Source organism: Phocoena phocoena, chromosome 7, assembly GCF_963924675.1.
Source record: "Phocoena phocoena chromosome 7, mPhoPho1.1, whole genome shotgun sequence".
Lineage (NCBI taxonomy): Eukaryota > Metazoa > Chordata > Mammalia > Artiodactyla > Phocoenidae > Phocoena > Phocoena phocoena.
The window spans coordinates 80,879,412-80,999,111 of record NC_089225.1 but is presented as its reverse complement, the minus strand read 5'-3'; the positions used below and the strand labels follow the sequence as shown (position 1 = coordinate 80,999,111).

Genomic DNA, 119,700 nt, shown 5'->3' with positions numbered 1-119,700 from the left:
TTAATAATTTGCTAAAAAAGAAAGCACCAAGCCCAGACAGGTTCACTGTCAAATTCTACCCGACATTTAAGGAAGAAACCAATTACATCAATTCTCATGATCTCTTCCAGATGTAGAAGCAGAGAGGCTACTTCTTAACTCAGTTTATGAGGTCAGTATTACCCTAATAGCAAAACCAGACAAAAGCATTACAACAAAGTAAAACTATAGACCGATATCTCTCATGAACATAGAATGCAAAAATCTTGAACGAAATATTAGCAAATTGAATCCAACATTGTATAAAGATTTCTACACCAAGACCAGCAGAGATTTATTCTAGGTGTGCAAGCTGGTTCAACATTTGAAAATCAATTAATGTAAGCCATCATATCAACAAGATTTTTAAAAATTGTGTGATTATATCAATAAGTACAGAAATAGCATTTGACAAAATCTGGAGGATCATAAATCTAAATATGAAAAGCAAAGCAACAATGCTTTTAGAACAAACCCTAAGAGAATGTCTTCATGATGGACTCAAATAGGACATCAAAAGTGCTAACCATAAGGGGAAAAAAAGGGTCAGCTGGACTGTTTCAGAATTAAGAGTTTCTGTTCAGAAGAGGATGCCATTAAGAGAGTAAAAAGGCAGGCAGGGAGCAGGAGAAGAAGTTATGATACGGAGCAATCTCTAAGATGTGCTGGTTAGTAAGAAGGGGTATTGCAGAACAGCATGACTAGAATGATAAACAGATGCACACAGGGCCACCGCTAGACATCATAACGGTGCCTCCTCTGCGTCCCAGCCCCTTCGATACTGTGGATCAACACCTCCAAAATGGAAATCCTTCAAATGATTTTCTGAAGGAAAATTTGCATCTTGTTTTGAAATGAGTATTAACTGAAAAACACACTCAGGCTGAAAACCTAAACTGATGATTTTGCCACTTGGGATCGTCAGTTACGGGCCACTTCTGTCAGCCGCATCCCCACCAGATCTGGTTGGATGTTCGTTCAGCGCACAAGCTGGTTACGCACCAGAGTCCCGTAAGCAGGACCTTCATACAACTTGGCAACTTTCCCCGTGATTTTCTTGCCCTACATTTCCTATTATATTGTTCTGGATACTTTTCTTTGTCTTGTTAATTATTTAAGCAGTGGAAAAAGAGAGAGACTTAATCACCATGACTAAGGAAGTAGGGTGTTTGGACCTCAAAAATTGAGGCTGTTATTCATTAACTGGTTGGGCCAAGGAGAATTCTAAGAAACCCTGCAACCCCTGGGGCAAAGCAGAACTGAGGGGAAAGACAGAGCCAGAATGAAGGATCTCCAACCCCAAACATACAACCAACCCCAAATGGGCTCTCAGTTGATTTCAGAAGAAAGTTGTAATACATACATATATATGTGTGTGTGTGTGTGTGTGTGTGTGTGTGTGTGTGTGTGTGTATGTATATTCAATTAAAAGAAAGTATCACCTGGGCGTCCCTGGGGCCACCAGCCTAGACCGTTCCAGAAACAAATCAGTTCCTTCCTAAAATTCCAGATAAATCTTACCAGAAGGCCAATACAGGTGCTTCTTTCTGGGATGTGTTCTTGCCAAGAAACGCCTCAAAAATATAATGAAAGTCAAATGAAGAATATATTGCTAGCGTTCCTGTGAACACAACTGCTGGAATTCCCACAGGCAGAACAGACTCAGCAAATCAGCGGGAGAGGGTGGGGAGGAGAGCAGGAAATGAGACGCGCCCTCTTCCATGTCTTGGCTTCATGACTGGTCATGCAGAGGAGAGGAGAGAGAATATGCCAGGGAAGTGAGGTACACAAACTGGAGTCTGGGCTGGTCAATTTAGGTCTCAGTCCAATTTCTACATTCCAAAAGGCTAGATAATCTCTAAGAACACTTTCAGTTCAAACATTTAATGAGTGCATTTAATATGTTCTTTTTTTCATTCAGGGACTCAACTGTTTTTCTTCTAGGACTCTAGTAAGTTAAGACATTCATTCATTTAAATATATATATAGAGAGAGCATATATATATATGTCTATATGTATGTTTATATGTCTATACACACACACACACACACACACACACACACACAGGGGCGGGGGGAGAGAGAGAGACCCTATTTTGAGCCAGATACTGTTCTGGCATAAAGCAGCGAAAGGAACAGAAGAAGTTCTAGCCCTCATGATGTGATTCAGTTTGAATTTTTTCTTATATTAAAATGATGGGGGTGATGGGCAATAGGCACATGAAAAGATGCTCAACATTACTAATAATTAGAGAAATGCAAATCAAAACTACAACTAGGTACCACCTCACACTGTTCAGAATGACCATCATCAAAAAATCTACAAACAATAAATGCTGAAGAGGGCATGGAGAAAAAGGAACCCTCCTACACTGTTGGTGGGAATGTAAATTGGTACAGACACTACGGAGAATAGTATGGCGATTCCTTAAAAAACTAAAAATAGAGCTACCATATGATCCAGCAATCCCACTCCTGGGCATATATCTGGAGAAAAACATGGTTCAAAAGGATACATGCACCCCAGTGTTCACTGCAGCACTGTTTATAATAGCCAAGACATGGAAGCAACCTAAATGTCTGTTGACAGAAGAATGAATAAAGATAAGGTAGTATTCAATGGAATATTACTCAGCCATTTAAAAGAATAAAATAATGCCATTTGCAGCAACATGGATGGACCTGGAGATTATCATACTAAGTGAGGTAAGTCAGAGAGAGAAAGACAAATAATATCATATGATATCGCTTATATGTGGAATCTAAAAAAAAATGATACAAATGAACTTATTTAAAAAACAGAAACAGACTCACAGACTTAGAAAACAAACATGGTTGGGCTTCCCTGGTGGCACAGTGTTTAAGAATCCGCCTGCAAATGCAGGGGACACGGGTTCAAGGCCTGGTCTGGGAAGATTCCACATGCCTCGGAGCAACTAAGCCTGTGCTCCACAGCTACTGAGCCTGCGCTCTAGAGCCTGCAAGCCATAACTACTGAAGCCCACGCACCTAGAGCCCGTGGGCAGCCCCCTGCCCACCAGCCCCGCTTGCCGACTGCAGACGAGCTCTGGCCCGTGATGCCCCTTGGGAACTTCTCTATCATCTGTGGTCTCAGCCACATCTTCAACCAGTTCTTTTTTTTTTTTTGCCCCTCAGCATGCAGGATCTTAGTCCCCCTACCAGGGATCAAACCCATGGCCCCTACAGTGGAAGCATGGAGTCTTAACCCCTGGATTGCCAGGGAAGTCCCTTCTTTTACCAGTTCTGATTCCCAAACTTGGGGTCTTGGGGAGAAGTCTTCCAAATTTCTTCCTTCCTTGGGTACTCGCCCTCAGCTCTAGAGATATTTTACCTTGAGCAGTTAACCTTCTTTAACTGGTTAATCATTCTTCCAATTAAATTTTCCCTTTCAAATGAAATTACAGATGTGGTTTCCATCTCTGACTGGACTCTAATATATATATATATATTCAATTAGGGGTTATACTACATATTATAGCTTCCTTTCTTTTTACTTATCAAGATATAATGGGCATCATTCCAGGTCTGTACATATAATCCTAATTCATTCTTTTAATTCATGCCTAGTACATCATCATATACTTGTAAAATTTACTTAGCCATTCCTCTGTGTAAGGAATAGTTTTCAGTTTGGGTAGTTTGTGGGTAGTTTCCAATTTGGGCTATTATACAGGGTGCTGTACTGAACATGTGTTTTTGTGAACATGACTGCTTCTGGGAAAATTCCTGGAAGAGGAATGAATTGCTCTGTCGTAGAACTGTACAATTAAGTTTTTGAAAGATATGGTGAAATTGATTTCCCTAAAAGACTGCACCAATTTATATTTCCAACACATAAAAGTGTCCGTTTCCTTACACCCTCTCCAATCTTTTTTTTTCTTTAACTTTTATTAACCTGAGGGGTAGTATCTTATTGTTTTAGTTCATTTTGTGCAATTACTAGGAAGATTGAACTTTTCATAACTTTATTTTTCCTTTTTATTTCTTCTATGAAATACTTGTTCATATCCTTGATTCATTTTGCAGTTGAACTTTTTTTTCATGATAACAATACAGGTGAATTTTTAATAATGAAAAAGAAAATACTGCCAAAGTATCTCATTGATAAATCAAATCTGTAGATAGAATTTTAACTTAAACATAAAACTATTATTTTGGCTGTAGCGAATTTAGAACTTGTGATCATGGAGAAAGATGTTAACAAAAGTATACTTCTGCTTGGTAAATCTTTCTTAACACAACCACATAGATTGGCAGGATTCCAGCCTTCAATCACATGCGGTTGAACTTTTTGTCACTTTCTTTCTGATTCATAGAAATTCCTCCTCAGTTCATTCCTAAAAGTATGTTTAGTTTTATAAATTTTATTAGAGACCTTCATCCTTAGTTACTTAAATAGCACATATTTTCTCCTCATTTATTGCATGTCTTTTTTTATTGTGGTAAAATATATGTAACATAAAATTTAAACCATTTTTAAATGTACAGTTCAGTGGCATTCAGTACATTAACACTGTTGTGCAACCACGCACTGTCCATCTCCAAACTTTTTCATCTTCCCAAACTTCATTGCCCCTCTTTTTTTTTTTTTTTTGGACAAAACTGTTTTTTATTGGAGTATAGCTGCTTTACAATGTTGTATTAGTTTCTGCTGTACAAGGAAGTGAATCAGCTGTATGTATACATATATCCCCTCCCTCTTGGACCTCCCTCCCATCCTGCCCGTCTAGGTCATCACAGAGCACCAAGCTGAGCTCTCGGTTCTATACCACACGTTCCCACTAGCTATCTGTTTTACACACGGTAGTGTATTTATGTCAAATCTAGTCTCCCAATTCATCCCACCCTCCCCTTTCCCCCGTGTCCACACTTCTGTTCTCTATATCTGCATCCCTATTCCTGCTCTGGAAATAGGTTCGTCTGTACTATTTTTCTAGATTCCACATACATGTGTTAATATATGATATTTGTTTTTCTCTTTCTGACTTGCTTCACTTTGTATGACAGACTCTAGGGCCATCCATATCTCTACAAATGACCCAATTTCATTCCTTTTTATAGCTGAGTAATATTCCATTGTATATATGTACCACATCTTCTTTATCCATTCATCTGTAGGTGTTCTGTAGGAGTTGTTCCACATGTAGATGTATTTCCGATTTATTTGTGGGGAGGAAGGTGATCTCCACGTCTTACTCTTTTGCCATCTTGAAGCTCCTCCCATTGCCCATCTTTTAATGCAGTCTCCGTGTCTTTGATTATAAGAAGTTTTAGGGCTTCCCTGGTGGCACAGTGGTTGAGAATCTGCCTGCTAATGCAGGGGACATGGGTTCGAGCCCTGGTCTGGGAGGATCCCACATGCCGCAGAGCAACTAGGCCCATGCGCCACAACTACTGAGCCTGTGCGTCTGGAGCCTGTGCTCTGCAACAAGAGAGGCTGCGATACTGAGAGGCCCGTGCACCGAGATGAAGAGTGGCCCCCGCTGTATGCTTACACATATATATGGAATCTAAGAAAAAAAAATGTCATGAAGAACCTAGGGGTAAGACAGGAATAAAGACACAGACCTACTAGAGAATGGACTTGAGGATATGGGGAGGGGGAAGGGTAAGCTGTGACAAAGTGAGAGAGTGGCATAGACATATATACACTACCAAACGTAAAATAGATAGCTAGTGGGAAGCAGCCGCATAGCACAGGGAGATCAGCTAGGTGGTTTGTGACCACCTGGAGGGGTGGGATAGGGAGGGTGGGAGGGAGGGAGACGCAAGAGGGAAGAGATATGGGAACATATGTATATGTATAACTGATTCACTTTGTTATAAAGCAGAAACTAACACACCACTGTAAAGCAATTATACTCCAATAAAGATGCAAAAAAAAAAGAGTGGCCCCTGCTTGCCACAACTAGAGAAAGCCCTCACATAGAAACAAAGACCCAACACAGCAAAAATAAATAAATAAAATAAAATTTTTAAAAATTTTATATTTTTATGAAGTCAAATGTATCAATCTTTTCATTTATGATTTCTGGCTTTTATGTCTTGCTCAGTGAAACTTTCTCTGATTTTTTATTTCCTATATTTCTTTTAATACCTTTATACTTTTGTTTTAACATTTATATGCTTGGAATTTTTGTGTTTGTGTGCATGGTCTGAGGTAGACATTTAATTTTGTTTCGTTGCAGGAGGAGAGCCAGTTGTCCTAAGACCATTTTTTAAATTTACCCATTCTTTTTTGATTACTTTGTTATTTCACTTTTGCCCCACCCACCCCCAAAATACACACATATATATATATATATATATATATATATATATACACCTTTCTTCTCTCCCCAGTCAGATTACAATTTCCTAGAGGGCAGGGACATTTCTTGCATCCATAGGTCTTCTAACTCCCTGATACATGGCAGAGCTTAGTACATGTTGGATGGTGGTGTGGCTGAGAGGGAAGCTGAATGAGAACTAGCCCATTTTAAGTACAGCAAAGCATCAGGTGTCAGAACTCAGAACTAGGAATAAATAAGAGCTGTTTCCCCAATTTTCATGAATGGATGTGTTTGTGGTTTATGTTCATTCTGGCTTATCCCTTTGTGCAAAGCACTGCCTTAGGTTGGAGTATAGGAAACAAAGGATAAATAAGATCTGATTTCTGCCCTTATGAAATTTGCAATCCCTATAGGGGGCTAATTAAATCATAAACAGGATGGAATAGTCACAGTAAAAAAAAAAAAAGATACATATACCCCAATGTCCATTGCTGTTTACAATAGCCAAGACATGGAAGCAACCTAAATGTCCACTGTCAGAGGAATGGATAAAGAAGATGTGGTACATATATACAAGAATATTACTTAGCCATTAAAAAGAATGCAATAACGCCATTTGCAGCAACATGGGTGGACTTAGAAATTGTCATACTGAGTGAAGTAAGTCAGACAGAGAAAGAGAAATATTGTGGAATCCAAAAAGAAATGACACAAACTTATTTACAAAACAGAAACAGACTCACAGACTTAGAGAATGAGCTTATGGTTACCAGGGGGGAAGGGTGGGGGGAGGGATAGTTATGGAGTTTGGGATGGACATGTAAAGACTCCTATGTTTAAAATGGATAACCGACAAGGACCTACTGTGTAGCACAGGGAACTCTGCTCAATATTCTATAACAACCTAAATGGGAAAAGAATTTGAAAAAGAATAGATACATGGATACGTATAACTGAATCACTTTGCTGTATACCTGAAGCCAACACATTGTTAATCAACTATACTCTAATATAAAATAAAAAGTTTAAAAATGTCTTGTTTGCCCTTTCAAAGAAAAAAAGATCAGAGCGACCTATATGTTCTGATATAGAACAGCCTCTGAGATATGTTCAATTAGAAAACCAAGGTGCAGAAGAGTCTGCTAACATTTGGGAGGCAAGGAAATGAGGGAAGGACACAGACACACGCTTCTATAAGAATAAAACGTCTCAGAAAGAATATTCAAAGTATGGGAAACAGTAATTACCTCTGTGGAAGGAACTGGGGGCTTGCGGGACAGGGGTCAGTGTGAAGTTTACTTTTTCCTGTGTATCCTTCTGTAGTGTTTAAATTGTTTACTACTTGTTTGTATCATATTTTCCAAATGAAGAAAATAGGAATTTCTAAAAGATGTTTATGGTGAAAGGAAAGAGATGAGCACATATACACATGTAACAAAAGTAGGAACAATAAGAGAGAGTGTAGAGGGGTGATACGTTGAGAATTCTAAACTCTGTGGTTCCAAAATAGAACAGTGGTGCTTGCGGCAAGGGGTCAGGCTGTCATCTTGCTTCAGGGCACGGTGCCTCTCAGGTACCGTGGGCTCCGGACAGGACTATTAAATGCTGCCCTGCCTGTGCACAGAGTGTCTGGTCTCAGAGCCAGGGTGGAGCTGGGAGGGGAGGTTGTGGAGATCTGAGAGCCTGTTCAGTGCCCTCACATGTGTTCTCTTCCACCCGCGGAATTATTTTCATTGTCCTTCCCAGAAACTGTAAATTCCTACTGAACACAAAGAGCAAAAAGGGGGAAATGGATTTATTACTCACAGGGATCTTGGACCTAAGGAGGCAGTGCCGGAGCCTGAGGAGGAGATAAATCAGCCTAACTCTTCTACCAGACAGCTGTGCTTCCAATTACTGGCAGAATGAATCATGTTTCTTGTAAGTAATAGAACTGCTCCTTTTCATTCTATCTTTAACCAGGGTGACGTCCATTTCTCACAGGCCTGAAACTGTGGATTATATTGGCTTGTCCTAGACATTTCATGGTGATAACTCGAGTGGAGAGGTCAGACCCCCATCTCCAGAAACTGAGATAGGGTGCAAATTACCCTATGTAGGCTTCTGTCCCTCAGGGAATATTTTCACAAGGGCAGTGTGGTGAAGACAGGAAGGTCAGGATTGTGGACTTGGAGCTCAACTAAATAGAGTTCAAGTCTGGTCCTTCCCACTTTCCAGCAGTGTGACCTTGTTCATTGCTTAGCATCTATGAGCCTTGATTTTCTTATCTGTAAAATGGGAACAGTAACACCTTTCTGTCACTCTCACCGAGTCGTCATTTCCAGCCTCAGCACGTGGCTAGACCCAAGGGCTGGAGTTACTAATTTGGCAGCACAAGGAGCCTCTAGCCAAAACCAACTAACTGTTTCCTGGCATGGTGGCCAGAGCTGGGGTGTGAGTGGGGAAGGGCATGAGTGGGGAAAGGGTGGGGGTGGTGAAGAGTCTTTCAAGTGGTGAAATAAGCAGCAATGTAGGGATCAGGTGTAGTATTGAGCTTCTTTTTTTTAAAAATAAATTTATTTATTTATTTTTGTCTGCGTTCTGTCTTCGTTGCTGCGTGCAGGCTTTCTCTAGTTGTGGTGAGCGGGGGCTACTCTTCATTGTGGTGCACAGGCTTCTCATTGCGGTGGCTTCTCTTGTTGTGGAGCACAGGATCTAGGTGCACGGGCTTCAGTAGTTGTGGCATGCAGGCTTCAGTAGCTGTGGCTCACGGGCTCTGGAGCGCAGGCTCAGTAGTTGTGATGCACGGGCTTAGCTGCTCCGCGGCATGTGGGATCTTCCCCGACCAGGGCTCAAACCCGTGTCCCCTGCATTGGCAGGTGGATTCTTAACCACGGAAGCCCCGTGGGCTTTCTCTAGTTGCGGCAAGTTGGGGGGCTACTCTTTGTTGTGGTGCACGAGCTTCTCATTGTGGTGGCTTCTCTTGTTGCGGAGCACGGGCTCTAGGGAGAGCGGCCTACAGTAGTTGTAGCACACGGGTTCAGTAGTTGTGGCTCGCGGGCTCTAGAGCACAGGCTCAGTAGTTGTGGCACACGGGCTTAGTTGCTCCGCGGCATGTGGGATCTTCCTGGACTGGGGTACGAACCCATGTCCCCTGCATTGGCAGGTGGATTCTTAACCACTGCGCCACCAGGGAAGTCTCAAGGAGAACAGTTTATTGGCTATTTGTATTCGTACATATGATTTATAGGCCTCAGATTTTACTGTTTCCCAGGCCATGCAAATATTGGACAGACCTGAGGATGGGAAGACAAAATGATGTGGGGTCAAGAGGAACACAGGGGGTGATGTCAGTGCTCCTCACAGATATCCTCCCACCTTCTGAAATCTCCCTGTGCTCCCCACCCTGCCCCTCCCCACTGCTACCCCCAGCAGCTTGCCAGCTGGGAGGGTCCCCCACCTGGGGCAGCTCTTAGCCAAGGATGGGGTTGCTGAGGGAAGAAGAAAGCCTGGCTCCCTGGCCTCTGGTAGAGGGGCTCCAAGGAAGATTTTTTTTTAATTAATTAATTTGTTTTTATTTTTGGCTGTGTTGGGTCGTCCTTGCTGCGCGTGGGCTTTCTCTAGTTGCGGCGAGCGGGGCCTACTCTTCGTTGCGGTGCACGGGCTTCTCATTGTAGTGGCTTCTCTTGTTGTGGCGCACGGGCTCTAGAGCGCAGGCTCAGTAGTTGTGGCGCACGGGCTTAGTTGCTCTGTGGCATGTGAGATCTTCCCGGACCAGGGCTCGAACCCGTGTCCCCTGTATTGGCAGGTGGATTCTTAACCACTGTGCCACCAGGGAAGCCCCTCCATGGATGATTTTGCTGCAGAGATAGCATTGGTGTGGCCTCAGCCTTGCCTGTCTCCTCCCTTTCCCTGCCCTGCTTCCCACTCCCTGCTGGTTTCCCCCCAGAGCACTCCTGAACAAATCACTGGCACAAGAACCTCCTCTCAGAGTTTGCTTCTGAGCATCTGATGGAAGATAGGCTTTGGAGGGTTTCAGTTTTGTTTTGTTTTCTGTTTTGAAGGAAGGAGAAATTACAGCATGTTTTGTATGCTCAGGGGGATGACATGGGAGAGAGGGGAAGGATAACAGAGCAGAAAGGAGATAGAGGGAGGGCTGTGCAGGTGACATCCTTGAGTAAGCAGGATGGCATGTTTCCTGCACAAGGCACTGACTCTTCGGAGTAACACGGGCAGCTCCCATTGTTGATGGGAGAGAAACCAGCGAATGAGGGTTAAGGTGCCTGTGGGCGGGGAGACTTGGTGATGGAAGGTGGAAGTCTCTTCTGATCACTTCGCTTAGAGAAATGAGTGAGACAGACCATCAAATGAAAGTGAGGGGTGTGGAGGATAATAGAGGTCTGAGCAGACAAAAGAAGGTTTAAAATAGTCTGAGAAAGCAAAAGGGTGACAGAACTAGGGAAATGTCACACAATTTCCAGGAAACACTGAACACCTATTTGAGGTTTGTGGTCATCGGCTTTAAGTGAGCCCAGCCTGCAACATTGTGGTTTTACACCAGCCATAACCAAGAATTCCAGTACAAACGTGGAGTAAGCAGACATATATGATTAACCAGTTTGGATTCTAGGACTGAAGGAAAGGCGAGGGTGTTGAGGGTTGGTGCAAGAGAGTGAGTTTAATGATGACACATGGACTCTAGCTGGGTAAAGAGGGAGTAAGGGAGTGAGGGGTGATGTTGACATTGGAAAGATGGCAGATAGGGTCAGTGGACTGACTAGAGGCCCCCGTGGCTCTGAAGACAGCTGAAGGGAGGGTCCTAGAGGAAGTGAGATGTAATTGTAGGAGGTGGTTGTCAGAGAGGGGCACACTTGAAGCTGAGACTCGGGTGGAAGTACAGATATTGGTAATGACAAAGCGTACTGGATTCGTGACTGAGCGGACATGGAGGTTGGGCTCACTTAAAGCGGGTGGGGTAGATCAGGGATAAATGCAGAGTGAAATAATGCGAAAGTGTATGCCAAAATAGAATTATAAGCGAATGAACTCTTCTTATTTGTGTGTTCTTATATTTCCCCAATGTTCTACAATGAACATGTATCACTATATAAGCAGAAAACAATTAGTAAGTAAAACCAAAGACACTACTCAGAGGTAAAAAGGAAAAACATGTCTTTATTTATGTAAGGCAATTACTACTATTTACAAGTACTCAGTCCACAAAACTCATAAAGTTATTCCCATTCTAGAATTGTACCAGTGTTTCCAGGCACCTTACACCATCATTTTAAATAAGACCAAGTGAGAGATGTGAGTTTCACGGTGTATAATATATACTTTGTTTCAAGAAATTCTTATTTTAAAATGCACATATATTGTTCTTTGTTGTATTTGCATTTGCACTAAGAAACCCTGAAATTATCTTTGGGACGAGGACAGAGGACCGGGCAGGCAGTGCACAGAAATGGGGGCGAGACTTTTCTTGAACACCCTTTCATATTTTCTTATCTTCAAACAACGTAAAGATAGCACCTATTCAAAAATAAATTTAAACAGTAAAATTTAATATCATCTAAAAATTTTAATAGAAAAACCCTCTTTTAAATTTTCATACATGCAAAAGTTATGTTAAATACAATGTTTGTATTGCCAAATGGGTCTTTCTTTAAACAGGAAATTCCCTTATTGCTTTTTTAAAAGGGTTCTACTTTCAGAAATTTAGTTTCTGTTTAAAGATACAAATATGTCACTATATTTTTACCACATCTTTAAGAGCAAACTGCAGACTTTTGACAAGACTCAGACCCTACCAGAAAAAAGTTAAAAAAAAAACTTGTCACATACAACATATACCTCACCAGACGATAGTTACCCTTGCTTGGTATGTCTCCAGAGTTTAGAACCCGTGGTTCTAAGTACATTCTAAGGGGGCAATTCAAGTCCAACAGAGAAAAAGATAATTAAAGCTGTCCACAGGTGAAACCAGATGGCAGGATTGCAAAGCAAGAGATACACAGGATTGCAAATCCTCCACTAACAGCTGTGCAACTTTGGTAAGTTTAACATTCTGAAGGCTGGACCACAGGGTCTCTCAAATCCATGACTCTGTGTGTGGTGTGAGTTCCCTCTGCTGGAAGAGTTAAGGGGAGGAATGGTGAAGTAGAGTCTATAGGGTTGAGAGGATGGATTGAAGCAGGTTTCTAACAGATTAACCACTGACACTTGACAATAAACTGAGAATCCCCAGCCATGGACCCTAATCTATGCTACATTTAAAAGTGCAATGTAAAGTTCATCACTTTCTGTGCGCACCCGGATGTGAGCACAGAAGTTACGTGGCGGTACTCAAATACGAGGTGGTCATACGGAAGAGAAGGGCACTTGTATTAATTTTTAAAGATTACCCCCACAAGGAATGACAACATTTAAAAATGACAACATTTAAAAATGAAGGGCACTTGTATTAATTTTTAAAGATTACCCCCACAAGGAATGACAACATTTAAAAATGACAACATTTAAAAATGAAGGGCACTTGTATTAATTTTTAAAGATTACCCCCACAAGGAATGACAACATTTAAAAATGACAACATTTAAAAATGAAGGTGGAGGACTCTCAGATCCTGAAGATAAATCCACAAAAACCTAAGGGCCCAAGAATTTCAGGTTGAGAACTTGACTATGTCACTCAGAAAGTATCCGACCTGGAAAACTCTGTTAATCCGATATGGCACACAAGTCGTCTATAAAATGAGGTAAACGTCTACTTGGTTCACCTCAGCGGAGACTTGATCACTGATCTTAAGCTGCCACTCAGCCTATTCACTGTCGTGTTAAACTGATCAGCCTGGTCTGATTGGTCAGTAACCACAATGTACTGGTTGCATATATGTTTAAATTACCTGAGTACTGGGGGAATAATTATATTGCTAAGGGAAATGCCACGATATCAAACCTGCCCACCACCATGGTGAGTCCCTGAAGCAGATGCCAGTAGGATGCTATAGTGACTAATAGTCCTAATAATGCTATACACCGGTAGTATCATTATTAAATAACTAATATTTGCATAATACTCTATCAAAAGTTTTCACGTCTTTCATTTTGTTTGGTAGAAGCCAACCTTTTGAGCGATAAAGAGAAAAGAAAAGAAAAAATTAACTACAGCTCTTGTAGATTGAACAAAACTAAGCAAAATATACAGAAAGCTTATTCCATCTGCCATGTTCATCATAAATGTCTGGACAGACAACGGCTGTAGGCACTGCCAAATGGTTGTGATCAATCACTTCCTTTTGTCTCTGGACTCTAAATTCACACACACACACGCACACAAATACAGACAAGGGCCAAGTGTGTATATGCTCCATTTAGGAAAAGTAAGCCCAGAACGATTGCACTCCTGCTGTCTGTATAGACCCATGACTCACAGGCATACATGTCTAGTGATCCCTCACATGCTAGCTGGAGGCCTCTGTAAAGAAAGTTCATGGAAAGTTTCCTGATTCTAGAGTTTACCCCTACACAAGCACTAAGTTCCAGTGAAACAGAAATATAAAATAGACCACAGGCCCAGGACTTCAACATCAAGCCCCACATATTTCTGACACAGGAGAATTCATCACCTGTGTTGCCCAGCTGGACTCAGAACCAAGGGCTGGCCTGGCTGTTCCTCAGTCAGAGAACATCAGCGGGTGTTGCTACTGTTGATTTGAAGCTAAAAGTCAGCAGGAATTAGATGCAAAGGAACGCAAACTCTGCTATTTCTATTAAGGTTACTACCAGAATGCTGCTACCATGGGCCTTATAGGCACCACGCCACAATTAGATTTAAACCTTAATCCTCCCAACAGATAATACTTCTCTACTATATAGATAAGGCTCCAAAAACTAGCTTGACTTAGTGTCTCAGAGCAAGGAAATCACAGCATACAACAGAAACCCAAGGCTTCTCTCTCCAGACCCTTTGCTCTTTCCTTTGTACCAAATCATCCTTCAACTAGCAGAGGGCTGTTCAATGGCCAAAAGCTGTGTATATCCAATGGGACAAAGACGGTACCCACCAGCTGTTAGCTTTGACTTGTAAGAACAATGATTTTGGAAGATCATCCTGATATATATATGAGATTTGTTTCCTTGGTCAACCTACATTCAAATCCATGTAATTACTAGCTACCTTATAACAAGGTTCTTCTGAATATTTCTCATTGCAAATTTGCCAGACATTAATCTGACTTTCATAAAAATAATTATAAAATCAAGCATCACTGAGTTATTTTTTCTTCATTCCCTGACATCTTTCATGAGCATCTACATATCCAAGAAATGTTCCTAAAGTCCTGTTATGACCCATGACATTCCAGTTCAGTTAAGTGGGAAATAAAATCCTGTAAACGATAGCTGGCTGGACGTTGTAGCAAATCACTCTGTCTCCCCGGGCTTTAGTTTCTTCATCTATAAATGAAGTCATTAACCACAGGACTTTCAATCTCCCTCCTTCCAGGAACTAACATTTAATTCCTTCCAAGAATTAAAAATTCCTCTTGAAATTAAAAAAAAAGTTCAGTACATAGGAGTGTTGACAACCTCAATTTTTAAAGTATCAAGGCTTCCATACAGAGCCTCCCCCTCCAGAAGGCATAGCCAGACACTGCCTGGCCAGAGAGAGCAACAAACCCTGTGAAAATCTTCAGTCCCTGAGGCCGCCTCTCTCTTCATCACTTCGGGTCAGAGGAGCAGAGCGTGTTAGAGCTAAGGCAGGGGCTGTTGACTACAGTCAGTTGCCAACCCTGAGGACTCTGACCAAGAGAGATGCTGTGTGCAGATTTAGTCCTGATTCAAGCCTCACCTGAAGCCACTCTCCGCGTTCATGTGTTTTCAGGTGAAAGAAGCAACCAATTTTCTTTTTTGCTTTAGTTAGTGTGAGGTGGTTGTTCTGTCAGCGATGTCTGAAATGTCGTGACCAACATGGAATTTAATACAAGGTTGTAAAGTTTGTGCTCCCAGAGCAGCTGAATGTGTCTGTCTTCACACTGAGCTGTCATCTTCCGAGAGCCAACCCTGTTCCCGGCCCAAGAGAAACATTGCCTGCAGAAACACCTTCCTTACACTAAAGCAGGAAATGGGTGTGGCATAGATCAAATTTTAGGGGAGAACAAGGAGAGGGTCATTGAACCATGATCTCATCATTATCCAGTGTCCAAAACAAGACCATTCGGGGGGACACAGAATTATAACAAGGGGTGAGCATATACAGAAGGGAAATCTAAGCGCAGTGAAGGCCACAAACAGTGGTTCTGAGCTAAAAGGAACCTTAAAATACAGCTTTTACTTCACAGATGCATAAACCGAGGCTAATCACTTTTATCTCGGGGTGCACAACTAAATTCAAGACTACAGTCCAAGGCTTCAACAAAGAAAGTTTTCTACCATTTAGACTTATCCAAAAAAAACAAACAGATTTTGTTGTGTCAGAAAATAGGGCATGTTCTTCTACTAGAAAGACAGGTGGAGGCCAGCTCACTACCTGTCACTGATTTCTATGACGGGTGGGAGGTTGGAAGCGATACCCAAAGGGTCCTTTCAAGTTTAAGCGTCAATCAAAACTTTCTACTATAGTAAAAGTTCTTCCTGTGGCACAGGGAATACTACTTTTTTACGTAGTGTGAAAGCAGGCTGAGGCATCTGTTTTTTTGTTCCGTGTTTGTCCGCTTGTCGACTCACATCATCGTTGACAGCAGTGAGAATGGATAAGATATCTTCCTGTCTGCAGGCAGAAAAGAAAATATATTTTCAACCAGGAGATAGAAATCACATACCAGGTCTTAGAAAACAGATGTTAAAATACGTGGCTTCTTCCCAGTCTAGCATGCCAAGATTCTAACTGGAATTTTGCCAAATATAAAGAAACATTTTTTCTGAAATTAAAAAAGAAATGCTAAATTATATAAAATTTTTCAATTCTACAGTCAGTATTTAAGAACATCATAATAGTAATCACACCTTGCACTTTAATGCACTTAGTCCACAAAGACATTTTGCATAGAATTATTTTTCTGTGTTCTTCCTTCAAGCTGGTAGGTAGGTAGGTAGATAGATAGATAGAGAGAGAGAGAGATAGAATAGGAGGTGATAGACTATATATAGAGAGACTACTATTAATAATACCCTCTCTATTCTAGGTTTTGGGAGGGATAAAGGGCAAACATGACACAGTTCCTGAACTTAAACACTTAGAATACAGACATGAAACATGTACCAAGGATAGCAGAGAGACAAACTCCATAATACAAGGCGGAATGTGATCAACACCGCATGAAAAGTAGGTCAAAGTTCCCCTGCAAATTCTGAGGAGAAGACAGTGCCTCTGGCTGGGAGAAGAAGACAAGACTCCATAGAGGAGGCAGCATTTGATCCAGAGGGCATTTACCAGAATGTTCTGGGGGTGGGCAATACATATCACTGGAAGCAAAGCATAAGCTCTGGAGACAGAACTCAAGTTTGAATCAGCCTTCATGACTGGTTCTCAGCACCTGCATCCTGCATCACACTAGCTGTTCTCTCTGTCCCCAGATCTCCCTGTGGCTGACTCACCATTCAGTCTTACTTGAAATATCGCCTCTACCAGGAAGCCTTCTCAAGTAGCTCTCTGCTCTACACTCTATATCATTATCCTGTTTTGCTTTTCATAGCAGGTATTACTTCCCAAAATTATCTCACTAATTCATATGTTCATTTACTTACATTTTTATTATCTGTCTTCCTGTCACTAAGTGGTAACTCCCATGGAGAAGAAATTTTGTCTCTCTTGCTCACAACGATACCCCGAACCCCCAGCTCAGTACCCAGTACAGTAGGCACATAGCAGGCCCTTGATAAATAGTGCATTTTCCCTGATGCCATAGGAATTGGTCTTTGACGGAGAGGTTGGTAAAGAAGAAGGAAAAGCCAAGGTGACTCAAGGCTCCCATCCTGGTTCCCAATCCTGAATTCCCAGAATTGGAACCGTTCTTAGCAATGGGGATTCAGGAGTAGGAACCCCTGGAGAGGGCTAAGAAGATGAATTCAGGACTGTGCATACTGAATGTGAGGCCCAAAGGCAACAGAGGCGTGGGATGTCTGGCAGGCTGTGAGAAATGCATGGGACTGACCCGAAGAATGAGGTTGACTCAACCCGGCACTCACTGGTCCAGCAAATGCTTATCAACCTCAACAATGTATCAGGTACTGTGTCGGGTGCCGAGGATATAAGGTTAAATGAAACATCTCTGCCTTTCAGAAACTCAGAGATGGCAATTTGGGAGATGTTTTCATGGAGCTGCCAGTGGCCGCCAGGTATAGCTAAAGCTGCCAAAAGGGGCTATAGAGAGACAGCAAAGGAGAGGGGCTGGGGCAGAACCTTGGTGAATGCCCATTTCCATTGTGCCAGGTAAAGAGCATGTGACAGAGACAGAAGGAAAGTTGTCAGAGCAGGGGCAGGAAACCACGGGTATTATAACGCCAAAGGCAGCACACGGGCATTCAGTAAATGGAAGTGATTGATAATAAATAAATGAAGGAACAAATAAAAGGCCTCCCTGCCTATACTGATGCTGTTCCCTCTCCCCAGAATGTCTTTCACCCTGATTATCCACCTACCATCTATTTGGCATCTCTAGAAGCTTCCCCTGATCCTCCAAATCTGGGTGAGGTGCTAGTTCTATATGGTCCCATAACACCTATGCTTTACAATGTATATTTACCATAGGGAATGATCTTCCCCATATACTTGTCTGTCTTTCCAGATTGTGAGCAACTTGAGGACAGGGACTGTGTCTTTTTTAAAATTCTGTATCTTCCCTTCCAGTTACGTGCCAGTGCTCAATACAGGTGTGTTGGATGGGTGGATGGATGGATGAATGGATGCATGGATGGATGCATGGGTGGGTGGATAGATGGATGAACAGGTAGGTGGATAGATGAATGAATGAACAGGTAGGTGAATGGAACAACTCAAAACTCTCACCTTGGGACCAAGTCCTTCAGATGATTATACAGAGATTGGATATACCAGCTACCTTCCTCCACGTGCCGAAAGGACACGTAGCCGGGGACAGTGGCCAGGCCAAGAAGGAAATCCGCCTCAACGGGAACACTGTCTTGAAGGGAAGGGGGCACGTGCTCAGGATTTACTGCATCCGCTTCAATGGATACGGAAGGTTGTATTTCTTCACCTTGACAGGCCTGGATGAAAAAGAGTTTGGGTTTGTGAGCCAGAGCGGGACACTTCTGAGCCGTGAAGTGAGACATGATCTGCCGGATGGGAATGAGGCTCCCATCGGAAGAGTAGACAGCTCCAAATTTCCCATGGGTCAGAACACAGAACACAAAGCAGTCTCCATCAGCATGGCCTGGATGAGTCTGAAAATACTGCAGAACCTCCTCTAGGCGGCCTTTAGTCACGTTGACATAAATATTCACGCTGAACCCAAGCCACTGAAACACGCGCCTCAGGCACTCTGTGAAAAAGGAGAGAAAGGGGAAATAGTGAAGTGGAGGGAAATAAAACAAAACGAAGGGGTGAAACAATGCTAGGAGTTATAAAAATCTGCATAGCAAACAGGCTGAAGCTTTGGATGTTTTTTCTACTTTCATAACAATAAAATTTTACAATTCACCTGACTTTTTATAGTAGCCACAGTGCTATCACAATGATCCTGTGAGTCAGCAGAGGCCAGAATTTTATCCTATTTCACAGATGAGGAAGCTGAGGCCCCATGAATCTCCCACATGATCACAAACCTGGTTAGTGGTGGAGGCACAACTCTAACCCAGGTTGTCTCATCTGACCCAGGTGCTCTCTCCCAACCAGAGTCGTAAATGGTCAGGAACTCTGGTCACGCTTTAAGCAGGTCAGTGACCCCAGGAGCTATGGTCTGAAAGTCTGTGTTCCCCCTCAACCCCCAAGGTGAGGGTATTAGGAAGTGGAGCCTTTGGGAGGTGCTTATGTCATCAGGGTAGAACCCATTAAGAAGACCCCAAAGAGCAATCTTGCCCTGGCCGCTGAATAAGGTTACAGAGAGAAGACGGCCATCTGGGAAGTGGGCTCTCACCAGATACCGAAATGCCAGAGCCTTGATCTTGGACTTCCCAGTCTCCAGAACTGTGAGAAATAAATGTTTGCTGTTTAAAAGGCATCTAATGGTATTAGATGCCATCGGATGGACTAAGACACCAGGAATATACAGGAAGCTTAGAAACATTTCTGATATCATCCTTATATTTACATGGAAGATAAAAACTACAGAAAGAGGGCTTCCCTGGTGGCGCAGTGGTTAAGAGTCCGCCTGCCGATGCAGGGGACACGGGTTCATGCCCCGGTCTGTGAAGATCCCACATGCCGCGGAGCAGCTGGGCCCGTGAGCCATGGCCGCTGAGCCTGCGCATCCAGAGCCTGTGCTCCGCAGCGGGACAGGCCACAACAGTGAGAGGCCCGCGTACAGCAAAAAAAACCAAAAACCCAAACGAAAAAAAACTACAGAAAGAAAATGTGAAAATAAAAAATGATTTTAAGATTTCTAACTTGCATTTCATGCACTTCCAGACTTTCTTACCAGCATCTTTATTGGTCCCTCGTCTTTTTGACAGTGAGGTAAAACTGTGATTATTGACAACAACACAATACCCTCTGTGTTTCCGATTCATCCTGTACACAGCTGTCTCCTTGAAAGAAGAAGAGATAGGAACCACTTATTAGGGAATGCTTATTTTAAGGGTTTAATGTTTCTAACCAACCACTCCATTTATCAGTACCAAAGGCAGAGAGTTCTCAAGACCCTGGTCCTGATCTGGAATTAACGATTAATTCCAAGGTAGAATGCCAGGTCCTCATTAAAATTCAAACTTCACCTGTCTTGCCTGCAGAATGTGAATTCGCAGTGTTAGATAATTAAATATGTATTTTTAACTTTGGCAAACCCAGAGTTTATGCGAAAGCATCTTTCTTGTTGGATTAGCAAAGTGAAGAAAGCATAGGTAAGGATCTAACAAGACAACAAAAATATCAAATGGTAATTTGTTTTTTAAAATGGTAGGATTCTGGAGTGATCTGATTCCTCCAAAAACAGAGAAATCTCTTTTGTAGAGATCACAATGTGAATTTTAAAATATGTGCAATTGTTTTTGAAGATTACTGTAAACAGCATTTGATTACAAATTAGCTGAGTTGGCTTCAGCAGGGCCTCTCTGTGGCTACAATGATCTCCTGAAAACATGGTACAGTTTTGATCCAAGCAGAAAAGAAGTGGCTTCAGTCGATGAAAAAGAAATTCCCCTCTCTGCGTATTTCAAAGGATATGCATGACTGAAAGGGCGATAACATCACCTCCATAGGCAAAGGTCAACACACTTCTGATTATTACAGAAAAAGGCGAAAAGAGCAGAGACAATCACACAGAGACAGGAAGAAGAACCAAGATAGAAACAAAAATCTGAGCCCACAGAGTCCTTAAGGGCTGGACCCTAGTTGGAGAAGACCTGAGGAAACAGTGCAAACCTTTGTGCTGGTTTCAGAAGTTAGAGTGTCAACAGATGATCCCAACATCTCCACGGAGACCGGGGTTGCTCTGTCACCTAGAAAGGCAAGTATTCAGACTCTTTATATATCTTTCCCCAAACACTTAGATTTCCTTACAGAGGATGGGTTGGAATCAGCTCAAGTGTTTCTGGTTAAAAGTTTGGTTGGGTTGAGTCAACATTTATCTGTCACTGGGTAGAGAGAGGCTGGGCAGACACCAAAAAGAAAGAACGGGGTGGCGGGGGGCGGTGGGGGGGGAAGGCCCAGCGACCCAATTTGGGCAGAGCAAAAATCACCACAGCCCTGGGATCAATTTAGTCATGGCTTTGGCATTGGCTGCGGACTGCACTGTTCTGAAATGCACCTGCAAACTCTCTGGTTCCTCCAGATAAGAATCCTTCGTAGAGAGAGGAAGCCAGAGTTGTCAGATGACAGTAAAGGGAAAATGTGACTTGAAGCTTTTCTTCTCCCACACACGCCTGGCAAGTTTTCAGTAGAATCCGGAAGCTCTGCCCTTGTCTGTGAGGCCTGAGTTAGCTATTAACACGGTTAAAGGTCAGTCCTGGGCACTCAGCTCAGGCTGAGTAAGTCCAGGATCCTCCAGACCAGAGAACCTACCAAATGGGACCCCCGCTGCAGTCTTCCCGCGCACCTGTAAATTCTCCCTCCACGCGGGAGAAGGTAATTCTCTAGCAAAGACAGGTCTCAACTTTGAAATGGCAGAACTGCAGCACTGAAGGAAACCTGCTTGTTTTTCAGAAGTGAAACCACTGCCTGAGCTCTTGTAGCTGCAAGGGGTTAGAGCCAGGTCCTCAGAGGGTGTGCTCTGGAGTCAGACTGCCAGTTTCAAATCCCAGCTGCACTCCATTCTAGCTGCGTGATCTTCAGGAAAGCACCAGACCTCTTGGGTCTCAGTTTCCTCATCATTAAATGGGAATAACAGTGGTACCTATCTCCAGGTGACTGGATTATTAAAGGAGGTAAGTCCTAGGAAGCTCTTAGGACAGTGGCTGGCACATGGCAAGAGCTCAGTAACAATAATTCACATCCACATATCATGCAGCCTCCCAGATAGGCAGAAAGACAAAAGTCCCTAGGAAAGTGGGGTGTATTGGACTCTGAAGTTTAAATTTCCAGGAAAAAAAAAATGAGGAATGGACACATCATAGAGAGAACACCAGAACCCTGATTGTTTGTAAGCAGTTTAGCCCAGTGGTTTTTCAAGGTCATGGTTGCTGGGCAAGGATTCAGAGCATTAAACACACTGCTGCCAAGTCTCTCCCTCTGACCGCCTCTTTCCCTCTGAAAAATACAAGCAGCATCTGGAGCCATACTATTCTACAGAGTCTACATTCTGCTCCTGCCGCTGCAGCAGCTGGCCTGAGGGCTTCTGCCCGCCAAGGGCTCCGTCCCTCCCCACAGAGGGTGACCTCATTCTGAAGGGTGGAGGGAGACCAGCTCTGCATTCCCCAGATGCTGGTAGGCTAGGCTTTCCAAGTAGAAACCACCCAGCCCTCGACATCCGCCCCCATGGAAAAGCCTGGTATAATCCACACATTCAGTGGCTTGCCCTGAATTAGAACAAGAACTGAATTCTCCACTAATGTGTAAGCCTTCTCCCAAGTCACCCCAAATTGCTTGGTATGTATCAAATATATCTATTACTGGCGTACTGATCCAAGTTATAAAACGTGTATTAGAGGGAATTCCCTGGCTGTCCAGTGGCTAGGACTCAGCACTTTCACTGCGGGGGAACCCAGATTCAATCCCTGGTCAGAGAACTAAGATTCTGCAAGCCACGCAGCGTGGCCAAAAAAAAAAAAAAAAAAAAGTGTATTAGAAACACCTACCATTACTCTGTGCATGCTCCTCTTGCCAGGACACCTGTTGAGGCAAGAGGAAATTCATGAATTGCAGGAAATTCACACAGTTAGGGTAAGGGCTGAAAATCTAGGCTTGATTCAGAGAAGAAAAAATACCTGATCCCCAGCCATAGAAAAAGTCACTAGCAGGTAACAAGAAAAGAATCAACTTCGTCCTTCCAAACGGGAAGGTTCACAAAGACACAGCGGCAAAAGTATATGACACATACACAAAGATATTTATTCATTGCAACATTATTTGGAATAACTGAAGACTGGAAATAACCCTAATGTTGACCAACAGGGAGTGGTCGAAAGAACGACGGTTCATCACACAGTGTGGTAGAAGGCGGAAGACCATCTCCCCAGGAGATACAGTGACATGAAAGAAGTAATGTGAAGATTGGTATTTAGTGTGCTCCCTCTTTCATAATAAAGGAGAGATACGAGTGAGTTTTTTTCAATAGGATAAATCAAATAACTAATAAAAATGGTAATCTATGGGGGGAGGAGAAGCAAGGCAGGGATGCAATGCAGACTTCTCTGAGTGTACTCAATAGTTTTTCCTCTTAGTTTTATAAAATTAAATACAAAATTGAAGCACAGTTTAGGGCCTTTGTGTTTTCTGCAGCCACTCCCCATCCACTCCATTCCCACCACCCCCAGCCCTTAGCCTGCAGCTGAAAGCCCCAAAGGGAACATGACCACGACGTTTTGGGGAAGGACTGACCCTGCCACTGGCTGTGTGGTGGGAAGTACCAGGACATCTGTTTGACGTGACAGGCAAGTCACCCCCAAGTCACTGGGGGCGCCTCCCTGGTGGAGCCCACCAGGCTTCTGACTGCAGGAGGGCGAGCCAGACTGGAACTGCACTGCCTGACTCCCAAGCTGCCTGTGAGAAACGGAAGTCGTTTTTAAGGGGTGTGGCTCAGCCTTAATCTCTGAAGTGCTGCTGTTCCGGGCTCTGAGGGAACAATGGCAAAGAAGTTTAGTTTCACTTTCCAGAAGACTTCCTGCCTTTCTTTTTGCAAGACACATTTCCCTTTCTTCTGCACCCTAGAGTCCTCCTCAACAGCATCCAAGGGCCAGGCAGGCTGTTTTCTGGGTTTGCACAGTTGGTTTTGAAAGCAGCTGAGTGAATTTTCTGGGATTAAGGTCATCACAGATACAGCAGTGGGCTCAGCCCAGGCATCTCCAGGCCCCAGGTTTCTTTGGTTTGTCTCTTCCCTCGTGCTGATAAAATCAGCAAGAAAAAGGACTGGGAATAAGCTTTAGGGTCTGTCTGGCTCTCTTTGTCTGAGAATGTTGCATCCCCTGTTGATACCTCCCAAGTAGCTGTGTCAGAGAGGAATGAATGAATGACCCATTGCCTGGCCACACTTGGTCTTCTTTCCAGTGTTAGGACACACAAAGAAATATTGATTTGGTTTTTAAACAGATTAGAGGATGCTGCTTCAAATGCAGTTTCTTTTTGTTTCGTTTTGTTTTACAACCTAACTGTCCATTGACAGATGAATGGACAAAAAAATGGAGTATATATTTGTACAAAGGAATATCATTCAGCCCCAAGAAAGAAGGAAATCCTTTGCCATTTGCAAAAACGTCGATGAACCTGGCAGATGTTAGGCCAAGTGAAATAATCCAGACACAGAAAGAAAAAAATGTATGATCTCACTTACATGTGGAATCTAAACTAGTTGAACTCACAGGGTAGAATGGGGTGGTCAGAGGTTTGGTGGGGTGCAGGGGTGCAGGTGAAAAAGTGGGGAGATATTGGTCAAAGCGTACAAAGCTTAGGTATACGGGATGAATAAGTTCTGGGGATCTAATGTACAACATGGTGACTGTAGTTAACATAGTGTATTGTATACTTGACACTTGCTAAGAGGGTGGATCTTTTTTTGCTTTTAACTTCTTTATTGGAGTGAAATACAGTTTTGATAAAAGAAATTTTCACATATTGAGGAACAGGGAAGTCATCCTGGCTTATCCATGAGTTAACTTGAATTTTATGCTAACTACAACAGCCCGTTTGTGGCCCATCAAGCATACACTGTACATCTGCTTTAATTATTAAAGAAAAGGGTGCACTGACCAGAAGTAAAAAATGTCCATAGTTATAAAGATTAAATGCCTCCCTTCCTGGGACACCAATGCTGGTCCTCCTTTGATGATAAGACCATACCGACTTAGGTGCCAAGGCCATATCAACTTGCTGTGTATGTGCTGATCTCTTTTTGTTTTTGTTTTTGAAACCTTGAAGGAAGGTTTCCCCGACTTTTTTGATGTTCTTTGCTCTGACAAGACATAAAACTGCTGAAAACCATGTTTCTCTGGAACAGTTCCTCAGAGTTATCTGAGAAACTGTCTTCCAGGCTATAGTCCTCAGTTTGGATCAAATAAAACCCTCTTCTATTCCTGTTGTAGACTGTTTATTGATTTGCTGTTGTCAATAGTTTCTTCTCATTAAATGCAATTGTTGGCAGTACTCTTTTATATAAGAAAACCTTTCAGGTACATATGAAACATGAGATAATTTACCAAGTTTTAGTTTATCTGTCACTTCATGGAGAGAGACTCGTGGCCTAGATAACTTTTAAGACACCTTTCAACACTGAGAACCTATAAGCATGTGTGTAATGTGAGGTTCTGCCCTCCAAAGCCTCCTGCACTCCCAGCACCACCACAGCTATTCTCCGTCTTCATCTGGCCATGACCAGAATCACCCAACAGCAACAAAACAGCAGCACTTCAGAGGTTAAGGCTGAGCCACACGCCTTAGAAACTACTCAGGTTCTAGGAGGCAAAGGGGAAACTCCTGTGTGTGCGTGCGCGCGCGCACGTGTGCGTGTGTGCGTGCGCGCGCGCGTGTGTGTGTGCGCACGCATGTGTGTTTTCCACTTGCAAATCAGTCTCTGAGCACAAAACCAGGTAAAAATGTGGGCAAGGGACGGAATTAAGCTGAGTAGGCAAAACAACTTTTGAGGGAGAAAAGAGGACTCCTGCTTACAGTAAAATGCTGAGTGGTAACATAAATGTGGAGAGAATACTGGAGTTTGAAAATCATTGCTTTTCAATCATGCAAGAATCATCAATGGATGCTCAATCTAAGGTGACATTTTAATTCATTTCAAGGGAAAAAATAGTAACTTCATAAAATTAACTATATAGTGAAGAAATCAGACAACATCTGGACCAAATAACCAAAATGTAAATCATGAATAGGGAGCCAATGAACACCACATGCCTGCAGATAGGATGCCCTGAGAAAGATATGGTATCATTGATGTAATATTCTGGCCAGAATGTACAGCTTGAACCTAATCATGAGGTAACACCCCTCACACACACACATGCACGCACACACACGCACACACAAAGAGGAAAATTCTATTTTTTTAATAAAAGGTGGTGGTGGTGGTGACTATATTCTTCAAAAGTGTCCATGTCATAAAAGAGGAAGAAAGTTGTGGAGATGAAAAGATTTAAGGAGACTAAAGAGACATGACAACTAAATGCAATATATGATCCTAGACTGAATTATGTACTGGAGGGAAAAAAGCTATAAAACCTGTAAAAGTTATTATTGGGTTAATAGATAAAATTGAAATATGGACCACTGACTTGGTGAAACTTTTATATAATTTAATTTAACTGTACTATAATCTGTAAAACAATATCCTTATTATTATGAAATATACACTGAAGTATTTAGGGGTAAAGAGCCATGATGTATGCAACTTACTCTTAAAAAGTTCAGAAAAAATTATGTGTATGCGTATACAAATAAAGAGAGAGCACACAAATGATAAAGCAAATGGGACAAAAGTGACAACAGGTAGGTGAATCTGGGCAAACAAATTTTGTATTATTCACATTTTTTTCAACTTTTCTATAAGATTAAACATACTTCCAAATTTTAAAATAATAATTATAACTGTAAATATATGACACCATGAAAATAGTAAAGAAGCTATGAAAGAATTTTTTAAGAATTAAAAAATAAAACTTCCAGGGTGGGAGGGAGACGCAAGAGGGAGGGTATATGGAGATATATGTCTACATATAGCTGATTCACTCTGTTGTATAGCAGAAACTAGCACAACATTGTAAAGCAATTATACTCCAATAAAGATGTTTAAAAAAATAAATAAAAATAAAAAACTTCCAAAACAGCCCAATTAAAAAATGGGCGAAGGACTTGAATAAACATTTCTCCAAAGAAGATATACAAATAGCCAACAAGCACGTGAAAAGATCAACATCACTAATCATTAGGGAAATGCAAGTCAAAACTACAATGAAATACCACCTCACAGCCATTAGGTTGGCTACTATCAAAAACCAAGAAAATAACAAATGTTAGCAAGGGTGTAGAGAACCCTTGTGCCTTGTTTGTGAAAATGCAAAATGATGCAGCTGCTATGGAAAACAGTATGGTGGTTTCTCAAAAAATGAAACATAGGGAATTCCCTGGCAGTCCAGTGGTTAGGACTCAGCACTTTCACTGCCCAGGCCCAGGTTGAAACCCTGGTCGGGGAACTAAGATCCTTCAAGCTCCGAGTCACTGCCAAAAAAAAAAAGAAAAGAAATATAGAATGATATATGATCCAGCAATTCCACTTCTGGGTACCCCAAAAGAATTGAAAGCAGAGTCTCAAAGAGATATTTGTACACCCATGTTCATAAGCAGTATTATTCACAATAGGGAAAAGGTAGAAGTTATTCAAGTGTCCATCCATGGATGAATGGATAAACAAGGTGTGGTATATACACACACTGGAATATTACTGAGCCTTAAAAATGAAGAAAAGTCTGACATGGATGAACCTTGAGGACATTATGCTAAGTGAAATAAGCCAGTCACAAAAAGACAAATACTGTATGCTTCCACTTATATGAGGTACCCAGAATGGTCAAATTCATAGACAGGAAGTAGAATGGTGTGTGCCAGGAGCTGGTGGGAGGGGGAATGGGGAGTTAGTGTTTAATGGATATAGTTTCAGTTTTCAAGATGAAATGAGCTCTGGAAATTGTTTACACAACAATGTGACTGTACTTAACAATACTAAACTGTACACTTAAAAATGGCTAACATGGTACATTTTATGTTATTTGTATTTTACAACAACTTTAAAAAAATTTTCTGTATGGTTAAGATGGTCAATTTTATGTTATGTGGATTTTACCACAATTAGAAAACAAAACCAAAAACAAAAACTTCCAGGGACAACCTAACTTCATTGATGCTGACAGACGTCAGCAAAATAGAACTGCCAAGCAAGATGGGAATAAACATAAATCCCAGGGAAGAATGTCATGTGTCTTCCAAGAACCATGATCATGTTGTGAAGAATGGATTGCAAATTCTCCCAGTGTTTCCCCCTCTACCTACCCTACCTTTGCTGGGTACTACAGGAACCCAGTTCTTGTCTTCTGGGACCCAGTGCAAAGTAAAACTGTGAGGACCCTTGTTCACACATTATCAAGAATTTCAAAACAATGACAGCTGAGCATTCAAAAAGTATGGGCCCTGTGCGATTGAACAGGCTGTACGCCCATGAAGCCGTCCGTGATCGAATCCCACAGATAAGAACAGAACCATTTCAAAGCAACCCAGTGGTGTACTGGAGTCAGCTCTAAACAGCTAGTGAGAACCAATCATTAGATTTTCAGAAATTCTGCAATACAGTTAATATCAAGTTGGTAACTTGAAATCAGCCATGGTAGGAGTATTTACACCAAATGCTACAAATCATTCTCTCTCTCTCTCTCTCTCTCTCTCTCATTTGCAGTGAAGCTGGTGGTTACACATTTACCAACACACCAATGAACCTACCGGCAAGGCTCCAAGCAATTGGTTAATGTCCGAGCGGCAAAATAGTTCTTTCTCTCCTTGATGCAATGACTCAGTTTCCTTGGCTACAGGAGGTGCCCCTACCTGGGAGGCTGGGAATAGAATCAGATAGAAAAACAAAACAATCACCTTCTGACTAGTGGCAAGCCGAAATAACCCATCATCATAAGAAATTATGTTACAGGGACCTGTAGATTTGTAGTGGCATTTGCTTAAAGAGGCCTACATGTAGATATCGAGAAAAATGTGAATTTATAAATTATTTTTATCATTATATTTTCATTCCTTATATTATGATATTTTGTTCCTTACTGTTTCTATTATTTTTGTAAGTTAATTAGTTCCTTAAAATTACTGTATACTTCACTAAATACCATTTCAGAACTTACAGTGCTCAGTGTGTCAGGTAACTGCTAAATAAAGATTACAAAAACATTACCTCAGGAAATAAAACCAGAACTCAGACTGCAATAGCAAAAAGAAAACGAAAGGAAGAAGCAAAAGAAGGTAGGAAGAGAAGGAAAGGAAAAGAAAAACCATTTAAAAGTGTTGATTAAATACATATGTTATATACATAAAATATGTCTCTATGGAACCATTAATCAAAATAAGCCGTATCTGTGTTATATACATGGGAAAATGCCAGATATATTAGGTGGGAAAAAAGCAAGTTATGGAATATGATTAGCATGATCTTAGTTAAATATGTAGTATAGGTATCTATCTCTCCATACATGCATACACACATGCACTTATCTCTATATAGAAGAAAAGCTACAAACATATACTCCAAACAGGGGTTCTCTCTGGGGAATGGACCAGCAGTGGAAGAAAAAGAAGAGAAAGACTTTACCTCCTACACTCTGCATTGTTGTCATTATTTGAATTTCTATTTAATTTTATTATAATTATTATACATTATTTTTAATAATGAATTTAAAATATTAAAACAAACACCAAGGCTCAGGAAAACTCAGAAAGATATCCAGGTGGTCCTTAAACAGAGCTTGTGTCCTAATCAGATACAGTGGGCTTAGTCTTTCCACTCACCTCACTTACAGAAGCCTAAAATCTGCATACCTACTCTCTTTTCAGTCCTTTAGTCCTTCATCCTAAATGGCAGAATTATGCCCAAACTCTCAGAGGACTGTAGAAAGTCAATATTAAAATACTGAGACCTATGATATAATAATAAATATCCATGTGGTCTCTGCCCCTTTTCCTGGCACACAGTTCCTAAAACCCTACACTCTCTTAAGAGATTAAATGTCTTTTTGTATGCTAATGACATGGCTGGTGGTTGGGGACATCCTGATAGCCTCAGGATGGGGGCTGGTTGCCAGGGGACCCAATCGAATGATCAGAGGGTCGGAACTTTCAGCTTTACTCCCAGAACTGTGGAAAGGGGACAGGGGCTAAGGTTGAATTAATTACAGTGGCCAATGATTTAATCAATCATGCCTACGTAACAAAGCCTCCATTAAAAACCCTAACTTAGGGCTTCCCTGGTGGCGCAGTGGTTGGCAGTCCGCCTGCCGAGGCAGGGGACCCGGGTTCGTGCCCCGGTCCGGGAGGATGCCACGTGCCGCGGAGCGGCTGGGCCCGTGAGCCATGGCCGCTGAGCCTGCCGTGTCCAGAGCCTGTGCTCCGCAGCGGGAGGGGCCGCAGCGGTGAGAGGCCCGCGTACCAATAAAAAACACCAAAAAACCCTAACTGAGGGACTTCCCTGGCGGTCCAGTGGTTAAAATTCTGCGCTTCCACTGCAGTGGGGGCACGGGTTCCGTGCCTGGTCAGGGAATTGGGATCCCGCTGCCAGGCAGTGTGGCCAAAAACAAAAAGAAAAAACCCTAACTGAGGGGGTTCAGAGAGCTTCTGGGTTGGTGAACAAGTGGAGGTGTTGGGAGGGTGATCCACCTGGAGGGGGCATGGTACTTCCATGCTCCTTCCCCCATGCCTTGCCCTTGCATCTCTTCCACTTGGCTGTTCCTGAGTTGTATACTTTGTAATAAATCAGTAACCTAGTAAGTAAACTATTTTCCTAAGTTCTGTGAACAGTTCTAGCGAATTATCAAACCTGATGAAGGGGTCATGGGAACCCCTGGTTTGTAACCAAGTTGAACAGAAGCTGTGGGTAATCTGGGGACCCACTACCTGAGATTGGTGGCTGAAGTGGTGGGGGGAGTCTTGGCGGACTGAACCCTTAACCTGTGGGATCTGCAATAACTGATGAGTGTCAGAACTGAATTAAAACACAGGACACCCAGTTGGTGTCTGCAGAGTTGGAGAATTGCTTGGTGTGGAAAAACCCACACCCCTGGGTTCAGAAGTGTTCCAGAATGTTGTTGTGAGTGTTAGTAAAGGAAAACAAGTTTTTTCTTTCAACATCCAAAAAATGATCATACAGCATGTAGATTATAGAAGAGAAAAATCAAAATTAGAATTCTTCTGACAGGGAACTATATTCAATATCTTGTAATAACCTATAATTGAAAAGAATCTGAAAAGAATGTGCGTGTGTGTGTAACTGAATCACTTTGTGTACACCTGAAACTAATACAAGATTGTAAATCAAAGAAAAAAAGAATTCTTCTGATAATAAAGCTCAGTCCGCAAGACTCACTGAGGCAAATGTAAACATTTACTGCATAGAAACTAGAGAGGCTTCTCCAGAATCCAAATAGTCAAAATAATCTGGCCACCTGCCCTCTGTTTATTCTGTGTGGAGTACTGCATTACAGGAAAACGATGTGATCAGAAAAAAAAAATCTCAGCATTCAAAGTTCAAGTGAGGATTTCAAATATACTTTCAATATCAACTCCCTGTTTTTAGTTCTCACTTGATGACTTGACGGTTAGAAGAGCTGTTTTTAGTCTTCATAATTTTTACTTAAAGTATACATTAAATTATCCATTGATTTGGTAATTGTTTGAGATTTTATCAAATTAACAACAGTACATTTTGTTCCTCGACTCATTTTGTGTTAATAGAATTCTTAGAGAAAGTTTCCTTTTGCCTAGTTTTGTTTTCAACCAGATAAATTTACACACTATGTTGTCTCTGAACTAAAAGATGGGTGTGGCATAGAAGCTTCATGAATACAATCCTGAGTGTTTACTTTTAGCTTTTGTTTAATAGTGGAGGAATGGACTCAATAAACCACAAATATTCAGCATATTGACACATGGTAAGGCAGCCAAGTTTGATTTCTGCCCTATGCAACTACTTCTACATAGTACCACAGCAATACTACCTTTACAAGCCTGATTAAAAACAAAAGAGAAAGAAAAAGAAAATTCTTCTCTGATAGTACTTTACAAGAATATGAAAGTTTTCATGACTTTCCTCTCTAACAATCGTATTCATAGCAATGTGTATTGAATGCTTACTCTGTACCAGACATGCATTTTATGGGAATTACCTCATTCAATCCTCAAAAAAAATTATGAAGTAGGTACTATGATTAGCCCCACTTTAAAGATGGGAAAAGTGAGACACAGAACAGCTGAGGAAAGGGCCACTGCACCATTAATAAGTGGAGTGCTGGCAATCTGACTCCATGGATCCCACTCTTAATTCCTGTGCCATCCTGCCTCCTTCTTTTTGATGTTATTTCATTCAAAACAATTTCTTTTACAATCACTTCCATGTAAGAATCAGAAGAAGACGTTTGTCTAAAACCACTTTCCCTCATTAGAATATAAGCTCCAAGAAGGCAGAAGCTTTGCCCTATACCTTGCTGTAGCTCCAACTTCTAAAACTGTGCCTAGTACAAAGTATGCATTCAATAAACATGTGTTGAATGAACAAATGGGGAGATTTCAAAAGAATATTATCAGAGTGATAAGTAAACATCATACATGGCCAATTGGTTTAAGAATTCCCATGGTCTGATTCGAGCAAGCAAGCAAGCATAAGCTAGTTACCTTTCTCTCTTTTATATTTGTCTATCTTTCTCATAAGATTAGGTACAACTTTTTTGCAGAGATCCTCCAGTAATGTCAGATTATCTTCAGCTATTTTCTCTTGTTTCTCCAGATATGCCAGGAAACTTAGAGAGGTCTGCAAGAGAATCAATGGAGTCACATTTACTTGCCTACTGATTACCCACTGCAGTAATAAATTAGGTGGAGAGTCCATGCAGGAAGACTTCAATAGTAGGGGGGAAGAGGCATTATAGAGATTGTAAATCTCTATACAATCTATATTAATACCAGATACCAAACACACATCAGTCACTAACTACTCAGAAACAATCCGATGAGCAGATGCTATTATATCCCCATTTTAAAGATGAAATAACTGAGGCACAGGGAGGTTCAGTAAGTCGTCCAAGGTCACAGAGCCAATAAGTGGCAGAGCTGGTATTTGAGTACTGGCAGCCTGATGCCAAAGTCTGTCTCATTAACAGATTAGGGCAGCAGCAAAACAGGAGTACCAAAGAAAAGAGAAGAAAATGCTTTGAAAGAATTTTATATTTGGTATTTGAAAAGAAAAACATATCTTAAGCACTCTTGGGGAAAACTGCAGATTGGCTAGTATTATTTTAATATTGAATTACATATAAGGTGGAAGTCACCATAATCTTTTCTGTGATAAGGACTTCTCAACCGATGTATTAACCTGGTTATGAAAATATGTATATGAATAAAATTGTGTTAGAGCCCACAGAAAAGAATAATCAGAGGGACTTCCCTGGAGGTCCAGTGGTTAAGACCCTCATGCTTCCACTGCAGGGGACACGGGTTCGATCCCTGGTCGAGGACCTAAGTAAGATCCCACATGCTGCGCAGAGCGGCCAAAAAATAAATAAATAAAATAACTAATCAGAAAGTGAACAGCTAAACACTTGCTAACTGCATACATAAGCATCAGCAGGATGGAAAAAGGGGGCCGGGGAGTCTCCAGACATGCTGGCCAGTTGAAAAGGGACCGTATGGTCAGGAATATTGAGGAGGAGACCTGCGTACAAACTCCGAGTGAAAGCTAGGCCACAGCTGGAACAGCAGGCTGGTATCAGGCCATGAACGAACACCGAGGGGTTTGGGCAAGTATCCCATGGATGAAGGGGTTCCAGCAGGAACTTTTAAGAAGAACAGTGACATGAACAGGTTTGTTTTTAAATAGAAGTCTTGGGGATAGGTTGGAGGAGGAAGTGGGCTAGAGAGAAAATATCAGCAGGACGATTAAATGCTCCAGTGAAGAGATCAGCACGGCCTGGTCTAAAGCTAGTGGTGGAAACGCAGAGGAGGCACCGGATTTGGGCGACTTTTCTGAGGTATAATTTGGTGAGTTGGGAGGTCAACTGGAGTGGGTGAAGAAAGGAAGGACGAGTCGAAGATGACTTCAAATGGTGATGCCCCTCGTTTCTGCCTGACTCACGGGCTCCACAGAGCAGGTGTCACACGAGCTGCACATGGGAGGTGATAACGTGAAGCGCATCTCGAAAGATCACCACACCTTCACTTCCGACATGCAGAAGGGCCTTCCAAGCAAAGAAAATCAGATAGGGAAAATGAGCAACTAAAAATCTGGCTGTGAGCAGGCTCGTGGTAGTTTCGGCAAGAATAGTTTCGTGGGAATGAAGGAGGCTGAAGCCATCTTGGAATGCGTTGGAGTGTGACTAAGAGTCACGTCAGTGGAGAGAGAGCGTGTGTGGACAATTCTTTCAAGAAGTCTGGCAGTAGGACTTCCCTGGTGGCACAGTGGTTAAGAATCTGCCTGCCAACGCAGGGGACACGGGTTCGAGCCCTGGTCCGGGAAGATCCCACATGCCGCAGAGCAGCTAAGCCCATGCATCACAACTACTGAGCCTGCATGCCACAGCTACTGAGCCTGTGTGCCACAACTACTGAGCCCACACGCCTAGAGCCCATGCTCCGCAACAAGAGGAACCACTGCAATGAGAAGCCCACGCACTGCAACGAAGAGTAGCCCCCGCTCACCACAACCAGAGAAAGCCCGCACAGCAAAGAGGACCCAAGTCAGCCATAAATAAATAAAATAAAGACAAATCAATAAAATTTAAAAAAAAAGAAGTGTGGCAGTAAAGAGATAGAAGATAGAGCAGTAACAGAAGGATGAAAAAGGGTTAATGGAAGAGTGTGTGTGTGTGTGTGTGTGTGTGTGTGTGTGCGCGCGCGCACGTGCGCGAAATGTGTTTTCAAACAAGGTACTCAAAATGCCAATAACCAAGGGAAAGGCCAGAGTTACAAAGTCTTAACTGAGTTCTGTACTAATCTGATCAAAAAAGAGATTATAAATTTTCAAGACATTCCAGAAAAACATAAGAGAACCAAAGCGGCAAAGAAATGTGTGTGTCCTCACCTGCAGCGCCAGCACACGAACAACCTGCCCAGGAAATAAAGCAGGAGGGAGGAGGGGGCAAAGGAAGGTTCAACCAGAGCTGATCAGCTGGGCACAGGGGTCAGAGGAAATCCCCGTACAAGGTTCTACCGTCCGTTTATGTGCAAATGAGCTCCCGCTGAAGCTCAAAACAGAAACTCCTATCTTGACTGCATCCTACCAGGAGGAAGAAAAAGGGCTAAAGCATGTTTCCAGAAGCAATTTTGGAAACCCATTATACTTTGTACAAAGTGTATTAGATGTTGAGTCAATGACACCCTCCATAACACACACACACACACACACACACACAGGAACACCCACAATATAAATGGAGTCTGCACATTAGTTTAAGAACACCACCCTGGCAAATATTAGCAGAAATTCTGAAACTCTCTTGCTCTGCATCTTTGTTAAAAAGATAGGTTTGGGTGTGGTTTCCTTTACAACTAACGTTCTATGTTGATTGCTACATTGAGAACGGATATCCTGACAGTTTGGGTCACTCAGGATGTGTGAAGGCAGCTATGTTTGCTCTAAGTCTGTGTGAAAGCTATCAAAGAGGAAACCTAGAACATGCTGCAAAGGTCGTTTCTGTTCATCCAGAGAGACCACGTGAATTCACAATTCTTCCTTTTTGGCTGAGAGGTATTCAGGCCCTCCTCCACTGGCTGGTAAAGAATTTACTTCTGTGATGAAGTCTTTCGCAATTGCAATTGCAGGTAATGCAGTCCCATTAAGCCCTGGCATGGAAACACATCTGGGTTGCTTAGAGTTTGTCCTTTACGCACTCGAGAAGGCTGGCCTGATCGTAAAGCCCAATAGAGATCATGGATTATCAGGTGGGTGACTCAGCCACAATTCTGGCGTGAATAGTTAGATCTCCTTCAGAATACAGTGAGATCATTTGGAATCCAAGAAGGAAGGGCAGTTTTCATGAATTTGTCCAGGACATTCCACAGTTTTATGCCACAGCTAAACACAGTAACTTCTTATTTACTGTTGTACGGAGTGAGAAAAGCATAAAATCATTTGGCTACTTGGGCATGGGCCTTTGATGATTTAAAAGCTAATTTAGCAGGAGGGAGAAATGTTTGGAATGATCCTGAACAATGAAAATGTTTCTGAAGCCACAGATGCCTTTAAGCAGAGGTCTAGGACCTGTGGAAAGGCCCAGAGGAAGAAATACATTCCCCAGCTTTTCTTAGTGGGAAATTATGGCTCGGTGTTGAGCATATCAAATGCCCCTCTCATCCTCCACCACACTGTGGGGAGTAAGGACTTCTGTGCATGACAATAGGTGTAACAATAGAAAGGGGTCTCTTTTTATTTATAAACCCAGAGACTGGAAAAATTATGAGAAGATGCCCAAAGCTGGGAGATAATTTTATCCGAATATGCTGGAGGGTTTTTCAAACTACAAGAATCTCTTCTGATGTTGAGAAATTCTACATTTAAAGCAAAATGCTGTCATTTGAGTATATAACCACTTTGCACCAACATAAACTCGAGATTGCATCATCCCATTCATTCATGCTTTCATTCGGAGCACCATTATGTAATTCTGCAATGTTCTGGGGCTATAATGATAAGTAAGACTCAGTCCCCGTTCCCAAGGATCCCACAACCAATCCTTAGGATAAAGGAGCCTGGAGAGAGAACCAATGGAAAGACGCAAGAGGCTAAAATCCCTGGGGTCTCTGAAAAGGAGAAAAAAAGGACTCAAAGATTGCAACCAAAACAGAGAATTAACCTGCAGGTTAATTAACCTACAGGTCTGACACCAGGAAACATGTTTAATGAATTGTTAAACATGGTCCTCATAAGACCTACCACATGTAAAACAGCTTCCTACTCCTCGGTGATTTTTCTTTCAAAAAGAATTTATTTGGGGCTTCCCTGGTGGCGCAGTGGTTGGGAGTCCGCGTGCCAATGCAGGGGACACGGGTTCGTGCCCCGGGTCCGGGAGGATCCCACATGCCGCGGAGCGGCTGGGCCCGTGAGCCATGGCCGCTGGGCCTGCGCGTCCGGAGCCTGTGCTCCGTGGCAGGAGAGGCCACAGCGGTGAGAGGCCCGCGTACCGAAAAAAAAAAAAAAAAAAGAATTTATTTGTCAATAAAATCAGTTAGTCTGGGGAGAATGTGATATGGGAGGGCTACACATGTAAGCTCTTTGTACTGGTGATGTGCTCATCTATAAGTTGGACGGGGGATCCATGGCTGTTCACTTAGTTCTACATTTATAACTTCCATACATGTTACATGTCTTTTTTGGTGTTATCAAACATTATATAACTTAATAAAGATAGCTGTCGAATAACAAAATTAATGTTATAGGGTAAAATTTGAAAATTGGCCCCTTCCCAAATTAACTAACTTGCTTGTCACAAGCTGTTATGAGAATCAAAAGAAAATATATAAAGTTTTGAGGCCTGGAAGAGAGATGTGCAGCTACTTTTCTGCCCGTAATTGTGACCAATCTAGCAAGAATATCAGCCGACAGCATTATGTTAATATTAAAAACATTACTATTAGTTCCAAGCACTTGTATAGCCCTTTAGAAAGCACATCCTCAAACATTTGTCTCACTTGATTTTCACAAAACTCTACATGGGAGACACTGCAACGTCCACTGAAAAGGACACGGCTCCCTCAGAAACCTCAACTAATGGATGTGAGGAACAACTAATTCCCATTCTGCCATTAGCTACCACCTCCTCATTTCTTTGTGGTGCCCTGCACATTTCTGTATCATAAAACACAGTGGATGTCAATAGCACTCGTTTACTGCATGGTTACTATGTGCAAAATACAGGCCCCAGCTAATAGTTTATGTATATTATTTCATCTAATCCTCTTAACAGTCTTGGAAGGAAGTAGTATAATTGTCTATAATATGACACATTAGAAAATGGAGGCTCAGAAACATTCAATCACTTGCCGTACATCCAGGAGTTAGTCTAGGACTAGACTCCAGGCCCATTAAAAGTCAATGTTGAGGCCACCATCACCTTGATACCAAAACCAGACAAGGATGTCACAAAGAAAGAAAACTACAGGCCAATATCACTGATGAACATAGATGCAAAAATCCTCAACAAAATACTAGCAAACAGAATCCAACAGCACATTAAAAGGATCATACACCATGATCAAGTGGGGTTTATTCCAGGAATGCAAGGATTCTTCAATATACGCAAATCTATCAATGTGATAAACCATATTAACAAATTGAAGGAGAAAAACCATATGATCATCTCAATAGATGCAGAGAAAGCTTTTGACAAAATTCAACACCCATTTATGATAAAAACCCTCCAGAAAGTGGGCATAGAGGGAACTTTCCTCAACATAATAAAGGCCATATATGACAAGCCCACAGCAAACATCATCCTCAATGGTGAAAAACTGAAAGCATTTCCACTAAGATCAGGAACAAGACAAGGTTGCCCACTCTCACCACTCTTATTCAACATAGTTTTGGAAGTTTTAGCCACAGCAATCAGAGAAGAAAAGGAAATAAAAGGAATACACATCGGAAAAGAAGAAGTAAAGCTGTCACTGTTTGCAGATGACATGATACTATACATAGAGAATCCTAAAGATGCTACCAGAAAACTACTAGAGCTAATCAATGAATTTGGTAAAGTAGCAGGATACAAAATTAATGCACAGAAATCTCTGGCATTCCTATATACTAATGATGAAAAATCTGAAAGTGAAATCAAGAAAACACTCCCATTTACCATTGCAACAAAACGAATAAAATATCTAGGAATAAACCTACCTAAGGATACGAAAGACCTGTATGCAGAAAATTATAAGACACTGATGAAAGAAATTAAAGATGATACAAATAGATGGAGAGATATACCATGTTCTTGGATGGGAAGAATCAACATTGTGAAAATGACTCTACTACCCAAAGCAATCTACAGATTCAATGCAATCCCTATTAAACTACCACTGGCATTTTTCACAGAACTAGAACAAAAAATTTCGCAATTTGTATGGAAACACAAAAGACCCCGAATAGCCAAAGCAATTTTGAGAACCAAAAAAGGAGCTGGAGGAATCAGGCTCCCTGACTTCAGACTATACTACAAAGCAACAGTAATCAAGACAGTATGGTACTGGCACAAAAACAGAAAGATAGATCAGTGGAACAGGATAGAAAGCCCAGAGATAAACCCATGCACATATGGACACCTTATCTTTGATAAAGGAGGCAGGAATGTACAGTGGAGAAAGGACAGCCTCTTCAATAAATGGTGCTGGGCAAACTGGACAGGTACATGTAAAAGTATGAGATTAGATCACTCCCTAACACCATACACAAAAATAAGCTCAAAATGGATTAAAGACCTAAATGTAAGGCCAGAAACTATCAAACTCTTAGAGGAAAACATAGGAAGAACACTCTATGACATAAATCACAGCAAGATCCTTTCTGACCCACCTCCTAGAGTAATGGAAATAAAAACAAAAATAAACAAATGGGACCTAATGAAACTTCAAAGCTTTTGCACAGCAAAGGAAACCATAATCAAGACCAAAAGACAACCCTCAGAATGGGAGAAAACATTTGCAAATGAAGCAACTGACAAAGGATTAATCTCCAAAATTTACAAGCAGCTCATGCAGCTCAATAACAAAAAAACAAACAACCCCATCCAAAAATGGGCAGAAGACCTAAACAGACATTTCTCCAAAGAAGATATACAGAATGCCAACAAACACATGAAAGAATGCTCAACCTCATTAATCATTAGAGAAATACAAATCAAAACTACAATGAGATATCATCTCACACCAGTCAGAATGGCCATCATCAAAAAATCTAGAAACAATAAATGCTGGAGAGGGTGTGGAGAAAAGGGGACACTCTTGCACTGCTGGTGGGAATGTGAATTGGTTCAGCCACTATGGAGAACAGTATGGAGGTTCCTTAAAAAACTACAAATAGAATTACCATATGACCCAGCAATCCCACTACTGGGCATATACCCTGAGAAAACCAAAATTCAAAAGGAGTCATGTACCAAAATGTTCATTGCAGCTCTATTTACAATAGCCCGGAGATGGAAAGAACCTAAGCGCCCATCATCGGACGAATGGATAAAGAAGATGTGGCACATATACACAATGGAATATTACTCAGCCTTAAAAAGAAATGAAATTGAGATATTTGTAATGAGATGGATAGACCTAGAGTCTGTCATACAGAGTGAAGTAAGTCAGAAAGACAAAGACAGATACCGTATGCTAACACATATATATGGAATTTGAGGGGAAAAAATGTCATGAAGAACCTAGGGATAAGACAGGAATGGAGGCGCAGACCTACTGGAGAGCGGACTTGGGGATATGGGGAGGGGGAAGGGTGAGTTTTGACAGGGCGAGAGAGAGTCATGGACATATACACACTAACAAACGTGGTGGGGTGGATAGCTGGGGGGAAGCAGCCGCAAGGCACAGGGATATTAGCTCGGGGCTTTGGGACAGCCTGGAGGGGTGGGAGGGGGAGAGTGGGAGGGAGGGAGATGCAGGAGGGAAGACACATGGGAGCACATGTATATGTATAGCTGATTCACTTTGTTATAAATCAGAAACTAACACACCATTGTAAAGCAATTATACCCCAATAAAGATGTTAAAAAAAAAAAAAAAAAAAAAAAAAAAAAAAAAAAAAAAAAAAAAAGTCAATGTTGCTAACCCTTGTCTGATATTGTCTCCTGCAAAAAAAATGAACCCTCCTGAAATCCCTTTCTAGCATCTTCCCAAACACTGATTAAGGCAATGTCCACACAGACCCCATCCTACAGGGCCCACTCACCATCTGGACTTTTGGAATCGACTCCCTCAGAAGGAAGATCATGCTCTTTAAGTTCTCTGAGCTGATGTCTTCTGACAGGTCATAGAGCAGGTTTCTAAGACAGACACCCAAGAGACAAATTAAAGTTCCGCACTCGCAGAGGATGGGCAGGAAATTGAGTGCTTTTATCGTGCGTGATCTCTCGTTTGAATGACCACAACCCTGTGAGTAGACAACTATTAATCCCATTTCATAGATTTAAAAACAAAAATTTTGAGCTTCAAAGTGACCTATTAAACAACAGCAACACAGAAAGCAGTAGGAGCAGGCCTTCTGATTCCAAGTCCGGTGCTGTTTCAAATTCCACTAAGAAGGCATGAAACAAAATGTCGGCATGCCTGCCCTCCTCCAGACTCCATTCTAGAAATCAGGCTTACTTTATAGGCCCTCATCAGGGAGGACTCAATGCCAGTGAGTATAAAGTTCACTGTTGAAAAAGAAAGGAAACTATCCCAAATTCTGGAGAGCCATACAGTTGACAATTAGAACAACTGAATATGGGGACTTCCCTGGCGGTCCAGTGGTTGGGCGCGGGTTCGATCCCTGGTTGGGGAACTAAGATCCCACATGCCGTGTGGCACAACCAAAAACAAAACAGAAAAGAAAAACTGAATACTTCATTCACAGGTTAATAGCTCTGCATGCCTGAGACCATTCCTCAGCTGTCTAACCAGCAGAGTGGAAATAATGATCTCCAGAATTCCCTCACTGACCCAAGGGCAGCTCAGGTTGTAGGAACCAGTTCAAGTGTGAAGGCCTGAAGGATTCTAACAGTCCAGGCTGTAAAGTAGTATTACGAAGGCTCCACTTCGTGAGGCTGTTTGATGTAGATACTATGTTAGTGGACCGTTTAAAACAGCGTCGCTTAAGGTCTGATGCCTTTATTCTACCTCTTTGGGCAAAATACCTATATTTTACCTGTCTGGGTTTCACCCCAAAACTGGACAAACTGGACATGGCATAAATGATGTCCCTCCCTACCCCAAAGGCACATCTCCTTTTTTATTTTGCTCTCTTGGTTCCAAGTATTCATTTCTCTCTTCTCAAATGGCTAGGTATAGGCTGACACACCAGTGACTCACTGGAGGCAGGAGACTGAGAGCGTGGAGGCTGGCAATGAGGAAGGCGCTGGCCTGCTGCACACGGAGCTGGGCCTCCTTCCTCAGTGAGAAGCAAAACAAAGGGAAGCCACCCCCAGGCACGGGGCTGGGTTTTGAAACTTTGCTGACCTCCCAGCCTCCATTCTCATTAGCACCTGAAGTTAAGAAATCTCCTGCTTTAGAATCACCATACCAGCCAAGGAGGTAGATAAGGGGGGGTAAAGAAAAACAACCTTAAAAATTAATTCATCATGAATCGCAGCCTCTTTTCAAAGCCCAATGGCCCTGCCGTGTTGATCACCTGAACAGAGAGACCTTCCGGCGGACAGGCAGCCAGTTCTCCACCTGCTCCTTGGTGTAGCGGAGGTGCCGAAGGAGGACCTTCTGCTTGATGGTGTAGAGGAGCTCCGCTAGGAAGAAGGGGTCTTCCTCAGTCATACATTCCTCTGCCAACAGGTACTCAAAGATATCCAAGGCTGAGCCGCACTTCTCCAGGTTCTTGGAGGTGATGGAGTCTCGGCAGAGGAACTTCAGGCGCTCCACGTCTTGATCCCCCAGGCACGAATTAATAGACAGAAGTGTCTCTCGAAAGTTCACTTGACAGTTATCATTTAAAGTGGAATTCAAACTTTGGCCTTGCGATGTCATGGCCAGCCTGAAAGAGATACGGAGTTGGGGGCCACAGCTTAGAGAGTGAGGACAACAGGGCACCCCATCTTCCCAGGCCCTCCCCCAGTTCCAGCCTCCTCTGTTCCAGGCCTTAGACTTTTCTAGAAATGCTGAAAAATGAAATTCACTGCGAGGTCACTTCAAAAACCTATAGCCCAGAAAACGTGACCCCAACACCGGCATGTTAACCTTTTAGGAGGTCTGAAGAGAGCTTTTATTGAAACTCAATTGACCCCGAGTTCCCCCAAATCAAAATGTCCCCATTGGGAGCTAGTCAAGAGGGAGGACGACACAGCACAATTTCTCCCGCCTGGAGCTCTTAAGTCATTCCCACCAAATGGCAGAAGTAACACTTTTACATTTTAGAAATAAAGTAATGGGGGGCTACATTTTTGAAGTATCTACCAACCTAAGGACAACAAGGTAACATTGCTAACCATACCAGGGCAGGCCTTTCTTTATCTCACAGAAAGAAAAGTCATAATCCCAGACCCCAGAAAGAGTGGTTTCAGACAACATTTGCTCAAATCAACGTAGGAACTGACAAATTACCGAAGTCAGTATTTCCACACTAAATGTATTTACACACTAAATTTCATTCTAATCAGAGGAGCAATGAATCGATAATATTTTTTCAATGTAATTATTCATTCTTTAAGGACTTGAGGTATATATTCACCATGCAACACTTAGCTATTTAGAAACAAGAAACTACTTTCTAAGGGAAGGCGAACATACCAACAACAAAAAAATAACAAAGAGTGGTTATATATAAGTGGTATAATTACAGATACTATAAATTTTATTCTGGGCTCCTGTTTGAGTTTCTCAAATTTTATGCAATGAACGTATATTACTTTTATAGTTAGAAAAAGGAAAAAAATGTCATCTTTAATGTGAGCATCTATTGGGTCTTACCTTCTAGTAGTTCTGTGATACTAGAAACAGTATGACTGGATTCCTGGAGACATCTTATTCTAACATCGTACAGTTGTCTTGCAGTTTCCTGAAAATTCTGATCTCTAGCTCTGGCAAGTCTGCCAGACTTTGTCTCTATTTATGGGCTAGCATATTTCTACCAGGAAAGGACTGTGTGGGAGTTTTCCTAGGGCTAACCTTTCTTTTTCCATGTTAGGGCTAGAAACAGTGCAATTGCTGACAATGTGAGATTGTGCAAGTATCCAGGAAGTAAAGCAAGGGGGAAAAAAGGCTGGTGCCTCAGACTCCAGCAGAGAAAAGGTGTTAATTACATACCTTCAGATCAAATTCCACTGATCCTCTGGAGGTAAAAAGTTCTCAGAAAAATTTCCTGAAAACAGAGCTTTAAAGAAATTAGAATCCTCTTCGTGCTCCAAGTCCAAGTTCCAAGAAATCTCCCGTTTGCGCGGTAAGAGAACTCAAATATGCCTTGGCCTAGCAAGTGAAAACTCGGTCAGCCGATTTGGGAAACTTATGCTAATTGATGATGTCATCATTGACTCACTCGCCTTGCCTCCTCCCCTTTCCTGGGGTTAGGACAATGCTGACAAACAGCGTCTGCTAAAGGCAGATGCCTAACCTTCCCATTGTAGAGCTCAGGATGCCCACGTAAAGCCTAGGGCTAACAGAGGAATTCGTGGAAGGCACTAAGTGCTCTAGTGTTTCCCTGGGGTCACTCCCCTCGTAAGTTAAAAAGGGAAGTGTCGATTTTTCCTAACCATCTCCTTCCCCAAACACACTAACCTTTAAAATAAAACTCAAAATGTTCATGAAATAGTAGTCGGCCATCTTAACCCTTTCTCAAGTAAGTACATGTGCAAATAAACAATTAAAAAATTTAAGGCAAAAAAAAAGGAGGGGGCTGGGCTCTAAGCCCATTTGGAAGTATTTGCAAGGAACTGAGTTAACAGTAGGCAAAACTGGTGAAGTCTCTGCCCTTCCAGCACATTCAGTCCAGCAGGAAAAAGACTTCAAAGACATTATTTCACATAATAAAAACAATACCTAACATTTGTATCCCAACTACCATGTGCCAGGTACTATTTACTCATTTAATCAACCCAACAACTCTCTAAAAAAATACTATTACTATGACCCCTCTTTTAAGACGTGAAAATTAAAACACAAAGGTTAAGTAATTTGCCCAAGATCACACAGGGAGCTGGTGGGAGAGCCAAGATTTAAACCAATAAGTTTAGCTTTAAGCACTACACTATAATTCAGCTAATTCAAATACACAGAGCTGAAAGAAGTACAGAATCTTAGAAAGATATTTTATCTCTGAAAAAAAAAGATTTATGGGGGACTTCCCTGGTGACTCATGCTCCCAGTGCAGGGGGCCCAGGTTAGAACCCTGGTCAGGGAACTAGATCCCACATGCATGCTGCAACTAAGAGCTGCTAAGGAGCCTGCCTGCTGCAACTAAGACCTGGCGCAGCCAAATACATACATACATACATAAATTTGGTCATGGAAAAACTTATTTCTAAAAAAAGATTTATGATGCCTTATTAACAAATGTATTACAGTGCCCCTTCCATATTCTAGGCATGAAATTCTGTGTTTAAGAAAGACAAGCCCAGGGCTTCCCTGGTGGCGCGGTTGTTGAGAGTCCGCCTGCCGATGCAGGGGACACGGGTTCGTGCCCCGGTCCGGGAGGATCCCACATGCCGCGGAGCGGCTGGGCCCGTGAGCCATGGCCGCTGAGCCTGCGCGTCCGGAGCCTGTGCTCCGCAACGGGAGAGGCCACAAGAGTGAGAGGCCCGCGTACCGCAAAAAAAAAAAAAAAAAAAAAAAGACAAGCCCGAGTGGTGATGGTTGCACAACAATGTGACTGTGTTAATGCCACTGAATTGTACACCTGAAAATGGTTAAAATAGTAAATTTTATGTTATGTATATTTTACCACAATTTTTTTTTAAAAAAAGATAACGATAAGACAGACAAGCTCTAAGTGTTGGTCTTCTATTCATTTCTTCAATTATACATATTTCACTCCCTGGACCATCTGGGAAGCCAATGTGATGAAACTATCGCTTCTCACCTTGTTCATAAAATATATTAACTTTTTCAACTTTTGTTCAATAATATTAAATATTTAGCAAGCTCTTCCTATGTGTAAAGCATGAACTCTCTAAGGTCAGTGTTATTATCCATATTCAATAGATGAGGAAATCAAAGTTCAGAGAGGAAAAGTATTTTGCCATCATCCCAACCCTAGGAAGAGTTGGGAGTTCAGGACTGACACCTAGGTCTCTCTAATTCCAAACCCTATGCTCCTGATCCCAAGGCTACTACTGCCACTAACTCCATATGAGGTAATGTAATTTCTGTAACTATTGGGCAGGGTGATGCTGCAGTGGGGCTCACCTAAGCGCCACAGGAGCCCCACAGAGCAAGGCAGGAATCCAGATGGTGATGCCTTGGAGGTATCTGAGCTAAGCCTGAAAGGCAGAAGTAGAATAGAGACACCTGAAGTAAAACTTGAACTTTTATCCTAGGACTCCCAGTACTCAAGGGAAACACTTGAATCAAGTTAAAGGGGGGAGATCGTGTGCTATGTTATTTGCATTCGGCATTTCATACTTCTCATTCAGAACACAATTACTGAGGGCATACTGATGGTGAGTTGATAGTAGTGGAAAGAATAAACATTTCTTACAGCCTCTTTCCTGATTGGTTGCAGTCAGCTTGGTCCATATGAAGAGCCAATCAAAACCTACCGTGGCCCTGGTGACAAAGGGGAAATACCAGATGGTTCCTATTTAGTTCGGCCTTGGGAGGGGGCGGTGGTGTCAGTAATTGGCTTTCCTTTACATCCAGGGTCTGGTCCAAGTTCCTCCCCCCCCAAAGTAAAAACTCATGAACTAAAGAATGGACACAGTGATGGGGAACATAGATGTAGGAGCTGGAAAAAACCTTGGTGCCCTGAAACTTTCATTCCAACGCCTTTTCCTATGGTAGCAGGTTCTTTTGATTAGCTATCCCATCCCCAACTTCTAGGACTCCCTCCCTTCCTCACTCCATACTTTTATTCACACACTTCAGACTTTCTCAGAACTGGTCTTACTCTAGGTATATGGGAGTGTGATGAAGCTAAGTTCTAAAGGAGAATGCTTTTTGTGGTGAGGATCCCAGCAGAGATCTCCAAATGGTGCACTGGCAGGAGACTATAGCTAGATGAGTAAAATGTGACCCATTTTGTATTCGTTATACTACAGACTGATCTATTTTAAGACATTTTTTGGCCTTGCTGCACGGCATGTGGGATTTAGTTCCCCGACCAGGGATCAAACCCATGCCCCCTGAAGTGGAAGCGCAGAGTCTCAACCACTGGACCACCAACGAAGTCCCCAGACTGATCTATTTTAACGTGTCTCTTTCCTTAATAAAAAAGCAGTTAAAAAAAAAAAAGAGGTGAGAAACTTCCAATATTTAATGTAGAAAGGCTGGAAAATAGGGAAACACACAGAGTCATTTATAACCTATACTGTTAAATTTTTATCAAGTCAATATGTTGTACACCTTAAACTTATACAGTGTTGTATATATGTTCATTATATCTCAATTTTTAAAATTTTAGTGTATATCCTTTCACTTTTGTCTGTGTAATTATTTTTCAAAAATTGAAATAAGCTGTACAGTTTGCTTTTCTCACTTAACAACACATATACTTTTTTTTTCATATCATTAAATAGTCTTTGACAACATGATGCTTAGTGGTTAGATGATATTCTCTTCCCTGGATATACCATATTTATTTAACTAATTTATAGTTATTGGACATTTAACTCATTTCCAATTTTTTACTATTGTGAACAGTGCTGCATTGAAGATTCTTACAAATAGATCTCTGAACGTATTTATAATGATTTCCTTAGGATGAAACCCAATGTAGAATTAGCAAGCTAATCTTTAAATTCACCCTTCCCCATTCTGTGAACCCCAAAGGCCTTGCATCCCACTTTCTTATCCGTTGGGTTTGAAGCAAGAAGCCAGGGAATTCGGGGGTGACAAAACCTCAAAGTTCCACAAGATGGTGATATTTCCTAAAAGAGTCCAACAGACTAGCATTAGATTGGTTAGGGAACTAGGCGGATGTGGCTAAAGGGGTAAAATAGTTTTAATGCTGCAAAAAAGAAAAAATAAGAATCAAAAGAGGCCGAAAGGTCTTCCATTTAGAGGAGAGTTTGTCGTTTAAAAGAAGAAAAATGGAGAGAAAGCTGCTTTGACCTTTGATTCAATAATTTTTCGAAAAGGCAGCACAAGACAGCCATGTTTATAAAAATTTACAGAGCTTCCCTGGTGGCGCAGTGGTTGAGCGTCCGCCCGCCGACTCAGGGGACCCGAGTTCGTGCCCCGATCCGCAAAGATCCCACTTGCCGCGGAGCGGCTGGGCCCGTGAGCCATGGCCGCTGAGCCTGCGCGTCTGGAACCTGTGCTCCGCAACGGGAGAGGCTACAACAGTGAGAGGCCCGCGTACCGCATAAAAAAGAAAAAAATTTACAATGAGGCAAGTGGCATAAAATGTCCCTGATATCAATGTGTGCAAAAAGAGTCCAGTTAAGATGGCAGTATTCCCCAAATTGGTCTTCACATTCAGTGAAATCACTGTCAAAATCCTCACTGCCCTTTTTTTTTTTTTTAAATGTTACTTATTTATTTTTCTGGCTGTGCCCCACGGCATGTGGGATCTTAGTTCCCTGACCACCGATTGAACCTTCGCCCCTGACCACCGATTGAACCTTCGCCCACTGCAGTGGAAGCACAGAGTCTTAATCACTGGACCACCAGGGAAGTCCCCTCACTGCCCTTTTTACAGAAATTGACAAGCTGATCCTAAAAGTCATGGACATGTAAGGGACTTGGGAGAGGCAAAATAATCTTGAGAAAGAACAACAAAGTTGGAACACTCACACTCCCCAATTTTAAGACTTACTACAAAGTACAATAATCAAGACAATATAGTACTGCCATAAGGATAGACAGTTCCGTGGAATAGAATAGAGAGTCCAGAAATAAACCCTCACATTCACGGTCAGTTGATTTTCAACAAGGTTGACAAACAATTCAATGGGGGAAAAAATAGTCTTTTCAACAAATGGTGCAGGATATCCATTAGCAAAAGAATGAGGTTGAACCCATAATTCATACCATATACAAAAAAATTACTCAAAATTGATCAAAGACTGAAATGTAAGAGTTAAAATCTTATAAGAAAATATAGGTGTAACTCTTCATAACCTTGGATTAGGCAATGGCTTCTTACATATGATGCCAAAAGCATAAGCAACAAAGAAGAAAACAGATCAATTGGACTTTATCAAAATATAAAGTTTTGTGCTGGAAAGGATACTATACAAAAAAATGAAAAGACAACCCATAGAATAGGTGGCAAATTTTGCAGATCTTTATCTGATAAGAGACTAGTATCCAGGATATATAAACATACTTACAATTCAACAATAGAAAGACAACTTTTAAAGATTTTTTTTTGATGTGGACTGTTCTTAAAGTCTTTATTGAATTTGTTACAATGTTGCTTCTGTTTTATGTTTTGGGGTTTTTTTTTTTTTTTTTGGCTATGAGGCATGTGGGATCTTATCTCACCGACCAGGGATTAAACCCGCACCTGCTGCATTGGAAGGCGAAGTCTTAACCACTGAACTGCCAGGGAAGTCCCAAAAGACAATTTTTAAATGGGAAAGTACTGAATATATGTTTCTTCAAAAACAATGTAAAAATGGCCAATACACACATGAAAAGATGCTCAATATCATTAGTCAGTAGGAAAATACAAATTATAACCACAATGAGATACTAATTCATGCCCACTAGGATGTTTATAATAAAAAAGACAAAAAATAACAAGTGTTGGAGAGGGTGTAGAGAAATTGGAACCCTCATACCCTGCTGGTGGGAATGTAAAGTGGTATAGCCACTGTGAAAAACAGTTTGGCAGTCCTCAAAAAGGTAGACATAGAGTTACCAGCAATTCAATTCTGACTTTATGACCCAACAATTCCACTTTTACGTCTATACCCAAGAGAATTGAAAACATATATCCACACAGAAACTTATACATGAATACTCATAGCAGCTTCGTTCATAATAGACAAAAAGTGGAAGCCATCTAAATGTCCATCAATTGATGGATACACAAAATGTGGTATAACCATACAATGAAATATTATTCAGGCATAAAACAAAATGAAGTACTTACATATTCTACAACATAGATGAACCTTGAAAACATGCTAAATGAAAGAAGTCAGAAGGCCGTGTATTGAATGATCTGTTTATATGAAATATCCAGAGTAGGAAAATGTGTAGAAACAGAAAGTGGTAATCCAGGGGCTAAGAGGCAGGGAGGAATAAGGAATGATGGCTAATAGGTACGGGATTTCTTTTTTTATTATTATTTATTTATTTAGGCTGCACGGGGTCTTAGTTGCGGCACACAGGATCTTCTTTGTGGCACGCGGGATCTTTTAGTTGCGGCATGTGGGCTCATTGTTGCGGCATGCCGGCTTCTAAGTTGCGGCACGTGATCTCTTAGTCACGGCACGCATGCAGGATCTTGTTCCCCGACCAGGGTTCGAACCCGGGCTCCCTGCATTGGGAGCGTGGACTCTTACCCATGGACCACCAGAGAAGTCCTAGAATTTCTTTTGTAGGTAGATGAAAATGTTCTGAAATTAGGTCATGGTGATAACTGCACAACAGTGAATACATTAAAAACCAAAGAATTGTACACTTTAAAGGATGACGTTTTATGAAATGTGAATTATAGCTCAATAAGAAAAAAAAAAAAAGGAAGATCTAGGATATGTCACAAACAACTTTCTGATGGTTAGTTTCATGTGTCAACTTGATTAAGCTAAAGGATGCCCAGAGATCAAGTGAACCTTATTTTGGGGTGCGTCTGTAAGGATGTTTTTTAGAAGAGATTAGCATTTGAATCAGTAGACTAAGTTAAGAAGATCTGTCCTCACCAAAGTGGGTGGGCATCACAACCAAGCCACTGAGGTCTGAATAGAACAAAAAAGGAGGAGAAAGGGTGAATTTTCTCTCTCTCTCTTCTTGAGCTGGGATATCCTCTTCTGCTCTCAGACTTTGGAGTTCCTGGTTCTCTGGGCCTTTGGACTCCAGGACTTCCACCAGCAACACCCCACTCCCCCATCCTGTCCCTCATCCCAACCTCCAGCCACAATCTTATTGTGTATGCTTTGGAGAATCTTGAAGGCTTCTAAGGAGGAAAATGATAAAGATATGTTGAGAAAGATTCTTTGGGTTGCTGTGTATGACATGATCATAGGATCATAGGCTGGGGGCAATATCAGTGAGAAAGCTGTCGTCATAGTTCAGTGGAGGAGTAATGAGCGCAGAGGAAGTGTAATGATGGGGATAGATGGAAAAGACATTGTAGTTGCAGAACTAACCTGATTTAGCCAGATGTAGAAACACAGGAGAGGGGAGACCAGGATGAAACTGATGTTGGGGTGATGCTGTTACCTAAAACTGGAGATGCAGGTAAAGGAGCAGATTGGGAATGGAGGTTTTTTTTTTTATGTTCGCCATATACTGAGTTTGAAGTACCAGAGGGAAAATCAAGTGGAAAAGTCTACCAGGAGGTTGAGGATGAGATCTGAACTTGAAGAGTCTGGGCTTGAACATCCCTCTTGTTATTGGCATAGAAGCAGTAATTGAAGCTACAAGGTTGTCAAAAGAAAAATATATAAAGAGAAAACAATAGAGTGATCCTTGGGGATATCCACATTTAAGGATGAGGAGGAGAAAGATACCAGGAAAACTTGGCCAGGAAGTCCTTGATAGAACTTCATAGTGGAACACCCTGGAGAAGTAAGAAAACTATGACGCCAGGGTCCAAGGACCACTGGTTTGGTAACTATGGTTCATGTGACCCGTGGATCTTGTAGATTTGGTAAAATGATTAAGGTGAAATCCAGATGGCAGGGAAGTATGGAGTAAATGGGAAAGGTGAAATGGAGAGGGTGTAGACTAGCCTAAAATTCACATAAGACAGTGGCTTGAAAGAGAGGGACTTTATTTGAAGGGGGAAGCAGAGCTTGTTTTCAGACTGAAGGCTCAAAGAGAGAGGAAGAGATTAAAGATACAAGAGACTTGAAATAATGCTCAGTCTTGGAAGAGGACTGACCTATGCCAACAGAGGGACTAAGAATCCGACGTGACGGACTAAGAATCGGACGTCTGGGGCAGGAAGTCCTTACCAAATAAAGAAGAAAAGATGTTTCTTATATCATCATTCAAATAGTGAAAAACTGGGAATGACTTATCATACAGAGACATATAGGTATAGGCATGACCACATAAATGAAAAGAGAGAAAACAGTCTTAAAATATTATGCCATTTATGTTTAAAATGAATATATTGTGTTTATATATATTAAAAGAGAATGAACATTTTTAACAATAAGTAATTTTTATTTTATATTTTAAAGTTACAATAATATGTGCTCTGTATAAAATGAAACAAAGAATACAGATGTGTTTATTCAAAATCACTGACTTTCCGGGCTTCCCTGATGGCGCAGTGGTTGAGAGTCCACCTGCCGATGCAGGGGACACGGGTTCGTGCCCCGGTCCAGGAAGATCCCACATGCCGCGGAGCGGCTGGGCCCATGAGCCGTGGACGCTGAGTCTGTGCGTCCGGAGCCTGTGCTCTGCAACGGGAGAGGCCACAATGGTGAGAGGCCCGCGTACCACAAAAAAAAAAAAAAAAAAAGGAATAAAAAATATATGATATCACTACATAGCTACTAAAATAGCTGAAATACAAACCACTAACACCACCAAATGTTGGCAAGGATGTGGAGCAAAGGAACTCTACAAAATGGTGCAGCCGCTCAGGAATACAGTCTTTCAGTTTTTTCCAAAGTTACACACACATAGGCTTACCATACAATATAGAAATTGCTCTCCTAGGTATTCACTCAAATGAGTTGAACACTTACATCTACACAAAAATCAGGACACAAGGCTTCCCTGGTGGCGCAGTGGTCGAGAGTCCTCCTGCCGATGCAGGGGACGCGAGTTTGTGCCCCGGTCTGGGAAGATCCCACATGCCGCGGAGCGGCTGGGCCCGTGAGCCATGGCCGCTGAGCCTGTGCGTCCGGAGCCTGTGCTCCGCAACGGGAGAGGCCACAACAGTGAGAGGCCCGCGTACAGCGCAAAAAAAAAAAAAAAAAATCAGCACACAAATGTGTTTATAACAGCTTTATTCATAATGCCAAAACTTCGAAACCACCAAGATGGCCTTCAGTAGGTGAATGAACAGTCTCTGGTATACCTATACAATGAAGTATTATTCAGCAATAAAAAGGAATGAGTTATCAAGATATGAAAAGACATGGAGGAATTTTTTTAAATTAACTTTATTTTTGGCTGAATTGGGTCTTCATTGCTGCTCACAGACCTCCTCTAGTTGCGGTGAGCGGGGGCTACTCTTCATTGTGGTGGCTTCTCTTGCTGCAGAGCACAGGCTCTAGGCGCGTGGGCTTCAGTAGTTGTGGCTCACGGGCTTAGTTGCTCCACAGCATGTGAGATCTTCCTGGACCAGGGCTCGAACCCGTGTCCCCTGCATTGGCAGGTGGATTCTTAACCACTGTGCCACCAGGGAAACCCGACATGGAGGAATTTTAAACACATATCACTAAGTGAAAGAAGTCAGTCTGAAAAGGCTATAGAATGTATGGCATTCCGGAAAAGGCAAAACTATAGAGAAAATAAAAAGATCTGCAGTTGCCAGGGGCTTAGGGAGAGAGAAGGATGAATGTGAGGAGCACAGAGGGTTTTTAGGGCAGTGAAACTATTCTGTATGATACAGTAATGGTGCATACGTGACATTATGCAGTTGTCAAAACCAGGAACTATACAACACGGAATGAGCCCTAATGTAAACCCTAGTAGACTTTCGTTTAATACTAATGTATCAATATTGTTCATCAACTGTAAAAATGTACTGCAATAATGCAAGGTGTTAATAGGAGGAGAATTGTGGGGCATGGGGGACTATCTGGAAACTCTGTACTTTCTGCACAAATTTTCTGCAAACCTAAAGTTACTCTTAAAAATAATGTTTATTAAAAAGAAAAAAGGTTGGGGAGAAATGTTTGTGGAGCAATTAATAAATGATCTTAATCTTCTCTTTTTTTCCCTTTTTTAAAAAACTGAGATGAAATCCACATAAAATGTACTATTTTAAAGTGTACAAGTCAGTGGCTTTTAGTACATTTACAATGTTGTGCAACCATTACGTCTATCTAGTTCCAAAACATTTCAAGAACCTCAGAGGAGACCTTGTCCCCCTTAAGCAGTCTCTCCCCAATCCCCTCTCACCCCAGTCCCTGGTGACCACCAATCTGCTATTTGTCTCTATGGATTTACCTATTCTGGACATTTCATATAAATACTGTCATACAATATGTGACCTTTTGTGTCTGACTTCTTTCACTTAGCATAGCGTTTTTGAGGTTCATCTGCACTGTAGCCTATATCAGTACTTAATTCCTTCTTATAGATAAATAACTTTCCATTGTACGGATATACCATATTTGGTTTATCCATTCATCTGATGGACATTTGAGTTGTTTCCACTTTTTGTCTGCTGTGCCTACGGCCATAAGCATGTATATAGGACTACTTGTTCACCTGTAATCTACCTTTTAGGTGACCCTTGTGGGGAGTTGGATTAATCTGTGATACTTAGTGTATACCAGCCGATATTGCAGAGGCATTTATTGAAAAGAATTTGTATTTCTTGAATGTTTGCTTATTAAGTGTGTGATAGAGCCAAAGTGGAAAAGCCTGGACCCATGGGTCTTGCAGCTTTGGTATGGCACAAGAAGGAGAAGCAGAGGAAGTGTTTCTTGGAATAGAGAGGGCAGGTTCTTGAAAAATCAGTCATTACGTTTAATGGCCTTGACTGAATCCTACATTTCCATCTCTGGAGCTACTGTAGGCAAGGAAGGGTCTGGCTGGGAAACAAGAAATTGTGGATTTACAAGCAGTGAGTCCTTTGGAGTCATTATCTGTGGCGATCCTAAACATATGTGCAGAGTTACTGTTTCTTCTTTTTTTGTTGTTGTTGTTTTTTTTTAATATTTATTTATTTTTGGCTGTGTTGGGTCTTCATTGCTGTGCGTGGGCTTTCTCTAGTTGCAGTGCACGGGCTGCTCATTGCAGTGGCTTCTCCTGTTGTGAAGCACGGACTCTAGGTGCCCGGGCTTCAGTAGTTGTGGCACGTGGGTTCAGTAGTTGTGGCTCGCAAGCTCTAGAACGCAGGCTCAGTAGTTGTGGTGCACAAGTTCAGTTGCTCTGCGGTATGTGGGATCTTCCCAGACTGGGGCTCGAACCTGTGTCCCCTGCCTTGGCAGATGGATTCTTAACCACTGCACCACCAGGGAAGTGCTACTGTTTTTTCTTTATATTCAGTTTTGTGTATGTATCTTTCAAACTCTTATTCACTGTAAACCAGGTCCAAAAGCTGGTCTATACTGATGATTCAGTCAGAACTTTTCCTTGTGGATTACATCTCTTATGAGGACAGTGTCCAAATCCTACTAATGTCTTAATAAAGCGTCTCCATCTCTCCAACAGAAACCACAAAACTATAAAAGGAAATAAATGAGAGCATCATACATACTAAAAACTTAGGTCAGCTCAGGTGTTAACATTACATTTTTAACAATACATACATACATTTTTAAACAATAATTAAAAAATTAAAATATTGCCTAGGCAAATATTTATTTTAAACTTACAACATGCATAAACATAAAAAAACACTTTAATCAAATAACAATGTACAAGTCAGACTAGGTTAGGTTAAAAGAAATATAAACCCCACATTTTTTTCTCTCACATAAATGTTCAGATGTAGGTAATCTAGGGTTGGTATGGTGACTCTGCTTCTTAATGTCTTCACCCAACAAGGCTCCTTCCTGTTCACCACTTGGTCATCCCTACAGTGTGGCTCTTATCCTCACAATTCAAGATGGCAGCTAGAGCTCCAGCCATCACATATGCAGTCTAGTCACTAAGACAGAAAAAGGGACAAAGGGGTGAAGGGCAAAAAACAGTTGCCTTTTAAGAAAAATTCTCAGCAATTGCCAAACAATACCACTGCTTACATATTATTTTCCAGGACTAGACACATGACCACATCTTGCTACAAGTCAAGGCTTGGACAGCTAGACTGTATTCTGTGAGGCTGTGTGCGCAGTTTCAAATTAAGACTTCTATTACTAGAGAAAAAGAGAATGGATGTTTGGGACAGTGAGCAGGGTCTGCCACACAGACAAATTGACAAGACTGACCTCAAATTGTGACCTCTTGGTGGCATAAGTAACATGCTTAATCCTGAAAACTTGCTCCTAGAATATGGGAGAAGAGATTCCTGTTTCAAACACTGCAGACAGAAAAAGCTGTCAAGTGACCCCCTACCATGGCCTATTCATGGAAGAGGATGGAAGGCGTTGGGGACTGGAATGGAACTGGGGTTGACGAGACAGTCCTCCTAACCAGTGGCCCAGAAAAGCAGCCCTGAGACCACAGGTCCTGCTACTGAAAAGAAGGGCTAGAGATGAGACAGAGAAGTGAAGGCAGAACTATAGGAAAGAGTAGTCTCTTCAGCACCAAAGAACCAGCTGGTCAAAAGCTGATAGAGGGACTTCCCTGGTGGTCCCGTGGTTAAGATTCCACGCTCCCAATGCAGGGTACCTGGATTTGATCCCTGGTCAGGGAACTAGATCCTGCATGCATGCCACAGCTAAAAATCCCTCATGCCGCAACTAAGACCTGGCACAGCCAAATAAATAAATAAATGTTTTTTTTAAAAAGTTGGAGGAATTACCTAGACGTTACTTTAGAGACCAGTATGTTTAAATATACAGAGATAGAAAAGAGGATTTGGAACACAGAAAAAAAAGATACCAGCCATAGTTCTGTCATCCATATTTTGGAATATTTCTTTCCGGCCTTTTGTTTTCCTGTGAGACATATTTTTTGGGTTTTTTGTTTGTTTGTTTTTGGCCACACCACACGGCATGTGAGATCTTCCCCAACCAGGGATCGAACCCATGTCCCCTGCATTGTAAGCGCACAGCCTTAACCAATGGACCTCCGGGGAAGTCCTGTTTTGCTTTAAACGTACTTAGCTATAAAAATAAAGGCTCTGTTTATGGCTTGAGTTTATATCCTAGGCTGGGGTGACCAAGGACAAGCTACTTAGCATCCCTTTGCTCACTTTCCTCATCTATAAAATGGGAAGAAATAATAATGAGGACAATAATACCTACCTCAAAGAGCTGTTTTGAGGATTAAATGAGATAATTCATGTAATGAACTAAGAACAGCTTATGTAAGCCTTTATTATTTGTATATATAAGTTTAGCGGTTACATAAAATTCCAACCAGTGGACGTTTTATCATAACATGCTCCTGTTACTAAACACTTGACGAATTTTCAGTTGGGGGCTATTATAAAGTATTAAATATTTTAATACATTTATCTCTTTTATATTTAGGGCTATTACTTAAAGCAGTATCTTCAGAGTCTTCATATAGATTTTAGAACATTTCATTTAAGCTGGGTTGTGGGTATGTATTCATTATATTGTTGCCTAATATAATTCTCCTTTAGCATGCCTTAAATATTTCATTTAAAAACTATACTCAATGAAAAAGAATAAGGCATTTAGTAATCAAATTGCTCATATACACAAAAATGTCAAAGAAGTAGTTGTAGACTCCACTATTAAAGTGAAAAAAATAACTCACAAAATAACTTACATGAGAGCTGACTAAAAGACAGAGATGGGGGTCTTTACAGCTCTTCACATGCCAAACCACAGGCACCTCCTGGCTTATCACTCACCATTGCTCACATTCTCTCTGCCCCAGATAAAAGTTACACTCATGGTTTTTAAAACATGCCTTACATTTCCCTTATCTGACCCTTCGTTTGCTTTGTTTCTTCTCCTGCAATGTATTCTCTTCTCCACCTCAACCTGCCAAAATCCTACCAATTTTCAAGGTTTGATTCAACCTTTTCAAAATAACTCCTCCACAGTGTGCTATAATAATAACAGCTATGTTCACATGGCATCACCAATGCAGTCATAAAAACTCTCATTGGGTATGATCATAAAGCCTCTCTCATTTCATCCTCAGAACAATTCTGCAAAGTAGGCAAGGGAAGGCAAGGCTTTATTCCTCCCATCTTGTTGGCCTGCTCCTGGAATCAAAGTCCCTCTTTACTCCACCCCATACCCCTTGCCAGTGAGCAAAACACACAAGCAAACCCTTAGCACTCTTTTTCCTTGGCACCTGCGGGTTGACTGATGAATGGTATTAATAAAAATAATGTAATCTAAAGACAGAAAAGTGACAAAAGTAAACAGCACAATATAATTTAATAAATATATATTTTTTGTTTTTGTGTGTTTGTTTTGTTTTTGGGTTTTTTTGGGGGGCGCATGTGGGATCTTAGTTCTCTGACCAGGGACCAGAGATTGAACCTGAACCCCCTGTGGTGGAAGTGCGGAGTCTTAACTACTGGACCGCCAGGGAAGTCCCAATAAATAATCGCTTTTTAAAAGAGGAGGAGAGAAAAGATGGTGATTTAACAGGCTCTGTATTTTCACCGTGTCCACCAGATGGGATACGGAAAGCTATGTAGCCATGCTGCCTCTCTGTGGGGGGAAAAGGGTGGGACTGGAAAGGTAGGGTAATGACTCACAAACAGCTGAGAGAGGAGTATGATGCCTTCCCTGGAATGCATGCTACACACCTTCCAAAGTTTGTTCTAATTTCTGGAGGACACCAGATCGTAAGGCTGGTTGTTAACATTCTAGACCTGGCACTACCAATGATTTTCTCTGAGATTTGGGAACAGCTCACTTAAAAGCTGTGTGCCTCAGTTTCTTCAGTCATAAGATGGAGGTTCTCATTCTTTTTGGCATACATTATGGTTAACTACTCCCCAGGGAAGCTCCATGCCCCATTTTTCCCTAAAAGAACCCCAGCTTTTGGAGACCATGTGCCCAAGGGAGCTGAAGCCACTGAACCCCAGTCCCAGGGAACTGAGTCTGGGCTGGTATAAACCAACCATGGTAATCCCATTCCCTCTGCCGATGGTTGGTTTAAGGAAGAACAGATCATGTGATTCTAGCCAATGAGAAGTGAGGGAAGGGAACTCTTGGGGAGGAGAGCTTCTGGGAGATTTTTCCTTTGATCTTAAGAAGCCACACAAGGAAGAGATGTTTTCTCTTGCGTGTTTGGGTATGATACTTGGACCTGTGGCCCTCTTGTGACCTTTAGATGACAAATTTGAAAATAAAAGCCCAAACCCTGAGACTACGGAGAAGAAAGGTGGAAAGCATCAAACCCTTGAGGACATTGTTGAGCCAATGAATTAGCCAAGCCAGCAACTAACCCCCTACCTCTGAACCTGTTGCTTAGTAAGAGTAAACAAAATTTTAAAAAACTTTTTGTTTTAAGTTAGGTCTTCTCTTACTTGCATCTAAAACATTTTGATACGATTGTGTTTTTCAAATCTTTTTTTCCCCATTTTACTGAGAAATAATTGATATACATCACTGTATGAGTTTAAGGTATACAAGGTGATGATTACATATATTGTGAAATGATTACCACAATAGGGTCAGCTAACATTCACTGTCTCATATGCATACACTAAAAAGAAAAGGAAAAAGGAAAAAAATTTTTTTCTCCTTGTAATGAGAACCCTTAGGACTTACTCTCTTAACAAATTCCCTATGTGTCACACGGCAGTGTTACCTCTAGTCATCATGTCGTACATTATACCCCTAGTACTTATTTATCTTACGACTGGAAGTTTGTCCCCTTTTCTTTTTGTAAATTTTTAATTTATTTTTAATTATTGGAATGAACATCATTTGATGTGAATTTTCGAGAGATTATAGCTGTCAGGTGTCATTATATTACTTACTGAAAACCTAATGTCACAATATGCCATATCCTAAACTTTAATTCTTCACTGTCAATCACACTTATACACTAAACCTGCTTGCATGCCATCCATCACACCCGTCTTGTAGGACTTACTATTGTATATCACATAGCTGACTGTCTTTTGTTCTCTCTCATTCCATTTCTAAAGCCTTTCTTCCATCTCTGGTTTACCTCTACCATATTCTCTATCAATTTCACAGGTTATAGCTCATGGGATTACAGACTGTAGCTGCTCCTAAACCCTCTCTAACTAAAACTCTCATATTCACCATGTTCAGTTTTTGTAAAACATAGCTTAGGTGTGGGAGAAATCGGGGCCTACATCAAGAATCTGATATTTCAGCCTCACATTGGACAATGCACTGCAGGTGCTTACCCGTGCTTAGAGAGTCTTTTTTTTTTCTTTTTTTTTTTGGAAATTTGTGCCTTTTGACCGCCTTCCTCCAATTACTCCCTTCCCCCACCTCCGGTAACCACTGCCTGCTCTCTTTTTCTATGAGTTTGGCTTGTTTTGTTTATGTTTTTGTTTTGTAGATTCCACATATAAATGAGAGCATATAATGCTTGGTATTTGTCTATTATTTCACTTAGCATAATGACTTCAAGGTCCCTCTTGTTTTTATATTTAATGCAAATATAAGTTATCTTAATAATATATAAAAATATATAAAACTAAAAAGTAATATAAATAAATACTATGCTTCTGTTTTATGTTTCCAGTTTTTTGTGAGTCAAAGAAGATAAATGACATTTTTCAAGAGGGGTGGTGATCCCATTCCCAAGGTAAAAGAAAAGGTGCAATTCCCATCCATGATAGGAAACAGAATACGGAAAATGCCTGTCACCCGGTCAGGATGGGACAGAGAAGGATGCAAAAGCTGCCAGGTCATTAAGATCCCTCACAGTTTCCCTCTCTAATACTTGACACAGGGTTCTGGTTCACGAGTCCAAGCATATACATTGTTCCTGCTGGTGCCCCCAGCAATGTGAAATTCAAAGACACCCTCAGGAGTCCCACATTCATTAATACAAGGATAGAAAATTACTTTTAAAGTAGAAATAAGTGTATGAAGTGTCTGAAAACTGTTCCTTTCATCTTTTCAGCCTTTGTTGAGTGGTCACGTGAAAACACATATAAACATACCCACACAGATACATACCACTTAAAACCAACTTAAAAATATATAAATAAGTTTTCTTTTAACGTCAAGTGATTTTTTTTGGCCGTGCCTCAGCATGTGGGATCTTAGTTCCCCAATCAGGGATTGAACTCATTCCCCCTGCAGTGGAAGCACAGAGTCTTAACCACTGGCCCACCCGGGAAGTCCCTTTAAATAATATTTTAAACAATAATATTCTTTTAGGTCATGCTTTCAAATCCAAGGAGGAAAGGTATACTGATTACTGTAGAATGCCATGTGAGTCCTAGACAGAGAAGCAACCTCAGATCAGAAAGCCACTGTTTTAAATTGAATGTTTGTGTCCACCCCCAGATTTATAGGTTGAAATCCTGTGCCCCAATATGATAGCATTAGATGGTGGGGCCTTTGGGAGGTGATTAGTTCATGACAGGGCAGCCCCTATGAATAAGATCAGTGCCCTTATAAGAAGAGACACAAGACAGCCTGCTTTCTCTCTGTTCTCTTTGCCATGTGAAGATACAACAAGAGGGTCATCTGCCAACCTGGAGGCGGGTTCTCACCAGACACCTGATCTATAAGCACCTTGATCTTGGACTTCCCAGTCTCTAGAACTGTGAGAAATAAATGTTTGTCTTTCCGGCTAGCAATGGAGACTGCAAAGCTAAGAAGGGTCTTTGGCTTTTCATTTGCAAGAGAGGATGAGTTTCTTTCTCAGAGTGTGCTGCAGCCAGACACAGTACCTCTCCTTAGCAGACACTCTGCTGTTCCAATCATACACCTTGCTGTTGAGTTCAATGTGGAGTTCCAGGAGTGAGTGTTTTCTGGAGGGGATGAGAAAGGCAAAAATTAATCCCACGCAAATATCAACGAGGAGACAGATTAGCGTTAGGTTGAAATCAGCTAACAGATGTGAAAGTGCTTTAAAATTGCTCCTTTCTAAATATTCTACAAGCTACTTAGCAAGCGATCCAAACAGGTTTGCAGCACTCTGACCCAATGACCACAGTCCCCACCCACAGGGGCACCTGAGTTTTAGTCTGGGTACACACCAGCCAGATGATAACCCATCTGGATCATCCATGCAAATGCAGGATGGATGTAAAAGGCCAATAATACCGTTGGCCCGTGGTGTATGTACCTTGGAAGGCTGAGTTGCCCCTGCTCTAGCCCTCCCTTTTTGCTCTGCCATCCCTGAGGAGGCTAGGGGTCCCAGGCCCTGAGATTTATTCCTGAGGTCCCCCAAGCTACAACAGATGCCTTTCACAGGTGACTCAGAGAAATTCTAAATTGTGATTGGGGGGCAACAGAAAAGGGACTGCTAATCTTACATTTGAGGTACGGTGAGGCTTCCCTCATCCCAGATGGACACCAGGTCACCAACGTTTCCCTTAGAAAAGTATCCTTGCCAATAAACATCAAAAATGTCTAAGTTACAAAGACTGGCAGACCTGTATAGCTAGGTACCATTTTTCACCTATCAACCTCAAGACTTGGGGAAATAAACGAGCACACGGTATCAGTGAGAATTCAGGGATGCAGACTCTCTCATAAAAGCTGATCTATGGGAATTCCCTGGGGTCCAGTGGTTAGGACTCGGCGCTCTCACTCCCAGGGGCCCGGGCTCAATCCTTGGTCTGGGAACTGAAGTCCTGCAAGCTGCGTGGCGTGGTTAAAAAACAAAAAGCTGGTCTAACTGTCCTAGAGGACAATCTGACGAGATGCATCAGAGGCTTTAAAAATGCTCGTCATTCAACACAGTAATTCCACTTCTGGGAATTTTCCTTTCAAGAAAACAATTAAGGATAAGCACAAATACTGAGCTACGAAGACGTTGAACACTTTCTTTTTTGTGAAAGTAAAACATTGCCCAACAACTAAAGACTGGCCAAGTAAATTATGCTATAGCCATATTAGGGACTGCTCTGCAAACATTAAAATGATACTATAGGGACTTCCCTGGTGGCGCAGTGGTTAAGAATCTGCCTGCCAACGCAGGGGACACGGGTTCGAGCCCCGGTCCGGGAAGATCCCACATGCCGTGGAGCAACAAAGCCCGTGCGCCACAACTACTGAGCCCGCATGCCTAGAGCCGGTACTCCGCAACAAGAGAAACCTGCACAATGAGTAGCCCCCGCTCGTTGCAACTAGAGAAAAAGCCTGCACGCGGCAACGAAGACCCAACTCAGCCAAAAATAAATAAATAATTAAATAAATTTTAAAGCAAATAAATAAAATAAAATGATGCCATAAAAATGCGATTCCTGACATGTAAAAATATACTGTTGCACAAACTAAAAGCAGGTTATAAAGTAACAGTAGATTATGATTTCATTTTGGCTTAAAAAACATCTTTATATATGATTGTATCAGTATCCAAAAAAGATCTGGAAGGCAACACACCAAGATTTGGTTAACAGATTAGTTCTACTAAGTAGGATTATAACTGCTTGTTATGTTCTGCTTTCAGCATCTATATCTCATGATCTATGTCCAGTAAGGAGTATGTATTGCTTTTGTAATAAGAAAAAAAAACATTTCTTAATTTTGAAGGAAAATATCCAAACCACAAGCTGACTACTACATGACCTTCTGAACTACAAAGCATTCATAAACTGTGCAGAGTCTATTATCATACTCCTAAGGCAACCCCAACAAGGAATGAAAAATTCCTCCCCCAAAGAAAAGGGCATCAAATATGGCACAGTGGCACTTCCATCCTGGTAGCAGAAAATAAACAACTGGGGCCAGGATCCGCCACAGCTTGGGTGGCTCACCTTTCTTTCCCCAGCTTCTGGGAGAGGCACTTCAGGTACAGTGACGGTGAAGGGGAGGACCGCTCCAGCAGGGACACGTCCGCTTTGCACAGGCTCCAGAAGAAGTCAGCTTCTCGGTGAATCACGCAGGCCCCGGGCTGCCTGGCCTTGGATTCTGCACTTTTCACTGATGGTCTATCCACCTCCAGGAAGCTGCTGTCCTCTAGCTGGCCCTCTGACGTCACATAGTTCTGAATAAAAAAGACCTTTGGCTTCCCTGAGAGAGAGGGGCATGCATCTGCCATGAACATCCTTTTGATATGATCCAAAGGGACCCCTGAGTGAGTCTGATCCACGCCAAACACGCTCTGAGAGCCCCCTCGGCTCACCAGGATACACACGAAGCTGTCGTAGTCTTGGTGTTGGGGCATGTGCGCAACTTGGCCAAGAATGTGCATTATATCTTCCACAGTGAGATGTAAGAAACGCTTGACTTCATAGCCCAGGGCAGTGAAGGTTTCCTCAAGAATGTCTGGAAAAAACAAACAAACATGAAAAACGACACAGCAGGGACTTCCCTGGTGGCGCAGTGGTTAAGAATCTACCTGCCAATGCAGGGGACACGGGTTCGCGCCCTGGTCCGGGAAGATCCCACATGCCGCGGAGCAACTAAGCCCGTGCGCCACAACTACTAAGCCCGCGCTCTAGGGCCTGCGAGCCACAACTACTGAAGCCCATGTGCCTAGAGCCCGTGCTCCGCAACAAGAGAAGCCACCGCAATGAGAAGCCCGCGCGCCACAACAAAGAGTGGCCCCTGCTCGCCGCAACCAGAGAAATCATGTGCGCAGCAAAGAAGACCCAGCGCGGCCAAAAATTAACAAAAAAAACACAGGAGTAAGAAAAGCTCAAGAAACACTGGGTAGCAATCCTAAACATGGTCTAATTACTTGTCTGTTTCTGCTTTTGTGTCATAGTTCGAGGCTTTAAAGGACCTAAGAACAGGGCAGGAGGGATAGAATCAGCCTAAAACGTGAAATGTGTGACTTTCATGTCCCAGGTTCCCAGTTATGGTCTGTCTCCTGTTATACCACATCCCCTGCCTGAGGCCACCACCGCATCTGGCCACGGGCAGAGACTGAACCCACCTCTAGTCTAAAAGAACCAAGAGAGGAAATACTTTTCCTTTTAGCCAAAACAAAGTTGGGGATTGTTCAAAGGGCTCTTTCTTACAATAACTCACAAGTTCATAGGAATGGGTGCATTTGCAGCATGGAGATCTAAACCTAGATCCAATGGCCGCAGAAAGGGTGACCCAGGTCATGAGTTCCCTCACCTCCACCTGCTGTGAGCTGATCCGGAGGCCCCCGGATCTAAGCTGGGACCATTCCCAGACTCCCCAGCTCCTCTCATGACCTACTTCCCAGTGTAGCCTTTGACTGAGCAAGGGAGGGCCCTTGGCCAAGACGCCCTACAGCAGCGGTCCCCAACCTTTTTGGCACCAGGGAACGGTTTCGTGGAAGACACTTTTTCCACAGACTGGGGGTGGGGTGGGGTGAAGTTTCGGGATGATTCAAGCGCTTTACATTTATCGTGCACTTTATTTCTGTTATTATTACATTGTAATACATAATGAAATAATTCTACAACTCACCATAATGCAGAATCAGTGGGAGTCCTGAGCTTGTTTTCCTGCAACTAGATGGTCCCATCTGGGGGTGACGGGAGACAGTGACACCCAAAGTGTGTTTTTTTGGTTTGGTTTGGTTTTTTTGCAGTACGCGGGCCTCTCACTGCTGTGGCCTCTCCCGCCGCGGAGCACAGGCTCCGGATGCACAGGATCAGCGGCCATGGCTCACAGGCCCAGCCGCCCTGCGGCATGTGGGATCTTCCCAGATGAGGGCACGAACCCATGTCCCCTGCATCGGCAGGCGGACTCTCAACCACTGCGCCACCAGGGAAGCCCGAAAGTGTGTTGTTTATGTCCAGTCTACTCCATGATCTCATTTTGGTTGCTGTCACTGCAGAAAACCCTGCTTCACAAAGATAGGATGTTGGAAAAGAAAGCAGGCTTTTCCGTGCTTTTGTGGCAATCTCAGGATATTCTACCTTGACTTTAATCCAGAATGTATGGAGGTCTGAAGTTGTCTCAAACATACTTATAAGGCCACCATCATTTGCGATCTCAAGCAACTGATCCTCTTCTAGCGCAGACAAAGTCGATTCACCCAGCTTATTCACAAATGGGTTACAGATCCATTCCTTCCCGGTTCGGGAGTCTTTTGTGGTTGGGAAGTAATGCTCAAACTCTTTTGAAAGCTAAGATAGGTGATCATGCATCAGCTGGGAGAAAGAAGGCCCCACAGTTCAGTCTCTTTCAAAATCTCTGCTAATGTTTGAAACATGTCAAAAATCCCAAAGTTCACTCGTCACCCCCATAATTCCAGTTTGGCTTTGAATGCAGTCACTTTATCTGCCAACTTGAACACAGTTTTTGTTCTCCCCTGAAGTGACAGACTGAGTTCGGTGAGCAGGTTGAATATGTCACACAAGTAAGCAAGTTTTGCGACCCATTCTGTGTTACTGAAATGTGCTGCCAGTGGTGACTGTTTTTCTACAAGAAATCCCTGGAGCGGCTCTCATAACTCAAAAACTCTGGCCGGTGATCTACCTTTAGAAGCCATCTCACTTCTGTGTATAAGAGAAGACGTGTGTGCTCTGGGTCCATCTCCTCACAGAGGGGCACGAACTGATGTGAGTTAAGGGCATGTACTTTAATGTCGTTGATAATTTTAACCATGTCCTGCAAAACATTGTTAAGTTCAGGTACCATTTTTCAGCTAGCCAGCATTTTGCCATGGATGACACAGTGCGTAGACACACATTCAGAAGCGACCTCTTTGACCTGTAGTGAAACCAGAAAGCCGTCCAGTCATGGCAGCCGCTCCATCTGTGCATATACTGACACAAAATGACCAATTCAGTTTTCCTGATATGTAATCATTCAAAGACTTGAATAGTTCTGCAGCTGTGGTGTTGGTTGGCAACAAAAGTGCACATAATATATCCTCATGCACATCCTCCTGAAAAATATATCGCACAAAAACAAGCATTGTTGCCTCGTTGTCAACATCGGTAGACTCGTCAACCTGGATTGAGTACCACGGTGACTCATTAATCCTCCCTAACCACTGTGCCTCAATATCGTCTGCTATTTCATCAATTCATCTAGTTATGGTGCTAGCCGAAAGAGGAACACATGCCACCTTTTGAACTGCAGCCACTCCTGAAAGTTCATGACACATATCCTTAGCAGTAGGCAGGATCAACTCTCCACCAATAGTAAAGGACTTCTCAGCTTTAGCAATGCAGTTAGCCACTAGGAATGATGCTCTCAATGCAGACACATTTGATGAAGTGGTAGCCTTCAATGATTGTCTCTGTTCTTCGTGTTCACGTTTTTTTCTTTTGAAAAACTCCAAAGGCTTGTGGAGTTTCTTTATATATATAAATTTATTTCTTTATTTATTTTTGGCTGCGTTGGGTCTTCGTTGCTGCGAACGGGCTTTCTCTAGTTGCAGCGAGAGGCGGCTACTCTTCATTTCGGTGTGCGGGTTTCTCTTGTTGCAGAGCAGGGGCTCTAGGCGCGTGGGCTCAGTAGTTGTGGTTCGGGCTCTAGAGCGCAGGCTCAGTAGTTGTGGGCTTAGTTGCTCCACGGCATGTGGGATCTTCCCAGGCCAGGGCTCGAATCCGTGTCCCCTGCATTGGCAGGTGTGTTCTTAACCACCGCACCACCAGGGAAGTCCCCAAAGCCTTGCCTTTTGACGCAGGGTGCTTGGTCTCCATATAGTGAAGCAGTTTTGAAGGTTTCACGGCTCCATTGGATAGCCAGTTGCCACAAATTATACAAAGCAGGTTTGGAGAATGTGAATCACCTGTTGCAATGAACCCATAATTTAAGGAGGACTCTTGTTATTTCCTTTAAAATGAAGCTTTCTTTTTGTTGGCAGTCTTAGAGTCTTCTGCTATCTCATCATTGGGTCTTTCCCTCTTTTTTTTTTAAAATTAATTAATTTATTTATTTTTGGCTGCATTGGGTCTTCGTTTCTGTGCTAGGGCTTTCTCTAGTTGCGGCAAGCGGGGGCCACTCTTCATCGCGGTGCACGGGCCTCTCATTGTCGCAGCCTCTCTTGTTGCGGAGCACAGGCTCCAGACGCGCAGGCTCAGTAGTTGTGGCTCATGGGACCAGCTGCTCCACGGCATGTGGGATCTTCCCGGACCAGGGCTCGAACCCGTGTCCCCTGCATTGGCAGGCAGATTCTCAACCACTGCGCCACCAGGGAAGCCCTTCCTCTTTTCAAAGAAGCTCTCCAGCACTGTTTGTTTTTTACCTATTTTGGCTAGGGTTAGCTTGAGGGCTTACCAAAACTGTGACTGAGACCAGTGCGCAGTACGGGAAAGAGGTGTGGACAGAAACGGTAAATAAAATAATGGGTGGGCCACGCATGGACTAAAGTAAGTGTTGGATTCTGACTTAAAGCCTGCCACCAGATGCAGCTTAACTGTCACTTGCCCCTCACTGATAGGGTTTTGATATGGGTCTGCGAGCAACTGATTTATTATGGTCACTGTGAAGTCAAACCCCTCTGCTAATGATAATCAGTATTTGCAGCCGCTCCCCAGCGCTAGCATCACCGCCTCAGCTCCGCCTCAGATCATCAGGCATTAGATTCTCATAAGGAGCGCGCAACCTAGATCCCTCACATGCGCAGTTCACAGCAGAGTTCGTGCTCCTATGAGAATCTAATGCCGTCACTGATCTGACAGGAGGCGGAGCTCAGGCAATAATGCGAGCGATGGGGAGTGGCTGTAAATACAGATGAAGCTTCGCTTGCTCACCCGTCACTCACCTCCTGCTGTGTGGCCCCAGACCGGTACCAGTCAGTGGTTGGAGGGTTGGGGACCCCTGCCCTACAGGGCCCCCAGAGATTCTTCTCCTAGTTTCCAGGAATCCTGGGTTGACTTTGCCTCGAGAAGCAGTGTAAAGCAGTGGAAAAAGCAGGCAAGCCTGCCTTCTAACACTGACCTCACCGCACCTACGGGCTGCATTGCTTTAAGGAAGTGGGTCTCCCTAGCTTTAAGTGGAAGTGAAGATACCCACCCCATGAGGATGCTGTGAAGATTAAATGAGATAATACAAATAAAGCTCCTGGTGCTCAATAAAAATATTCCCTGTTCTCTTTTTAAAAATCTTTTTGTTCATCTTCTAGAAGTTTCTATGGCCTTGGAACCCTAGAAATCCTACCCATCTACTTTGTTCCCATCTGCTCAGTTTGCCTTTATTGGAGAAGTAGGTACCGAATTGTTTCATCTTTCTAATAGCAAAGAGAGACATCTTTCTCTTCCTCATTCAAAAAGTCCACATCCTATTGAGCTACCCATTAAGTTTCTACTCCTTGTCTGAGGGATGCCTCCAGTTCTTAGTCCATTTTCAGAGCAGAAAAACCATTCTGTCCTAAGCCCAGAGGCTAAACAAGAATCTCCTAATTCAGGCTGTCATCCAAACTATTAGCCACTTCTCTGGATTTGCTTTCCTGTCTCATGACTATGTACCCACTTCTGTTCCTCCCCTGGGGTATGACCTTCCAGAAGTCTACGACTGCATTCACCCCGAACCAAACAACATGGTAGTAATCAGAGTACCTATAACTTCCACCAAGGAACAGAGGGGTCCTATCTCATACCAGTTTAGGCGTCACACAAAGGGGTCAAGGGGAGATAAATAACTGAAAGTACATATAACCGTTTACTACAAATTCTTGACACTAAATGGGAACAATATGAAGTATGGATAGACAAATAATTCAGAGACTCACAGCTTCAACCAATAGTTTCAACTGTCTTGTCTTGCCAACTTTACCAACCACTAGTAAACTATAAAAGTAAAAGTAAGCAATCAAAATTTCTCTTCTGGCTTCTCAGCAGGAAACAGGAAAAAGATTAAAAGTTGGAAAAGAAACATAGCCTTGGGTTAACAAAAATCTGGAATCTAAGCAGCCACTGGACAAATAAGAGCTGGCTTGTGCACTCTTAATTTAATTCACCCAGCCTATGAGCAGTATCTGGACACAATCACATAGAGTCTTGTAGAACATTCCACTCAGGAGACCCACGTCCTGCCAGATATGGCGGTTTTAAATAAGTCCATGATTCTTTGACACTCCTCCCTTAAAAAGATAGAGTGTAATTCCCCTCCCCTTGAATGTGGACCAACTTGGTAACTCGTTTCTAATGAATGGAATGTGGCAGAAGAGATACAACGTGACTTCCAAAGCCAGGTCACTGTGGAACAACTCTCTCTGGGGGAAGCCAGTTGCCATGTCTTGAGAACACTCAATACAGGTCCCCAATGCCACGTGGAGAGGCCTCCATGGAGAAGAATTTAGGCCTCGCACCAACCAGCCACGTGACTGAGTACCCGAGAAGCCCCTCCAAAGCCAATCAAGCCTTCAGATGACCCCAGCTGACATCTGACCACAATCTCCCAAGAGACTCAGGGCCAGAACAACCTGGCTAAGCCATTCCTAAATTCCAGACCCACAGAAACTGTGAGAGATATAAATAAATTAATACTGTTGTTTTAAGCTACTAAATTTTGGAGTGATTTGTACACATTATCAGGTAAATATTTCACCAGGTAAGTCAACAAAAGGGAATGATAATAACCATTCCCTAAGAATGTAGTTAGGCTACTTACTTTTCTCCTTCTGCCTGGCCCGTAGGTAAGGGTGAAAAAAATGAATTTGTATATATATATATATATGTCACGTCATAATGAAGAGATATAAAGAAGGTGCCAACCTCCTTAAAACCCTGTGATAAGTAAGTATTATCAGGAAATGGCAGTTGCTAAAAACCTATTAAATACCTCACTTGTCCACATAGGATCTCAGAGTGGTAGAAAAGGCGTAGCAGCACCGCATGGCTTCTGAGGGTGTAGGCAAGGCTTCAGTACCCAGTTCTGTGCTCGGGATGAAACAAAGTGCTGTACCATGTGAGAGAACCTGGATTAGGACCCCAATGCCATCCCCACTGCTTTAGTCCAAACTCTCCCTTTCAGGAGTCACACTCTCCAGTCATGGAGCATTCTCTCCTCTAGGGGGCAGAAGCAAACAGAGAAACACCAGACGCAAAGCTCTTTTGTTTACTTGTTATCTCAGACTGGCTTGCTCCCCTCAAAAGCCTCTTTTCACTGATAGATTTAGTCCCTTATCAAAGTCCTTGAAAGAAAGCCACAGTCTCCCTTTCCATCCTGATATGCAGAGGTCTGGACAGAATACATGCTGTCCTGTGTCTTAATCTCTTTTCTTTATCTGGCCTCCCCACAGGTTCTGGCTGGAGCAGCAGCTGGGCTGCCACGAGGCAGTCAGCAGGCAGCTGCGTGATACGGGTGAAAGAGGAACAGTCTTGGAATCACAAGATCTGAGTTTCAGTCCTGGCTCTTCCACCCACTTACTGGTCTGAACCTTGCCTGGTCCTGAAAAAAAACGAACTGGTCCTGAAAAAAAACTAACTTATATTAGTAGAAGAGCTAAGAAGGAGATGGGAATCTGAGGTCTAGGGCAGGAAGTCCTTACCTAATAGAACAGAAGGAAAAGGGCTAAAAGCTTGAGGGGAACCCAAAATCCATACAGGTCCCCAAGGCCAAGTATAAGGCCAATCAGAGCACCAAATCTGGATGGGCCTCAGACCAAGACGCAGCATCCCTTAAATATCCCTGTGGCAACAGTCACTCAATGGACACAGCCTGAAGTCATCACAGCTGGCACTTCCCAATAACAGCACATCTTTCCTCTATCAGTTGGTGAGGACTGACGCTAGCTGTTGTTCTTTCTCGGGCCAGCAAGAACACAGATATAGCCCAGTCTAATTTATAGGATCAAGGGGGTTGTGACAGTGTGACTTTGAACAAAGTACATCTGTAGTTTATTCATATACAAAATGGATCAATACCAATGCCTATACCGTGTCCTCCAGAAGGTGGCTGAGAGGACCCATTGAGATTTCTGTCAAGATGCTTTGCAAACTGTGAGTGCTTATTCAAATATATTAGTTTTAAAGAATATAGAGGCAGCCGCTGCACCACAAATCATGGAGCCCGCCTGCGATGCATCTCTTGCATGGAATATACCTCCTTAGAAACCAGAGGGAGGTCTCTACAGTCTAAACTAAAACGGACTCAGAGCAGCCAGATTCTATGTCCCATGTATCAACAGTAACATCCTTGTCCTTACTTGAAAATAGGGGAAGAAAAACATGGGTGTTGAGTTTGGAAAATAAAGCTTCAACCAACTGCATTAGTCCCACTTCTCCTTCTACCCACCCTGGAAACCCCACTCCTGACCCAGCCCTATCTCTCTAAAATTCAGCTGTTCCTTTATTAACTTCCTGAAATGATGAGGGATTTCTTCTGGCCTTGAAATTAGTACAGGGCTGTTAGTGAAGGGCTAGGATCAGCATTACCCACCCGTTTGGGGACTACTAAGATGAAATCCAAAGAATTAAATAAAATGTCATGATCTCATTCATTTAGAATGTGTTTTGACCGAAGATGAGCTCACATTTATCTTGACACTATCTAAAAAAAGGGATTCATTAAATAAATGTATAGAATAAATAAGAAAGAGGGGATGCTTTATCAGTCTATTTATGATCACTTATTGAGCACCTTTAATAAGCCCAGCTCAAGTTACTATAAGGCACATGAATGCAATACAAGTGGGCAGGATATTCTTAGTGGAAAGGGGAGTTTTGAGGTCAAATGTGAATGAGAAATGCAAGTTTGACAAGACTTAACCAGGTTTCGTTACAGGAACACTGCTCAGAAACTTTAAGGCCAACATGCACTGCAAATCTCCTAAAGAGGAACAAATTCTTTTTTTTTTTTTTGCATTACGCGGGCCTCTCACTGTTGTGGCCTCTCCTGTTGTGGAGCACAGGTTCCGGACGCGCAGGCTCAGCGGCCATGGCTCACGGGCCCAGCCGCTCTGCGGCATGTGCAATCCTCCCAGACCGGGGCACGAACCCGTGTCCCCTGCATCGGCAGGCGGACTCTCAACCGCTGCGCCACCAGAGAAGCCCAACAAATTATTTCTTAAACTCACTTGACCCCAAAACTCATGTTTTACAAAGTTCCTCTTCCTGTGTTACAGAAACACTGTGATGAGGGGATACAGATGAAGTATACAATGTAGTTCCTGTTCTTCAAGGAGCCCATAATCTTGCTAGAGAAGCAAAGTGTATAAATGTGCACAAAACAATGACTGACATGTCACATAGAACAGTAGGATTTTAGGTAAAATAGGAAATCAGAGTAGGGAAGATCAGTGTGGTCTAAGACACCTGGAGAGAAGATTATGGGAAAGGTGCAATTCAGCTGCGGTTCCAAAAAAAACAGGGCAAAGGAAAGGCCCCCAAGTGGAAGGATGATGGTGAATATAGACAGAATAAAGAGGGAGGAAGCGGGGTTGTGGGGAGTGGGGCTTGTATAAATCTGACTTTCCACTTGTTCAGGGACACCAACAATCAGGGGTGTTACTGGACAATCCATATACACTCGAAATTATAAACTACTTTATAAATGTCTTTTTTTTTTCTTTTAAGCACAAATGATCACTAGTAATTCCTTCTGGACTAGCTTTTCTTAGGAGAAAACAATATCAATAATAAACATGTCAAGAGAGGCTTCTGTGGTCCCTCAGGTGGCCTAAAAGTCCTCTGCTTTTCCACATACCCACCACTCCTATCCACAATTCCAAGGCCCCAAAAGCTCTGAAAAACTTAGGTTCTTTTCCTTGACTCATTTTGTGGCAAAACCTTTCCTGAACTGATGAGAAGCTATTTATAGTCTTTATTCCACTTAGTGTAAATATCCATTCCTTTTGCTGTAGAAATAGTCACATATTTGATTATGGGGTACTGCCCTAGACCCCACTGGAATGTTCTATAAATTATGGTATATGGGCCATGTCATCTTTCTAAACTCTTAAAACTTTAAAATTTTGAAATGCAAGGGTCTCCAGTAAGGGATCGTGGACCTGTAATTCTTTATACCCTAGCTTTATGCTGTCTGTGAGAAAAGGGTTTGCTATGTAGCACTGATTTAAAGGGAAATTTCATTAGTGATGCTAGGTTTCCAACTGAATGGCTGCTTAATCTCAGAGGATAAGAATGCCCAGAAAAAAAAGCATACCACCACAGACTTCCTGGTCTTTTGCCCACAGGGAAGCTATCGTTAATAGTCTGCTAATCCCACAGGAGTTAAGAGGGGAGATCCCACTTCCTTGGCACTCAAGCTGGCAGGCAGCAGTAGCCGCTCCATGGGAACAAAGCCTCCATCTACCATCTCATGCGTCACTTACCACGTGTCTTCAAAGCTCAGGAGCAGAGGCCGCAGTGGCTGCTCCGATCCCCCTTGCTGAGATTTGTTTACATCTATCAGTGCAGGAAAATGCTACTGATTTGGGTTGTTGCCCATTCCACTAAGGGAAAATGAGGAAAGGAGGCTGGGTAATCCCAACGAGCAGCCAAGCTCCAATCAATACCAGTGCAAAGCTCTCTACGATCAACTCCGGGCTTTCAGGACTACTGCTGCTCTGTTAGAAGAGGAAGTTTACTTATGCAAGATTTCCCAGGGAAACATGCAGCATCTGCTAGAAGAATCTAAGCCTTAGCCTGGTTAAAAGTATAGAAAAATCTTCAAGCTTTTCAGAATGAGCAGGGAGAAAAGAGAGGAATAAACACGTCCTCTTAAAATCTGCAAACACCAGCTTTCATTCAGCAGCCTAAAAACCAGCCAGAGCCCTAGGTCAAGGTCCAGAGTCCAAGTGTCTGTGATGTGAGGCTTTCGCTTCTCAGCTCCAAACAAGAGCAAAAGTCCAGTGCTATGTCAGGGCACCTCAAAGCAGGGCCTCGCATAGGTCTAGCTTTGCTAGGTCTCTGACACAGGTGACGCAACACTGAGGACACCAAGCACAAAGTCACTGAACTAATTAGCCTCAAAACCTTAAGTCTCCATGTCTGCTCCAAGAAGAGGTTCCTGACTTCTCCAAGGATTCTTCTCAAGAATGAGCCACCAAACAATAACCTTATAACCTTATCTTTGTTCACAATGTGCCTCTGAGGCCAGACTCTACTTCATGGCCTCCATACCTGCTTCACAAGGGCCAAGCATGGTGGGGTGTTTTTGTTTTTGTTTTTAATTTGAATAATTAATGTGTCCAAACTTTAATATGAACTTATTTCTTTTTGCTTCAGTACTCTACCAAACTTATCTTTTACTGCAGTAACATGATTTGGTGTATCAACTATACCATTCACTGCTTTTTATATTTAAATGATTTTTTTAACATCTTTATTGGAGTATAATTGCTTTACATTTTTGTGTTACTTTCTGCTGTATAACAAAGTGAATCAGCTATACGTATACATATATCCCCATATCTCCTCCCTCTTGTGTCTCCCTCCCACCCTCCCTATCCCACCCCTCTAGGTGGTCTCAGAGCACCAAGCTGATCTCCCTGTGCTATGCGGCTGCTTCCCACTAGCTATCTATTTTACATTTGGTAGTGTATATATGTCAATGCTATTCTCTCACTTAGTCCCAGCTTACCCTTCCCCCTCCCTACGTCCTCAAGTCCATTCTCTACGTCTGCGTCTTTATTCCTGTCCTGCCCCTAGGTTCTTCAGAACCATGTATTTTTTTTTTTAGATTCCATATATATGTGTTAGCATGCAGTATTTGTTTCTCTTAGTTCCCCGACCAGGGATCAAACCCACAACCCCTGCATTGGAAGGCGGATTCTTTACCACTGGGCAACTAGGGAAGTCCCAAGCATGGTGTTCTGCAATAGCAGGGGTGCAATAAACATTTATGGGATAAAGGAAGTATAAATCTATAAAGGTTTGCGGAAATTACATATTCTGGATAAAAGTCTGATTTTTTTTTTTTGAGGACAGGAAAAGATAGGTATAAGAGAGTCTTCCAAATTCTACAGGTACAAAGGAATGGTTTTAGAAACACACCAAGACCAGTAGAGCTTACTCCTTCATTCATTCACCCAACAAATATTTACTGAGCTCCCACGTACCAGGCATGGTTCCAGGTTCTGGAGACACATAGGAAAAGCTCCCCACCCGCATGGAACTTAACAGCAAGGTAGCTAAAAGCAGAGGCTTTGCAGTCAAGCGTTCAAATTCCAGCTCTAATTACTTAACTAGAGAAGTTAGAAAGGGAGTTTATTGTGCTCTATTTGCTCACCTTGAAAATGGGGATAATAGTACCTATCTTGCAGTAATATTTATGAAAATTAAGTGAGAATCCCTGTAAAGGAATCAGCAAAGCACTTGACACATAGTATATTTTTAATAAATTTTACACCCTGGGACTTCCCTGGTGGCGCAATGGTTAAGAATCTGCCTGTCAATGCAAGGGACATGGGTTTGATCCCTGGTCCGGGAAGATCCCACATGCTGTGGAGCAACTAAACCCGTGCACCACAACTACTGAGCCTGTGCTCTAGAGCCCGAGAGCTACAACTACTGAACCCGAGCACCACAACTACTGAAGACGGCGTGCCCTAGAGTCCGTGCTCCACAACAAGAGAAGCCACCACAATGAGAAGCCCGCACGCCGCAACGAAGAGTAGCCCGCACTCACCACAACTAGAGAAAGCCCGCGCGCAGCAACGAAGACCCAACACAGAAAAAAAAAAAAAAATGTACACCCTGATCACTACCACCCTCAAGTTAGTCTTACCATCTTACTGTTAGTTTCTTTCTTTCTTTTTTTTCTTTTAATGGGTTTGAGAGAGTTAGATCCTTAGGAAGAGAGAACAATTAGTGGGCTGCTGAAGTGAACCTGGGCAAGAAGCTGTGAAGAGGAAGAGAATTTGAGACAGTTTTTAAAAAAGGTGGTGAGGGGAGTGGTATTTACCAGCAATCCCACTCAGGAGAATTGAAAATATATGTCCACACAAAAACTTGTATTAGTCAGGGTTCTCCAGAGAAAAGAACCAATAAGATAATACAGTGATACTTATAAGAGATTTATTACAAGAAGTGAGAGCCCTCATTTCTAGTAATAATGTTTATTGCCAGACTCCTGCAGTCCTCCCAAATGTTCAGCGTTAACCAAGTGAGAAAGTTAACTAGGGAAGAGACAAAGGAACCCCCACAGAATCATCTAGACGAACTGGTGTCTAGACGAATTGTCTAGACGAATCATCTAGACAATCATCTAGATGTGGCCTCAAGCCCAGTTATTTGTATTGGGAGAGCTTGAGTCAAGGAAGCAGATGTACAAATGCACCTCAGGCCAATACCTGTTCTTACCTCATCAAAGGTGCCCCTGCTCCAGCTCCTAGAGATTCTGATTCTACTCTCCTTTCCATTTTTCTCTCCCATCAGGCCTTGCCACTCTCTGCCCTCCCTCCCCCTGGCGTTTGTGTTCAGATTCTCTTTCTCTGTCATGCCCGCTCATACCATGACTAGTAGTAGTCTCCCCAGCTATCCACCTGCATATGTCCCCAAAAGTTACCCCCTCTTGGGGTTACCCCTTCTATTCCAGTTAGCCCCAGGCTATGGGGACCTGCCCCACTCCCCCATGAGCCCAGAGCAGGCCTCAGGAGTCCAGCTCTCTGGTCCCTCACTTGTCTGGGTCAGGCTCCATGTACCAAGCACAAAGCCACGGCAAGTTCTAGCTCAGTGGTTTGCAACTAAAATTAAACAAACAAAATGGACAAATAACATTAACTGGCATTTAGTACGTGCTTACAGCGTGTGTGTCAGGCACTGCCCTAAGTTCTTTACAGGTAGGACTCATTCACTCCTCCCAACCTCCCTATGAGGTGGGTCCTGTTATTAACTCATTTTACAGATGAAAAACTGAGCTACAGAGAGGCTAGAAAAACTGCCACAGGTAACAAGCTAGGCCATGGCAAAGCCATGATTCATACCCACACAGTCGTATTTCAGGGCTCAACTCTGATCTCAATCCTATAATACAGAAAAATACAAATATACACTCAGTCCCTGCCTAAAAGAGGCCCCTAACTCAGCAAGGGAAGCAGACAGTGGATTATAGCCACAAATTCACTACAAGTCATGGCTTTATCTTTGTGATTCTCCTCATACAACAGCTACACATCCTGCACCAAGTCCAGTTGGGAACTTCCTGCTAACGCATGAAGCAGAACTGATTACAACCAAAAGTGGAGGACAATTACACAATCTCTTTTAAAGCAGGAAGTTACTCACTGAGAAAATATTTTCTCATTCTTATGTGAATACTAATGGCTAAAACAGAAAGAACACATCTTGTACATCAACTACACCTCAATTTAAGAAAAATAAAATTAAATAAATAAGTAAAGGACACATCTATCGCTCAGGAGATAGCATTTCTCACATCCAACCAAATATAGGACATGAGAAAGTGAGATCATACCTGAAATCCTGGGAAATTCAGCCTAATATTTGCTAATTTGATCTTCTGTTGGATTCTCTTCCCATAAAACTCACCATGGTAACATTCTTTTTTTTTTTTTTTGCGTTACGCGGGCCTCTCACTGTTGCAGCCTCTTCTGTTGCAGAGCACAGGCTCCAGACGCGCAGGCTCAGCAGCCATGGCTCACGGGCCCAGCCACTCCGCGGCATGTGGGATCTTCGCGGACCGGGGCACGAACCCGTGTCCCCTGCATTGGCAGGCGGACTCTCAACCACTGTGCCACCAGGGAAGCCGCCCCACGGTAACATTCTAAGTGAGCCTAGAAGACAGTTATGACTCATTCTAAGAGAATATTGAGAAGCTGGACAACTGTGGAAATAGAACGAGCAATCCTTTCAAGAAAGAGATAAGGATTTCCCTGGTGGCACAGCCGTTGAGAATCTGCCTGCCAGTGCTGGGGGGGCACGGGTTCAAGCCCTGGTCCGGATGGATTCCACATGCCGCAGAGCAATTGGGCCCATGATCCACAGCTACTGAGCCTGCGCTCTAGAGCCCGCGAGCCACAACTCCTGAAGCCTGCGCTCCTAGAGCCCGTGCTCCTCAACAAGAGAAGCCACCGCCATGAGAAGCCCACGCACCACAACCAAGAGTAGCCCCTGCTCGCTGCAATTAGAGAAAGCCCGCGTGCAGCAACGAAAACCCAACGCTGCCAAAAATAAATAAATTTATTTATTTAAAATAAATTAATTAATTTTTTTGAAAAGAAAGAGATAAATAATTAAACCGAATGTTATTGTACTTATCTAGGCTCTTCTCCTTCTTTTTTGATGCATCATCAGTGACTGATTCAGTTCGAATCAGACATCCAAAAACTGAGCAAAAGAATCAATTCAGATCCAAAGTTGACACACAGGTAGTACACACTCAGGCCAATAACCAAAGTCCAGGGTGACAGAACTAAGGAACACATTGCCTCTAAGTGAACACAAATTTAACCTATTTTTAATGTTCCCCAGAAAAGCTTTCAGAGTCTATCTAGGTGAAATGATGGGGTATCTGATAATACTGAAGCCCAGAAAACTTTGCATTTTAAACCCCTCTTTGGATCCCAGGACTCCTCCCTGCCACAGCATCCAGCATGGAAAGACAAGACAGAAGCTCACCAACTTTCACAAAGTTGGCCTTTGTGCCAGAGACAACGCTATGTGTTCCCCCAACCTCCTTTCATTTTCTTCCTGACACACAACTTGTCTACTGTGGTTGGATGGGGCACATGAGTTCTAACCAAAGGAATGAGGGTGGAAATGATGCGTATCACTTTCAGGCCTGTCCCTCATGTCTCTTGTGAGATCTTCCACTCACTTCCTTCATCCACCAGCCAGACAGAGAGGATCCTGAGGAAAACTCAAAGCCCCCAGATGATGACGCCACTCATGAGCACATGGAACAAAGCTCTACAGTACCACCCGCACCAGACTGCAACATGAGTGAGAAACCGCCCTTCATGTGTGAAACCACATTTTGACATCAGTTTGTTACAGCAGCTAGTGTGGCTCACTCGATGAATACAGCTTGTGTATGCCGTGATCTCACTGTGATCTCACTGTGGGAGCATCAGTTCATCTGGAGCATTCACACCTACCTGTGTCATTGCCAATGCAATCAATTATCAGGCAGATTCCCAGGGGCTCGCTCTGCATCTTGTATCTCTCTTCCAGTATGTGCTGGAAAGGAAAGCAGGGATTGTTAAAGACCCTAAACATTGTTCTTTTCCTCAAGGTTCCACCCATATGATCTTTTCTTTTGGATTTCCTTAAATTTCCTTTTGGCAGGTGACTCACTCAGTAGACACAGGCTGAAGCCATCACAGCTGACATTTCCCTTCAATATCAACACGTTATTTCAGTTTCTATTTAATTTTAATAAAAATTGCAGTCTCTTTACACATGTCTTAGCTTTGTGGGATAAAGATAATTTAAAACACAGAGAAAAGATGGGTCATATGTTTCCACAGTAACCTGAGATTGTACAAGTGATATCTTTCCAAACCAATACAAAAGGAGGCCTTCCTATTATGGAGAAGAGGTATCAGCGTAGAAAAAGTCAGAACAAGTCAAGGTTCAGTGTCACTGCTTACTTATATATTCAGCAATCACTCAGCTGAGAAGAGAAATGCCACTTTGGAATTTTCCTGCAAAGTTCACTAATGCAATCCACTTCAACATCTTTCTCTTTGCTACATCCAAGGTTCCCCTTTAGAACAGAAGAGTTCTCAGAATAGCACACCCTCAGCATCCTATTGTTACAAAGAATTCTTAATGGACAGATATTTTTAAAGCCATCAGTGTTCTCCACAGATACTGTGCTTACAATACAATACCAAATCAGATCATTTAATTCTGTACCTGAGGTAAAAATGCTTCTGATTCCTGAATGGATGTCTTCACTGGTTCTCCTGGGGGATGAGAGAGAAATCATTTACAAAGCTGAAGGAGAACTAGCCCGAATCCTAGTTCCTGCGGGCTGTGTTTCTTTATGTCACACCATTTTTCTTTCCCTATTTTCTTCCCCCTACTGTCTTTTCTTTCCCCAGCTATACTCAGCCCCAAGCTTCTAACCTCACACTGAAAAACCTAACTGATAAGAAAACACAAGTCCCCATGCTAAACAGGGGTTATGTAGAAAAACTGCTTAAACAGAAGTAAAAGAAGGCTCTCCCTTGCCCATCTCCAGGTAAGGACCCAGTGACCGGTGAGGTTTTAACCTGATAGGGAGAATTTAATAAACTAACCACCCAACAATATCAATAGCTTTACTGCATGTGCTGAAATTGTGCACAGTGCCTCAAAGGAACAGCCTTAGAGACACAGAAACGGGAAAGCTTTTGTGGGTTTGCCACTTATAGAACAGATGGCCATGTTTTCTTAGTCCAGTGATATTGGGAGATCACAAAATAAAATGTCAATGGTAAGATAGGGGACAGTGGGCTTAGCAAATATAGATGAACCTAGAGCAAACTCTGTAGATAAAAAATGACTTTACTAGTCCCAGGGAGGTGGAGAAACCACCAGTTTTGAAGCCATAAAGGGCTGGCTGAAACCCTAGCACCATCACTAACAAGTCCTGTGATCTTGGGCAAGTTTCTGAAGTCTCAGGGTGCGTTGGGTTTTGTTTTGCCTTGTTTTGTTTTGTTTTTTAATCTGAGATGAGCATCTAATTTATGACTGCTGCAAAAATGAGAAATAATGTCTAAAGACAGGCAAAGAAAATGCCAATATTTGGTAAGGTTTGGGGGAAATGAATACTTTCAAATGGTAATGCTGTATAAGTTGAAACAGTCTTTTTTTTTTTTCTTTCTTTTTGCGGTACGCAGGACTCTCACTGCTGTGGCCTTTCCCATTGCGGAGCACAGGCTCTGCACACACAGGCTCAGCGGCCATGGCTCACAGGCCCAGCCGCTCCACAGCATGTGGGATCTTCCCAGACCGGGGCACGAACCCATGTCCCCTGCAACGGCAGGCGGACTCTCAACCACTGCGCCACCAGGGAAGCCCTGAAACAGTCTTTTTAAAGGACAATTAGCAATATCCTTTAAACCAACATTCTGCTTCTAGAAGTTATCCTAAGGAAATAATAGAGCACGTGTGCAAAAATGTCAAGGAGATGTACTGAAGGACTGTTTGTAATGGCGCTAAGCTAGAAAGAAACTAGAAGTCTACCAACATGAAACTGGTTAAATAAACTATGATACATACAATGGAATACTATGCAATGTTAAAAAGGATATGAGAAATCTTTATGTATTTGATAAGAAAAGATATGCAGGATGTATTAAGTGAAAAATAGATTACTGAATAATATGTATAATATGGAGCCAACGTACTTAAAAATTTTACGTGTGTTTGTGTGCGTATACCTACATATACTTACTAGAGGTACACAGATCAAATATTAATAGTGGTTATGTCTGATACGCAGAATTAAGAGGAAATTTCACTTTATCTTTTTGTATTTTAGCAATCATGGCTTAACAGAATTTTAAAAACACACAAAATAATATATGTAATATGTCCATCTCAGTTCAGGGCACTTAGCACTTACTAAAAGTGCTTAATAAACTGTAGTTATTATCATCATCATCCAATTGAAATCTATTTGGAAGTCCAAAATAATATGAATACTTGGTTTGATTATTTTAAACTTCTATTAGATTAAGGTCAAGTTATCAGGATGCTTTTCTCTTTTACTAGCAAATGAACCACATCCGGGCCAAAGCAGGCAACTAGCTCTCCTAAAGACCTGCAGGGCTGTTGGGAGCCTCACTTGCCTCACCTGTTTAATTACCATCAAGGGTAAACCTGTCATCAGGGAACCCAATGGAAAAAACACTGATTATTTTAAATTCCTATCCAAATCTACCAGGTCTCGCATTTTAAACAGCTAATTCTCACCACCTCACCAGTGTTTTAAGAAACATACTGTCACCTCAGAAATTAATTTGCTCCTCAACAGCTTTTGCTGGAGAGCTGACTTTTCCATAGGAAAGGCTGGGCATGAGCTGCTCCATCTGGCTGAGCTGGGCAGAATGCTTGCAGGTGCACACAGACAGCATGTCGGCTGAGTCATGAGGTGTTGCCATATAGAGGAAGTTTCCATCAGGCCACTGCCCTGCTCTATACCTTCAGGATCACCCCTGCACACAAATTCCAAGCTCCTCAGGGAAGACTGAGTCCTCCTTACCTGTCTATGCAGCCCCACCTCCGGGAGTTCTTAAGTACTACAGTAAGAGACTGAGTCTCAGCCCTCACTTCAAGGAGGACTCAAGACAAGCAAAAAATACACTTCTTGAAAATGATGGGATCAAGTACTGATGTTTTAAGAGCGATGAGAGGGACTTTAAATCCCTTAAATCTTATGGTTGAAATGACTAGGTGGTTTTTTTTTTTCTTCCTTTCTTTGTAGGGGTGGGGAATGTCATCTGTACAGTATCTAGATTTATTAAATGGGCTATAAAACAAGATCCTAGTAACCTTTCTTCTTCCTGCTGCTAGATATTTGGTTCAACATGGCTCATTACCATGGCTAGATTAATGTTTAACATGGCCTGGTTATAGTTCTATTTCAGGTATAAATGTTATATCTCTTAAAAAATATAGTCAAGATGATGAAGCTGATGAAGTAAGAGGTGTTTAAATTCAAATAAGCTAATTTGATGGATAACTAGAAATGCCAATGAATACATTTTATTTTGAGAGCTTAAAATATGTAGATAAAAGAAAGGCAACTCTAAAAATGCAACATTCTGTACTTGAATTATCGATCAATTATAAAGAATGACTATAAAGAAAAGCTGGTCTTACTCTGAATGTCAGGTTGTCCCGTCATGAGTCTGTGTTCTTTACTCCTCCCATTCTGGAACTTCAAATATAAAAAACAAGGTCACACTCCCTGTTCATTTTTCAGAGACATTATATTACACCTCTTTAAATATCTTGATAGGATTCTTACCCAGGAAAAAATAAAAATATCACATTCACTGTTAAATTATCTAAAGAAGGCTAGCAAGAGCCATTAACTCCATAAATCCATATTCTATGGCCAAAGCAGCAATTCAAAGTGAAAATAAAATGAATGTGTAAATATGCTCAACTAGCATTTAGAATATGGTATAGGAGAGTTGCTACAATAGCTCCAAGTTAGAACAAGCTGCTGGAACATGCAGTTGACATTCAACCTGGTCTTTAACACAGAGGCAAGGTACAGTATGGTTAAGAGTGGGAGTGGGATTCTGCCACTTACTAGCTATGTAACTTTGAGCAAGTTCTTTAGCTATATGTCTGTTTCTTTATCTTCAAAATGAGGATAATAATAGTACTTGCCTGATATTTTTTTTTGAAGATTAAATGTACACAAAGCACTCAGCACAGTGCCTTTTAAGCACACGGAAGTGCCTAATAAATATCCAGTTATTATTTTTCTATAATGCCTAGCTACACAAAAGCCACATGTGGGAGTGGTTCTTGAAAATTAGCTACCCTTTCTGAGGGCCAGAATGGGATGAATCAGAGAATCAAAGATTGAACAGACCCTTTCTCTTCTCAGATGACAGGTCCTGTGTAAGGTACACATAGCACACACTGTCAACCATCTGATATGCTCAGCTTTCAAATGACAGTTCTCCTCTGAAGCTATCCTAGCCAAAAGAGAGAAGTACACTATTTATTAAGCTGTGTCTGTAGCTAAGTCTGTGCATCCAAATGAAAGAAAAACATATAAGTTGCTTTTATCACTAATAACCAATGACTTAGCCAGAGGATAATGACATTAGATAGAATTTGGAATCCCACATAGGTGTGCATTCACTTTTACATACTATTAAAGAGATATAACATGAAATCAAAGCTAGATTTATTGCAGATAAATATAAAAAGCATTATATTACAGAGTCACAACTTTTTTTTCTTTTGGCTGCACAGCGTGGCTTGAGGGATCTTAGCTCCCCAACCAGGGATCAAACCCGTGCCCTCTGCAGTGGAAGCACGGAGTCCTAACCACTGGACCGCCAAGGAATTCCCACAACTTCTTTATTCTATAGTATGTCGGTATCATGTGTTATTTAATGCCACCGTAATTTTTAAAGCACTTTTGCAGCCTTGTATGAGTTAACATCCAGGTATTCAGTTCCCAAATCTTGTGAGGAATTCACCAAATCCATATGCCACAGTGCCTGCTAACTAAATGAATGAATGATCAGGGTCACAGATTAATATAGCAAATTTAAAGAAAAGTTTACACACAGAGCATGTGGGTTCCTAATAGGCTACATGGACAGTGAATACAATTACTTGCATTAACAAAATAGAAAGACAGTAACAAAAATATGGCAGGCTTTTAACTAAGAATGACAGTATAATTTATGTTAGGTAGACAATAGCAGAGAAAGCCCAGAAAATCTGGATCTGAATTCTAAATCAGTTTTCTCTCATGATTTGGTATCATAGAGATTCAGAAGGACAAAAAAAAGCATATTTAATTCTTGAAAAACATGACAGATATATCTAAGCTATAACTTGATACCATGTAGTTTATTAAATACACCATGGTGTAGAGAAAGGAGTATGGACTGGCCCAGATCTGGCGGTAGGTAGCAGTGGGCAGTCACTTAATGTTCCTTAGGCCTAAATGTCCTTATTTATTTAATGAGGGTGTTGGACAGTATAATGCTCACCATCCATCTGAGCTCTGAAATTCTATTGCTTAGTGGTATCTCTTACAGATTATATTCTCCACAAAACTATTTTTATTACAGGTATAGTCAATATGTTCATCACACACTTTTATGAAAGTGCTTATGATTTAATCACAGATTATAAACTGTGGTCTAAGTCCTGACTACAAATTCCACATATCCTTATATGGAATTAGGATGAGGATGAGATTACACTAAGGTTAACTTCTCAAGATAAAAGATTAACCAAAGCACAATTCTGATGATAACCTTGCACCATTGACTAACACAACAACCAGAAGTGACTACATATTATTTATGGTCACAAATCCATCACTCAGTAACATCACCCAATAACAAAAACATGTTTGTTGAAATCATTAAAATAAGCTCAATGAAAAGCAAATGCACAGAGAGGTAAATACAAGGTTATTTATTTTGAAGTATTGTTTCATAACAAAAGATGGGGGATAATCTAAAAGTCCACATATACAAGAAAAGGCTAAACATATTGATACATCTAGAAAGTGAAATTATGTTCCATCATTAAAAACAATGATTAAATAAAGGCAGTCCCGTATGATTCATACGAAACAATTTCTAAGAATTCTCAGATCAGGAAGTGGACATAGTGTATTAGCATTTGTACAGAAGAAAAAAATACAAATTAAATATGATATGTGTATAAGACTATCTTTGGATAGAAGAAAATGGTTAACAATAGCTGCCTCTGGGGAAAGGAACTGGGGTAAGAGGAAATATACTTTAAAAATTCTTTTAGCACATTTTGAATTCTTTGTCCATGGGCATGTCCTACCTATTTTTACTTAAGAAGTTAAATTTTCAAAGGGACAAGTGAACAATGAAAAAAATGTTTGTATATGTAGATACACACACAGGAAAACAAAAAGACTAGAAGGGAATAACTGTTAACATGGAGGTGATTTATTTTCTTCCCTTTATATATATTTCTCTGTATTTTCCAAATTATTTCAATGAACACATGTTAGCTTTGAAATTATAAGAATTTATACATATTTTAAAACAAATGCACATTTCTGTCACAATTTTTTTCAGATATTAAACAAAGTACATGCTGGGAGAATATGTACATTTTTATCAAAGTTCTTAAATTGTTTCATGCTGGGATTCCACACACTTGCTCCAGACTCACCCTTAGGTTATATGAAGGATCCTTAACACTCAAGTTTGGCAGAGATGCCTGGAGAGCATTTACATAATTTGTTTCCACTCCTTGAGCTGCAAGCAGAAGACAGGCTCTGAGTTAAGATTTACAAATTATCATCAAATGAATCTTCAACAGTGGCTCAGTTCATGGTCAATCATGATCTTTCAAAATATCCTAAACTTTCCAGCCCCCTTATGAATTCAAAATATCAGATCAGATGACTCTTCTATCAATGTCATTAAGAACAGACTAAAAATTCTACTCCTGTTCTTGATCTTGAATCAACCATTGCGGGGGTGGGGGCAGGGCTGTGTGTAGATCACTGAGTATCAGCCATGCCCTGTGGTGGTAGTAGACTGCTAGCAGAGCCCACGCTGACTGTGAGTCTAATAGACAACGGGTAGGGGTGCCATGAGAGAGAAGGCCAGGGTGAGCTGGTCGCCTTTATGGGAGGAGGGGTTCTCAGCAGAAAAGATGCCCTTTTGCATGGGGAGGTTTTGTGTAACTGGAGACATATGCAGGGCAGTTATAGGACCCCAGCGATAGGATATCATCCCAAGTCAGGCCAAACTCTGGAGCAAGGCAGCAGGGCTCAGCATAGACTCAAAAGCCCTGAGTGCCCACAGCGCCACCAGCCAGTACAGAAAGTGGGGGTGCAGACTTTCCTGAAGACCAAAATGTTAAGAACTGCTTGGCGGCATTTTGCAGAGGGCCAAGACTGTGTGGTCAGGGGTGCTGGGTGATGAAGTTAGCAGATGCGGGGTATGGAGGATATAAAGGGTTCTGATCTCTAGCCACAGGCTGGTGGGAGCTGTGGACCTTCGGGTTCTGTTCCATCCACTCGTCCAACACATGGGTCTCTACCAATGAAACCCACTGTGCACAGATACTTCCTTAGGCCACAGAGAGGCCAAAATGCTACTTACCAGACTGCTTGTATTTCTGGATTTTTGTCTTCAGGTCTATTCTGTGGATGTTCCTTAGGCATTTTTCTAATAAATCCAAGTGATCTGGAGCAACCAGGTTTAGCTTCTCCAATTCAATCACAAGATCTAAGAAACTCTAAGAGAACCACCAACAAGAAACAAATGTCAGTAGGGCTGACTATTAGGCCTCATATGCAAACCTCAGGTTGTGTAATTTATTAGAGCAAGAAAATGTGACCAGAGGAGCTCTTTCAGTGACCTTCAGTGATCCTAAACCAGACCTCTCTGTTTTATAGTCCCTCCAAAGCCATGAGCAAATTACACTCCTGGAATTTACTCAGAAAAGAGGTAAGTCTTTGGGGGGCCAGCCTGTACCTAGGTTGGGGATAGATACATGGGCCATTTGTGTCATGAAGGATTGAGAGAGCAGGCCTGAAAATAAAATCCTCCCAAGTTCAGTCTCTTCCCAAAAGCCAGGCTGGTGTTATACTGAAAAACTCTGAGGGCTTTACTGAAAAAAGGAAGTGAGAAGGTAGCTGGGGAAACGTTTTTACTAGAAAAATTCTAATGATACAGTTTTGAAGTCCCTAAAATATTTTAATCAATGCTGGAAATTCCAACTTACTCTGACACAGCAGACATGAGGTGGTGAAATTACAGGGTTAGGGTATTTTGCTACTCATTCACCCTGGACCATAGGGATTGTGAAAGAACTATATTTCAGAAATAGGCACTGCTTTTGGTGTTATTTCCTTTCTGTTTAACATTTGGTTACTAATGTGCTATCTTTATTTTTAAATTAATAATGCTAATTAAATCTACATAAATGATTGGGAAATAAGTTGATTAGGGGACACCATAAAAGGAGTTGTATTTTTTCATCTTCCTTCCGATTTTGCATTTGATGGTGGGGGCATAGAGTCACCCTATATTTCCAAATTTCAGAAATGAAACAACAATCATTAAGGAACATGAGGAAATTCTTAAGTAATGATTTACCAGAGTCCTCAGAAGCAGGTCCTTGGTGGACATACTGTCACATACTAGAGACCCGAGCTTTCCCTGGCCTGTCCATAGGTCAGAGGTACCATATAAGGCCAGCTGGAATTTATATACTTTTCCAGCAATCACAGCATCCCTAAGATCTTCACCCCTACCTCATTTCAACCCCAAATCTGTACTTTTGCCATTCCCTGGGTACATCAGTCTCAAGGACCTACCCCTGCCCAGCTACCCTGCAACCTAATGACTCCACACAGACCCTAAGCTCGCTGAGGAGAAATAGATGACAGTCAGAGAGCAAGATGGGAGTGGACCAGCATTTCCTCCTGTTTCTACTCAGCATGAGCAGAAGGGACTCCCTAACCCTCCCAGATGATCTGTCAAACCAGGGAGAGAAGCTGATGTATAAGCCAGGCCTATGAATTTTACACAAATAAAGGATAAAATACAAAGATGAAAGAAACACCCAGGACCACACCAGCCGATATCACTCTATTGCCTCTCAATATATGAACCAATTTTCTTCCTATCAATGTTACTATGAAAAATAAAACCCATACTCTTCTCCCTTCCCACCTTCACCCCCGACTTGGTCCTCCCTGCTTAAGTACCTGTTTCCCTCTCTTCACACCATAGAGAGCACCCCTCCAACTTCCGATAGGCTCTTGGGAACATGAATGAAGAAAAAGAAAGAAAACTCACCTTATCCTTGGCTATCTTGCCTCGGCCCATATAATCTCTCATGAGGAATATTAATGAGGACACATCAGATTTATCCAAACCCTCACCAATTTCCATCAACAGCACCCTGTAAACCAGATAAGTTTCTTTAGTAAATTCAGAGATCAGTCCTACTGAGAACACCAAGAGCCTAGGCCTCCTCTATGCCAATAACTGGTTAAAAAATTAATTCTTGCCCCCATTTGAATGCGCCCCCAAGAAAACAGAAAGCTTAGATCACCCCAGGAGGAGATCTTAAGGGAAGTCAAAAACCAAATTTATCCTTTCCCCAGTTTTCAATAGGAGATGGTACCTCTTTTTACAACTGCTATGAAAAGAAAAAGAGAATAAAAACTTCCCCAAAGAATCCCCTAGCTCCCCCAGAAGTAATAATGAAATAAATGAAGAACCTAAATGACTAAGACGAAAGACGTAAATAGAATTCAAAGTGATCTTGTCTTCTCTGTTTAACAAACCCCCAGTGATACTGATGCGGCTAATCCAGGGACAATACTTTGAGTCACAAGATTGTGAAGTAAAGTAACACCTGGGCTATTGGCCCACGTCCGAACTCAAAGGTTAAAAGGCATCTAGATCCCGGGGATTGTGACTGTAAATATCTCTGTCTAGAAAGTCCCTTCTGACTTAGCCACCTCTGTTCCATGGAGTTCCATGGAGTTCCATGGAGTTACCACCATGCTTTATCAGGGCTCCCAGGGACACCTCATGATTGTCATCATTACCTTGACGTTGCCGTCGTTACTTAGAAGCCTGTTTTCCCAATTAGACTCTAATATTCTTGAGGATGGAAGAGCCTTCATTCGTTTTGATTTAGTGCTTACCAAACGCCTCGCATAAGTCAACCCACAATAAAGCCCACTCAACAGAAGAATAAATGAATCTAGCACTCCCGGGCCTCTCTACTCAGAGGCCCAAAGGAACCACCTCCATCCACCACAGCAAGGAAACAAGAGATGGAGAGAGTCCCCTGACTTAGTCACAAAAACCCAGTCAGTGCCTGCCGAAAAGTTTTAAGAAGATTATGACATCATGATGGTTGGAGAGGCGGAAGATGATCAAGGATAACAGCAACAACAATAATAAACCCTTATATTTGTAGAGTGCCGCCCAGTTTTATACAGTACTTCACATAATTTAAAATAATAGTAATTTTTTAAAAGTACTTCACATACTAAATTATCACAATCGAGCCTCACAAACACACTTGTGAAATCAGATATTATTTTTAGCTTCACAAGTAGAAAAACGAAGGCCCGACTGATGTCAGTGGCTGGCTCAGCCTACGTGGCTTGTAACTGACAGTTCTGAGGCTTCAAACAGGACTTTAGACCTCAAATCTCATATACGTTCCAAGGGCCACACTGCTTGCAACTCTCTTTAATATAGTTTTAAATCATGTACGTCCCCTCCAAATGTGTATTATCAATATAACTAAAGGCTGGTGGTCTGGAGAAAAAGGAATCACTGATTTAAGGTTACAAATTATCTTTCTTTCCCCAGAAACGCAGCCTTTCGGCTGGTTTCTGTGCTCCTCTGAACCTCCAAGAGAATATTATGTGAACGGGAGGAACAACTCAAAGGCTGTCTGAACTAGAGGGGACTCCAGTGGCCGTTCCTCTCCTGAACCGAAGGGGGTCTAGAGATGGTTAATTGAAGAAATGTTCAATCTGGGCTCCCCAGAGCCTCCGGGAGCAGGGACCTCACAGAAAGCAAGCCCACCCCACTAATTTCCTCAGCAGGGGAAAGACCGGAGGGGGTTCAGGAAGGATCACAGAGCTCTACAAAGGTCAGGAAGATTGCTGTCAGGCTTGTTATTTCCTTTCTCAGTAACCGGAAATTACCAGGCTCTGACATCACAGGCTAGCAAAGAACACAGCAGATCTCACACTCAGAGAGGCCTGCAAGAGTATTAGCTCTTAGTCACTCCTCTCTCTCTCATTCTACCCATCAGGCAAACACATACCATCCAACCCTTCCACTTTCATTCTGATCTTCTACCCAATTACTTTAAGCAGACGTGTCCTAAGAATTCAGAGTTCAGAGGAATGAAGTAACATCGATGTGGCAAGAGGATCAGTGGGTAGAGAAAGTAATGAGGCTGCTTTTCTTACTGTCCTCATTTCTGTGATTCTGAAGTCTAGACCTCCTCCCTCCCTCCCACCAGTCCAGCCTCAGGAGGGGCTGATGAATTACCTATAGTCCGAAATAAGATGTGGGTGCCTGTGCAGGAGGGCCTCCGCTGTCGGTCTGTCCATCTTCAAGACCCTCTTGAGCAAGTCAAACCGCCTTACTCTGTAGAGCAGCTCAGCCAAGCTCACAGAAGACAGCTTTCCTCTCTCTCTTAAAACATCCAGAAGGTCCCTGACATTAAGTGGAACCACATCTGCAGCAACGTCTCGGCACAGAAAAAGCAGCAGCTCCTTCTCATCTTCATCAAGTGCTTCTTCCACCTGATGGATGACCTCAGCAGACATCCTGTACAGTGTCATTCCAAGGAACAGCAGTAAGAAAAGTCTAGTCCAGTCAACAGAAGGCCATGAAGCTACCGATTGCATTTCTGATGGTTTTCTTCATTTCTTTCAGAATCCTTTCCAATGGAGGAGTTCTGTGGTTAAAAGGGAATTTTTTTTAATCCTTCTATCATAGTAACTTTTGCCTAAAACTCTAGGTATATAGGCTCTTCCTTTCTTGATGGTCTCTCTAAACTAGCAGATTAAATTCATATTGTTAAGTCTACAGAAAGCGATCCTCTCAGTAGACAAAGAGACTGACCCCAAATTCAAGACTGACAAAGAAGATAACCTACATTTTAAAGGAAATGAGACCAGAGACAAATTATTTCCCAAAAACCCCATGTGCTTTATCAGAACTTATCAGAATGTAAAGTGTGGTAAGGGGGAAATCACTGCTAAGGAATTAATGATGAAGTGGCAGATGACTGACCTTGGTGGGGGCAGAGGAAAAGCCCAATGACTAAGCTGCTTTCTGGATGAGAGAAATTGAGGTCACAGGGGTTAACTCCTTTTCGGTGACCTCCCGGTAGGCTTGAACAAATACAAATCTTAGCAAAGGGGACCCTCTGCAAGGTGTCAAAAATGATGGGAGAAAACAGGTTTCTGTCCCTACCCCATCCCTTTTTTCCAGTTGTTCTACTTTGAAACCCTTCTTTCACACCTGCTGCCATCCTCCCAAAACCCAGGCCCTTTACACAGAATCATCATGAATGCTCATAGGACCTGCTGCCACCATGGCTGAACTTAGGCCTTGTCAAGTTTTGATCACCTCTTTGGACCTTGAGCCCCTTGGAAGAGTCAGAAGTCTGCACTCACAACACACTGCTGGACAGCAATTATCACTAGAGTTCCTGATGGTATCAGTGGAAGGAAGGAGGTTGAGCAGATCTACAGAAAGATCTGGGAATTGGTGGGGAGTTCATGCCATGGGTCTATTCTTAACTTCTTGCATTGGAACTCAACCTATTTTCTTTCAAAATTTAAGTTGCAAATGGGGGTCACTGTCTACTCTAAAGTTTCATAGCTATATTTTATGTTAAATAAGCTCTTATGTTCTAGGAGAGTACCCTATCTGTTTCTATCAGACAGCATTTCAGGTTAAAAGCTAATCTTAGCAAAAGATAACTGGAAAACAACCTAACTGTAAGTTGCTAACTGTTGCTACGTATTTGTGTACAAGCATATTTATGTATTTATATATCAGGATTTACTCAAAGGAACACTGAATCTATTTTATATATTTATATACAATCTCAGTTCACAAAAGATGAGGCATCTTACAATAAAAACATGTAAGTAGAAAAAAATTAATATGAGAACAAGGGGGAAAAGTATTAGGTAGAAAGTCAAAATGAGATGGAGGGATAAAGAATACAATGCAAATATGCAGGCCAGAAAGACCTAAACAGATTTTAGTAGACCTTGAATTTGTCCCGAGCTTCCTGGCAGTCAAAGCAGAAAGGGAAAAAGGGGATGTTAAACAGCTCTTGCTGTCAAAAATAAGAAAAATTGGGCTTCCCTGGTGGCGCAGTGGTTGAGAGTCCACCTGCCGAGATAGGGGACACGGGTTCCTGCCCCGGTCTGGGAGAATCCCACATGCCGTGGAGCGGCTGGGCCTGTGAGCCATGGCCGCTGAGCCTGCGCGTCCGGAGCCTGTGCTCCGCAATGGGAGAGACCACAACAGTGAGAGGCCCGCGTACGGCAAAAAAAAAAAAAAAAAAAAAAAAAAAAGGAGAAGAAAAAGAAAAATTCAAAGATTCTTAGAGGAAGCATAATTTCCCTAGAGTCCCAGAGTTCCCCATCAATGAAAATATTAGTGAGTACTTTAGTGTCTGAAATTAACAAAATTACATTTATTTTAAATTTTGGTTTTAAAAAATTTTAAATATTTGACTTTAAAATAAATCCATTCATTCATACCTTTCATACTGGCCTTCCCCCCAATAGTCTAAATGGGTGAGTTCTTAATAAAAACAGACATTTTAGTTAATGTAGACTTGTTAAAAAGTATTGGCGTGTCTATGCCAATCCCATGCTCATTCATCCAAGCCTCACTTAAACACGGCCATTCTAAATAACTGGAGAAATGAAACTTAATAAATGATTGTTTACTGAAAGTAGAAAAACTGGTACTCAGACTACTTTATGATTATGTTTTTAATCTGAAAGCTCAATACTAATTTTATGTGTTCCGCAGAGCCAAAATCTGTACTCCACTCACAGGCTAACAGGACTTTAACCTAACCACTAGTTTCCATAAAAGAAGGTCAAGTTCTTTTTCTATTCACTAAAAGTCACAATTTTGTTAGTTGCTGTTATTATAAATTAACCTGTAAAATATTTATACACACTAGAAAGTATAAAATAAGTAAACACAGGAAGAAATGAGACGTTATCTACATTCATCAAACATACCTGAAATAGAACCAGAGCTACTAGAAATGAAATGTTCAATTCCCTCTTTTTAAAAACAGTAACAAACTTCTGTAATTCATAATTATCAGTTATATAATCATGCCATCAAGAGTTAACAAAATTAGATAATGTTTTAAAAAATATTATCGGGCTTCCCTGGTGGCTCAGTGGTTGAGAGTCCGCCTGCCGATGCATGGGACACGGGTTCGTGCCCCGGTCCGGGAAGATCCCACATGCCGCAGAGTGGCTGGGAGAGGCCACAACAGTGAGAGCCAAATATATCATCTGCTCAGTTCATTTCCTCCAGCCATTACACCCAAGGCTGCCTTCTGCCAGTCACGCACCATCAGCAAGAGAACAGGCATGCTGTCTTCCCTCTGTACTAACAAAGGTATAGTTTGGCAGTAAAATCCAAATTACTCGGTGGTAGCATCTGGCATAGTCAAAGAAAATATCAAAAGGAAAACTACAGATCCTGTGCTGACCCAGGCCAACCAGATGCAGCAAAATACCAGTGCTTATATGTTGGGGTGGTGTTGGGGACAGTTAATTGGGACTAGAGGTGATAGGCACTTGAGAGAGGGGAGCATGAAAGGAAGAAGTAGAGTTACAGTCCAAATAATCACTACTTTGTTGGGGTTTCTTTTAAGCCCAAACCAAGAAATTAACATAAAAATTACTCTCAGACTAAGGAAGCCCATAGGGTCTTTTTTTTTTTTTGAATACAAAATTTTTTTTGAGGTGCTTTTAACAATTCAGACACCATAAATAGCAAAAAATAAATATTGCAAAAACAATACAAAAAGATTTAAAATATATAATTTACATATAACCATCATGTAAGTATATGTCTTCGTTACATACATTTTATTCATAATTTTGTTTATAGCTTTATTTTATTATCTGTTATGGTTCCAGTAATATAAGTTATATCCTTTATAAAAGCCTTGCAATATTTTTACTAGAAGTCAAGCCCATAAGGTCTTGAGAGGCAAACTCCAAACCACCCTATAAGGTCAACTTCCCAACCCAGGGGATATGAAACATCTATTCTGCTGGAGGTGAGCTCATGATTAAAAATCACCATGCATAAACATAAAAATCACCACGACAGCAGACAAAACAAAACTCACATCCTAGGAACCTACACCTGAAAGAGTTTAAAATAAGCATCTTAAAAGTTTCAAGGGACTTCCCTGGTGGCACAGTGGTTAAGAATACGCCTGCCAATACAGGGGACACGGGTTCAATCCCTGGTCCGGGAAGATCCCACATGCCGCGGAGCAACTGAGCCCATGCGCCACAACAACTGAGCCTGCGCTCTAGAGCCTGTGAGCCACAACTACTGAGCCCGTGTGCCACAACTACTGAAGCCCACACACCTAGAGCCCATGCTCCCAACAAGAGAAATCACCACAATGAGAAGCCCGTGCACCACACGAAGAGTAGCCCCCGCTTGCCGCAGCTAGAGAAAGCCCACGCGCAGCAACAAAGACCCAGTGCCACCAAAAAAAATAAATTAAAACAAATTTCAAGAAGATAAGGGCAATTTCTGAAATGTGACAGGCCAAATCAATGGTTCTTAATCAGGGGCAATTTTGCCCCTCAGGGGACATTTGACAATTTTTGGTTAAATTTGAGATATTTTTGGTCATCATAACCAGGTGGTGCTACTGGCATCTAGAGAATAGAAGCTAGGGATGCTGCTGAACATTACACAATGCGTATTCCCCTCAACAAAGAATTATCCAACCCTAAATGGCAATAGTGCCAAAATTGAGAAACGCTGCATGAGACAATCTGAAAAAGAAAAACGCCTATAATACACACTGAAATGCTAAATAAAACATAAAAAACATTTGCTCAAATATATAGTTGAGCATTTAAGAAAGTAAGTAAACTTGTAGGAGGGCAAAAAGAAAAAACAACTCAAAACCACAGTGCTGGTTCTTTAAGATTTGCCATATACAATAGCATTAAAACATGTAGGAATTATTCTAACAAAGATATGCAAGACATTAACAGGAATAAAACTATAAAATATTATTGGAAAGACATTAATAAAGATCTAGATAAATGGAGAGCTTTACCTTGCTCATGAATAGGGAGATTCAATATAATAAAGACATGAGTTCTCTAAAAACGATGCTCTATGGATTAAAAGCAAGGGACTTATGAGGCAGCAATCTATACACAGTTCAATAGTAATTACGAGAAAAAGAGAAAAGTCCACTGCAAATATTATACTTAATGGTGACATGTTAGAAGCATTCCTTTAAAAATGAGGCTCAAGACAAGTATATGTATGATCATCCCTTCTATTCAACATTGTACTAGAGGACAGAGCTTAGCACTAAAATAAGAAAAGAAGGTTAGTTAGAGTATAAGCATCGGAACCAAAGAAGCAACTATCATTCTTCACATGCAATAAGATTTTCTACTTGGATAGGAAACCCAAGTATACCAACAGACAAAATGTTAGAATTCATAAGAGGTTAAGGTTTTGAGATATATGATTAATAAATAAAAGTCAATTACATCTCTGTACATTAGCAAAAAACAGGAAGAAAATGTATATTTCAAAGAAAAAATGATACTATTTACAACAGCAACAAAACCTGTAAGGTATACAGAATAAATCTAACAAAAGATACGTGAGACATTAAAGAAGAAATTATAAAACTTTATTGAAGACTTCAGTTAAGACAGATAATTGAAGAAATGTACAATAATCATGGACAGAAGACTCAGTATCATCAAGATATCAATTCTCAAATGAATTTATAAATTTAAGCCCAATCAAAAATCCAAATCCAAAAACTTTTGCCATGGACTGTGGCAAGCTAATTTTGAACTGATATGAAGGAGAAAGGTCAAGAATAACCAGTATAAGCTTTAAGAACAACCAGTTGGAGGAAGTTGCCTTAGCAGATATCAAGATTTAATACAAATGTATAGTAATATGACAAGGAATAGATAATAAAACAACTAATACACAGATGAGAGCTCAGGAATTAATCCACACACAGATGTCTAGGGTGGTCCTGTAAATCAACAGGGAAAGGACATTAATGTCCAGAAATAGTGCTGAGACAACTGGGTATCCATACATATAGAGAGGATAAACTGGGATCCTTTCCTCACACCATTTACAAGTCAGTTCCACATGTACTAAAGTCCTGGACATAAAATTTCTAGAAGAGATTCTTCAAGAATATTATTATAACCTACAATTACAAAAATGAATTTGTAAGACATAAAAAGCATACATCCTTTTAAAAATGAAAAAAAGATAAAGAGCAGACTCAGAAGACAAACGCATCATATTTAATTAACAAAGAACTAGTATCCACAATGTAGAAAGCATTTCTGCAAATCAATAAGCGTGAGACAAGCAACTCAAGGGAAGAATAGGCAATAGGCAGTTCCCAGAAAAAAAGAAAGCTCCAAACAGCCATAAACCATATGAAAAGATATTCAAACCAAAACAGTATTCAGAGAAATGCAAATTTAAACTACAGTGAGATATTATTTCACATTGGCCAAATGCTATTATCTGTTACCAAATGTCAGAGAAAATACAGTGAAATATGAAACCTTTTACATTGCTGGAGGAATTATAAACTGCCATAGCCACTTTGAAGAATAATTTGGCAATACCTGGTAAAGATGAAAGCACTCATTACTCCATGACATGAAAATTTGATTCCTAAGTGAATATCCTTTTAAAACTCTTAGACAGATATACCAAGACATGTACATAATGTTCCAAGCAGCAATAGATGGTATAGCAAAATAATGGAAACCACTTTAAAGTCTACCAAGAAGAGACTGAATAAAATGTCACAGTCCTTTGATGAAACACTATACAGCCCTGAAAATGAAAAACCATGAATGAATCTCACAAACAAACAAAAAACCAAACAACAAAACAAATATTTTTGCTAAGGCAAAAAGTTGCTAAAGCATGCATACCATATAATTAATTTACATTAAGGTCCTAAATGTTAATAATAACGCCATATATTGTTTAGGGATATGTGTGTGTGTTTGTGTGTGTGTATACTGAAAACATTAAAAGGGATTAACAGAATGTGACTAGATAAAAATACAAAGGGGAAATGACTGAATTTGTAACATTTTACTTCATAAACTCGGCAACAGGTATATAGATAGTAAAATAAATATACCTCTGACCACATTTTCTGACCACAGTACAATAAAATTAGAAAACGATAACTAGCCAAAAGGAAACCCTGTAAGTTTTTGACCTGAAAAAGGCATTTCTCTCTCTCTCTTCTGCACTCAGCATTTACAGTCCAGTTAACAAGTACTACATAAAAAAAAAACAACTGGAGTATGCCATATAGAAACTATCTCACAGCATTCAAAATGCTTTTAGAGCTTTTTTGATGTATATATAGACAATCCTTAGAACAAGAAAGCCTAGAGGCATCCCAAAGTTATCATCAAAAAGAACAAGTCAGATTTTACTTAACATGGTTCAAAAGATACGGTAGAAGGAGTGGGGAGGGGGATGGCAGGTAGAATAAGTTCTTTAGAGTTTGGTGAAAGGATAGTGCCCACCACTTACCAGCCTCATTCTACCTGAACTTCCTAGTTCAACACCACACACCTCCTCTGAAGTCAAGGGCTTCACCTCACTCAGGGACAAAGGAGCTGTCCAAGCCCAATTCTTTCTCTTTCCTGCTTTCAAACACCCAGTTCTCCAGATTGATCACTATTTCTGTTAGTGTCCTTTCACTCCCACTGTCTTCCCTAAATGGGGGAAACCAGCAGCTGTACGTGTTTAGAATGTTTAAGGAATTCCCCTGTTCTTGTACCCCCTCACTGGCAAATTGTAATTAATGACTGTCTCTCCTTTTCCACCCCCACAGAATTTCCACAATGGTACAAACTGTCCCCCACCTTCACAGACAGAGCAGTTCCAGTTTCATTTCTCTAGCAGTTGCCAGCGATCACTGAAAACACCAAACAAAGCAGATGTAAGTCACCAGGGTTCATTTCCACTGGCTAATGGAAAGGGTGTCAGGTGCTAGAAGCAGAAACCACTTCAGTTATTTTGAGTAGAAATACATTGAAATAGGCGCTTACAAAACTGCTGTAAGGGCTGGAGAAATGGGCCCTTGAGTGAGCTTCTGAGAAAGACTCCCAGGGCTCCCAGAAAGATCTTGTCTCAGCCAAGGCAGCGAGGAAGCAGGAGGCCATCACTGGTAGCACAGAGCTCAAGAACACCTCGGGCAGTGACCCCGAGATCAGAGGGCCAACTGCCACCCCATCTGCCTCCACTCCTCCAAAGCGGGTGACTGGACTTCATAATGCTGCTGCCCAAATCCCCACGTCACCACCACCATGCTTGCCAGCAGAGAATTGAACAAAAGCAGCCAGCTATTGGCCTCTACCCCACTTGTTTACAAATCTTGCCCAAATGCACCTTAATTCACATCCTGGTTGTAAAGGAGTCTGGGAAAGGCAGTTTGTAGTTTGCTACCCTCTAGACGGAAGTGGGAGTGGGTCCTGGGCACCAACTGACCTTAGCCACCAGAGAAGGATATTCCACGAGAATATTTTTATCCTCTTTGTGGTTAGATCCTCTGCACAGACCCCAGTGCCTGACTCCTAGTAAGCACTCAATGAGTATTTGAATGAACGAATAAATGGAGTTCTGTAAGTCGCTACCAGGTGACGGCCTCACTTCCTTTGCTCCCCAGATGGGACCTAGAGCATGTGCTACAAACCCTCTTCTGGCCAGCACCTCAATTCTTTTTTGCCCTTTTGCCGCCTGACTGCCAGCTCTGCAACACCTTGGTGTGCCAGAACTTTCCAGTTTGAGCATTGAAAGTCCCATGTTCCAGGAAACTCCTCAGTCCCGGGCAAACTGGGATGATCACCTCCACATCCCATCCTCAGATGGTGAGCCTCCACCACTCATACATCTAGAGGAGAAGTCGTGCTGAACAGAGGGGAAAGATCACCCCACAAGCTTGTAGTCTTCAACCTCAGCTGGCCCCTTACTGCTGCTCGGCATGCTATTCCAGGACTGCGGTCAGCTCCTTTCAACACCCTCTCACAGCTTTCTTCCATCCTAACACCACGCACTGGGGCCACTTTTCATCGATGAGCTTGCCACTAATCAAGAGTGAGCTCCGGGGGCTTCCCCGGTGGCGCAGTGGTTGAGAGTCCGCCTGCCGATGCAGAGGACGCGGGTTCGTGCCCCGGTCCGGGAAGATCCTACATGCCGCAGAGTGACTGGGCCCGTGAGCCAGGGCCGCTGAGCCTGTGCATCCGGAGCCTGTGCTCCGGGGCGGGAGAGGCCACAACAGTGAGAGGCCCGCATACCGAAGGAAAAAAAAAAAAAGAGTGAGCTCCAGCTGTCCCTCGTCCTCCAGGGCCATCCACTTCCCCTGTGCCCTCCTGTTTCCATAAGCCCCTGCGCTTACCCTTTCATCAACCTCTCTCCACCTTCAGGGACTCCTCCCCTCAGCTTGTAAACATGTTCAGTCTCTTCCATCTTAAAAATAAAGAAAACAAGAAACCCCCTCAGCCTAAGATCCCCGAGACCAACCAGCCTTTCACTCTCTTTCTTTCATGTTAAGCTAGGATTTCAGAAAGGCAGACTGTAATGTGTACTTCAGCTCCTTCAACTTCTCAGTTCCCTCCTCAATATGGCTCCACCTGCATCCTCTCTGCCCCACATGCTTTACACAACGACACTCAGTGCCATATTGGAAAATGAGGCAAAGGAAGAATCAGTAATGCGGATACTGTCTTTATTTAAAATGTTGATATTTTGTTCACCATAGGTCTTTTGCATTCATGTCAATTTTTTCAAAATTTTGCATTAAAATATTATTTATCTTGATTTTCCCACCCCCTTAAATGTTGTGCCTGAGGTGAGTGCCTAACTCTCCTCACCCTAGTGTCCTCACCTGACAGTGTTCTTCTAGAGGCCTTGGTGACCTCCTAGTGGCCACATCCAAGGTCACATGGAAGTCTTCTTTTACCCAAGCATTCTGACCTGTTCCTTGAAACTCTTCTCTCTTAGCTGATCTCATACCACTATATTCTACACGGTTCCCCTCTAACCTTCCCTGACTCCTCAGCACCCTTTCTGCACCTGCTTCTTTTTTTTTTTTTTAATAAATTTACCTATTTATTTATTTTTGGCTGTGTTGTGTCTTTGTTGCTGTACGCGGGCTTTCTCTAGTTGTGGTGAGCAGGGGCTACTCTTTGTTGCAGTGTGCGGGCTTCTCATTGCTGTGGCTTCTCTTGTTGCGGAGCACAGGCTCTAGGCACGCAGGCTTCAGTAGTTGTGGCTCGCGGGCTCTAGAGCGCAGGCTCAGTAGTTGTGGCTCACGAGCTTAGTTGCTCCGCAGCATGTGGGATCTTCCCGGACCAGGGCTCAAACCCATGTCCCCTGCTTTGGCAGGCAGATTCTCAACCACTGCGCCACCCGGGAAGCCCCTGCACCTGCTTCTTAAATGAGGGTGTGCCCTAGCATCCATCTCTCACCCTGGTCTTTCTGTTCCCTCTGCGTATGGCCTCACCCTCTCCAAACAGATCTTATCAGAATGAACTTCCTGAAGCTCTTGCTTGAACCAAATCACTTTCCTAAATTCAGACCTTTCAGTGATTCCTCATCTCCCATTGCAGGTTCCGATTTTCTTTGTATTCAAGGCCCCTCTTGGTCTAGCATCTGCATTCATCTCTCATTAACACACACCTTGCGCTTTCGGATTCAAACAAACCTCAGCGAGGAGTTCTTTCCCGCGCCTCTGCATATTTGCCTGGATTACTCGCTTCCACTTACCTGCCTGGCAAAACCGTACTCGGTTTGCAGGGCCAGCTGAAGTGTCCCCTAAGTGTAAAGCTTTCCTGGGAAAAACTCATCCAGACTTGGTTAGTAGCTTCTTTGTTCCACCACCATATTGTGTACCTAGCTCCATGGCACCCAGCATAGCTCCAATAGGTGACACTAAAATGTGGTTAAATCAGGCTTTTCAGCCTTTCTCACAGAATGTCAACTTTGCCTCCAACCATCTGGTATTGAAAACACATAACATTCCCAGTAGATAGCTGCCAGCATGACTGGCTCCCATCATACTTAAACCTATCCAAGGACAGACATACTTAATATTCCATTCTTTGTACTGCTCTGGTCATGGCATGCCTGAAAGCAAGGTCATGTTCACTGAGCCACAGCCTGCAAGCAAATGTAATTTCCCAGCAGCGTTACAAAACTGAGCCGCAGTGGGGAGAAGCCTGCCTTGCCAGCTGCAGAAAGCAGCATGCAAACCTGGAACGTTCAGGTGTCTGGAAATCCCCACTGAGATATGAAGTTGACGGCCCTGAGGGAGTCACCCAGAAGTTTCTAAAAAGATCAAGGAGAAGGGGTTACATGATCCTGGGCAAAAAGAATGTGACCACCTCATAGGAGTTCAGTGCATCCCTGAACATAACAGGACCCACCTTCCCCCTCCTCCATCCGTGTACGGAACCTGTGGGTGTGGGCTGTGTGTGTAGCAATTTGAGCAGCTAAAATAATGAACCCACCTTTACTACATCTGTGGGCATTTTAACCCTAAGACAGTGTACAAAGTGCCACTTTGTGCCCTTTTCCCCCAATATTTAAAATGAGGTATTTAGTAATAGATCATCATGTGGGTTCTGATTTCTGCAATGCTGCAGAAACATAGTCTAGAAGACCAGGTACTGAGGCTGAAGCATAAACACATTCCAATTTGAGATTTAATGTGTAGTTTTTAATTTAATATTTTTCTGTTTTTTAAATTTAATATTTAATCATTTTAATGCACACTTTTAGCTACTGATACATAATGTATCAACAGCTAAAAGTATGCATTAAAAAATTATTTGGCTTCCCAAGCACTGCATTTCAATTATAGCAAATTGCCCACAAACTATAGATGATCCCAATTATAAAATGGCATAAAGTTCTTTGATGAGGCTCAGCCCCATGACTCTCAGGGAAACTCCCACAAATTTCAACATAACATTACCTCAAATAACTTCCCTGGTTCGTAACAGCTGCATATGGGCTGCAGAAAATGAAGGAATGAAAGAACCCCAGAAGGAGAAAAGATCAAGATTGAAAGGAGATCATGAATCATCTAGTTGGATACAGAAACACGAGCAGAGTCACTAGAGAAATCCATTTCATGCAGTGGCCCACTCCTCCTGAATCAAAGTTATTTTCACTAAGGCAAACTTCTCATACAGAGCCCAAGCACCTCAGAGTACCTCCCCTCCTCTGCCCAACCCATAATCTAATTCAAGACACTTATCTCAGTGTTCCCTGGACAGTGTTTTTCTGTCCCAACATCTTTGCTCAAGCACTTGCCTCCAGTTGGAAAGCCCCTTCCCTCTTTTCAGTCTCTGCCTATTGAAATTCTATACCATCTTTCAAGGCATCTCTTCCTAAAGTTGTCTTGATTCCTAAATCAGGTCATCTCCTCCTGCTTCATAGCACTGTTTTTACTTTCTTCTTGAGTACTATCATATATGGTAAGCTCCCACTCATCTGCATTAGGCTGTGGTGCGTGCTGACCACGATCACCAAGCTCACCCTCCTAGGCCTTGAAGAGACTGGTCATCATTACAGAGCTCCGGCAGGCCTGTACTTGTGTAATGCCTACTCATCCTTTCATAATCTACAATGAATATGGAGCTGGTGGTGGAGTAAGAACCGTACTTGGAACCTGATTGTTAGATCCAGGAGACAAAGCTCGTGAAAGGAAGTTTTTGCACTTCTATGGGGGTAACAATGCTGTTATTTAAGAGCTGGGTGACCACCATGCAGGGCTTCCTGGGAGCAGACAGGACCTCATCATGAACAGACAGAATACAATGTCTCCAGCCAAGCTCACCAGACATCCCCTGGCCTTTTAGCAAAAGGTATATCTTCCCAGTACATTTGGCTAAAAATTTATCCTTTGCACTTATCACAAGTTCTAAAACTCTAAGATGTATGGGTGAGAGTTTTCATTTTGCCAAACCTCCAGGCCAGTCCTCTGTGTGTAGTATGGACTCAAAAGTGCCTAAAATTTAAAGTAGTTTTTCCTCAAGTAGGACAGTCCTCTGACATCCCCATGATTACTGATAGCATCATACAAAATAAGAAAAATAAAAGAGAGCAAACTACATATTTTTTAAAAATACTTAGACTGTATTTAAGTGCATAAATGTCTGGAAAAGACAATAAACTGCAACTTTTGGTTATCTTAGGGAATGGACCCCTGCAGGCTTTCTCTATTTACTTTGCATGTATTTTAACCCAGATAATTATAATACAATTTGACTGAAAATTTTTTAAGAGAAAAAATATTACAATACAGAGTGTTAAATGCAATCCTATGGTAAATGCAAAGATAGCCCCTGAGTATAGGAAAGTATAGAGGAAGGGAATCCTTACTATCTCTATGGAGGGTTGTGAAGTCTTTCTTGAGGAGGTGGCAGTAGCCGAATATGAAGGAGAAATAGGTCATTTCAATCATAGTGTTTCTTACATAACTGATTTACTCTGTAACCTGTTACCACTTCCCCAACCTGGCCCAACCGGCCTCCTCCCGTTCTAGACTGTTGATTCTAGACCCTTTTCTAGGCTGCCTTGAATCCAAGTTAACTTTGCAGGTAATTTTGCTGGGTCTCCCCAGTCACTCCGTGATTTTTTCTCTGTGGGGAAAAAAAAACAAGCTCAGATCCATCTCTATGTTCCCACCACCCAGAACTCTGCCTGGCCTTGAAGAGTGCAATATATATTTATACTGAATTATACTGAATTAAAGGAAAGGAGGCATTTCAGTCCATAAACACGAGTTTAATTAGCCTTTGGAGTCCTGTAAGGAAGAAAAAACCAAAAAGAATTCATTCCTGAGACTGTAAAAAGCGAAAGACACTCCTGGCGACTTGGAGTGCTGTGGGTGAGTCCCAAGGAGGCTCAAGGAAGGGCTGAAAGAAAGCGGGAGACTCAAGCCTTTTTTGCCGGGATCAGGGGACAGTGCCCCGACGCCCCCAGAGCTGAGGGCGACGCCAGCAGGGGGCGCAGGTCGGGAGAAAGGGTTCTCCGTCCATTCACCCCCGGGCAGCCGCCTGCTCTTCCCAATGGCTTCCGCCGGGAACCTCGCCCACCCTTGCCGGACACGATCGTACTTATGTATTATTTATGTGAAAAGTATTATAAACCTATTACATTACAGTACTATATACCCAATTGTGTTAGTTGGGTACCTAGGCTAATGCTGGACTTAACGAACGTGCTCCGGTTTGTATGTGGGGGACTTACTTGTACTCCAGACAGGACCAGGAACTGGAGGAGAGCATCGCAGGCGTCAAGAGGCGGCTTCCAAGCCAGGCATAAAGCCTCTGTGCGCTTCCTCCCAGCAGCCCGCCAGGAACGCACAGCCCAAACAAAACTTCCTGCTCCAGAACCCTCCGCCCCTACACCTTAAAAACTCCACAGGAACACACGGGTGTCCCTCCAGAAAGTAAACTCTCCCTTGTGTGGGCAAAGAGCCCACCTGGCATTGCGGGGAATTACTTGCGTCAGGTCAGGAACCAGCGGGCGTGGCCGCTGCGCTCTGCCACCCCACTAAGAACCGGGCTGGGACCCGCCTGCCCCCTGGGATCAAACCTACTTCCATTTCAGCTGCCAATCGGCCCTCGGCCACCGCTCAAAAAAAACTGCCGCCAACTACCCTCCCGACACTCCAGTGGCGCAAGATTCCCAGCGGGCAGGGGGCAAGGGGCACCCAGCCCCTGCGGGCCTGCAGGTGGATTCACCTTCGAGAGCGGGTGCCAGGTAGTAATACTGTTAAATGAAGTGTAAATGTCAGTTACAAACAAATGTAAAACAAGAAGTCGTTAGGAAAAGCCATTTTAATCAGGACGTCCAACCCAGAAGCTGTAAGTAAAATAAGTATTAATATTAAAAATGCAACTTCTGTAGGGCAGACACATTCAAAAGTCCCTTCCAGGGCTTCCCTGGTGGCGCAGTGGTTGAGTCCGCCTGCCGATGCAGGGGACACGGGTTCGCGAAGATCCCACATGCCGCGGAGCGGCTGGGCCCGTGAGCCATGGCCGCTGAGCCTGCGCGTCCGGAGCCTGTGCTCCGCAACGGGAGAGGCCACAACAGTGAGAGGTCCGCGTACCGCAAAAAAAAAAAAAAAAAAAAAAAAGCCCCTTCCAAACCCGAATCTCTCTCTCTCTCTTTTTTTTTTTTTAAATTTTGGAGTTGGCCCAAGTTTTTAGCCTCTCCCCATGAAACTTTTAAACGATCATTTAGGGGAACCACCGGAGGGAAATTACCAAAAATTCAGTTTCTCTTATCTGAAATCTTTTATCTGAAGCAGGCCAAGCCTGCCAGAGACCGGTCTGGTCTTAGTTTTAGATTATCATGGTCTGTCGGTGTCCAACAGGTTCCCTACTGGCACTACCTCTCGTTTCGTAAATAAATTTCAAATGTCAACAAATGAAAATATTCGAGAGCTTTAGAGTCCTTGAACTTACTTCCTGTTACCTGAACCAAAAATTTGTTAATTTCAATGGTCTTTGTTCTATTGCATTCCACTGTTAATATTTTAAAAGAATATGCCCTGACCAGACATTCCCCAGACGCTTTGAAGGGAAAAAGGGTGGCAGCGGGAAGGAGAGAGAGTAAAAAAATTCTTGCCTCTCCTGTTGCTTCCGCCAAGACACACTACTGCACAAAATGTCCTAGTTCTCAACAACCGTGCCAAAGGAAGACTGCCAGATCTTTTGAGCAGGTCACCCCCGGAATTGAGCAACCCTCAGGATGTTCTTAGACAGGTCCCCGGTGTCCTTAGGCAGGACACCGGGGACCTGCCATAAAGCACACGGCCCGTTTTCTAGTGCTTCAGTTTGGGGCGAGAGTCACTGAGTCTGGGCGATCCGCCGCTCCGACCGCACCGGAATCCCGGAAGACTCAAGCGCCCCTCCAGAGAATCGAGGCTGGGGCGCTCCGGCCCGCCTGGTGCCCGCGGGGCAAATCGGAGATAAGAGATCGGCGGGACTGAGTCACCTGCCAGAAGCCCCACCCCTCCCCTGGCCCCTGCCAGGCACCCCCTGCCCAGGCCGAGTGCAAGGAAGCGCCAATGCGGGAACGCGAGAGGATACGGGGCCTGGCGTCCGGCGGGGAGCTGGGGAGGGTGAGGAGCTGCGGGGTCCCGCGCGGGCACGTACCGTCCTGCCCGCGGCTAGGCTCTCCTTTGGCTGCGACCCGTCAAGACTTCACTCCTCTGATACCTGAAAATCGCAGGCAAGATGGAGGCAAAGAAACCGAAAGCCTGAAAGCGGATGTGGCTTTGCTGGCCAGTCCCGCATGAGCTCGCCTTGCTCACCCTGGTCTTCTCTCGTATCGTACAAAAGCTTTAACCCTCTAAAAGGTTGATGGTCTGACATTCACTGTGTTAGACCCAGAGACCCCTCCCCACTCACCAGCCCTTTGAGTTGAAACACTGCCGTGCTGTTCAACAACCCGCCTGCCTGCTGTTTCCTGTTTACACCCGCTCTGACTGGGCTTGCTGTGAACTCTGGGTGTTTACCTAAATACGCAGATCTACTTGTCACTATGGACAGAACAAACTGAACGCAAATTCTTGTGCCCAAGAGCACAGTGAGGCCAAACAAACGGAAACCTTGGAGTTTGGAGCAGAGAAAGGTTTTTGGTGAGGCCATGCAAGAAGAGCAGGTGGTCCATGCCCTAAAAAGCCTGGGGCTCCCCAAAGGGTTTCGGCGAAGCACTTTTAAAAGCCAAGTAGGGGGTGGAGGTGTCACAGGATACGTGATCAGCTCTTGCACAATTCTCTGATTGGCTGATGGTGAGGTAGTGGGGTGGTGTCACAGAGGTGAACATGATCAGTCTTTAGGCTTCAGGAGGCCTGGGGCTCTGTGCTCATGGTCGTCAGTTAACATCTTCCGTTTGTTGAAGTGGCGGGGGGGGGGGGGGGGGGGCGGGGGGGGCGGGGTTTACATCTGCAAAACAACTCAGGAAATGTGCGTCAAATACTAGAGCTACAGCAGAGGACATGGCGGGGGAGGCCTGTCCCACGGGAAGGCCCCCATGGGGTCCTGCTCTTTACTGCACTTCTAGTGTTTGTTACGGATGCCTTGGAAAAATAATAAAGAGCATATGTAAAAGCGCTTTATGCTTCATTCCTCATAACGACTTTCTTGTGATTTTTTTAAAGTTTCTAAACTTTTCTTAAATATATTTAAACTTACATGAAAGTTGCAAAAATAATACCAAGAAAAATTCACCACCGCATGACAGCATGAGGAGCTCTGCTGACCCACTCCCTAATGAAACTGGTGAAAATTGTTTTAAGACAAGCAAAAACAACCATTTACAGCCTTGGAAATATTCCTAAAAGAGCAAATAAATATTCAAGAAAATCTAGGAAAAATTGGTAAGAAAGGCGAGAATCTGTGGTATTTCAACCAAGCCCTCTTCCTCTCTTTGCCCTCCCAACTGCAAGGCGGAGTCCCCACTCTGTCTTTAAACCGGGAACACTGGGCCTCCTCTTCCCAGGCTCCCAGTGGGAGGGGCAGATGTCAACAATTCTCACCCAGCCTGGCCCTGGCTACCTGATACTGAGCCTAAGTCCTGTATAAATGTGGTTGAGAGATGGAGGATTCTTTCTTCCATCCAGCCCCATTCATGCAACAGAGGCTCTACCTTGGGCTGGAGCGCTGAGAATACTGGGGTCCTAATCACCCTTACCTCAGCTGCTGTAGTAGTGGTTCAAGCCAGAAGAAGAAAGCCAAGAAAACCTCGGGCTGCTACGCATCCTCACCTAGAATTCAGCCTCTAGAACAGGGATGTGAGTCTGAGAGAAGCTTGCCATTGTTCCACCTCCTGCTCCAAAGCCCAGACTCAGTGATTGTGCCCCCCCCCCCCCGCCATGTTTTAAGGATGGGTCCATAAAACAGATAGCTCTTAATCTCTTCCCATAGAAACTGACTTCATTTGCAACAGAGCGTGGAGAAATAACAAGCCAAAGGGTGCTCTCAAAAACCTGGAGGTTGTGGTAATAGGCAATTGGGAGGAGATTCAAGATATGAGCTAAATTGTAAACTGGCTAGTTTGCAGGAAAGAATCAAAGATAAAGACAGCTGAGGGAAGCCCTCCTGGGGTAAGACAAATATTAGACACTGACCTCATAAACTTTTGCTTCAAAGGGACAAGATTTTGATTAGATTTATTTGTAGAACAATATATGTACAAGCAAAAAAAATAAGGAGGTTGGGGTGGGTGGAGAGGGTGGAGAGGGTGGGGAGTGGGGAGGAAACAAGTACCCAGAGTTGCTACAATACATTATCTAAAATGTCAAGTTTCCAACAAAAAATTATGAGGCATGCAAGTAAACAGGAAAGTATGACCCATACATTGGAAAAATAGCAGGCAACAGAAACTGCTTTAAGAGCAACAGGATGTTAGATTTATCAGAAAAAAAAATTCAAAGTATTTATAGCTATTATAAACATGTTCACAGAACTAAAGAAAAACATGGTTAGAGTATGATGACAATGTCATACCAAATAGAACATATCAATAGATATTCAGCCCCTAGAACAGGGATGTGACTCAGAACCATAAAAATGATCTAAATAGAAACTCTGGAGTTGAAAAGTACAATAACTGAAATAAGTTCATTAGGGGCTTAACAGGAGACTTGAACTGGCAGAAAAAAGAGTAAGCTGACTTGAAGGTAGTTGGATAGGGATTATGCAAGCCAAAGAACAGAGAAGAATGTAAAGAGCCTCAGAGAAATGTGGGACATCACTAAGCACACGAACATGTGCATAATAGGAGTGCTAGAAGGAGAGGAGAGTGAAGAAGGAGCAGAAAAAATCCAAAGAAATAATGGCTGAAAACTTTCCAAATTTATTGAAAAGCTATAACTTACATATCCAGGAAGCTCAACAAATTCCAAATAGGATAAATAAATGCAAGAGATCTACAGACACAATAGAGAAAAAATGCTGAAAGTCAAAGACAAGGAAGAAATTTTGAAAGCAGCAAAAGAAAAATGACTCATTACTTACAAATAAATGCCAGTAAGATTAATAACTGACTTCTCAGGAAAAGCAAGAGAAACCAGAAGGCAATGAGATAACATTTTCAAAGTGCTCCATCCAAGGAACAATCTTATCAAAGTAAGTTGGTGAAATTTTCCCAAATAAACAAAAACTGAGTGAATTTGTGCTAGCAGACCTGCCTCACAAGAAATACTAAAGGACGTTCCTCAGGTTGAAAGCAAATAACCCCAGACAGTAATTCAAATTCATATGAAAAAAAAAAAGAACATCAGAAAAGGCAGTTATAGACTAGGATTGACACATATACATTATTGGTACTATATATAAAATAGACAACTGATGGGAACATACTGTACAGCACAGGGAACTCTACCTAATGCACTATGGTGACCTAAACGGGAGGGAAGTCCAAAAGGGAGAGGATATCTGTATGTGTGTATGGCTGATTCATTTCATTGTTCAGTGGAGGCTGACACAACATTGTAAAGCAACCATACTCCAATAAAAATTAATTAAAAAAAAGAAAAGGCAGTTATATAATTATGAGACAGTATAAATGAACATTTTTCCTACTCAACTGATTTTTAAAGCAATTGTATAAAATAATATACTGGATTCTTGTGCCTATAACATATAGAAATTAATATATGTGTACTGGTAAAAGGAGAGCAAACTAAACCTAAAGCAGCCAGAAGGAAGAAAATAATAAAGATTAAGGTGGAAGGGGCTTCCCTGGTGGCGCAGTGGTTAAGAATCCGCCTGCCAATGCAGGGGACATGGGTTTGAGCCCTGGTCCGGGAAGATCCCGCATGCCGCGGAGCAACTAAGCCTGTGCGCCACAACTTGAGCCTTCGCTCTAGAGCCCGCGAGCCACAAATACTGAGCCCACGTGCTGCAACTACTGAAGCCCCCGTGCCTGGAGGCTGTGCTCTGCAGCAAGAGAAGCCACCAGGATGAGAAGCCAGCACACTGCAGGAAGAGTAGTCCCTACTCACTGCAACTAGAGAAAGCCCACTCACAGCAACAGAAGACCCAATGCAGCCATAAATAAATAAATAAAATTTTTAAAAGGATTAAAGTGGAAATTAATAAAATATAGAATAGAAAAACAATAGAGATAATCAATTAAACCAAAAGCTGATTTCTTGAAAAGGTGAACAAAATTGCAAACCTTTTGCTACATTGACCAAGAGAAAAAGAAGACTCAAATTACTAGAATCAGAAATGAAACAGAGAGAATGAATGAATTGGGAGATTGGGACTGACATATATACACTAATATGTATAAAATAGATAACTAATAAGAACCTGCTGTATAAATAAATAAAATATAATTCAAAAAATAAATTATATATTTAAAAAAAGAAGAAAAAGAAAGTGGGTACATTACTACTGACCCTACAGAAATATAAAGGACTTTAAAGGAACACTATGAATAACTGTACTACAACAAATTAGATAACCTAGATGGACAAATACCTAGAAAGACACAAACTATCAAAACTGACTCAAGAAGAAATAGACAATTTGAGTAGACTTATACAAAGTGAAAAAATTTAAAAATCTACCCACAAAGAAAAGCCCAGGCCCAGACAGCTTCATTTGTAAATTCTACCAAACTTTTACGGAAGAATATTCTTCACAAACTCTCAAAAAACAGAAGAGGAGTGTGTTAGTTTGCTAGGGTTGCCATAACAAAATACCACAGACAAGGTGACTTAAACAACAGAAATTTATCTCTCACCATTCTGGAGGCTAGAAGTTCAAAGTCAAGACATCAGTAAGTTTGGTTTCTTCTGAGGCCTCTACCCTGGACTTTAGAAAGCAGTCTTCTTGCTATGTCCTCACATGGTCTTTCCTCCGTATGCACACATCCTTAGTGTCCTTCTATGTGTTCTCTTCTTATAAGGACACCAGTCATATTGGATTAGGGCCGACCCTAATAGCCTCATTTTAACTTTGCCTCTTTAAAGACCTTATCTATGACTACAGTAACATTGTGAGGTACTAGGAGTTAGGACTTTAACATATGAACTGGGGGTAGGGGTAGAGGGGTAGGACACAATTCAGCCCATAACAAGAAAGGAACACTCCCCAACTCATCAGGCCATTATTACTATGATACCAAAACCAGACAAAGACGTCACAGGCAAAGGAAAGTGCAGACCAATATCTTGTGCATGTGGATGCAAAAGCCCTCAACAAAATACTAGCAAACTGAATCCAGCAACATGTAAAAATAATTATCCACCATAACCAAGTGGGATTTATCCCAGGAGTGCAAGATTGGTTTAACGTCTGAAAATCAAGTAATGTAATACATTATATCAATAGAATAAAAAATAGAATTCACATGACCATTGCAATAGACACAGAAAAAGCATCTGACAAACTCCAGCATGGTTTCATGATAAAAACACTCAACAAACTAGGGACAGAAGGGGACTCCACAACTTTAGAAAGGGCATCTAAACTTAGGAATAAGTTTAACATCAGAAGTATAAAGTTGTGTGGTACTGGCACAAGGATAGATATATAGATCAATGAAACAGAATTAAGAGCCCAGAAATAAACCCATATATGTATGGTCAACTGATTTTAGACGAGAGTACTGAGATTATCCAATGGGGGGAAATAGTCTTTTCAACAAATGGTGCTAGGACAAATGGATTTCCACATACCAAAGAATAAAGTTGGACCACTACTTCATACCATATATAAAAATCAATTTGAGATGAGTCGAAGACCTAAATGTAAGAGCTAAAGCTATAACATTCTTAGAAGAAAATATAGGAGTAAAACTTAATGATACTGGATTTGGCAAAGGATTCTTGGATATGATCCCCAAAGCCTCAGCAACAAGGGAAAAAATAGACAAATTTGACTTCCTCAAAATCAAAACCTTTTGTGCTTCAAATGACACAATCAAGAAAATGAAAATACAACCTACAGAATGGGAGAAAATATTTGCAAACCCTGTATCAATAAGGGACTTGTATCCAGAATATACAAAGAACTCTTACAACTCAATAATAAAAAGACAAATAAAAGAATTTTTAAATGGGCAAAGGATCTGAATAGATATTTCTCCAAGGAAAATATAATAGCCAATAAGCACATGAAAAGATGTTCAACATCATTAGTCATCAAGGAAATGCAAATCAAAACCACAATGAGATACCATTTAATGCTCACTGGGATGGCTAGAATCAAAAAGTCAGATAATAAAAAAAAAAAAAAAAAAAGTCAGATAATAACAAGTGTTGGTAAGGATGTGGAGAAATTGAAACCCTCATATACTGCTAGTGGGGATGTGAAATGGAGCAATCACTTTGGAAAACAGCCAGGCAGTTCCACAAATGATTAAACATAGAGTTACTATATGAACCAGCAATTTTACTCCTAGGTATAAACTCAAAAGAAATGAACATATGTCCATGCAAATACTTATACACAAATGCTTATCGTAGTATTATAGCCAAGAAGAATCCAAATGTCCATCAACTAATGAATATTTAAACAAAACATGTTATATTCATACAATGAAATATAATTCAGTCATGAAAAAGAATAAAGTACTGATACATGGCATAATATGGATGAACCTTGAAAAATCCTGCTAATTGTGTGTGTGTGTGTATATATAGTTTATATAAACTCTTACAATTAAAAAGAGAAATGCTTATTATGGAGGCTGTGGAAAAGATATATAAATAGACAGTTCCCAGAAGAGGAAGTATAAATGGCTAAAATACATTTGAGATAACCACTCCTGCCTCCCCTCTATCCCCCCATAGATACCCCCACAGCTTGTTTGGGCTCTAGTACTGCACACCAGACAGCCACTCTGCTTGGATGACTATTCTGCTCTGCCCCACATAGTGGGGCTTTAAGGCTGGATTATCAGGAAGGAAGAGGGGAAGAAAAGAAGGAACAGAATTTATTTTTTTAACCATGAATGAATGCTGAACTTAATAAAGTGCTTTTCCTGCATCTAGTTAGCCTTTCTCCAGAGGCAACCTTTCACTTCTTTTAGATGATTATTTTATTTGTGTTTCTAAATAACATGCTTACAATGTTACTTCTCGATTTTTTTAGGTTTTGGTATTTCCTATTGACTTCGTATTATACAAGATGAGACTATAGCTCTCTTTTTCCATAAACTCCACTCGATGTTCCCTCCAAACCTTCTAATATCACCATGTTCCCAAGATAGTTATATTCTGATTTTGATTAGGTCAATTTTAGTACTTACGCTATTATATTAATTTTTTTCGCTATTATAATCATACAAATGATAGTCACAGCAAAGTCAGGTAAGAACCTATGATTACTTTTCCTTCCCTGCATTACTTTTAGTTTCCCCTGGAGTTAATAATTGTCTTGTTTTGTTTTGTTTTCTAAGTAATTGAACCTTAGACTCTTTGTCACTTATCCAGACCTTGCTTCAATTTATTGACACATAAGGTATATAATTAATGTCAGTTTCCTGGAGAAGTGACTTCCAAAGCTGTTGGATATGCTCTAGGCTGTGCTGTTACCCTCTACACAGAGTACCCAGCTGTCATCCTGGGATCTCCCTTAACCATCAGCCTGGAAATTCCTTTTATCTCCTTTTTATGTGTATCTTCTGTATCATGGACTCCATGTCTTTCTCTTTCTTGGTTTGTTCCCTCATTATGCTTCAGCAGCATCCCACTGTAGTCTCCTGAAAATGGATGAGAATTTACAGTCTGTAAGTGTCTTTATTATCTTCATTCTGGGCATAGACATTCTAAACTGGGAATATGTTTTTTTCAGAATGAGGAAAACATTTCTCCCATTGTCTTCTATCAGTTTCGCTATTGAATCATCCAAAGACATTTTCATTCCTATTTTTATATGTGAACTTTTCCCCCACTCCCCTCTCTGGAATTGTGATCATTAATTTTGTGTGTCAATTTCACTGGGCTAAGGGAAGCCCAGATAGCTGGCAAAACATTATTTCTGGGTGTGTTTGTGAGAATGTTTCTAAAAGAGATAAGCATTTGAATTGGTAGATTCAGTAAAGAAGAGTGGTGGGCATCATCCAATCTTTTGAGGACCTGAATAGAACAAAAAGGCAGAGGAAGCATGAGTTCTATCTCTTCCTTAGCTGGGATGTCCACCTTCTCCTGCCCTCAAACATTGGTGTTCCCAGTTCTTGGGCCTTCAGACTTGGACAGGGACTTACACCACCGGCTTTCCTGGGCCTCTAGCTTGCACATCGTGGGACGAAGATTCCATAACCAATGAGCCAATCCTTCATAATAAATCTCTTTCTTTAAATCTCTTTATACCCTATTGGTTCTATTTCTCTGGAGAACCCCGACTAAAATAAGAAGTGGGTAGCATCTTCTCACTTTTCTTAGTATTCTGAAATTTCACAGTATATGCTGTACATCCACAATTTGCATTCACTGTGCTGGACACTCAGTCTTCAATCTGGAAATACATCCTTCAGTTCTAGGAGACTTTAAGCATTTAGCTGGTGATTTGTCCTACCCATTTTTTTCTGTTTCTTTTCCCTTTCCCTCTTTCTTGTCTGTTTCTTTTCCCTTTCCTCTTTCTTTCTTTCTTTCTTTCTTTCTTTCTTGATATTGTCCCTCCTTAACTTGCTCTGTATTTTTTGTTCTATTTTCTCCTTTTTTCTTTGTCTTTTACCTCTACTTTTGGGGACACTTCTATTTTCTAACCCTTCTATTGAGGTTTTCTTTTCTTTTTTTAATCCCAGAGTTAAGAATTATAATGAAGTTAGGGCTCCTTGAATTTTTAAAAACTGTGAAATGTAAAAGAATTCAGAAAAGTGTATGAAACGAATACACACATTTAATAAAGAATTATAAATCAAACATCCATGTAACAACCACCCAAGGCACAAAACAGAAACATCTCAGAGGTCCCCTGTGTGTCCCTCCCTGATCATAACCCACTTCCTCCGCCTAGAGGTACCACTATCCCAACTTTGGAGATAATGATTTTCTTGACTTTATAAGTTTCACCACTTACATATGCATCTCTAAACAGTATAGCTTAGTTTTGACTATTTTTGCACTCTATATGAATGAAAATAAACCATATTCTTTTGTGTCTTCCTTTTTATACTCAACATTATGTTCATTGAGATTTATTGTGCTGTATGTCTGTATAGTTAATTGATTTTCATTGCTATATACTACAAAATTCTTAGAAGAAAATATTTGAAATTTTGGGGTAGGCAGAGGTTTCTTAGGACATAAAAAAGCACAAATCATGAAAGAAAACATTTACAAATTGGTATCCATCAAAAATCTGTTCTTCAAAAGACCCTCATTAAAAAAATAAAAATAGGACTTCCCTGGTGGTCCAGTATTTACGACTCTGTGCTTCCACTGCAGAAGGTGGGTTCCATCCCTTGTTGGGAAACTACAATCCCTCATGCTGCTCAGTGCAGCCAAAAAATAAAAAGAAATAAAAATTTAAAAATAAAATTCCTGTCCATAAAAAAAAAGACCCTCATTAAGAAAATGAAAAGGCAAGCCATAGACTAGGGGAATATATTTTCAATATATATATCTCAAAGGACATAAAGCTTGAATATATGAAGAATTCTTACTCTGAATAATAAAACAAATGACCCATTTTTAAAATGGGCAAAAGAGGGGACTTCTCTGGTGGTCCAATGGGTAAGACTCCATGCTCCCAATGCAGGGGGCCCAGGTTCAATCCCTCATTGGGGAACTAGACCCCACATGCATGCTGCAACTAAATAGCCCATATGCCACAACTAAACATGCTGAACGAAGATCCTGCGTGCTGCAACTAAGACCTGGCGCAGCCAATAAAAAAATAAATAAATATTTTAAAATAATAAAATAAAATAAATGGGCAAAAGATTTGAACAGACACCTCATAAAATAGGATACACAATGGCCAATAAGTACGTGAAAAGCTATTCATTATCATTAGTTATCAGGGAAATAAAAATTAAAAGCCTACAGTAATGGCTAAAATCAAAACAGCTGACAATACAAAGAATCAGTGAGAATGTGAAATAACAACTCTAATACATTACTGGCAGAAATGTAACACAATACAACTTGGAAACCAGTTTGGCTATTTGCTATAAAGTACACTTAGCATATAACCAAGCAAAAGCATTCTTAAGTCCTTACTCAAGAGAAATAAAAGCATATATCTATACAAAGACTTGCATATGAATGTTTATAGCAGCTTTGCTAATAATAACCCAAAACTGGGAATAACTTAAATATTCATCAACAAGCAAATGGATAAGGACTTCCCTGGTGGTGCAGTGATTAAGACTCCTCACTCCCAATGCAGGGGGCCTGGGTTCAATCCCTGGTCAGGGTACTAGATCCCACATGCATGCCACAACTAAGAGTTTGCATGCCACAACTAAGGAGCCTGCCTGCACAGCTAAGACTGGGTGTAACCAAATAAATATTAAAAAAACAACAACAGGCAAATGGATAAACCATGTTAAATATATTCATATAATGGAATAGTAGTCAGCAGTAAAAAGGAAGAAACAACTGATCCATGCAACAACATGGATAATTATGCCCAACATACATGCTAAGGTATTTAAGGGAATTGTGCTGATGTCTTTAAAATACATCAAAAATAAGATGGATTGACAGACAAATGGAAAAATGGATGTGTTAAAGCAAGTGTTGTAGGATGTAATGGTATAATCTAGTGGTAGATACATGTAACTGTAGACATATGTCACTGTAAAATTCTCACAGCTTTGCTTTGTGATTGACCAATTTATAACAAAAGGTTTGTGCAGAAAACACTGTGTGAGTGAAAGAATCCAGGTGCACAAAAAGTACATACTGTATGGTTTATTTATAAAAAAAATTTTAGAACAGACAAAACAAATCTATAGTGACAGAAAGTCCATCAGTGGTTGCCTGGGAGAAGTGTTGATTGTAAAAAGTCATGAGGAAATTTTGGAGTAATGGAAATATTCTGTAGATTGATTGTATGATAGTTACATGGAAATATATATTTGTCAAAAGTCACTGAACTGTACGCTTAAAACGTATTTATTTATATAAACTACACATTGATAAATTTGATTTTTTTTTTTTTTGCTGCATGGTACAGCTTGCGGGGATCTTAGTTCCCCGAGCAGGGATTAAACCTGGGCCCTCAGCAGGGAAAGCACAGAGTCCTAACCACTGGACTACCAGAGAATCCTGATAAAGTTGATTTTAAAACAAAAAGACAAGGACTTCCCTGGCGGTCCGGTGGTAAAGAATCCGCCTTAGAATGCCAGGGATGTGGGTTTGATCCCTGGTCAGGGAACTAAGATCCCACATGCCGTGGGGCAACTAAGCCACCCACCTCAACTAGAGAGCCTGCATGAGCAGACTACAGAGCCCATGCGCCCTGGAGCCCGCGTGCCACAACTAGAGAAGAGAAAACCCATAAGCCACAACTAGAGAGAAGCCCATGCACCACAACTAAGACCCGACAGAGCCAAAAATAAATAAATAATAAATAAATCTTTAAAAAAAGACAAATGTTGTTAAATAAATAAGTAAATAAAAAGGGCAAAAGTGAATCGGAAGCACTGAGCTCCTAAGTGAGTCTAATCTATTCTGAGCATCTCAGTGGATGATATGGCTGAGCTATGTCCTTGGGGAACCCCCATTGTCAGTATTTTCAGTTTTCCTTTTCAGTTGGTCAGATTTAGCAGAGATGACTCTTCTAATCTCCTGCCTGCAGAGGTAAGGCCTGGTTGCGAGAGCTTCTGGAGTGGAGTGAGAGAAGATTGATGAGGTAATCCAATAGGCATACCTCACCTTAGTTGGATACTCTTGACATGTCCCTCTTATTGAAACCCTTACTTCCCTTGCTTCTAGGATCCAGCTCTCTCCAGATTTATCTCCCACTTCTCTGATCTTTCCTTCTCAGTCTCTTTACAGACTTCCTTTCCTTTGTTTGCCCCTTAAATATTGGTTCTGTCTTTGACTCTCTTCTTTTTGTCAACCAGGATTTAATTATCTTTTGTTTTAATGATCATGCATCCCTCTACTGTGTTTTTCTAGTTTCCATGTACATCTGATTTCCTCCATGGTCTGTTGGAGTTCTATCTGTCATCTGCCTTTGTGAAGCACTGAAGATATGTGTTGAGTACAGAATGTGACAGAGAGAGGTCAGAGGAGAGAAAAATCGTCAGAGCCCAAAGGCCACCAGCTGGTTCAGCAATGTCCCAGGCTTTGAGGAAGATGCTGACGCAGATGGAGGCCAAGCCTAGGTACAGATGTATCACTTCTCTGTTACCCTGCTGCTGTTCCTTACTTGTGATGAGCTATTTCTGTGCTGTTGCTCCACAGCAAGGAGCCCTCTCCCAACACAAAATAAATGCTTGGGCACCCTGGTTTTCCCTTCTTGATGACTGAACATTTTACAATAAAATGTTAAAACATTGGGCTAAGTGCAAGAAGTCAGACACCAAAGAATACATACTGTTTCAATACCTAAAATGAAGTGTAGCTCAAGGCACAGACTCCAGGGGAGAATCTGTCACGCACATATGCCCTCCTGGGGCCTGCAAGGAGACATTGACAAGGAGAGCCATCGTTTGAAAG

The 119,700-nt window shown here is 41.9% G+C and overlaps 2 protein-coding genes across 8 annotated transcripts; both read right to left on the bottom strand.

Moving 5' to 3' along the window:
• Positions 1–15,904: 15,904 nt before the first annotated feature.
• On the bottom strand, positions 15,905–42,530 carry CASP10 (caspase 10). Of its 4 annotated transcripts, XM_065880673.1 has the most exons (10): positions 42,184–42,530; positions 40,744–40,837; positions 32,490–32,625; positions 28,548–28,657; positions 24,921–24,923; positions 22,697–22,730; positions 20,826–20,902; positions 19,885–19,993; positions 18,297–18,789; positions 15,905–16,058 (listed from the first exon to the last, which is right to left on the bottom strand). In XM_065880673.1, exons 1-10 carry the CDS (start codon positions 42,528–42,530, stop codon positions 15,905–15,907), a joined length of 1,557 nt encoding a protein of 518 aa, XP_065736745.1. The 4 variants fall into 4 exon arrangements, with proteins under 4 accessions (XP_065736745.1, XP_065736744.1, XP_065736747.1 ...); XM_065880672.1 differs by lacking the exon at positions 24,921–24,923 and having other exon boundaries at positions 28,536–28,657; XM_065880675.1 differs by lacking the exons at positions 19,885–19,993; positions 20,826–20,902.
• Positions 42,531–61,341: 18,811 nt separating this feature from the next.
• On the bottom strand, positions 61,342–107,537 carry CFLAR (CASP8 and FADD like apoptosis regulator). Of its 4 annotated transcripts, none has more exons than XM_065881104.1 (9): positions 98,574–98,753; positions 89,013–89,118; positions 87,309–87,444; positions 86,368–86,453; positions 83,326–83,383; positions 80,371–80,420; positions 79,608–79,689; positions 63,484–63,994; positions 61,342–61,530 (listed from the first exon to the last, which is right to left on the bottom strand). In XM_065881104.1, the coding sequence occupies exons 2-9, from the start codon at positions 89,106–89,108 to the stop codon at positions 61,392–61,394; spliced, it is 1,158 nt and encodes a 385-aa protein (XP_065737176.1). In that variant the 5' UTR covers positions 89,109–89,118; positions 98,574–98,753; the 3' UTR covers positions 61,342–61,391. The 4 variants fall into 4 exon arrangements, with proteins under 4 accessions (XP_065737176.1, XP_065737175.1, XP_065737177.1 ...); XM_065881103.1 differs by lacking the exon at positions 98,574–98,753 and adding an exon at positions 91,245–91,656; XM_065881105.1 differs by lacking the exons at positions 61,342–61,530; positions 80,371–80,420; positions 83,326–83,383; positions 98,574–98,753 and adding an exon at positions 91,245–91,525 and having other exon boundaries at positions 63,658–63,713.
• Positions 107,538–119,700: the final 12,163 nt, after the last annotated feature.

Coding starts and splice junctions, on each gene's coding strand:
- CASP10 (XM_065880672.1), bottom strand. CDS start 42,530: ATGACATCGCAAGGCCAAAGTTTGAATTCCACTTTAAATGATAACTGT. Junction 28,658..32,489: donor CAAATATAAAAGAGAGAAAG/GTAACTAGCTTA, acceptor TTCTATTCCCAG/CCTCCCAGGTAGGGGCACCT. Junction 18,790..19,884: donor AGGGACCAATAAAGATGCTG/GTAAGAAAGTCT, acceptor CCTTTTTCACAG/AGTGCCTGAGGCGCGTGTTT.
- CFLAR (XM_065881103.1), bottom strand. CDS start 91,606: ATGCAATCGGTAGCTTCATGGCCTTCTGTTGACTGGACTAGACTTTTC. Junction 83,384..86,367: donor ATCCTTCATATAACCTAAGG/GTGAGTCTGGAG, acceptor TTATATTTGAAG/TTCCAGAATGGGAGGAGTAA. Junction 80,421..83,325: donor GGGACAACCTGACATTCAGA/GTAAGACCAGCT, acceptor CTCATCCCCCAG/GAGAACCAGTGAAGACATCC.